Source organism: Sorex araneus, chromosome 4 (assembly GCF_027595985.1).
Source record: "Sorex araneus isolate mSorAra2 chromosome 4, mSorAra2.pri, whole genome shotgun sequence".
In the NCBI taxonomy this organism is placed as follows: Eukaryota; Metazoa; Chordata; class Mammalia; order Eulipotyphla; family Soricidae; genus Sorex; species Sorex araneus.
In genome coordinates, this window is record NC_073305.1 from 157,876,298 (window position 1) to 158,020,476 (window position 144,179).

The following is a 144,179-nucleotide window of genomic DNA, read 5'->3' on the forward strand; positions in this document are numbered from 1 at the left end:
AGACCATGCCCACTAAGACACAGGCCACGCCCCCAGTGTCTTCCTGTTGAGGGGGGGACGGAAGGCCATGGCCGAGGGATGGTCCTCGTATCTGAGGGACGTGCTCAGTTACAAAGCCGGTTCGGGAGACGGGGTGCACAGGGCGGGTTGGGGGTGGCTTCTACAATGTCTTATTTTAAGAAAAAATATTCCTTTAAGGTAATAGATATTTACAAAGTTCTTACTGGAGAAAAAGATTTGAGTTACATGTAAAGCTTTCACTAGTAAGAATATCACAATTAACAACAATCTGGTTTACGAGGCACTTGTAATGTAGGATTATACTTCTAAAGTTAGTTCTAAATCCATTAAAATTCATTTAGCAAGTTTTTATGAATGATTTTTAGGTACTCACCATTGTTTTATGTATTAGAACAAAACGACAAGTCAAAACTAATATAGTCCCTTGCCCCATGGCACTAACATACTAGTTCTAGGACTGGGGGAAATAACTCAGTTTCTGTTAGAGTTTAGAGAAGGTGAATAGATTCAATATCTATACTTCCATGAACTAACACTTGAGAGACTGTTCTAAGGCTTTTAATACTTGGAAGAATGGTGGCACATCAGCCTTAGGAGGTTCTTTTTGGAGATGCCTCTATCATTTGAGTCAGCCGTGAAATCTGCTTGAAAATACTAAAACCAAGAAAAATTAACCCGCTAAAGCTTAGGAAAATTTTGAAAATCTAATTATCGATTTTAGACATGAAAAAGACAAAGATTTTAGAATCCTATCATTTATAGTCTTATTTCTGCACTTGAGACAAAAACAAAAATCAACCCAAGAACCAAACAACCAAACCAATCCTTCTGGACCCAAAGAGAACCAGGAAATATTGGTTGTTTAAGTGCAATGCTACAAGGGACATCTAACCAAGTTTCTTATTTTCTGAGCCATCAGAGCCAATAATGGAAGACGAAACAGCGTTTCTGCAACTAAGTAGATTAATGTCAACCTTTGAAACTTGGAAGATATAATGGTATATTAGGGGTGAGTTAATACGGTAAAGGTCAAGTAATAAAAATTGTGAGCTTTGTAGGCAAAGTCAATCAGCACACTGTTGATATGCATACAAAATCAAAGGTATAGGTACTTGTATGCACTGTAGCACTGTAGCACTGTCATTTCGCTGTTCATTGATTTGCTCGAGCAGGAACCAGTAACATCTCCATTGTCAGACTTGTTGTTACTGTTTGTGGCATATCGAATATGCCATGGGTAGCTTGCCAGGCTCTGCTGTGCGGGCAGGATACTCTTGGTAGCTTGCAGAGCTCTCCGAGATGGATGGAGGAATCGAACCCAAGTCAGCCGTGTGCAAGGCAAATGCCCTACCCACTGTGCTACCGCTCCAGTCCACTTGTACAATAAAAATTAAAATATGTTTATTAAAACAATTTTAAATATAATAAACACTTTCAGGAGGGTGTAATACAAGCCTACAAATAATAATAATTTTTTTTTTCCTGGGGTTGAGAAAACTTTTTCTGGAGGGGGTTAATTAACACCCATTGGTGCTCAGCGTTTACTCAGATCTATACTCAAGCATCACTCCTGGTAGTGCTACGGGGGACCACATGGGGTGCCAGGGATGCCAGGTGTTTGAAACTTGGTCAGCTACATACCTTACCTACTGTACTGTATGTCTGGCCTGAAAAAAAATTGTTTAATTAAGGCTCAAACTTACTATTCTCTATTCCAAATTGATAAAGATAAATTGTTAATTAGCTTTTGCTAATAAAATTTTATATATTTCATGTTGAACCATGCCACTGGACTCCGTGCCAGGCTATTTTCACTTGGGACGCCCCAGAGGGAGGCGGGTGAGAGCCCTCCCCACCCCAAGGGACCCAGTCCCGGCAGCTGACCTCCACTACCCAACTGCCGCCACCGTTTAAGCCACCTTCCACATGCTCGGGCCAAGCCTCATGCTTGAGTGAAATCCTACAGAACCCAGGTAATGCGGAACTTTGTGATCTTGGACTCTGGGCTCAATGGGACCCAGGAGAAGAGATCCTCTGCCTGCTTCCCCCAGTCTCTGGAGATCCAGGGGTCACACCCATAAGCCACCTCCTGCCAGATCCAGATAATCTCCTCATTGGCCACCCTCCTCTCCTCATCAGTCACCCTCCGGAACTCATGGCTGCTTCTCCTGGAAGGGAGTATAAAATGAGGCCCACACAACCATGCCACCAGACTTTGTGGCCATGTGACACATCACCATAGAGGGAAATAAATATATATGCCTCTTGGAGAGCCTGGCAAGCTACCCAGAGTATCCCTCCTGCACAGCAGAGCCTGGCAAACTCCTCGTGGCATATTCGATATGCCAAAAACAGTAACAATAACAGGTCTCATGCCCCTGACCCTGAAAGAAGCCTCCAATCATTGGGAGAGACGAGTAAGGAGAGGCTGCTAAAATATCAGGACTGAGACGAATGGAGATGTTACTGGCACCCGTTTGAGTAAATCCATGAACAATGGTATGACGGTGATACAGTGATACAGTGATGTTGAAATGTATTTTTATACATATAGATATTGCAATATGCTGATGTTGTCCCACAGGCATTTATTTTAATTTATTATAACCACTTTTAGATGCCTAGTAATTCAAACTATAGATCATTTCTAAGAATTTGGAACTCACAATCTCTGTTGACCTCTCATGTGTACTTCTATCTTATATCCCTAGTTTGGTGTTGTTAACACCTGTTCAATCCAGACAGCTGGTCCTAGACTTTGCGCCGATATTGGACCACTTACTTCTTGCTAAGGGCTAGCATCTGCTATTATTCTCTCAACTGCCACCTGATTGACTTTCAACTTGCTAGACATTCTTATTAATCTCTCAATGGATTATTTCCACAATTTTTTCCATAATGAGGCCTTCTTAACATTCCTACCCCCTGCCCATCTATTACTGCAATTATGTTATTCGAGGACTGTCTTGATGGACTTCTGCCTATTGCTAAAACAAACTCTAGGGGCTGCAGAGACAGTACAGTGGGTAGGGCATTTGCCATTCAAGCGGCTGACTTGGCTTCAATCCCCATCATCCCATGTGTTTCCTGAGCCTGCCAGCAGTGATCTCTGAGCTCAGAGCCAGGAGTAAATCCTGAACACAACTGGTGTAACCCCCAAACAAAAAATAGCAAAAAAAAAAAATAAACTGATTCTAGTATCTGTATTCACTTCTACTACCCACCATCAACGTGTCTTATCACTCTGAACCCTTCCAGTAAGACTTGTCCATCTATCACCAAGCTCTATTGCAGTTACCAGGAGAAGTAGTTTTATGATTCATCAGGAAGTTATGTTGGCAGGTTCCTGGCACTTTGTGAGACAGTGGGTTTTCTATGATTTTAAGAAGTTGGCAGAAATCTGTGGACACAGGGACCTTTGTAGACTATAAGAAATATTCGTGACTGGTTCTGGGGATGTAAAAGTAGCTGCAAAATTGCACAAGTTTTCTAGGCCATTAAGCATTACAACATGTGGAGTGAAACCTTCAGAACCCAGAAGGTGCAGATTGTTCTAAAGTTGAAGGGCAGTGAAAAGCAAGCAAGATTTCCAAGGTTCAAGGAGCTCAAAGAATTAAGTTCTGATTTAGACCTAAACCTCAAAACTGTTTCAAAATCTAAATTGCATGCAGGATGTGGATTTGGCCAGTGTCCGATGCTCAGTGTCCAGTGCTTAGGATTCAAGGGGACATAGAGGCAGAAAATACAACTAAGTCCTGAGTAATGCCAACATGCCTACTATACCTAACCTTTGAAGTCGCCTCAGGTTCTCTTAGATTTGTTTACCTAAGAACCTGAAGAACTAAGATATCCACCATTATAATATTCAAAGCTTTTTTATTGTTTATTTTGGGTCCTGTGGAGTTGAAAGAGAGTGGGATACGAATGCAAGAAGGATTAAGAGAAGTTCTGACTGTGAGGCAAAAAAAAATCACAAATACTATTCAGTTATAATAAAAGACGAAATCATGGATTTACCTCTACATAAATAGAACCACAGGGTATAAGGCTGAGTGAGGTCAGTCAGAAAAGGAATAAATACCTAATGATCCTTCTAATTTATGGGCTATAAGAAAACATAGTGAAGGAATAATAAGTGGTCTAAGCAGCAGAATCTGTGAACTGGTCTATACAGCCAAACTTACATGCTGGGGAAATTGGGGGGGTGGGGGAGGGGCATATTGCGTATATGAAACTCTCTCACTGACAGTATAGTAAATCATTGTAACTAAAACATATATTTTTAATTAAAAAACACAGTAAAACTACAAAACAAGTTTCTTGGTACACTTAACATAGTAAGGAAAACTGGTATTAAATTTAATGATCTTGAAAAATAAGCAGAATCAGAAAGGTGCAGCTGGGTTATTAAAATCAGGTGAGTGTTCCAGAATCAAGGTATATAATTGATAGAAAATATCACAGCAAAGAATTAATATCAGGACAGTCAGGAACCAAGAGCACAGGTCCCAAAGTTAAAAAATAAAAGGAAAAGATCAGAAATGAGTCAAAGTTTGAAAAAGAAAAACAAAATCAGAATATGTTCAAAAATATATGATATGCCTTTCAGGGTTTCACAGAGATGGAATGAAGCAGTGGGGGTGGGGGTGGAATGGGGGAGACACATCAGGGAGAGAAAGGAATAGGAACTGGAAAAATACCTAGCAAAATTCAGACAGTAGGCTGCTGCTCACTCAAACTATAGGTCTAATCTTGAGACATAATTTCTTCTTTCCTGGTACATATTTTCTCTGCTAAACATTAGTTTTTAAGGCCTTCAACTGATAGGACATGCCCAAGGGTGATCTTTTTTACTTACAGCCACTATTGTATATACTATCATTACAACATCCTAGATTGTTAATGTTTGACTAAATTTGTGTTATAGCCTAGCAAGTTTGAAACACAAAGCAAATCATTAGGTAGGAAAATAAACAAGAGGGTTGTGCAGCTGGAGCAATATACAGTGGATAGGGTTCTTCTCTCGCATGCAGATGATCCGGTCTCCATTCCAGCACCCCAAATGGTTCCCCCCAGCCCTGTGAAGAATGATTCCTGAGCATAGAGGCAGGCGTGAGCCCCGAGTACTCTGGGGTGTGGTCTAAAAACAAAACAACAACAACAAAAACCAAAGGGAAAGAAAACTGAAGTACTGACAATGGACTTTAGTGCTGGGGATGTGACTTAGTAGTAGCCGAGCACATACCTCTTGTCTTTGAGGGCGTAGATTCTATCCCTAACTTGGAAAAAGTGTTTTAACCTGTGGATTCAAAAAACGAATACAATGCCACTCGCTGCCTGCATTTGGTGGTCTCGGGCCACTTCCATCACCCCGGATGGAGGATGGGTTGACGAAGGAGGAAATGAAGGTCAGGCTGGCAGTTCATTCCAATCTCATCTCCCTCTGCCTCCTTCCAGTCTCACCCATTCCCGTATTCCTCACGTCCTCCAAGATCGTCTCTCTGTATGCTCTGTCTTGCAGCCTCAGTCTAGAGCCCAATCTCCCAGCACTGCGGGTAGCAAGTCCACCTAAGTTAAGTAGCACAGTCAACATATGTAAAGCCTTTCCTCCCAGGAAGCTCTTCTAAGATAAAAAATCCCCTCCTGCAGGAGATCCACTCAAGGGGTATTTTTATCTAAGGACATACTTCTCCTTTCCTTAGTCCATAAACAATCACCTTTGATTTACTTACTTTTTTTTTTTTTTTTTTGCTTTTTAGGTCACACCCAGCGATGCTCAGGGGTTACTCCTGGCTCATGCACTCAGGAATTACTCCTGGTGGTGCTCAGGGGACCATATGGGATTCCAGGGATCGAACCCGGGTCAGCCGCGTGCAAGGCAAACGCCCTATTCACTGTGCTATCTCTCCGGCCTCTTACTTCCTTCTTAATAATCTTTCTAGTCATTTTGTATGGACACAGTAAGAGATATATTAATCTTATAGGGTTGGCTCCCCTGAGACCATCTTGCTCTAGATCCCAGACTAGAGTGCTCAGGTTAGATTAGTCGTTCCTAACCTTAGCAGAGTCCTTGTCCAGTTACTTTTCTTAGGGTTATGACAGTATTCATCCACGACTGTGCTCTTAGCTTATTAGAAGTTTTGTGACGCATAGTCTGTCCTGTTTCTATGCCAGGGTAGCTTACTGGGTCCATCCAGTCCCTTCGTCTTAATTCCTAGCACTGTTAGTTCCTAGCACTTGGGGTACTAGGAACTAAGGACAACTGAAGCTTAAAATGAATAAACAGACGCTCAAGACTGAATATTATCCTGAGTCAATTAACTGCCAAGTTACAAAAGCGTGTCTTTACAAAAGGATATTACACTAAACTATGCAAAAGGACATAAGGGAAAGAATAAAGCAATGTTTCACTTACAAATAGAAATCCAGAGATTTCTGAGGGAATCTGGCTTTTCAAGTCACAAGTCTGACTTGGGGATATTGATGATAAGCCTGTTGGGAAAGCAGAGCACAGAGAAGAGGTTAAATATAAACAGAGGAATGGGAGTGCTTTGGGAGCACTGTGATGGGTGTAACCCTATAAGCCTAAGCTCCACATGGCAAGGGAGAAAGGACATACCAATGTTAAAACTTAAATGTTTAGAGCTATATTCCAATAAACACAGAGGACTGGGAGTGTCTTGGGGGCACTGTTATGGGTGTAACCCAAGAAACTTAAACTCCTAGTGGCAAGGGAGAAAGAACAAACCAAAGATAAACCTAAAATGTTTAGAGCTATATTCCAACATTAACCCTTGTTGGAATTTTTCAATTCTGCTGAATCTATAAAAAGTAATTATTCTGTGACAATTATGCCTTGCATTTTAGTGTTCAAAGTTTGATGTATTTGACACATATTATGTCATGTCAAACTTACTATCTCTTGGAAATACTGTATTCCTATTAAACAGTTGAGTAAAATAAGTCTCTGATGATTTCAATGATGTTACTTGTCCAAAGTCAAATATTTATTAGAGGCTAGAAGGGGAACTGGAACCCCATATCTTTTAAAGTCCAAATTTAAGAAATTTTCACCAATCAATCACATTTGCTCTTTTCAAGCTAAAACAAACCAGAGCTTCCTGAGTTTCAGTGTTTTATATTTAATATTACAGATTTATGCTGAAAGAAGTTGAACTACTAGCCATGTGGCTAAAAAGAGTTCTAGTACATGCTGTCTGTTAAGCTCTTCTAGTTTCACTCATCTTAAGCCCTAAATTCTCAAATCATACTCTCATGGAGCACCTACCATATGCTAGCCTTCTTGGTTAAATAAAGCTCCAGAGTTATTTCCTAACATAAAGTTTATAAAAATCCTACAGGCTTCAGAAAAACATTTCTCTCTGGAAGCTGTAAAATAATCAGGAAAGGAATCTCTCCTAATAAAAATGACTGATAAATATTTCAAATATTTTGAAAATCATGCTTAAATCCCCTTGTCTGTTATTTAAGTCTACTCTCTTAAGGAAAAGTATACCACAGAATATCCATGTTTCCTTCTTTGGCTTTAAAGCTTTATATTCTTTCCTGCGACCCTCAGTGCAGTATACCACCATGTCACCAGTTCCATCTCTGGCCTATACAGTAACAGCTTTCAAAATAAGTGTCTGTTAGATAAGGAACTAGCTTTGGAATTTGAGTATGCTGTGGAAATCATCTAATCCAGAATCCTGCAGACTTGTTCTATGGAGCATAATGAGCTATTAAGTCTCTGAAAAATCAAAAGGGAGCGGCCAGAGTGATAGTACAATGGGTAGGCCATATGTTTTTCACACAGACCACTGTCACCACATATGGTCCTCTGAACCCAGCCAGGACTGATCCCTGAGTGCAGAGCTAGGAATATATTTTGAGCAACATCAGTGTGCACCCCTCCCCACCTCACCCCACCCCTCCCAAAAAACACCAGAAGTGTGTAAAAACACGTTTGAATGCCTTTGTCAAGTAGTTCCCACTGACTAAAATTAGAAGCCCTAATGCTTCTAATCTAAAAGATTTTTAGTTTTACTTTTAGATTTAAAACTCTGAAGTTCAAACTCTACTTCATTTGAGTAGAATCATCTGGCTAAAACAGCAGTATTTTAAAAATATTTATCTAAAGCAATGCCATATGCATTTACTTTTAAATTCTCTTCCTTAAACATTCACACTTGCTTTACATCAATTGGGATACATTTTACAGTTAAGTAGTTTATTTGTCCACGAGTACGTTGTTTTGTGTTACCTCAGAGAAGAGATTCCACTGCATTTCCAGACACCCCATTCAAGGGATGCTATGTTGTCGCTGCTTAATATTTCAAAACTCTGCAGTTGTCAACTAGATTGACCCATGTTTTCTTTTTCTTTTTTTCTGAGTTCCTGAGGTCTTGTTTCTTTTTTTTTTTGCACTTAAGGCAACTTTCCTAGTCAGCCTCGACTGTGTTTAATGCTCCTCCTATTTTTGTTTTTGGAAGTGGGGTGATCTCCCAAGTAATGCTCAGAAAGGCTTTCAGTGGAGCTAAAAGTCACAGTACCAAATTGATAGTGCTCAGGCACCCTCAGACTATACTTGGAAATCAAATTCTCACCCTGGAACAGACAACACAGGAGCTCCAGCCCTTTGAGTTATCTTCCTAACCTTAAGCACTCCTACAGTTTTTGTCTTGGGCCACACCTGGCAGTGCTCAGGACTTACTTTTGGCTCTGTTCTCAGGAATGAAATCCTGGTGAGTCTGAGGGACTATATGGGATACCAGTCACGTGCAAGACAAGTTCTGCCTGCTGTACTATCTCTTCAGTCACCTAATTTATGTCGGGTTTCAATGTCCAGTATGTTGGTTTCCAACGGTGATTTGAAGTTTATATTAATGTGGAAGCTGCTGAAATGTACTTAAAACTTTGGGGGCTATTTCAAAAGAAGATAAATTATCAGACGACATTATAATTTGATTTTTTTTATTATTGTTACAGAGAGTTTGATAAGTAAACATAAACTGCAATGAGAAAAAAAATCCCCAGCTGTCTGCAATGTACTGGAAATAGACTTTCAGTTCTGAATGCTATTGTTATTGCAGTTTTTTTTTTTCCTCTCTCTGGATTGCCCAATCACTGAGGAGCTCTGATGTTTCCAGACATTTAAAAACTCAGTCACAGCTATGTAACTCACACACTTTCTCTTCGCTGCGCTAGAGAAAGGAAGGGATACTATTGTGTTCTAGTAAAACAGGTTTATGCAGCTAACAGGACAATGGATAGGCTGAGTTTATCAACAGAAGAACCTGCTAAGAACACCGTTAAAAAATATAAAATACTTTGTATTGTAAGTACAGTTCTTTGATTGAATTATTTTTAGGTTCATGAAAATTATTTAAATACCTTTGACAAATATTTAAATACTATTTATATTTACTTATTGTGTTGCTATTTAAATGTTAAAATTTTAATTATACATTTATTAAGAAACTGGAGTAACAAACTAATGATTAATAAATCTAAAAGGGCAGAATTCATAACGGGACATTTTTTGTGCAACAATTTTGTGTGATTATAATTACACTGCAAGTCAACTTTATATTGCATTAATATTTTAGAGCTAGGACATGGAAAATCTAAGTTCATTTGTTTTGTTGGTTTTATTTTATTCTAATTTACTACATTACTAAGGACAGATAGTGATGTTTGTATTAGTTATCTTTCTTGTTCTTTTGTGTGGTAAACTCTTCTCTGTTTCAAAAAAGTTGCTTTCTTGTTTATTTTTTTTCTTTTTTGGTTGTTTGTTTTTTGCTTTTTGGGTCACACCCAGCGATGCTCAGGGGTTACTCCTGGCTCTGCACTCAGGAATTACTCCTGGTGGTGCTTGGGGGACCATGTGGGATGCCAAGGATTGAACCCCAGGTGGGCTATGTGCCAGGCAAACGCCCTACACGCCGTACTATTGCTCTGGCCCAAAAGTTGCTTTCTTGACTCGATTTTATTTCTCTTTATTCCCTTGAGCATGAAACTTTCATCAAGAAGATAACTTGATCCACTCTTTTGCTTTTTCACTGCCCAACTATTCCTGGTTATTTCACTTTCTTTTCATTACTGAAGACACCCCCTCAAAAGTCAGTTCTTGTCCCAGCCTATCTGCTTAGTCTCCAAAACAAAATATGTGAATATTATTTAGTTCTATCTCTATCTCTGTCTCTGTCTCTGTCTCTGTCTCTCTGTTTCTCTGTCTCTGTCTCTCTGTCTCTCTGTCTCTCTCTCTCTCTCTCTCTCTCTCTCTCTCTCTCTCTCTCTCTCTCTCTCTGTTTTTTGGCCACACCCAGCTGTGCTCAGGGCTTACTCCTGGCACTGCTCAGGGATGGTTCCTGGTGGTGCACAGGGACAATATGGGATGCCAGGGATCCCTGGGATATGGGAGGTCATATGTGGCAATATGGGAGGATAACCCAGGTTGACCTTGTGCAAGGCAAACACTCTCCTCCTGCTATTGTACTAACACACCAAGCCCTGATTTCTAATTTCAAATTCTACTCTGCTTACTTCCATGGTGCCATGAAAATTGTTATTTTAAGGATTTTTTTTTCTTATCTCCATTTTTGGATAATTTATCTTTTTTCTTAATGCCTCAGGCATAAATGTTCATTCAGTTCTCCTTCCGGTAATTTTCATTAGAACAACTTCATCTTATTTCTGTATTTTATCAGTTATATTTACCCAAGAATTCACTCAAGAATTACCAGCAAATTAATGGGCAATAGTTCTTATTACCTAATATCTAATAGCATTAGATATTAGACATTATCCAAGTAAGTTCATTGCTAATAGGACAGAGCTGGCTAAGTTTTTGTCATATTATTTTAAATGCTTGCTTGATAGATCCTCACTTTAGTACCGCAAGCCAGAAACAATTGCATAATTTTCCACACATATCTCTTAAAATTTCCAGTTTAATGTCACCACCATTTTCTCTGTAAATGAAACAATATGTGTGCACATATTTCATAAATGAAACAATATGTATGCACATTGATCTCAGAGACTAACAAAGTAAATCCTCAAGATATTCTATTTATCCTTTATTCTTCTGGAAACTTTCTTTTAGGTGTTTTTCCATATACTATATTTGTCATACAAATACATTCAGGAACTGATTAACTCTGTTGTTTGTGTTTTTTGTTTGTTTGTTTGTTTGTTTGCTTTTTGGGTCACACCCAGAGATGCACATGGGTCACTCCTGGTTCTGCACTCAGGAATTACCCCTGGCAGTGCTCAGGGGACCATATGGGATGCTGGGAATAAAACCTGGGTCAGCCGTGTGCAAGGCAAATGCCCTACCTGCTGTGCTATCACTCCAGCCTCCTGATTAGCTCTTTGGAAGCAAAGGTTGGGCACCATTTCCATCTAGTCTCTGTATCCTTCAAGTGGTTTATTGGTTCATATAATGGAAGCTCAGTATTTTAAAATTATACTTTTAAAGTCCTATAATATTCATAAATTTTAATGAATTTTTATTTAAAATTTTACCTCACAGACTTCTAATAGTCTTCATTCAGAAAAATAAAACCAAATGTTGAATTTTCAGTGACTTTTGAAATCTAAAGTACCCCCATTTTTACTTTGTAAAGAGTGGTAAGATAGTTTTAAGACATATATGCACCTCTATAATAGGAATCTACTCAGAGATGTTAAAGCACTTGCTTTGTATGTGTCAGACCCTGGGTTCAATTCCTAGCCAGGATCTTTTGACCACTGTCAGAAATAGCCCTCAGAAACAAGACAGGAGTAGAACTCAACTATCACCAGGTATAGTCCAGAAAAAATCATCGAAAATGAAAAAAAAAGGAAAAAGGAAAAAAGAAATCTATTCAGAAACGAAAGCTTGCAATAATTTATTATTTGAAATGGAAATGCTCACTCTCAAGGATTTGAAAGTAATCAAAGTACAAGACATGCACACTGGGGCTGGAGCAAGAGCACAGTGGGTAGGGCATTTGCCTTGCACTCGGCCAACCTGGGTTTGATTCCCAGCATCCCATATGGTCCCCTGAAGCACTGCCAGGAGTAATTCCTGAGTGCATTAGCCAGGTGTGACCCACCTGGGACAAGAACTGACTTTTGAGGGGGTGTCTTCAGTAATGAAAAGAAAGTGAAATAACCAGGAATCGTTGGGCAGTGAAAAAGCAAAAGAGTGGATCAAGTTACCTTCTTGATGAAAGTTTCATTCTCAAGGGAATAAAGAGAAATAAAATCTAGTCAAGAAAGCAACTTTTGGACCAGAGCAATAGTACAGCGTGTAGGGCGTTTGCCTGGCACACAGCCCACCTGGGGTTCAATCCTTGGCATCCCACATGATCCCCCAAGCACCACCAGGAGTAATTCCTGAGTGCAGAACCCAGAGTAACCCCTGAGAATCACTGGGTGTGACCCAAAAAGCAAAAGAAAAAGACATGCACACATTATGTATATATGAACACATGTATATGAGTAAGATTCCTGAAGAAGAAAACCTGAAAATTTAATATTGGAAAAATTTTAAGCATTCTAAACACAGCTAGATTTTTTTGTTCCTAGCTAGCTTGGATGACTAACAAGATATAGATCACAGTATATCAATGTATAAATCTCTGGTGCATGAATCTTACCATAGGACAATTTCTCAGTGTTTTGTCCCTGTAGTAACCCTATTAGTCACCTGTGACTTTTGAGCATCACAACAAGAGATTATAATCTGCAAGGTCACTGTCTCTTGAGCTAACTTTGAGACTTCATGTGAGAACTGTTTTACTAGCATGTTAAGATATTTTCTCATTGACTTTTTTTTTCTATTGTAAAAGTTATGCATGCCATTTTCAGAATAAAGTAAGGAAAGAAAACCCTTAGTTTAGGTAGGTCTTCATTATCTAAGAAAATTTGATGTGAAAATAATTATTTGATTACTTTATTTTTATTGAAGATTGAACAGGTTTTGAGGTATAATTCCATAACTTTAAAAAATATATATAAACCTAAAAAAGCCTCTAATGTGGCGCCATTGGGAAAGATGAGTAAAGAGAGGCTGCTAAAATCTCAGAGCTCGGATGAATGGAGACGTTACTGGGCCTCCTCGAGCAAATTGATGATCAACGGGATGATAGTGATATTAACACATGATACAGCCTGATTACCAGTATTGTCCACTGGACACATTCTACCCTTTCTATCTCAACTCTCTGTCCCATCCCTTTTTGTTAGCTCAGTTCTATTTTTGTTGTTGCTTTATGCTATATAAGGCTATTGGTATTATAAAATACTTTCCTAAGTAATTCATGTAATTGTTCAATTCACTTGGATTCTTTATATCAGTATACATTATTCGAGTCCTATGGATTCTTTATCACTGGACTTGTGGAAGAAGAGATCAGTGGGGAGAATTATTTTTATGTTATGGTTTAAGTCTAGTCATAGCATATATTCCAGTCACCACTGAAAAGCTTTGTCAGTGTAGAGATAATGGATAACTCACAGACACAATCTTTGATCACAAAACTGATTTGCAGATTACTCTAGCTCTGTTTGAGTGGTGTATCAAAGATGATCACTTGACAATGAATTATTTAAACACTGTATTTTTACATTGTTAAACATTTTTATTATTTGGACAGAATTGGGAAAAAAATTCCTTATGTCTTAGGAATGATAATGATTTCACAGTTCTGGAATGTTTTTGGATAAACAGTCTCCAGTTATCTAGTTGAAAGAAAAATGGGCAAAGGTAAATGTTTCCCTCTGTTAGTACTCATTCTAAATCAGTTTGGAGTTACTTTGTTAGGATTTGTATATTTAAATTTAAAGATCTATAATGAAATTCTTCCCCCAAATTACTTATTTTTTATAAATGTGTGGGCATTAAAATGATGTACATCTACCATGGTTGGATCAGGTTTCATGCTTAACTGTTGTGTTGTCTAAACTTAATTTTCACTGGGGGAGGGTGGTTTTCTATACCTGTGTATTTTTTAATTGCAGTTTTTAATTGTTTGCTTTTCTTTTCTGTCATAGGTTCTTCTTGCCTTGTTGGTGATTGTAAGTCTTGGCCTGGGCTTGGGACTTGGACTAAGGCAACCAGAGAATCAAGGTATCCTTTCAGTATTTTCTAAGCTCTTCTTCCGCCTGACCCACACTTAAAAATAAACCTCATAAGTGGTACTTATTTCTCAAGTTCCCAAGGTTGTTCAAGAAAATGGTATCAGCAGATTTGGTGCTGGGTAAGGTTCTAATTCTTTTGGGCGGGGAGGGCCACACCTGGCAAGACTCAGGGGATACTTCTGGTTCTGCACTCAGGAATTACTCCCCAAGGTACTCAGGGGACCAGATGGGATGTTAGGGAATTGAACTCTGGTCAGTCACATGCAAAGCTGGTGCCCTACCCACGGTACTATCTCTTCCCCTGAGGTTCTATTTCTTATCAAAGTCTAAAAATTAATCCTTGGTATGCTGACAGAAGTCTTTTCATTGTGCCTCACATGGCTGAAAGAGTTACTTGCTTCCTTGGGTCTTTTTGATAAAGCTTTCTTCTTTTTTCAGTTTCACTTGTTAGTAAGAGTTTCTGGTATACTATGTTCCAATTGCACACCCACTACCAGTGTCACAATCCCTTAGCCTCCACAATGTCTCAAGGTCCCCTCCCACCCACTCTCATCCTTTATTGGCAAACCTTCGACAATTTGGGCTCTCTCCTTTCCTCTCTCTCCCACGGCAGTATTCTGCTACTAGAATACTAGAGTCTTTCCTTCATCCTTCATGTGTATAGTGGAAGTCCATTGTACTAGAGAGTGTTAGTCACTGTCAGTTCTGGATTTTAGTCTTCACTTTCATCCATTTCCTTTGAGAGTCATATCATCATACTGTTTTCCTTATCCTTTGTGGTACCTTCATTCAGGACTTTGATACTGGACCATAGTCCCCTACTCCAACTTCCTTTTAAGAAAGAGGGACAAAAATCATATCTGATAATACACTCGGTCTCAGATGTCTTTGTTGATCCTTTCCTAGGGCATCCTGTATTTTCATAGCATGTTTGTATTGTTTTCTCTCTGAAATGTCACTCTTTCTTGGTCAGGCTGCTCCTTATACTTGAAATATAGCTAAGAGAAAAAAATGTGTGTGTGTGTGTGTGTGTGTGTAAAAATTCACATCTCTTTCTCAATGTTCCAACAACATATGCAGTAAATAAGCCATATACAAGTGACTATATACAAAGAAATCCTATACTATAATTGTTGTTGTTGTTGTTATTATTATTATTATTATTATCTGTGGGACTGGGCAGTTGGATTCTACTGCTGTGCTCAGATATTACTCAACTCTGTGTTCAGTACTTGTGTACTGTACAGTGCTCAGGGGACCATATATGGTACGGGCATTAAACTAGGGTTGGCTTCATGCCAGGTAAGTGCCCTAGCCCCTGTTCTATATCTCTGACCCTGTATTGATTTTATACTTTTACTAAGGGGAAATCTGAGGTCAAAGTTTAGATCATTTATTCCCTTTTAAAATTGACCACCTAACTGCTAGTTTTGTTGTTGCTTAGGGGTTAGTCCTGGTTCTGCACTCAGAAATTACTCCTGGCTGGGCTCAGGGGACCATATGGAATGCAGGGGATAAAACCCGGGTCGACCTTGTACAAGGAAAATGCCCTATCTGCTGTACTATTCTCCAACCCTTCTAACTGCAAGTTTTGATGTCAGTAGAAACAATCTTTCTGCTTTTAGGAGGAAAATCGGTGAATTTAATTGAAAGTTTTCCAGCTATGTTTCTAGTCATACTTAAGAATTAATAGCCACTCCAAACCCCTAGGGTACCATGAGCTCACAATAGAAACAGGAAAAGTGGATATTTACTGGAAAATTAGTCTTTTCTTGGCCATTGTATTCTGAACAACAGTTCCAGTCCTAGATCTAACAGGATTTTAGTAGCGCCATCCTGGTGTTGAGTGGGCCTTGTGCTATCTTACAAATCATATTAGTCAAGGATTATCAGAAGAACAGACTCATCTCTGAACAAAATTGGTTATTCAGACACTTTCACTAACATCCTTATATCTAGAACATTGACTAGGCTAGTTGGCATTATTAACATATTGTCTTTGTCAGCATCCTTAACATATCTGTCCCCTTATCCTTCCACCACAAGTGCTGTGTTGGAAGAATTCAATTCACCAGCACTGACTTGTTTGTATCATTTTCTAACTCCTATTAACTCACTTTCCTTAGCTAATACACTTTTTTTCCTAGTGTGGAATTTTAAACTAGGTTTTCTTTTTAGTTTGTGTTTGCATTTATCATCTCATTGATATGATAAATCACATTGCTTTATGAGCATGTGATCTTCACTTATTACTCGGCAACTAATTCTTATTACTAAGAGTACAGTAATTAAAACAAAATCCTTTCTAGAGCATACTATCTGGCACAGAGAGAACCATAAAAATGTTAACAATAAGTGCATATAACTATATATATCAAGGCAAAGTAAAGGAATAAGTAAAAGAGGACTATGCAAAACTAAATCAAGGTAGAGAGGGTGTAGGTGTGATGTGTAAAAGAAATTGTGAGTATCAAGAGCTGAAGGAAGGGAGAAACAGGGATATTTCGAACACTATTCCAGGAATGAGGAAACAACAAGTTAAAAGCCTAGGGCAGATGAGTATATGTAATGTTCCATCTAAAGAATAACAAGGAACTCAGTGAGCTTGAACTAAGATGACTAGAGGGAGGGTAGTCATAAAATAAGGTCAAACAGAGAGGAGGCAGCTCTTTGAGGGATTGGAAAGTCAAAATATGGCCTGTGTGAGGCTGGAGAGATAGCAGAGCGGGTAGGGCGTTTGCCTTGCATGTGGCCGACCTGGGTTTAATTCCCAGCATCCCATATGGTCCCCTGAGCATTGCCAGGAGTAATTCCTGAGTGCAAAGCCAGGAGTAACCCCTGAGCATCACCAGGTGTGACCAAAAAAGAAAAAAATATATGGCTTGTGGCTTTTATTCTGAGTGATGAGGGAAATGAGTGAGATTTTGAACAGAGGACTAATATGAAATAAATTGCTTTTTAGTACAGTCATACAGACTGCTTTTCTTTTCTTTTTATTTATGTGTTTGTTGTGTTATGATTTGGGAAATCAGGATAATTAGGGGAATTAGAAAATCACTAAAATCACTAAAATCACATCCCCCTTGACAAGTAGAACAAATGAACTTCAGGCGCAGATTGATGGTTGCCTTGTGGAACTGGTGGTAGAAAGTGAGTGTCAATGCAGTATAGGTGCTCACAAGACATTAGTACTCCTGACCCAAGTCGATCATTTCCCTGAGTGCAGATGGACCAAGGTGGGCCAAGCAGAGAGTTAGAAGCTCTCTTTTCTCGAGGCTACCTCCCTCAATCCCCAGTGTACCAAGGCATCACCAGCAGCACACTCTTGACACACAATTAGGACCCAGAAGACAGTTTTAAGAGGTCATAAAGGCCAAATCTTAAACAGTTTTACTCCCATCAAAATTAAAAGTATGGCTATAAATTTAAACGCATTTAACAAAATGTTTTATTCACGAGTATGTGCTCTGTATAAGTAAGTACATGATTGCAGAGAAGGTTCTTGGTTACAGAAAAAAACTTGAGTAGTGTCTAGTGAAGTTCAAGAGAGTGCCTGAATTTTTTTTTTAATCCCATCACAGCAAAGTTTACTTCACAAAAGAATCAACAACCTTGGAGCTGGAGCGATAGTACAGCATGTAGGGCATTTGCCTTGCATGCTGCCGACCTGGGTTTGATTCCCAGCATCCCATAAGGTCACCCGAGCACCGCCAGGAGTGATTCCTGAGTGCAGAGCCAGGAGTCAGCCCTGAGCATCACCGGGTGTGACCCAAAAAGCCAAAAAAAAAAAAAAAAGAAAAAAAAAAGAAGAATTCCCAACCAATGGGGTTTATCAAGGGTTTATTTATTTTATTTATCTATTTTTTTTTTAACTGGACTGGAGTGATAGCACAGCATGTAGGGCATTTGCCTTGCACGCTGCTGACCTGGGTTCGATTCCTCCATTCCTCTCAGAGAGCCCAGCAAGCTACCAAGAGTATCCCACCCACATGGCAGAGCCTGGCAAGCTACTCGTGGCATGTTCGATATGCCAAAAACAGTAACAACAAGTCTCACAATGGAGACGTTCCTGGTGCCCGCTCGAGCAAATCGATGAACAACGAGAGGACAGTGCTACAGTGCATTTTTTTTAACTAGACAGTAGAGTATTTAATATTCCTAAAGTATCTCAACAAATTGTTTGCTAACAGAAAGAGAGAAATATAGTGTTACAGGCAGACAGATAAGGGAGTTACTGGTAGTGATTGTGAAATTATGAGATTTAGGAAATTTCCCAGTCCTGATGTAGCCCAAAGTTTGAAGAACTCATTCCTTTGACATGCAAATTCTGAGTTCTTTGGAGATGAATAAGCTGAGGCATCACCAAGAGGCAAAAATCCAAGTTCTCACTCTGAGAATGGTCCCTCAGAATAGGAGAAGCTGTATGAGACTCTACAGGTCCTTATATAAATATGAAAGGACTATACAGGGTGCTAGACTTCCTATGTGACAACACCCAGATTAACTTTCATGTACACAGAGAACACCAGGTAAAGACAATTTGGAGAAATTGTATATAATCTTGCAAAAGCTGTTATCTTCTTTCTTTCACCCTGGAAAAGCCCATGTTCTCTCATAAAAGAAATATGAGCCCATATATTTCTTTTTCCTCACATGTCTGTAAATTACTTTCAATTAAGAACTATTTTAGGGGTCACTGAGTTAGTACAGCAGCTGTGGTGCTTGCTTGCATACAGCTGATCTGGGTTTGATCTCTGGCGCACCACATTGTCCCCTGAGCATCAGCAGGAGTGATCCTTGAGCGCAGCTAGGTGTGGCTCCCAAGCAATAAAGAACGACAACTTTTGTTCTGTTCCACTATTAAGCTTCCTCCTGAAATTCCTTTCTGTGAAGGAAGGCATTGGACCTGGTATGCCTGTGCTGAGGTTGAGGACTATTTTCCTTTCCTGCAAAAAGCAATTCTTCACTCCAGTCAGGGTCCATGGCTCCCTGAGAACTCAGGCGATGGGGACTGGTACCCATGCTGTCAGAACAAGTGGGTTTCAGATGCAGTTTGGCAGCTGCCTGGTGGGCTAGTGGGACACAAGCCTCCAGGCCGTGTAGATCCTTTGAGTTGTCTTTATCAGTCCTGACCTCACCAGATGTTTCTCCAAGGAGTCAAAGGTTGAACAGTCAGAGAGGTGGATTGTTTTCTCAAGGCTACCTCCCTTACTTCCCATTTTACCAAGCCACTAGCAACAATAGTAACTATTCAGTAGGGCAGGAAAAAATACATTATTGAGTGCTAAGTGCAAGTTTTGTCACAGGAAATTTGGTGGAAATTTTTGATTGAATAGTTTACTTAATCAGTTCTGAGAAATTTTATAATTTAACCTTTTAATAATGTCATTCAAATTAATTTTGGTTTTTGACTTTAGATGCTGTTTCCATTTCTTGAGGTCACTTGAAATAGCCTTAATCAGTAACACAAGATTCCTTTGCATAATTTGGCAACATACTCAATCTTAGAGATCAAGGCATAAATCCCTCAGTACCCATAATCCTGTCTAACCATATCCCTCTATTTTTTTTTAACTTACCACTCTCATGTGTTTCATTTCCAAGAACATGACTGATATTTATATTTTATATTTTACTTTTTTCATTATACCTGCCTCCTTATATTGTGGATGCAATATCTTCTCTTTCCTGAAGATCTCAGAGGGGTGTGTGTGTGTGTGTGTGTGTGTGTGTGTGTGTGTGTGTGTGTGTGTGTGAGAGAGAGAGAGAGAGAGAGAGAGAGAGAGAGAGGAGAGAGACTCTCTGCTCTGTTTTCTTTTGAGCAAGTTTTTCTTTAATTATTTGACTGCAGACTGCTAACTCAAGGCTTTACTCCTGGCTTTGTGCTCACAGAAAACTTCTGGCAGCCTTAGGGGACCATTTGGAACCCAACCCTGTTTGGCAGTATGCGAAGCAAGCACGCTTTTGGCAGCAAGTTTCTCCTTTGTTCATTTTTTTTGATCATGATTTTCCATGTCGGATCCTGCTATTCTCAAATGTCCAGTAATCATCTGATTACACTTAAGTCTTATTTGTCGCATCATAGCTATCCAGCATGCCTGCTATTTCTGTGATGAAAGTCACTCCTCTATTTCTCTGATCTTAAGCCTCTTACTCTGGAGTGCAAGGAAGCATGGTAGTCACTTCTCTCAACCAATTCCACTATGTTTAGCCTCTACATGTCCCTCCTAGTCTCAGCTAATAATTGTTGAGTATTAGTTGTATTTGTACTTCTGAGTTTGGTCTTCTCTTGAATCCTCCAGTAAAATCATTAAGGTTTTAAGTCTCCTGGGACTTCCTCCCCTTAGGTGTACATTGTTGCTTTATTCATGACTTTATTCTGTCTTTCAAATATTTATTCTGTATCCTTCACCAACTTTGTTTGAAGGGTTGGGCCACACCCAGCTGTTCTCAGGGATTACTTTTTTTAAAAAAAAAATTTTTATTTATTGAATCACTGTGAGAACAGTTACAAAGCTTTCAAGTTTAAGTTTCAGTTATACAATGATCAAACACTCATCCCTTCACCAGTGCACATTTTTCCACCACCAAGAACCTCAGTAGAGCCCCCATCCCCACCTTCCCCCTGCCTGTGTGGCAAACGATTTCCACTTTACTCTTTCTCTCTACTTTGATTACATTCAATATTTCGACAAGAGACCCACCATTATTATTTGGAATTTTCCCCAACAATCAGACCTGCCAAAAAAGCATCATTAGATAATTTGATTTTCTATTTCTGATTATGAAGAGGATATGATGTCGTGCAACTGCACGAGTTGGGATTTCTGATATTTTAGTAACGAGTCTGGAGCCATTGGTGGGTGGCAACTCGGGGCCTCATCGGGGCAGGGAGAAGGCCAGTTCCATCTCCCATCTCGTGAGGCCCTGCGTGTCTAGTCACTGCGGTTTCATAGCTGGCAGTCCAATAGGCTCTGAAAGATGGAGGCCACCGGGGTGGGGGGGCCAAAGGTGGAAAAGGTGGAAGGGACAAACACCTTTCCCCACCTGTGGTGGCATGGTGATGCAGTTTAATGCACAGTCCAGATGCATTTTTGCCAAAAGCTGTTAGGTTCTATTTCCAGCATCCTATATGGTCCCCCAAGCACCGCCAGGAGCAGTTCCTGAGTGCATGACCCAGGAGTGACCCCTGTGTATCAGAGAATGTGACCTCTCCCCCCACCCCCGCCCCGGCAAAAAAAAAAAAAAGCAAAACCGCTGGGTTCCGTGATTGGTTTGTGTGCCTCTGGGATCATGGCTGCAGAGGAGTCATTCGTGGGTGGCAACCAGGGATAACTTCTGACTAGTGGGAGTGTGGGGCTGGTCTGGGGTGGCTGATAAGAAACCACATGGGATGCTGGGGATCTGATTGGCTAAACTCAAGGTAAGTGTCCTACCTGCTGTAGTATCTCTCTGACCCTACACTCACTTACTTTTTTGAGAGAGGATACTGGCCATACCTTGTGGTATTCATGGGTACTTCCAGGCTCTATGTCCTGTGACAACCCCTGGTGATACTCAATATGTGAGGCAAGTACTTTAACCACTGTAGTAGCCCTTTGACCCTGTTTTTTTTTTTCTTAATCTCCCACAAGCTCTCTTTCTTCCTTCCAGCTTTCCTTTTTCCTTCCATCGCTTCTCCCTTTTCAGATAATTTTTCTTTTTAAGACTTCTTATTTTAAGGATTGTTTTTGTAATATCATGCAATCTTTCTGAAATAGTTTACTATTTATACTATCAACATCTGTCTAATTCATTAATTTAAAGGGTGAGGAAATTCATCACACTGCATATATTTTCACTAATATTTGGTTAGCAAACTTGGTCTCTGGGGGTTGTCTCCTTAGCAGTGCTGGGACCACGAGGGTTATACCTGGAGGTGTTTTGTTAAGCACTCCCCTCCAACTTAATTTCGAAGCTCTCCTTAAAGATCTGAGGCCCAATCTTGGTGATATTCACCTGACTGTGAGGTCTGAAGGTTTTGGATATACCATGTAGCTCAGCCCGTGGCACTGGGGGCCACCCAGGTCTATAGCCAATGGTGCAAGTGATATTACTGAGCCTGGCTGAAAGGACATGAAGAGTTTGTTATCAAATTAGATCAAATTTGGGGCCCTGTTTATGTGAGGCATGTACTATAGCCCTTTGAACTTTCTCTCCAACCATAAAATAAAATTTTATATCTGTTGTATAACAAGATTACAAAAGTCATATGTTTCTATGGTGTTAATAATTTATTTTAACACATGTAATACTATTTCACCATTGTTTTCTAATTACTATTTGATATTTTCTACCATAAAACTTGTAAACTATGATTGAATTATTTACCATTTCTCCCCAGTGCCTTGCATGGTGTCTCACACACACATAACAATGCAAGAATAAATAATTACGGAACAAATAAATAAAACTGTGCAATGGTTTTAAGGGAATGGGAACAAGGTAAGCATAGTTGAACCCCCTCCATGTACTATCTAAAATAAGATGAAATCTTTTTAAATGAACATGAAAGCAAGAATTACATGGAAATTACCAATAATACAATGAGGAGAATTCTATTTAATTGAGTGCATACTCCTTGAACATTTGAACTCATTTGAACTAAAACATTCCCATTGTTTATTACTACTAGTGTGCTGGTAGCTCCAAAAATCAGCACATTTAGTTTTCTTTCCTGGTTTTCACACTTCAATATGAGGGATTATTTTTCTTTTTTAAAATTTGGGAGGGGTCATACCCAGTGATGCTCCGTGGTTACTCTTGGTTCTATACTAAGGAATTACTCCTGGAAGTGCAAGGCCAATGCCCTCTCCACTATACTATTGCTCCAGCCCCAATATCTGAGATTTCTACAAAAACACTTTTTTTTCCTTGGATATTAAGAAATAGTAAATATGTCTATATCTTGGGGGAAAATATCTTTGATTCTTTGACTTTTCACCTCTAACCTGAAGTTACCCTCCTATTATTTTTTACCTTCAGTTACATTTTATTTCTTTATTATTATTTTTTATTTTATTTTATTTATTTATTTTTGCTTTTTGGGTCACACCCGGCGATGCACAGGGGTTACTCCTGGTTCTACACTCAGGAATTACTCCTGGCGGTGCTCAGGGGACCATATGGGATGCTGGGATTCGAACCCGGGTCGGCCGCGTGCAAGGCAAACACCCTACCCGCTGTGCTATCGCTCCAGCCCCTTATTATTATTTTTTTAATTTGGTTTTGACTTACACCCAGTGATACTCAGGGGTTGCTCCTGGTTCTGCACTCAAGAACCACTCCTGTTGGTACCCAGGGGAGCAAAGGGCATGCCAGGGATTGAACTCAGGTCGGCTGTGTACAAAATGAGAGCCCTATGCACTATACTATCTCTCTCTGGCTTCCTATTGCATCATAATTCAGGAGTTACTTCCCATTATATTGTAATTATCTTAACTTTTGAAATCTTTTTGTATATGCTGCTACTACATTTCCATAAACCCTTATCATTTGTGACTATATTCTTTTTTTTTCCCAAGGAACTAGAGATTAAAACTGCAGTCTTACACATACAGATATTCTGTTGCTGAGTTATATCCCTGATCCTTTCTGTGATTTGTGTGAAAATCTAGTTGGCTCAAGAATGTCTACCCCTTTGTTTATCTCCTCCTCTCTTTTTCAGAGAGAGCATCTAAATCCAGCTATTTTTCGTTTCCTTTTCTTATTCTATTTCTTACTTTCTATTTACAAAAGTTTAGTCCCAAGCTTTTGCATCTTCCTCTCATTCGTCTATATTTACTTTGAACTCTACTCCTTAGAGAAGAAACTGTTCAGATTTCCTGAGCCTGACTGGTTTTTAAAAATTCTGGTTCGATGGAGGAGATAGCGGGTGGTTGGAGGTTGGGGATGGTTGGAGGTTGGGGGCAAAGTGATAGTATAGCAGGTAAGGCGCTTGCCTTGCAAACAGCCCAGCAGGGTTTGATCCCCAGCATCGCGTATTGCCCTGAGCTCCCCTAGGAGTGATCCTTGAGCAGAGAGCCAGGAGTCAGTCCTGAGCACCACTGGGAGTGGCCATAAAACAAAACAAAACAAAAATTCTGATTCTAAGGCCAGTGAGATAGTACAGTGGTAGGGCATTTGCCTTGCACATGGTCATCCTAGGTTTGATCCCCAGCACCAAGGAATCAGACCCAGGAGTCTTCCCTGAGCACTGCCACCTGTGGGCTAATAATAAACAAACAAACAAACAAACAAATCCTGGTTCTGAATGATGTATGCACAAAAAAAAGTATTTACAATACTATCATCAAGAGTATTGTAAACTATGGAACCTCAGTGAAAACAGGTGGGGGTGGGGGGGGGAAAATAATGCTCATAGGTCCATGACTCAGTGTGGTCACCTACATCATCTTGCTAGTTTAGGTTCCAACCCCAAACCCATGAACTTCTATATGTATCAGAGTCTCATGATTATATTTCACTGATGGACAACATTTGTCTCTTTGTCTATCTTGTTCTGTGCTAATTGCTTCTGTGTGTTTTTCCCATCTAGTTATGAGATGATGCAGAATGTCTAAATGTTGGTTTTCTTATTTTTTTGTTGTTATTGTTGAAGTGTTCTTTTATTTATTTATTTATTTATTGAATCACTGTGAGATACAGTTACAAAGCTGTCATGATTTGTTTCAGCTATAAAATGATCAAACACCCATCTCTCTACCAGTGTACATTTTCTACCACCAATGTCCCCAGTATCCCTTCCACCCCCACTCCAAATCTACCCCCTGCCTCTATGGCAGGCATTTTCCTTTTTATTCTTTCTCTACTTTAGGGCATTATGATTTGCAATACAGATACTGAGAGGCCATTATGTTTGGTCCTTTCTGATAGTTGAAGGTTTCCTTATTTTTTTCCCCTTACAGGCAGCTGCAGGAAAAAATGCTTTGATTCATCATATAGAGGACTGGAAAACTGCCGGTGTGACAGGGAATGTAAAGCACGAGGTGACTGTTGCTGGGACTTTGAGGACACCTGTGTGGAATCAGGTATGAACTCTGAGATAGGAACATTAGCATGTGGGTTGTACTTTGCATAGTACGTAAATCCACAAGAGATACTATCTGACCCAATATAATCCTTCATAAACGACTGATTAAGATACCTGTGGAGTTGATGCAAAGCCCAAACTAGAAGCCAGGCTATTGAACAGATCAGACATAACCTACCTGTATGTCATTTTATACATTCTATGTGATGTCATTTTTTAAAATGCGTGTCCAAATGCTCTCCCATGTACTTTGTGTATTAATATTTGAGTATACAAATATGTTATTATACAAATATATTATTTGTATAATAACATACAAAGCAATGGGGGGTTTAAAAAAGAGAAGTTCCTTTTCTCTCAGCTTTGGAGATTAGGTGCCAAGATCTAGGTGTCTACAAGGCTGACTCGCACCTAAGGCATTAGGAAAGCATTTTTCACATGTCTCTCCCAGCCTTTTTCTTTTTTAAATAAATTTATTTATTGAATCACCGTGAGAACAATTACAAAACTTTCAGTTTAAGTCTCGGTCACACAATGATGAAACATCCATCAGTTCACCAGTGCACATTTTCCACCACCAAAACCCCAGTATACCTCCCATCCCACACCCTCCCCCCACCTGTGTGGCAGATGATTTCAACATTATTCTTTCTTTACTTTGATTGCATTCAATATTTCAACACCAGACCCACCATTATTATTTGGGATTTCCCCCCCAACCCTCAGACCTGAAAAGGCAACATTAGACAGTTTGTTTTTTATTGCTGATTATGAATAGCATATGAATAGGGATAGCAGCCATGCAATCTGGGAATTCTGAAATTTTAATGATTAAATCTGCCAAATCTCCCAGCTTTTTAGAGTACTGTTAGTTTTTGGTATTCTTTGGTTTGTACAGTCAAACCAAGTCTGCCTTTTCCTCACATTGTATTCTCCTTGTCTTCTTCATAGTCATGTCACTTGTGTTTCTATCTTCAAATTTCCCCCTCTTTGTAAGAATACCCAAAATAGTAAATTAACCCCCCTCCTGCAGTGATTTCATTTTAGCTCATCATTTGCATAGATCCATTTTTATATAAAGTCATTATCCAGATCATGAGGATCAGGGCATCAATGTTTAGATAAGGAGGAGACACATTTCAATCCATAACACTTGGAGTAAAGGATATACTATTACTACCTCCATCTTCACAGTGCTAAGCAGAGTCCTCACTTTATTATTTGAGGCTGATGGGAAAGTGTTGCATAATGCCATACCTTTTAGTGGACTTTTACTGTAAAGTTGAGATGAACTCAATGAACGTAAAAATCTGACTTAGTTTTGTTTGCAAGGTTCTCAAACTCAGGATTCTTAAAACACAGAGGGCATGTTGGCAACTTTGTGAATCTGATATTAGTACTCCACAGAAGGCAACCAGAGAAATACCATGTTTAAGGCAGAAAAGATAATTTTCAGTGTTTGACTTTCTAAAAATTCGGAAATACAGAGTCATCGAGTGGTTGTAGCCGAGTGAGTATTAAAACAGTGTAGTCAATTGCTCTACCATTCAAAAACATTCCCCTGATATTAAAACAGTGAAGAACCTTAAACTATGCTTTCTGAAAAGGTCAAGGAAGAAGGGCTGAACTTTTAGAGATAAGATCAGTATTTCTTTTACTTAATCTCTAGAAGCCTTTTCTAAGCCAATAAAAAAATAACTCTAAACAAAGAACCCCAGACAATGCACACACTCAACAATAACCGATTTCACTTTGCACAGTGCTGTTTACTTTAGTCATTGTTTCTTAGCAGGAGGCAATAGGAAATTACCTTGTTTTTATCACCTTGTTTTTTAGCTTTTGGTTTGTTTAACTTGATCTTAAACTAAGTCTATATAGCCTTGCAGTAAAACCAGAGGCCTGTGGGTTACTGATCTACCTGTTCGGTTTTATAATTCCCAGCTTAGAGATATCCTGACCTACCTTCTTGCCTAACTGACCACTTTGTTCCTATCATTTCTGCTGTTCTTGCCTCTTCTCTCCATGGACAAGGCTGAGAAAAACTTCCTTGAATGACTGAATGATTGAGCAACTATCATTCAGAAATAGTGCCACTTTCCTACCCTTGTAAGGAAAAAGAACCCATGTTTGGTGTTTCTGGAAATTCAACTCCTACCTAGGGTCACCAGCACTGTAGATTATAAGGCTGTGTTTCTCTCTGCCACTAGCTCTAAATAAACAAAAGTGGTGGGCCACTTCTCATCACTTACTTTCATTTTTCAGTATTGTAAACCAAAAATTTAACTGCACTATAAAATATAGGGGAAAATACATTGGACATTTAGGTTAAACACACATAACTAAATCATATATTTAACATTTTACAGCTCGGATGTGGACATGCAGTGTATTTCGTTGTGGTGAGGCCAGACTGGAGTCCAGCCTCTGTTCTTGTTCAGATGACTGTTTGCAGAGGAAAGACTGCTGTACTGACTATAAAAGCGTTTGCCAAGGTAAGCAGTGGGTGTCGACCTGTTTGGCTCTGTGAATTTCATGATTCCAGGCTTGGCCTCCAGTGCAAAAACTAAAATGCATATGATAGTCTTCAACCACTCCATACAGAAAGAAGATACCACAAAAGTATTTAATGTGGGAAGAAATGCATTTTGCTTTGTTTTATTTGTATAATTCAAAGATGGCTTAATTTAAATTTTTATGAAAAACAATTGCCAGACCATGAAATTAATAAGAGAACAGGTTACTGGAGCTTCAATTTCTTTTCATTGGTTCTCCTATCTTGAACTTCTCTGGGTGGAAAAGAAAGGGGCTTCAATGGGACCCAAATATTACCTTTTTTTTTTCTTGTTTTTGTTTTTGGGGTCACACCCAGCGATGCTCAGGGGTTACTCCTGGCTTTGCACTCAGAAATTACTCCTGGCAGTGCTTGGGGGACCATATGGGATGCCGGGGATCGAACCGGGGTCGGCCACGTTCAAGGCAAACGCCCTACCCACTGTGCTATCGCTCCAGCCCAATGGGACCCAAATATATGTCTCCCTGATTCCTATTCTTTTTCTTCTTACATTTCAGAAAGCTCTCTATGCTTTTGGAGCACTTGGTGTGCTCAATGCAAACATTAATTCTCCTGGCAAGAATCTTGTCCTTAACTTGTTTTACTTGCTGACAATACCAATTGCATGTTGGGTAACATAGACTCTTCCAGTTCTCCATGCTGAGACTGGTGATCATTTCTGTCTGTATAATGTTCATTCCCTCAATGTAGACATCACTTTTCATTAGATTACGTGGATGCGGTGAAAAACCCAACTCTGTCTTTTCTTGGGAGTGGTGATACACCTGGAGATGGCCAGGGGTTCCTCCTGTCTCTGCACTCAGGAATAACTCATAACTCGTGGGACTATGCTAGGGATCGAACCCGGGTCAACAATACGCAAGGCAAATGCCTAACTTGCTATACTATCATTCCGGCCCCAATTCTATCTAAAAGATCTAGAGGACATGAGTGGTTGACTCTCTTCTTTCCTCTAGTTCTAGCCGTTTCAATGAATGACAGTGAGAAACATAATTTTGGAAGCAAAGAATGTATTTAGTTCATTTTTAAAAGGGGATCATGCTATAGGTTTTATAGAAAAGAAGAAGACCAGAGGGATAGCTCCATGGGCTGGAGTGTAGGCTTTGTATGCATGAGGTCCAGTTTTTATTTATTTATCTATTTAATTAAATCATAGTGAGATACACAGTTACAAAATTGTTCATGATTGGGTTTCAGTCATACAATGTTTCAACATGAAAGTCCACTTTTAAGCCCTGGTGCTGCATAGAGTCTCTGAGTACTGCCAAGCAGACCTCTAAGCAACTAGCTAAGAAGAGAAAGCTTACAACTTCAGTTTCATCTACTAAGGCAAACTTCTTATCAATCCAATAACCATACTAGGTTTGAGATACCAGTCGGCAGATCCTAAAGTAGGAACATGATAAAGGTTGTATATAGATTAAATATCAACCTGCTGGATTAGCATTGTTACCATTGAAACAGAGTCTCTTGTCTCCGAGCCTGGCTGTCTTCACTGGGGCCCCTCAGAGGGGGGCTGGTTGAATTTCCTTCTCCACCCCGAACAGAGCCCTGGCAGCCGAAGACATCCAGAACCTAGCCACAACCATGCTCAAGGCCACTCTCCACATGCTCGGATGAGCCTCAAGCATAAAGGAACTGGCAGAGGAACCCAAGTTTGCAGGACTCGAGACTGAGATCTCTAAACTTGCTTGGATCAAGCGTGGGCCTCCTCCACCCAGATCCCTCATTTCCCAGTAGCTAGGCAGTCACACCCACAAACTGCCCCTGGCACCGTGTAATCCCATCAACGGCCAAGATCCAGAGACTAGAAAACAAAGATCATAGAAGCATGTGGCCGCATTTGCAGCAGCTCAATCTCTTGTAGTCTGGTTCTCCCTCTCAGAGAACTTGACAAGCTATCAAGAGTTTAATAGCACAGCAGAGCCTGGCAAGCTCCCATGGTGTATTCAATATGCCAAAAACAGTAACATTGATGGGTCTCATTCTCCTGGCCCTGAAAGAGCCTCCAATGTGACACCATTGGGAAGGATGAGTAAAAAGAGGCTACTAAAAACTCAGGGCTAGGATGAATGGAGATGTTAATGTGCCAGCTCGAGCAAATCGATGAACAATGGGATGACAGTGATACAGTGATACTATTGAAACAGCTATATCCTGGGTGATTAAATTGTTGAGTAAATTATTAACACTTAAATAATTATTTAAATTGAAGTTATTAAATAGTTAAATTAAATAAATTTTCTCAATTTAATTATTGAGTGAATTATTAATTGTTATTAAATTATTTTGTAGATTGGTTAAATTATTAACTCTTAGGTAGTTAATACTACCTGTATTAAAATTAGAGTCCATTTTGTCATTTTTTTAATTCCCTACTTGTGACATATTTGTGTATTTGGTAGAGGTATTTTAAAATCACATATTCCGGGGCTGGAGCGATAGCACAGCGGGTAGGGCATTTGCCTTGCACGCGGCCGACCCGGGTTCGAATCCCAGCATCCCATATGGTCCCCTGAGCACCGCCAGGAGTAATTCCTGAATGTAGAACCAGGAGTAACCCCTGTGCATCGCTGGGTGTGACCCAAAAAGCAAAAAAATAAATAAATAAATAAAATAAAATCACATATTCCTCTGACTATCTGATGAAATACATAAAAATGTCATAATAGTATTCCTACTTACACAAAGACACAAAATTGTTTTAAGTTATCAAAGCTTTTTCATAACACTGTATAAAAAGGAGAACATATTAGCTTATACAATTAATATTTTTAGACCAAAATTAGCATGGATTTCAAAAATTTTAAAGGGGAGAGAAATTATAGTAGAAGTAATATTAACAATAGTCTCCAGTAGAAAAATAGGCTATTTATTTTTAAAAAAATCCTTTTTTATATAATGCTTTATTGAAAATAAGCCACAAGGATCTATGAAAAATAAAATAAAGCCTTAAATTTTTACCTTTTAAAAATAGAACTTTTAAAAATAGCAATTATTTTGCATTTAATAGTTATTAATGTATCATTACATTTTTTTCTAATATTTTAAAGACAAGTAGTTTCCAGTTTGTTTATTTCTCTAACAAATAAAAAGCAATTAAATGGCAGGGGAAAAGATAAAAACAAAAAGAAAAAAGTACAATTTGTAAAATGGTGATTAATTTCTAACATAAAGAAGACAATGGCATCCTCACCACCTGGCTTCAGCATTTATCAATTTGTAGTAACTTTTGCAATATAATTTTAAAATTATATTTGACAATATAATTTTTAAAAACTTTAAAACACCTCTCACGTATGAATGTAAAGTGAACAAAGATGAAATCATTAATGAGATAATCAACTGAAATGAATGTTAAACTGACTCAGAGAACTAGAGACTAAGTGTGTCTAGAATAGAAAGAATATTAAGATAAAATCACTAAAAGTATAATGTTTGGTGGTAGAGAAATGGTTTGCATTTCTACAGAATAATTTACTTGCTTTAAGACTAGAATCGGTCACATTGCTACCTTGCTAGCAACTAGATGAAACGTTTACTGAATAGAAAAATGAACAATAAAGAGTAAACAGAACAAATTATAGTTAATGATACACTGGATAATTTGGATAATTCTTTACTAGAGTAATTAGGTCATTCATAGGAATTTTTTTTTTTTTCCTCATGGGGATCAGAGTCCCTGGGCTTTAGGATAGCCGTGGTGCATGCCCAGCAATGCAATCTTAGCTCAGAGCTTTGCCCTGGGCACTTTCTAAGCCACTGGCCCATCTCCCATGACCTATATGTACGGGAATCTTTACCAGCAGGGCTGTCAATATTTTTTTTTTTTAAGAAGGAACCATTTAATATTGGTTATGATTAAATGACATTAGGTCGCGCGGCCATGGCAGCGGCCTTGCAGCTTTGAATTTCTGTTTAAAGTCCAGGGAAAGTACAGCCAGAAATTACACATCAGTACAAACCTTAACCCTATTATGGTCCCCCCAAAGTCCAACCCATTACAAAGGAACCATTTCATATTGCTGATGATTAGATGACATTAGGCTGTCGCGGCCGCGCGGTTTTGGGTTTCTATATAAAGTCCAGGGAAAATTCTGCCTAAAATTCTATCGCTACAATCTTTTACCCTTCAACAAAAAACTCAGTACTATTGCTTGGAGTTTCCCCCCATGGTAAGGGCTGTTAATATTACTTCAGTACTTTCGTGTGCCACAGTCTGTGGCATTTTATTAGGCAAGCACTTTAAGTTGCGAAATCATGTTCTTAGCCCTTCTTCTTGGGGGTTAAAAAAATCAAACAAACAACCAAATAGGGGTTGGAGAGTTACAGTACAGAAGGTAGGGTGCTGGGTGAACTCAGGTTCAAGTCCAGCCAGGAGTGATCCATGAGTTCAGACGACAGGACACTCATTACCTCAGCACACGGGGCAGGACTGGGGTTTTAATTCATGACCTCATGCGTTATAAGAAAACATTTTTCACTTTTCTGCGTGTGCTTCTTTTTTTTTAACTATTTAAAGGTGCTACGATTTAAAGGCATTCCTTATAGTATAGGATTTATATTAATATTAATGGTTTTCTTCATCCATAATACTTTAGCAAGGCATCAGAGAGCAATGGTATGCTTTGGTTTTGAGACGATAAGTAGAGACAAGCAAACAAATATTTTTTGTTCCCTGCTCAACGTAACACGCGTGGTTTTCCTTGAGTCAGTGAGCTGCCGTCAACTAGCTGGTTTTTATTATAATCTTGAAAGAAAAACCATATTGCGATTTAGGACAACTAAAATTTCTGTTAGACTTTTGTGTGTCGTGGCAGTGGATGGCAAAATGAAGGTGGTGGGGTTCTTCAGCAGAGCCCAGGAACTTTCTGTGACATCTGGCCTGGTCACACTACTCTCTGTAGACCCAGTGCTGGGGGTCATTAAGGGTCACCCCTAGCAGTGATCTAGGATCCCTGCAGAGTAGCTCTGGAATTGAATGTAGAGCTTCATGCTGGCAAAACACGTGCTCTCTCTGTTAAAATAATTGAAAACTAAGTATGATAATTTTTCCTACCATTGCTTCATTATCTTAATCTCATATTACTTTATAGATAGTGCTTCTTTCTTTAACTGGTCAATTCTATGCTTTTTTTGCACAAGAATTTTATTTAACCTGATCTCTTACACCTTTATGGCATTTAGTTTTCATTATAGAAGAAAATATCTAAGAGAATACGGGAAAAAAAGACTCCACACATACTCTAACTATGGTATCTGACAGAGATTAATCGCAAAGAACAAATGTGCCTATTATTTGCTGAATATAAATTTGTTTACCTCAATTTTGCAGTGCGATAAATACATTAAACATTAAACCTCATAACATTAAGTCTAAGGTAAAACATAAATGATATTATCAACACAGTCTTTCAAAAGGATGGATTTTAACCCTGGGGAGCAGGGGGCAGACATTGGCAATATTTGGAAACTTTTTTGGTTGTCATAGCTAAGGGCAGGACTACTGATATCTAATCTTTAGAGGCCCAGGATACTGCCAAACACCTTAAGAGACATAGAATAATAAGGAGTTATCTATTCAAAAAGGCCTTGCTGAGAAATCCAGCTCAACATTTTAGGTCGTATAGCTAAGTTTCTTCCTTTTAATCATGTCTTTATCTTGAGATAATATGAATTTAAGTGTAGTTCTAAAAAATAATATAGAGGGAATATAATAAAATACCATGCACCCTTTCACCCAAACAGCAACACTTTACAATACAATAGTTAAAACTACCATTAGGATATTGGCATTTGATGCAGTTAAAATATAAAATGTTAATACCAGAATAATAATTCCCCAGATGTCTGTCTTTTATAGTCACATCTACTTCCCTGAACCCCAAGGCCATGTTATATATAATTCCATTTATATAAAATGTCCATAAAAATCACAGCTCAAAAGACAGAAATTAGAGAGCAAAGGTTACCAAGGTTAGGAGGTGAGAGGAAATGGAAATGGAGGGGAAATTCAAACAGGTATAAGTAATCTTTCTGAGGTTGTGAAATTATGCAATAGTAGTTTTTATGGTGCTCAATAAAAGTCTATAACACTAATGAATCATTACCTTTTTTTTTTCCTTTTTGGGTCATACCCAGTGATGCTCAGGGGTTACTCCTAGCTCTGCTTCTGCACTCAGGAACTACTCCTAGTGGTCCTCAGGGAACAATATGGGATGCTGGGGATTGAGCCTGGGTCGGCCATGTGCAAGGCAATTGCCCCACACACTGTATTATCAGGCACCTTTATTCTTTAGAGACTTCTAACTCATGAACAAAGAGTCTCTACACTTTTAAGGTTTTCTTCCATGATTTTGAGCACCATTTTGTTAGTTTTCAGCATATAAGCCTTTAATGTGCTTTATTATATTTTGATAGCACAGTGGGTAAAGCATTTGCCTTGCATGCGGCTGACCCAGGTTCAATTCCTCCATCCTTCTCAGAGAGCCCAGCAAGCTACCGAGAGTATCCCACCCACATGGCAGAGCCTGTCAAGCTACCCATGGTGTATTCAATATGCCAAAAACAGTAACAACAAGTCTCACAATGGCGATGTTACTAGTGCCCACGCGAGCTAAATCGATGAACAACGGGATGACAGTGCTACAGTGTGTAGTTTTGGGAAGAAACTATTATAATTGGTGCTTTAAAATAATATATGTTTTAATGATTAAGCAATGTATAGGATTACATTTTATACTTCTATAATGACCTTGTATTCTGTAATGGCAAAACAGTAGTTTTAGATATTTTTTTTCATAGATTACTTGGACATCGTGTCAACTTTGGTCAGAAACAATTTGATTTCTTTCTCTTCATTCTCTCTATATTTTATTATGGTCTGGCATTATTGCTTTGGGTATAATTTCTAACACAGTGTTGAATACAGATGGCAAAAAAACAAACAAAGGATATCCTTACCTTGTTGCTGAACATGGAAAAATATTCCATATTTCAGTATAAAATATGGCACTAAATCTAGGGTTTTTGCCAAGTCCCTTATGAGTTTAGGAAGTTTCCCACTGTAAGAAACTTCTCCTGGTTTGTTTAAGTTTAGTTTGTAGATTTAATTAGAATTTAAATATGTGTTTTCTTGGACTGGAGAGATATTACAGAGGTTACACTACTTACTTGCCTTGCATGTGGCCATGCCTAGTTCAATCCCACACACAGCATATGTTCTCTTGAGCCATCCCTGAGCACAGAGCCATGAGTAGCCCCTGAGTACAAGTAAAATCAGGTGTGGGCCCAAAGCAATAAAATAAGGCAATAAAATAATTTTTTCTTCTTTAATTGATATATCATATGGTTTAATGTTTTAGATTTTTAAGTAATGGAATATATTTGATTTTTCACTATTGAATGAAGTTTGCATTTACACAATAAATCCTCATTTGATCATTTAGAAAAGTTGGTATTAAAGTATGATGTTAAAATAAACTTTAGTCATCAGTCCTTCTACTTTTCAAATTTTGATTATTTTTCTTTTAAAAATATATTCTTTATTTATGCCAACTTCCCAAAATTTTATATCATTTTGAAGTATATCCTAAAAAAGTAGTATAATTTATCTGTACTCACAGAAAATATCTAGAAAAGTAAGTAAAAAATTTCCCAGGGCTGGAGCGATAGCACAGCAGGTAGGGCATTTGCCTTGCTGGAGGCCGACCCGGGTTTGATTCCCAGCATCCCATATGGTCCCCTGAGCACCGCCAGGGGTAATTCCTGAGTGCAAAGCCAGGAGTAACCCCTGTGCATCCCCGGGTGTGATCCAAAAAGAAAAAAATTTCCAATGTCATTAACATGCCTAAAATATTGATATTTATTGAAGTAAAACATAAAATGTACAAAATTGTTTGTCTCATAATGTTTTAAAAAATTATTTTAAGTAGAACATACATGAATTTTATATAATGTAACTGCTAATAAATAAACATCCATGACTTGTTTCTACCTTCTGGTCTGTGTTGTAGCAGTCTAAAGGGAAGGAAAGTTCTCCTTCCCTCATCTTTTAATCCTTTGCAATTTAGTTGCTGGAGAAATGGAGAAATTGTCCTATAGAGTTTTCCAGTTTGAGTGTGCAGATTACATAACCAATGGCTTAAGGGGTTACTTTTTCTTGTAACTCCTGTACATAGGTATTTTGAAAGAGAGACTAGTTACATTTAAGTAATATTACTTAATTTGCTAATTTAGCTACTGTTTATTTCATAGATGGCAATGTTACCACTGTCAAAAAACATATCCTATGAGTTTTTCTCTTTGCAGGGAGCAGATTAGCTATTGAATGTCATCGCCTGATTTCATTTGATATTGCCAGTGACATTCAAAGTCTGTCATTTCTATTTGTGAATTAGTTGGAATATCCCTGATTTCATTTGATATTGCCAGTGACATTCATAGTCTGTCATTTCTATTTGTGAATTAGTTGGAATATTTTACACGGTAGAAACACGGTCAGTGTAAAAAGGCTTTATAAGTATCTTAAATATTTCTTCAGTTTCCCCATTTGATATCAATTATTTGTGTTGGTTAAGTAGTTTTTAATGCTTTAAAAATTTTTTTAAACATGGTTTTTAAAAATTTTCCTTTAGCTTGTATAGCTGTATTTATGAAGCTTATTCATGTCCTACCAGTTGGGAAAAGAGTGTCCTTAAGGGAAAAATTATAAGAATACGTAGGAAGAAATTGTGCTTTTCCAGTTTAAAGATTGTCCTTTGTTTTGCTTCATAAAGACACACTTCCCAGTACTTGGTTAATGTAGATTGCTGGCCTATGCCAATCATGAGAGGTAATGACCTTGCCAACATGTGGAATAGCACTTAACATTTTCTAGAAGAACTTAGTCATCAGGGCAACAAATTGGTTAGGGAAGCTCATGTCCATTGATGACTTGTTTCTACCTTGTGGTCTGTGTTGTAGCAGTCTAAATATTTTGACCTCTTGCTTTTCAGGAGAAACCCCATGGGTGAAAGAGGAGTGTAAAACAGTCCCACAGCCTCAGTGTCCAGAAGGGTGAGAATATGTGGAGAATTTTATTCTTCTTTAAAAGCTTGTACATAGATGTAGTTCAGAGGCAGGGTGGGAAATTCCTATGCTTTAAACTTGGAAACAATCAAGTTATCAGAAGATTAGATTTTCCTGTGACTTCAAACCCATTACATACTTACTTGGTTCTGTTGTTCACAAAACATTTCCATTTAAATTTATTGTATGATCATGTTGTATTATGATAATGACTTAATTTTTTTTTCTTTTTGGTCACACCTGGCAATGCACAGGGGTTACTCCTGACTCTGCACTCAGGAATTACTCCTGGCGGTGCTCAGGGGACCATATGGGATGCTAGGAATCACCCTATGCACTGTGCTATCACTCCAACCCCAGACTTAATATTTCACTGGAGCATTGCATGCTGACATTCCTCAGGTCCTGCGGTCAGGGATAGAATTTAGACAGAAGTTATTCCAGCTAGAAATATTTTAAAAATCAATATTCTGGGGCTAGAGTGATAGCACAGCGGGTAGAGTTTTTGCCTTGCACACGGCCGACCCGGGTTCGATTCCCAGCATCCCATATGGTTCCCCAGCACTGCCAGGAGTAATTCCTGAATGCAGAGCCAGGAGTAACTTCTGTGCATCGCCGGGTATGACCCAAAAAGCAAAAAATTAAAAAAATAAAAATAAAATAGAATCAATATTCTGCTAACTGAAGTTCTTCCTTCTGAGGAGAGGGAAAAAACTTTGTCCATGGAATATCTCACAATGAAAGGCGGATAAAGAATGAATGAGGAGGATTCAGGTGGCACAGGGTGCAAATACATGAGGTGCTGCTATTCACTCCACCCTTGTAAATGCCTTTCTTCCTGATGCTTATGGTAATGGAAGAACAAATTTTTTATGCTAATATATTTTTTGATATAATAAAATTACCATATAGAACTTTAGAGTGATGGAAACATATCCCAAACTATAGTTTCTAAATTTCATTTCATAATTATATCCTGAAGATGAAAAAAATCACTGTAAAATTTATCATTTTTGAGTTTGAGAGTAGAAATAAAATTTTTCTGCCTCCCACTCCCAAATAAATCGTGATTTTTCTTGGTAAAAATTTTTTGTTGATGTTCTGTTAATGCTCTGTTTGTATGCGGCAGACCTATATTGTAAAACATAATTAATTAACTCCATGTATTAGCTCCACTTTAAAATACTAAATATATTTTAGTTGAGGCAATGATACTAATATACTGTGTTGTAAAGATTAAAAAATATTTGATAGTGGGGTTGGGATTTACTTTTGAGAGGTTAAGTAACTGCTAAGAGTTAAGTAGCTAATAAAGAATGATGATTCTTAGTTCAAGTCTTTCTGAGGCCAAAGTTCTTCCTTTCTTAAGCAGCATACTGTCTTGTCATTATAAACTCTCAGGACTAGAGAGAGTATACCTGTAAAACTGGCTAGAACAGATTAGTGAAGTTAGTCAAAGGAATTTAAGCTCTCCAGTTCAAAAGTCGGTAGCTCTCACAGTTTAAAGATTCAGATAACTTACGTAACACTTAAAAATACATTGTACATTTTTGTTAGGATCACCGATGCACTAGAAGCTTTGATTGTTAAAGGAAATAACAATTTCTTAGAGGGAGGATAAATGAAAATTGATACAGAACTATTTTTTTACTGTAATTTGTAATCATTTTCTGATTTAGGGAATTGTAAATAGTATTGAAAATGTGTCTCTTTTACAATAAAAATACTGACTTGGTGTTTTTTTTTCTTTTTTACTTTTTCAGATTTGACCGACCACCTGTTATTTTGTTTTCCATGGATGGATTTAGAGCTGAATATTTACAGACATGGGATATTCTAATGCCTCATATTAATAAAATGAGTAAGTCTTCACAGCTAGAGGCACCAAATAATAGCCATACCTGGTTCATGAATCTCTAGATGGTGACCTTTCTGACCTTTATTTAATTGTGTGTGTGTGTATGTGTGTGTGTGTGTTTGGGGGGGGGGGGGAGGAGGTACTCCCAGCAGTGCTACAAAGTTACTCCTGACTCTGCACTCAGAAGTTATTCATGGCAGGCTTGGGGGACCATAACGAATGCCAAGAATCAAACCCTGGTTGGTTTCCTGCAAGGCAAATGCTCTTGTAGGATGTACTATCTCTCCAGCCTCTCTTTCTGAACTTTAGTACTAATTATGTGTCTTAGTCACATATCCTTTCAAGATTTTGTTGCTTTGACCATACGTTATAAAATTTTCACATTTGTTGGCTTCTTCCTTGTTTTCTCCATTTTGCTATTTTGATTTATTTTTTATTTGACTCTAACTTCTTCTATGGAAGTGTGTTCACATATCGTGACTCGAGCATTGTTGGTGAGACCTGGGTTCTGTGACTTAGTTTGGTGGATGTGATCAGCAAGGAAAGGTTCTGAATGAGCCTGAGTAGTAATCCCTGGTATTGCTCAAGAAGCCATATGCACTGTTGGGAATGGAACCAGGTTAGGCCACTTGCAAAGCAAGTACCTACTTTACTCTTTCTCTGGCTTCTGTATGTCTACTTCTATAGTTAAGACCATCTCTTCTCCTTATTTTTGGGCAATTGGTTTTGTTGTTGTTGTTGTTAATCTTTCTATATCTTTATATGTCTTGGTTATTAGCCTTTCATCTAGTGCATTTTGTGGAAATATTTTTTTGTTTCCCCTAAACACTGTGGTTTACAAAGTTGTTCATAATACAGTTGTTTTGGGTATTCAATATTCCAGCAGCAATCTCACCACCAGTGTGACCTTCCCTCTACCTTTGTCCCCAGCTTCCCACCCACTCACAAAATACTTCATTTCGTATTGCTTGTTACAACAAAATAGTAAATAGAATTATAAAAAAATAGTTCAATAAAAGAAAATTTGTGAAAATTGATATATCTCACAGTAGTGTTATTAAAGTTACTGTCTGGGGATTGACTGAGCTGTTTAGTGCCAGTAAGCCTTCTGTGTTATTGTTTTCACTTGTTGAGCTTTAGTGGATTTCTACACTGCTTTTCCATTTAATTTTCTGTGCTCCTATGGGGCTGTCAGTATCGTGAAATTTACATGGTCCTGAACTCCAGGACCTGTAGAACTGGGATAATTCTTTGGCTTAGGGTTTTTTTCCGAAATTAGTCATAAAGTTATGAATCTGGGATGCTTCCATACTGGAGGCTGTGGGGTATGTGAGTGGCTGCTGGCAGTATAGTGATATGGTCCGCCCCAGCCTCCTGAGAAGGCTCTGGAGTTTTCAGCCCCCAAACTGGTATCCTTGGGAACTTGGGAGTTTCATCGGCATGGCATGCCATCTCTTTCAAGATTAGTCATAAAGTTGCGAATCTGGGCCTTTTATATGCCATTGCTGTGGAGTGTGGCTGCTGAGATGTCTGGCTATATAAAGTAGAGGTGGGTGGGAGGAGGCTTCTTGCCCCCACTTCAAGAAATCTCCCTCCTTTTTAGCCTAAGTACCAGTGTACCTGGCAATTTCATTAACTTGGCTTTTCTTCCAACATAGACTTTATGCAAATATTTTCTCTCCTTCAGAATAGTGTCTTTTTAAAATTTTGCTTGATAGTCCATTAGTTTTGGGTTTTGTTTGTCATTTTTCCAGATCCCTAATATAGAAGTTGGGTTGAGTATTTGGGGAAATTTTTTTTTAAGTGTATAGTTTAGCATAATAAATTTTCCTCCTAGGAAAGCTTCTGCTGCAGTTTTGCATTGTTTAGCTATTTTACCCATTCATCTATTTAGTCTTCTGGTGTGATCATTCCAGTTACATCTTCAAGGTCTTTTGCTTGTTTGGTGCTTTTATTTATCTATTTATTTATTCATTCATCTATCTTTTCTTGCTTTTTGGGCCACACCCAGTGATACACAGGGGTTACTCCTGCTCATGCACTCAGGAATTACTCCGGGTGGTGCTCAGGGGACCATATAGGATGTTGGGAATCAAACCCAGGTCAGCCACGTGCAAGGCAAATGCCCTAACCTCTGTGCTATCGCTCCAGCCCTTACTTGTTTTTTAAATTAATTAATCAGTTTGTTTTGGGGCCACACCCAGCTGTGCTCAGGGTTACTCTCTGATCATTTCTGAAGAGGGCTGAGGAAACATAGAATGCTGGGACTCAAATCAGGGTTGGCTGCATGCAAGACAAGCACTCTAGCTCTCTAGTCCAAGATACTTTCTTTTAAAAATATGTTTAAGGAGCAAATGGTAAACATTTTAATAACTATTTAAGGTTATCCTCCGCCCCTCTCAGAGAGCCTGGCCAGCTACCAAGAGTGTCTCGCCAGCACGGCAGAGCCTGACAAGCTACCGTGGCGTATTTGATATGCCAAAAACAGTAACAACAAGTCTCACAATGGAGACTTTACTGGAGCCTGCTCGAGTAAATTGATCAGCAATGGGTTGACAGTGACAGTGACAGTGATTTAAGGTTATAAACTAAAAAGCAAAGCATCAATGATTAACAAGAATTCTCCCGTTTCTGTTTTTCCTAAGTTTTCTCTGTATAAGTTACTATTTTTATTGGTTTTAATAGCTATCCTAGCAGAATTATTCTACTCATCTGAGAATTATTTATATCTAGAAAAATGATTGTTGGGATTGTCACTTTTTATGAACCATTTTACACCAGCTCTGATTCAAGTGTAGCTGATGCAACATGGTAGCCTAACTCTGTAGACAGCCAGTAGATTATGTTCAGGACATTATGTCAATGGAGATGTCATGTTTCCACAATTCTGGAAGAGTAATTTTTAGTTAATTTTTATATCCTATGCCTTTAGGTACTTAAAAGTTTGATTGTGTCACTCATGTCTCAAGGAAATACAGAAACCGACTTTATATTTCTATTTCTGTTTATTGCATGATTCTTTTTTTTTTTTTTGCTTTTTGGGTCAAACCCAGCAATGCTCAGGGACTACTTCTGGCTTGGCTCTACACTCAGGAATTACTCCTGGTGGTGCTCAGGGGACCATATGGGGTGCTGGGGATTGAACCCAGATGAGCCATGTGCAAGGCAAATGCCCTCCCCCTTGTCCTATCACTCTGGCCCTCCATGATGATTTTTTAAATCCCAGTTAAGTTCCTCTAATTATTTTTAATAATTAGAACTTTGTTTTCTTATTTATCCCTGATTTATATTAGATCTATTTATTCACGCATGTACTTCAAAAGATGAATTAAAGGTTAATTTTAATTATACCTACAAGTCAAGTCCCAGAGCAGTCCTCAAACTTTAGCACATCAGAGTCATTTGGTGTATTTGTTAAAAACGGTGTGTTTGTCAACGTCTCTTTTCTCTTCTGGCCACTATTCTGCCATCAGTCTCATTTAGTATTCTTGATGGGTGCCCTGGAAGATAATGAAAGAGGAAATTTCTGGATCATATTACAAACACCAGGCAGGAACCTGGAAGCAAACCAACTTCATGCCCATTTGAGAAAACATTCATTATTTCCAGCTGCAAACTTGGTTACCTTCTGAACAATGGTCATTTTCACTATTTGCTTAATAGAAACAGAATCAATTACAGTAAAGCTTTCTTTTAGAATTAGAGTTGACGGTAATTTTAGTTGGAATGGTTTTGTGTTTCAAGGCTGCTGAGGAAATGGCAGAAGGCTCTTGTGGTTCTGGTCTTTGTCAGTCAGTCCATCCATTAGCAGAGAAACTGCACAGTCTGAGAACAATGGAACAGTCTAAAGAAAAATGTATGCCGGATTTGGTGGGAAAGAAATTACAGGAAGTTTCACAGATCAAATGGGAACTGTGCTGAGAGTAATTAGCACTAAAATTAGCACATTTTGTAAACAATTCTACATGATGTGAGCTCATGCTCTCTAAACCAGAGTCAAAGTCCTTTTCTATTAGTTAACTTGTTTTACTAATTTAAAAAGAAGTGTTAGTAACTGAGATGTAGATGTTTCTTAGAAATTCTTACTGAAATGACAGAGAGAGAGAGAGAGAGAGAGAGAGAGAGAGAGAGAGAGAGAGAGAGAGAGAGAGAGAGAGAGAGAGAGAGCAGGCTGGAGGTGGGGGGGATGGCAAGCCTGAAACTGGGGTCATTGGTGGTGGGAAATGAACACTGGTGAAGGGATGAGTGTTGGATCATTGTGTAACTGAAACCTGATCATGAGTAGCTTTGTAACTGTGTACCTCATGGTGACACAATTTAAAAAATGGATACTTTTGGCCATTGATAGAATTGAGCTGTTAAAACATAAATACCATGTTGACTTTTAAGGCCTAACTTATTTATTATTTGGATTTTTACAGAAAAGTTCTCAGATCTTTGATTTATTTAATGCCTCGCTTAAATTCTGGGAATCAGAATTCACTGGAATAGAGAAATTTTGGGCTTTGAAATTTAAACTTCTTTCCATTTTCAGTTCACTCTTTTTTTATTTTGTTTTTATAAACTTGTTTTGCTATTTCAGCTATCAAAAAACTTCTGAAGAAGTAACAAATTCTTAATTTCTCACTATATTTCATTACAGAAACATGTGGAGTTCATTCAAAATATATGAGACCTGCTTATCCAACCAAAACCTTTCCAAATCATTACACCGTTGTCACGGTAAGTGTTTGACCCAATTGAAAAACTAAAGAGCCAGAGGGGGACAATAAATCATATCAGATAAGCTCAGGAAGGAACTAGCTGAGCCTTGTGGCATACATTTCAAAAGAATCTTTGAGGTCCAGAGAGATAGTACAACAGATATGTTGCTCACGTTGTTTGCAGCCTACTTGCTTTCATTCTCCCAGAACATATGGTCTCTAAGCACTGTCAGGTATGATTCCTGAGCATTGAGTCAGGAGTAAACCCTTAGCACAGCCAGGTGTGACCCAAAGATGAAATAAAGGGGACAGAGAGAAAAACAGAGGAGAGAGAGAGAGAGAGAGAGAGAGAGAGAGAGAGAGAGAGAGAGAGAGAGCCTGCCATAGAGACAGGCTGGGATGGGTGGGGTGCAGGGTGGGAGGAAACTGGCAGGAAGGCAGGAAGGAAGGGAAGGAAAGGGAGGGAGGGAGGAAGGAAGGAAGGAAGGAAGGAAGGAAGGAAGGAAGGAAGGAAGGAAGGAAGGAAGGAAGGAAGGAAGGAAGGGAGGGAGGGAGGGAGGGAGGGAGGGAGGGAGGGAGGGAGGGAGGAAGGGAGGAAGGGAGGGAGGGAGGGAGGGAGGGAGGGAGGAAGGAAGGAAGGAAGGAAGGAAGGAAGGAAGGAAGGAAGGAAGGAAGGAAGGAAGGAAGGAAGGAAGGAAGGAAGGAAGGAAGGAAGGAAGGAAGGAAGGAAGGAAGGAAGGAAGGAAGGAAGGAGTAAAGACAGATTTTACAGCTCTGTTTGGTCAGTTTGGTCCTGAAAGGAATGTTACCAACTGTGGGTGAAAGTTCTGACATCAGGGTAATTCACCTGTGTGATGAGCCCAGGTAACTTCTTGGCTTCTTAAATGAGAGAAATCCCATTCGTTTTTTTGTCTTTTGGTTTTTGGCTTTTTGTTGTTGTTGTTGTTCTCACAGAGTCACTATGAGAACAGTTACAAAGCTTCCCAGTCTGTCTCGGTCATACAATGATTAAAGAGCCAGCCCCTCACCAGTGCACACCCTCGACCACCAAGAACCTCAGTATACCCCCATCCCACCTCTCCCCCGCCTATGTGGCAGATGATCTCCACCTTACTTTCTCTCCGCTTTGATCACATTCAATATTTCCACAAAAGATTCACCATTATTATTTGGAATTTTCCCCATCAACCAGACCTGCCAAAAAGGCATCATTGTTTTCTACTGTTGATATGAGAACTGATAATTTGTTTTCTACTGTTGCTATGAAGAACATTTCTGATTTCTGATATTTTAGTAATAAGTCTGGAGGGATTTCTGCCAAAAGCTGCTGGGTTCCGAGATTGGTTTATGTCCCTCTGGAATTATGGCAATTCAGGAGCTAGGAGTCATTTGTGGGCGGCACTCGGGGCCTCGTTGGGACAGGGAAAGGGGCTGTTTCCACCCTCCATCCCATGAGGCCCCACGTGTCATGTCGCTGCAGTCTCATATCTCGCTGTCCAATAGGCTCTGAAAAGGTGGCAGCCACCGTGCCATCGGGGAGAAAAGGCGAAAGGGACAAACACCTTTCCCCACCCGGGTGGCACGGCACCATAGTTTAAGGCTCAGTCCAGATGCGTTTCTGCCAATAGCCTCTGGGTTCCGAGATTGATTTGTGTGCCTCTGGGATCATGGCCATTCAGGATCCAGAAGCCATTCCAAATCCCATTCTTCTCTGATCTTTTGATTGGCTTCCACTTATCTGAGATCTTTTAATTATGACAGGCTGAGAATGAGGTCAGTCAATATGATGTAGGGAAATTCTTTCCTAGTCTTTTTATTACTTTTAGTTCTGGTTTTTAAATAGATGGGTATTGTCAAATACATTCTCTTCAAAGTGTGGTAAGACATAAGTGAAAAATTAACTCACAAAAACTGTTACATAACATGGGCATATTTAGAATGAGTTTAAACAAATATGGTGCAAGATATGAAACCCAGGTTTCGTTTGTACAAGGCATACCCTTACCTGCTCAGCTACATCCTTGAGCCCTGCACTACATTTTAAGGAGGACTCTCTGCCTCAGTTTTTATTGCCAACGCCTTTGTGTGTCTTTACTACTTTGCGTTTAGTCTTGCATTGCAATAGATCAGTAACCACGACTAATTTAATTTTCTACCTTTAAGTAACTATACGCATGTACATTTGTATATGCTGTATAGATTAAGATGAAACTTAATTATATTTTGTACATTTATATGTATATATTTAATACACGTTTTAGCATAGACTATGCATAGACTATAAGCATATATAGTTACATATATGTTTGGTTCATATATAGGGATTTTATACCTAAGGATGTGAGTTATAGATGTCAGGCTATAAATTCAATTTAAATGTTTATTAACATACAATTTTATCTAAATTCTTTTTTTAAAATTATCGTTTTAGGGCTTATATCCAGAATCACATGGCATTGTTGACAATAATATGTACGATGTACATCTCAACAAGAATTTTTCACTTTCTTCAGCAGAGAAAAATAATCCAGCTTGGTGGCAAGGCCAACCAGTATGTAACAGACTGTAGCACCAAAATGACCCTGTTTTCTAGTATGACTCTGGATCACTTTTCTCTTTCTCCTCTTAGAGCTTGACATGGTGTTTCTAATTTCTAAGGATTGAGAAGGAAAAATATCTCACCAATGTTTGTCATTATAATTTGAATGTTTTCAACATTTACGACTGCCTAAAGTACATTGCGTTGAAATTTGGGTATTTATAAATATATAAGTATATAAATTTACAAATATATAAATCTGTAAGTTACTTGGAAAGAATGTGTTACATTTTTTTCTTATTTTGTTAATAATGTTTTTAAAGAGCATAGTTTTATTTAGTAAATATGATGGAGGAGGCTGGAGTGATAGTACAGGTAGGGTGCTTACCTTGCTACTGGCTGACTGTGGTTTGATCCTATACGGAACCCAGAGAACCACAAGGAATGATCCCTGTACACAGAGCCAAGGTAAGCTCTGAGCACAGCTAGGTTTGGCCCAAAAACCAAATAAAGAAGAAAAGGAAAAAAATATGAGAGAAAAGAGCAAAAGGAAGTATTCCATAAAGCAAGAAATTATGCACCCTGAGCAGGGATGGAGGCAACTCCAGAATGGAATGCAACTATTTTATAGCTCCTAAAAAGGAGAGAAGCAACTGTATAATTTTAAAAGAAGATATGATTTTATAACTTACTTTATTTTTCAATTTTGAAGGTAAACTCATGCAATTATGTTCTAAATTCTACAAAGAAAAATTTTCAAATATTTAAATAAATTTTAATTCTGTCACTGTCATCCCGCTGCTCATCGATTTGTTCGAGCGGGCCAATTTGTTCGAGCGGGCACCAGTAACGTCTCTCATTGAGAGACTTATTGTTACTGTTTTTGGCATATCCAATACGCACAGGTAGCTTGCCAGGCTCTCCGAGAGGGGTGGAGGAATCGAACTTGGGTAGGCCGAGTGAAAGGCGAATGCCCAACCTCTGTGCTATCACTCTTAAGAAAATGAAATTAGTACCCAGTAATATAGTTCTCTCTCTATTTTTTTCTAAATGATTGTCCTTTTTGCTTCTACTTATCTTAAATTTTCTCTTCTTTTAGGTGTGGCTAACAGCAATGTATCAAGGATTAAAAGCAGGGACCTACTTTTGGCCAGGATCAGACGTGCCTATAAATGGCTCCTACCCAACAAGATACATGAATTACAACAAGTACTAAAGCACTTTTAGATTATGACTCTCTCTAGGCTGGAATGATTAGCTTATTTTTCCACTCTTCCAGTTGTTAACATTATCATTTGTTTCCTTTTCTTATACTCTTCATCCATTCTATCAGTATATGCTTATAACTTGGATACAAAATGTATACATTCTAAGATCTTATTTTTACCTCCCAGTTCTCTGGTTTGATAATTCTTTTCTCTGCATTTGCCTCATTACCTGTATTCCTGCTGTTGTTCTTGTCCACTCTAATATTTTTTTAATTGAATCATGTGAAGTACAAAGTAATTCATGATTATTAGGCATAAATATTTCAACACCAATCACCAATCCCTTCTCCAGTGCCATTCTCTACCAATCCTTCTAATCTATTCTTAGATTATGAGTCAGAATGAGTATTTTTTTAAAATCAAGTTTAATTATGACACCTCAGCAAAAATAAAAAGTTATGTTTACTAATGCAAGTGTATTTCTATATGTTTGAGGGGAAAAATCACTAATCCCTTTGTGTAACACTAAATCATCTTCAATATATTAATCACATACAAACACAAATTTATCACCTAAAAATTAAATGACTTCCTGAGTAGGAATATAATGGGATAATTCTTGATTTAATTAATTAAAAAATTATTTCTGTTTTCAGGAGTATTCCATTTGAAAATAGGATTTTCCAGTTGCTAAATTGGCTGGACCTTCCCAAAGCTGAAAGGTAATATCAAGTGTCAGAGAATTGCTGTCGCACTGGAGTGTTATTAATCTTAAATGACTTAAAAAATTTAAATGGGGCCAGAGTGATAGTACAGTGGCTAGGGCATTTGCTTTGCATGTGGCTGACTCAAATTCAATTCCCAGTAGCTATATGGTCACCCAAGCTTACCGGGAGTGATCCCTGAACACAGAGCCAGGAGTAAACCTTAAGCACTGTCAGGTGTGGCCCCCAAAAAACAAAAAAAAATATTTCTCAGTGGCTACTTCAAGAGAGGATAGGAGATAGTGCAAGGGGTAAAGCATTTGGTTTCTATGGTCAGTCCCAATTCAGTCCTTAGCACTGCATCTGATTACTCAAATAATGCCAGGAATGATCCTTTAGCCCAGAGCCAGGAGAAAGTCCTGAGCACAGATGGGTGTTACTCCAATTCCCCCAAATAAATAAATAAATGGTCATTTGGGAGGGGGGGAATAAATCGTTGACAATACCTTTTATTTTATTTTATTTATTTTATTTTATTTTATTTTGCTTTTGGGGTCACACCCAGCAATGCACAGGGGTTACTCCTGGCTCTGTACTCAGGAATTACCCCTGGCGGTGCTCAGGGGACCATATAGAGTGCTGGGAATTGAACCCAGGTCGGCCACATGCAAAGCAAACTCCCTACCCGCTGTGCTATTGCTATAGCCCCGATAATACCTTTTAAAGGGGACCTTTGCAATAGATGTTTCTTGGAACAGTTGGCTTTTTGCCTTTGAGAATGTGGTCAACATAGTGGGGCAATAGACATTGAGATAGTCATAAAGAGACAAATGTCACACAGAAGGTGAGAACTGAGAGCAGAAATGACATTGGACTTGAAACTTGGTTAGAAGAACTGACTTAAGAGGTGCCAGGCTGAAAAGGTCTTAGCAATAGAACGGAAGAGGAAGATTCCAGAAGAATTCCAGGTCCATAGGGTCTCAGAAAGCATTTAAGGACATAAAGGACTTGCAGTAGAAACTCTACATAAATGTTAGAAATGACACACAAAGGTCTTGGGCATAGAAATGACATTGAAAACAGGGCATATTTTCATTACTTATTCAGAATAATACTTCCATTCTGCAAAGGTTTGTTTTAATTTCCATGTCCCCATGGAACCAGTGGTCCTGGACAACAAAAAGGAAGCCAAAGAGGCAGAGAAGGAAGCAATCACAAAGTTCTATACCTGTAAAATTTTCATCTTCAACCTGTAGGTTTATTCCAAATGGATAATATCTTTCTCTGCTTCAATTTTATTCCTAGACCTGATTTTTACACCATTTACGTGGAACAGCCTGATTCTGCAGGACATAACTCTGGGCCAGTCAGTGCAGAAGTAAGTAAAAGAGCAAAACAACACAACAATAAAACCCCAAGAACAAAGGTAGGGACCTGTAGAATGCAGGTGATAGGGTGGCTCTTGGGCAGCCGATGGTGAGCTAACCAACCCTTCTGACACACAGCACTTGTTTTCCAGAAAGTAGTTTTGGAAGCAAGAAAGACCAGAGCTGGGGTCCCAGGTCACATAGGGACCAGTTCCAGGGGATACAGGTAGTCCCCTCCGCCCAACAAAATAAGAGGCAGTAATGGTGACATAGAAACAGAGGAATAGACATGGATGGCAAATAAGTATAGCATTCATAATCAGAAGATAAATATTGATGAAACACAGAGATTGGGATTCTAGAACAGCTTCTGATATTCCAGAAATTTCACTATTCTCAACCTGAACCTCTGAGATCCTCAAGGAAACTGTTGTTTGACCACAGACATAACAGAATGTGCTGGACTACTGCTGGGAACAGCACCTGAACACTGAGATTGAGTACTCTCAACCCCACTCAGCATCTGGATGTTGCAAACCGCCCCCCACCAGCCTCCACCTCAAAAGAAAGCAAACAAATAGCAATAACAACAAAAACTGTTTTTTCTCTATCTGGTTGAACTTTAAAGTAGGTTCATGAAATTTTTACTTTGCAGGTTTTATTATAGCTATGATCATCTACACAAGAACTATTAATTATTATTATTATTATTATTATTATTATTATTGGGCTGGAGCGATAGCACAGCAGTTGGGCTTTCTCCTTACACACGGCCAAACCATGTTCGATTCCTCTGCCCCTCTCGGAGAGCCCGGCAAGCTACCGAGAGTATTGTGCCCACACGGCAGAGTCTGGCAAGCTACCCGAGCGTATTGGATATGCCAAAAGTAGTAACAGTAAGTCTCTCAATGAGAGACGTTACTGGTGCCTGGTCAAACAAATCGATGAGCAATGGGATGACAGTGACAGTGATTATTATTATTATTATTATTATTAGTCATACCTGGCGATGCTCAGGGGCTACACCTGGCGCTGCACTCAGGAATTACTCCTGGCTGTACTTGGAGGACCATATGGGATGCTGGGGAGTGAACGCCGGTCGGCCAAGTGCAAGGCAAACTACCCTACCTGTTGTACTTTCTCTCTGCCTTCAACACAGCATCTTTTAAACTAATGCTTCTGGTTCTGGGTATCAATGCAAATGATAAGATTTCAGAAGATTATCACCATAGGTTCTACGAATTGATATTCTTGTAGCTTACTGTGGTTTAACATGAAACTGGTACTTTTAACTCCATATTAATTTTTTTTTCTATAAGGCTGGAGCGATAGCACAGCGGGTAGGGCATTTGCTTTGCACGCAGCCCGGGTTCAATTCTTCCACCCCTCTCAGACAGCCCAGCAAGCTACCGAGAGTATATCGCCCGGACGGCAGAGCCTGGCAAGCTACCCGTGGCATATTCGATATGCCAAAAAAGTAATAGCAAGTCTCAAAATAGAGATGTTACTGATGCCGGCTCGAGCAAATCGATGAGCAACAGGATGATAGTGACACAGTGATACAGGGACAGTAAAGTTGCTTATTTCACTACATTTTTCCCCCAAAGAAAAGAAACTTTAGTTTCTCATTCCCTGCCTTAGGTTTATATCATTTGCTCTGTAAGTGGCAGCTTTGTGCTGAGCTTGGAGAAGAAATAGCAGCAGCAATTTTATGTTTCTGGATGAATGACACCTTTCCTGATAAGAGCTGGAGTCACCCTAGTCACTTGAAAACTGTTGGAGTCATAACACAATTCTTTATCCCAATATCAAGTATTATTTTCAATGACTGCTTATTTTTGGTGGTTTATTGGACAGGGCTTGGGGAATTGGGAGTGAAGGGGGGACTCCAAATTAGTCTAAAATGACTTAGGAAAAGTGCATTGTACAGTGATATTTTAATTCATTGTTGTCTATTTTTTAACCAAATATCAGTACTTTGTCTCCCAGGTGGAAACAGAAACAATCCTTTCCAACATTTTCCCCTTCAGAGCTAGTCACCCTTCTTTGCAAAGGCAGTGCCAACATACACTCCTACTAGTGTGCTTGTATCTTGCCATGCACACAACAGTGATTTTTCAATGTTTATGCAAGTTGGTCGCTTCTCAGCCTGGGTTTAAAAGAATTGTTGACAACAAGGATTTTGCAAACACCATTCAAGACAAAGGGCAGATCTGATAGTAATTTATGTTGACATCACAAGTTTTACAAGAGATCCAAATTGCAACAAAGTGTTATAGCAGCTGTTGATCTTCAATCAGAATAGAAGATAGATAGAGATGACTCGAAAGATTTATCTTTCAAGGAGGTAATTTTGAAGTTTACTTTGATGTTATCAATGAACCTAGAGATGGGGCCCGACAATAAAGAATTCAAAACAATTGACATGAAATTTCATAATTGAGCAAGAAAAAAATAGCTGAAATGCAGTCGACTGAAGTATTGTATGATTGTTTCAGAAATTACTGTGAACATCTAACAAACATAAAAATTTAAATTATAAACTCAGTAGTACATTATTAGCAAAATATTCTGTACTTTTTCTAGAGTTAATTTTTTTTTTTTTTGCTTTTTGGGTCACACCTGACGATGCACAGGGGTTACTCCTGGCTCTGCACTCAGGAATTACTCCTGGCAGTGCTCAGGGGACCATATGGGATGCTGGGAATCGAACCTGGGTCGGCCACAAGCAAGGCAAACGCCCTACCCGCTGTACTATCGCTCCAGCCCCTAGAGTTAATTTTTTAACTTTCTTTATTACATTCATATTTAGAGAACTGAGTTTTAAAGAGTCAAAGACTATAAAATGAGTAAATTAAGATTACACCTGGCTATATGCCATTTGTATATCTGTTTATTTTTGCATTTGGAGCTGCTTTTAGTTTTAGCAAATTATTTTATGTAAGGCAATATGGAAGTTAATTCTTTCAAATTTTCTCTACTTTAATCATTGTCATTGTATCACTGTCATCCTGTTGCTCATCGATTTGCTTGAGTGGGCACCAGTAGTGTCTCCATGTGAGACTTGTTGTTACTGTTTTTGGCATATCGAATACGCCATAGGTAGCTTGCCAGGCTCTGCTGTACGGGTGAGATACTCTCGGTAGCTTGTCAGGCTCTCCGAGAGGGGCAGAGGAATCAAACCCGGGTTGGCCGCATATTATTTTACATTTTTTATTAAAGCACCATGATTTACAAAGTTATTCATGTATGTTCCAATATTGCCACTGTCTTCTTCCTTCTACCAGGGCTCCCAGGTTCTTAATACCCACTCCCCGGGCCCCATCCCCAGCCTGTCCATCTTAAATTTTGACAAATGAAGTTTGGATCTCTTATTTTTAGTGTTGTTGACTCTGTGGTTTGAATATTTACCTATACTACTCCTTTAATCCTTGGCTGTACCCAAATCCCCTTGACCCTTGCTCCTTGTTGCTTCCCATCTATCTCTTCTTCTATTCCAAATTTCTTTTCTTATCTGCCCTGATCTCTATATTCTGGAGTCAAGGGTGATCTACGTGTCCCACAAACATTGCATTCCTTCACCCTGTTCTCCTGTATACAGCATTTAAGTGATATCTTTTTGCTGAAGTATTTTTATTTTGAATAATGAAATGAATCAAAAGAAAATGGTTCTCTGTAGGATAACATAGCCTCAGTAGTTTAGGTTTATTGGGTTACTCCCGTTACAGTGCTCCTATTCCTCTTTGTTTATTTGTAGCTTCTTTCTTAGTGTTCTGTTGACTTGTAAATAATGTTTTTCTCTTCTCCTTGAGTCCTTTGCATAGTTTATTCAGAGCATGTCTTTTTGTATGGACAGAGGAAGACATTTAATATTATGCCTTTGCAATTGAGATTTAATTGGCTTTGAATATTATTAATTCCCGGGCATCTGCTTTCTTGACTGTAGCCTTGGTTGCCCTCAGTTCCTAGCCCTCTTAAAAGGCAGGGTCCCAACGTGGGACGAAGAAGGACCCAGGGCAAGCGGTAAGTTGTGTGCTACCCTGGCATCGAGATGGGCCTGGCCAAAGCGCCTAATGCTTAACTATATGTTAAGAGCTTGGTCATGGGGTGTCATGTCATGATCCAAAAGCAACGACGAGACAGGGCCCTGCTAGGGCTAGGAAAGACTAATCTGGCCTGAGCGCTGTAGTCTGAGATGAGGTGACCCCCGGAGAGCAATTCTAAAAGTTTAACGCATCTCTTGCTATGCCCATACAAAATGATAAATATTGTGAATGCTTATATGTTTACTGGACAAGGAGAGGAGAAACACAACCATGGGATTTTATCCTTGGATGGGTCCTGCTGAAAGCGTATCTGTCCTAGAGAATAGGTGTTCTGCTAGTGTTATTGAACTTTTTGTGCCTAGCATTTTATTTTATGGTTAAAATCTGTCCTAAACAAAAAGGGGGGAGATGTTGGAATATTTCCCCTTCTCCAGCTGCCTTCTGGAGTTTTGTCAGAAACCATTTGTCACAGAAACCTAGCTGATCTTTGACCTGCAGATCTAAGGTGATAGCCAGCTTGACTTGACATTGTAGATTCCAGGCTCTGGCCCAGCCTAGTCTTTGGGATGTAAATTTCAGGTGCTGTCTAGTTTGTAATTGACATGTAGATTTCTTGCTGCAGCCCAGCCTGGTCTTTGGGATGTAAATCCGAGTGCTTTCAGCCCAAAGAGGGCTTCGGTTTTGGTTTTGTATCTTCTTTCCGGGGGCCGGATCCGCGGGGCAGATCTATCAGGAGACAAGGAGGAGGAGAGAGGGAAGCAGCGGTTGAGCGGTAGATCCAGAGAGAGGCCGGAGCTGGGAGTGCGGGAGATGAGAAAGCTTGAAGATTGAATAAACGGTAACTAATCAGCAACCAGCTTGGTCCTCGTTCTTCCTTCGCCTGTCCTTGACCACCGGCCGTCCCGATCCAGTCCACACACTGCGGTTCCAGAGCACCGAACGCGGGTGGTGAGACAGAGCCGCCCGGAGAGCCCGCGAGTGCACTCGCCCCCCCTCGGCGTTCTTTAGTTTTTTACAGTTCTCCTCTTTTTGAAAATATTATTATTTTCATAGGAAAAACATTCCACTTCTTGGTAGATTTAAACTATGTAAGAGTGAGAGAAGGGTCGGAGTGATAGTACAGCAGGTGGGACATTGGCTGACCTGGGTTTGAGCCCCAGCATCCCATATGGTCCTCTGAGCACCTCCAGGAGTGATCAATTCTCAGCATCCCAGATGGTCTCCTGAATTCACCAGGAGTAATTTTGGAATGAAGAGCCAGGTGTAACCCGATCGCAGGGTGTGATTTTCCAAATAAACAAGCAAACAATTTAAGAAAATGCAAGAACGTGGAGGAGCTAGAAGGCTTCATATCTTCATTACAGCTAATGTCATTTATAAAGTTGATTAACACACTTTAATTCAGAGTTAATATGACCCTTGAAAGTGAAAAGGGCATATGATGAGTTAGGTTGCATGTTCTCTTCTCTGCAGGAGCTCACACTCTCCCAAGGAAATAGGCATATATACAGATGATTGCAAAACTGTGAACAATCCAGTAATACTGGAATGCTGGGATTCTCGAAGAGGACAAAAGAGGAGGGTTAGGGATGTGCAAGAAGAGAGAATTATGATAATAGGTCAACAGCATCACTCTCAGTGACAAACCAGAGTGCATGATCAACTTAAAAAAAGGAATCAGTGGGTAGGGCACTTGTCTTGCATGTGGCCAATCTGGGTTCAATCACCAGCATCCCGTATGGTCCATGGAGCACTACCAGGATTTGTTCCTGAGCACAGAGCCAGGAGTTGCCCCTGAACATCACTGGGTGCAGCGCAAGACACAAAGCGGTAATAAATGTCTCTTAGAATTGTTAAATCAATCCATCTACTACTTATAAAAGACGATTGAGATAGTTTGAGTTCAAGTCCTGCCTTGCTTCACTTTATGAGTCAAAGAACGTGTTATTATTAAACTTCTTTAAACCATAAATTTTCTGGTTTCTACAACTGGAAGTTCCATAAATGGTGGAACATATAAATGTCTACTTTGAGGATTTTATGAGATAATGCATAAAATTTAATAGAAGTAAAACTTTTATTAGTAATTCAAAAAGGAAGGGGAAAGTCAATCATTGTTCTATTGGTACTAAGAAAATTAAACATTTCCCCCCATCCATTGCTGTTATACTTTGTTACTAAAAATTGTGAGAAGTTATGTAATTTTAAAATAATTCATTTACATATTCTGAAAGACTCAGTGCATCATGTTGCTCAGGTATAGAAAAATCAAGAAACACAAGAATATAATCATATGCTATAAAGTAGTTTGGTCCAAGACAGGCTGCCTGGTCCGTAGACAAATTCCCATTATCACCCACACCTAACCCACCCAATCAGAGTTGTTGGCAGTAATATCATTGCATTTTATGCAAGCAACAGCCGTATACATGTTGTTCAATGGCTCTTGATGATGTTACTTTTCCTTATGCTTGATTTAATATATGGTATTTATTTATCATGGTCTGTAAACATACAAATCCATGGCTACTGCTAACATTAAGATAACACATCCTGGGAGGGAATAATTGGAAACAAATTGAAAAGTGGGAAAATGAGAGTGAAAAATCAGTGCTAGTATGTGTTCAGTAGTCAGGTATGGCCACCTCACCAAACTTACACATTTAAAGAGCAAGAATTAAGTAATAAAAACGGTTAAATGTTCCGATTACTAAAGGAAAAAAAAAGTAGAGCTTTTAGACCTCTTAAAAAATGAAAGTTTTAATGATCTAGATTGAAGACCAGAAAAAGACATCTGTCTGAGCACTATTGGAGTCAAGACCAGAATGAAATGTATGTTTGTGATGTTGAAAGAAAAGTCTGGATCTGACTACAGTGTTGAAATGACTTCTATCACTGAGTGGTTTAAATGTCTCAAAAACTGTTATTCAGGGGCTGGAGTGATAGGGCATTTGCCTTGCATGCAACCGACCCGGGTTCGATTCCCAGCATCCCATATGGTCCCCTGAGCACCACCAGGAGTAATTCCTGAGTGCAGAGCCAGGAGTAACCCCTGTGTATTGCCAAGTGTGACCCAAAACGAAAAAAAAAAAACAACTGTTATCCATTACATAATATGCAAGTAAGTGGTAAGTGTGCATATGCTAGTATAAAGGAGGCCCCTGCCTAGATTTGGAAACTTTAGATTAGTTGACTGTGGATAAAAATTCCTTGCCAGAGCAATTCTTCACTATGGATTATGAATAATTTTGAAACAGATGCCTGGCTTTCATTCAGAAGAAGATCAAGTCACTGCTAGATTTCAAGTCGTTAAGGGTAATCTAGCAATCTTGCTTGGGGGAACAGGCTGAAATTTAAAATCTTTTGTTGTTTGGTATAGAGAGAACCTCAAGACCTTCATGCATATCAATAAGCACACAATGCCTGTGGTGTGTGTTGCAGGAGTAATAAGGAGTCATGGATGACTCATCTCCCTTTACTCTTAAAATATTATGTCAGAAAATGAAGAAGGAAGAAATATTTGGACAATAGCGTACCTCTCTCAAGACTTTTGCTGTTGTTTGGGGGGCCCGCCCAGCAGTATTGTGACTTTGAGCTTGGAGGGACTTCTGGAGGGACTCAGGGGACCAGGGCTTGAACCCGGGTTGGCCAAGTCCAAAGCAACACCAGCTGAACTATCTCTCCAGCCCAAGGCTTTTCTTGTTGTTGGTAATGCTCATGGATATCATCCTTTAATTCACATTTTTCATCTCAATATCAACCTGGTTTTTCTCCCTCTATGCATCATCTATTTAATACAACCAATGGATCCAAGGGTAATGTTATATTTTAAGGCCGGGGCCTTTGTACAGAGTACTGCTGCAAATGAAGAAGAGACTGATATGGTTCTCAAAGTAGTATAACATCGATGATGGTATCAAGGACCTTGTTTGATCTTTTAGTGATGTCATAAAGGACTATATGAGGGAATATGGAAGAAGACATTCAAAAGTTTCATCCATGATAGTGAAAGTTTCAAGCATGGAAAAAGTTTTTATAAATAATTAAGATTATGGTTGAAATAACAAACAACTTCTGTATGGGTATGGTTGAAGGTGATATGGAGGGACTCTGAGATGTGATTCTAATGAATAGACTGATGATGGATTATTGGAACTGGAACAGGAATACCAGCAAAAAAGCAACAAGAAGAAAAGAGCTAAAGGTGGAGAAAAAAAAAGAATTTTCTTTCTGTAAAGAAAATTCACAGTTAAATTTCTACTTATAGATCTCAACAAAATCCTTAAAATATTTGAAAACATGAACCTCAGTATACCACCACTAGGTTCTCAAAAAGAGAAGAATGTTCATAGTACATAATTTGTTTACTGAGCATAAGTGTTTGCTAAGAAATCTTAATTATTGAGCATGCTTTCTAAAGAAAAACTTGGGGGGTGGACACACTTGGTGGTGCTCATGGCTCACTCTTGGCTATGCACTCAAGGATCATTTCTGGCAGTGCTCAAAGGACTATATGGAATGTCAGGGAGTCAACCCAGTTTGGCCATATGCAAGGCAAGTACCCTACCCAGTGTACTATATCACTCTGGCACTAAATATGTTTTCTAAAGAGTGTGGCTTGATTTACTTTTTTTATATTTGAATTGTACACAAATACTGGACTGAATATCCTTGCATGTAAATCTTCATTTATACTCTAAGTGTTTAGTTAGAACAAATGATCAGAGGTATAATTATTATGTTACAGGGTGTTTCTTGCTAAACTCCCTTATTATGTATTTTGTATATGTATTTTGTATATATATTTTCTTACAGTGTGTAGAGGTTTAGGATCTCATCCATTCCCTGGACCTCCAATGTTGAGCATTATCATGAAATCTTTATTTATTTATTTTTTGCTTTTTGGGTCACACCCAGCAATGCACACGGGTCACTCCTGGCTCATGCACTCAGGAATCACCCCTGGCGGTGCTCAGGGGACCATATGGGATGCTGGGATTTGAACCCGGGTTGGCCGCGTGCAAGGCAAACGCCCTATCTGCTGTGCTAAAAATCTTTAACATGAAAATATTTGAAGGTTGCAGGTGTTGAGGCTACACATGCCCCACATTTTTAGTTGGATGGTAGTATGTTTTGCTTTAACATGATGTAATGCTTTGTTTATGACAATTAAGAGATCTATTGTTTGGCAAATGTAATAGAAAGGGCATTGATCTCTGATGTCCTGTTTCAAAACCCAGCACTATCAGTGTAAGTAATGGTGAAGCAAGACTTAATTTATGAAGAAAAACAATTTCAATTTTTCTTCTTAGGTAATTCAAGCCTTACAGTCAGTAGATAAAGTCTTTGGAATGTTGATGGAAGGTCTCAAACTGCGGAACTTGCACAATTGTGTCAATATAATTCTCTTGGCGGACCACGGTATGTATGTTTTTAAAATCATTCTGTCATTGATTATATTTTAAGAGTATAATTGATTATACTTTAAAAAAAATACTAAAATACTAAGGTTCTCAAATGATCATGGTACATAATTTGTTTACCGAGCATAAGTCTTTGCTAAGAAATTTTGACAGTTATTGAGCATGCTTTGTAAAGAAAAGCTTGGGGGGTGGACACACCTGGTGCTGCCCAGGGCTTACTCCTGGCTCTGTGCTCAAGGATCATTTCTGGCAGTGCTCAAAGGACTATATGGAATGTCAGGGAGCCATGCCCGTTTGACCACGCATTTGCTCAACGTTTGCTAAGAAATGTCAACAGTTATTGAGCATACTTTATAAAGAAAAACTTGGGGATGGACATTCCTGGTGCTTTTTGGGGTATTTAGGGAGACCCCTCAGAGGCCTAGAGCATATGCTTTATAAGTGAGAGGCGTGGTTTTGATTCCTAGCATCACATGGTACCCTTAGCACTGACCAGAAATGACCTTTTGTTTTAAATCTGTACTTCTAGACCAAGAAATGCTTAAATGAGTAAACAATGTGGTAGGCTATAATGAATAGAGAACCAAAACTATATTTTCTAGATTAATGTTCTCAAATTGATTCTGAAGATTCATCTGTATCCTAAATTTTCTATAAAATTGGAGTTAATAGTAATTGAGGGCTATTTGCTATGTTTGGTTTATAATTCAATCACGAAAGTACTTTTGGCGTCTACATTTCTACAGTTATTCACTCATAAGGATTGGAAAGCATTTTCTATTGGCTAACGATTTGTATATTGGTTAGTTTGAACATATCTGATAGTTTTTTAAATTATTTTCACTAAAACACCATGTTTTACAAAGTTGTTCATAATACAGTTACTTCAGGCATATGATGCTCCAACTCCGCCAGCGTGACCTTCCCGCCACAGCATTACCCGTTTCTCTCCCAACACCAGCATGTCCCCTTAGGCACATAACAAATTTACTTCTTATTGCTTGCTCCAACAAAACTTAAAGAAGTGGCAAATATAATGAACAGAAAATAAATCAGTAAAAGCCCATTTGTGATTGCTCTATGATTTTAACCTATATAAATAAGGAAATTAAAACCACGATATAATTTTTAATGATATGACTAGACTTCTGTAAAGTCCCTATGACTCACTCTCCTTGAGATTGTCCACTTGAGAGTAACGCTCCATTTCAACTAACAGTGTTAAAGGGAGGGGGCTGGAGCAATAGCACAGCGAGTAGGGCGTTTGTTTGCCTTGCACGGGGCCGACCAGGGTTAGATTCCCAGCATCCCATATGGTCCCTTGAGCACCGCCAGGAATAATTCCTGAGGGCAGAACCAGGAGTAACCCCTGTGTATCGCCAGGTGTAACTCCCAAAACAAATGAAAAAAAAAAAACCAGAAGTGTTAAAGGGAGCAGAACAGACACCACATTGTATTCCATCACACACAGTGTTTGTTTGTTTGTTTGTTTGCTTGCTTTTTGGGTCACACCCAGTACAGGGGTTACTCCTGGCTTTGCACTCAAGAATTACTCCTGGCGGTGCTCAGGGGACCATATAGGATGCTGAGATTCGAACCCGGGTTGGCCGCATGCAAGGCAAAGCCCTACTTGCTATACTATCGCTCCAGCCCCCCTCAATCACACAGTTTTAAATTACTGTACATCGGCCACAGTGATTATACAGTAGGTAGAGGTTAGACACTTGCCTTGCGACTTGGGTTCAATCCCCAACATACCATGGTGTTTCCTGAATCCACCAGGTGATCCCTGAGCTCAGAGCCAGGAGTAAGCCCTGAACACTGCCTGAAGTGGCCCCTAAAACAAATTACAGTACATCCTCCCTCAATATCATCAACAGAGATTTAGATGCTGTAACTTTGAGAGATAATGCACATCACACAAAGGCAGGTCCTAGTAAAACTTTTCATTCAATGTAATAATGGGAATTCTTTTTCTAATCAACATTACAAGGAAAAAATGTTGAACAAAACAATGCTATTTGAGGGCTTGCCATAATCTTTTATCCAGCAAATACTTTTAGTTGCCTACTCAATGCCAATCACTTTATTGATTGTGCATTTTCAGAAGTCTATAAAGCAGAAATGATTCCTTTTCTGCAATAGGGTAGTTAAACTGTTTTGTAATTAAGAAAACATTCAAACCTTCAGTAGCTGTGAAAGAACTATGTGTGGGGTGGAGAGAGGAAAGGGCGGGCCATGTCTTCAGGACTCTTCTTTATATTTTGAATATCAAGACAATAAGAAACATAGTGATTTAGCTTTTAAAATACTAGCTTTTAAAATAACTCCCCTAACACTTTATTGTTTCAAAAGGAAAGAACACATTTCAATGTAGGGTGGGAGTTACTTATAGGGCTAAGGTACTTACTTGCCTTGCATCCTGCTGACACTAGTTGGTTGTAATGGTTGTTTTAAGTCGAACTACTGTGAGAAACACAGTTACGTGATTGGGTTTTGCTTACAATGTTCCAGCACCCTTTCCTTCACCACTGTACTTTCCTCACCACCAATTTGACGCTAGTTTGAATCTGCACCACTATATATGGTTGTGCTAGGGGTCATTCCTCAGCACGGGCCCAGATTTATCTCCTGAACATCACAGGATGTGGCTCAAAACAAAAACAAAATCAAGGCCACAAAAAGTTTAAATCAATGTATATTAAAGAAATTACACAATACAAATGTGAAAATAAAACAATACAGCTAAGTTTAAAAATTTGATGTGACTTAAATCTACTTCAGGGAAATCATTCTTTTGAGCACCTCCTACTTATATACATTGAAATAATATATTTATGAGAAGCCCTTAGTGTTTTAATTTTTTCCCTAGTCTCTTAATTTTTTATTTAAATAATATATTTTATTTTTGAAATTCTTTTTAAATTTGAAGCTACATATCTGTGTGTTTAAAAATGTTATCTTGCTTAGCACACTAATAATTATTAAAAGGCTCGTTGCCATCCTATAGAGGATTTTTGTTTTATCAAAATAACTTCAATTACTCCAAGCAAATGAACTATTTATAATTCTAGTCTATAGCTATATTAAAATGACCTTTCTTTTAAAAATGAAAGGTCATCTGATTATAATTTTCACTGTCAGGATTTTCTTTTTTTTTTTGCTTTTTTGGGTCACACCCAGCGATGCTCAGTGGTTACTCCTGGCTTTGCACTCAGGAATCACTCTTGGCAGTGCTCAGGGGACCATATGGGATGCTGGGAATCGAACTCAGGTTGGCTACATGCAAGGCAAACACCCTACCCGCTGTCCTATCACTCCAGCCCAGGATTTTCAAGCTTGCTATTGAGAATACGTTCATTGTCACTGTCACTGTCATCCTGTTGCTCATCAATTTGCTCTAGTGGGCACTAGTAATGTCTCCATTATGAAGGCTGGAGATTTAGCATAGCAGGTAGGGCGCTTGCCTTGCACACAGGCGACCCAGGTTCGATTCCTTCACCCCTCTCGGAGAGCCCGGCAAGCTGCCGAGAGTACCTAGCCCGAACACCAGAGCCTGGAAAGCTACCCATGTAGTATTTGATAAGCCAAAACCAGTAACAAGAGAATACATTAATAGGGTAAATTGTATAGGCTCTTAGTAAAACTTAGTTTGAAATCTATAACATAAAATATCTCTCATATGACATAATAAAAGACAACCAATGTTATGATCTCTATATATTTAGTAATTTTCTTTTTAATTCAGGAATGGAGCAGACTTATTGTGACAAGTTGGAATTTATGACTGATTATTTTTCCGAAATAAACTTCTACATGTATGAAGGACCTTGCCCTCGCATCAGGTCGAGAAATATACCTCAGGACTTTTTTACCTGTAAGTATGAAGAAACCCATATGAAGGGAAAAGGTAAAACTAGAAGTAAACAACCAAAGTCTCCTGATTCTGAGTTTGTAAGGATTGTTAGGCCCCTATTCTGACTTCTTGGGAAGATCACACAGAAACAAATGAGAAATTCCCATGTTTAAAATCTAATATTTTGGGGGTTGAAATATATGCCATTCTATTCTAATGTGATAAAATAATTATATCTTAAATGTTTTATTTCATTTTGTCAGATTATAGACATTAACAAATAAATGTGTTAAATTTGTTTGAGTTGTTCACAGGGTTTTGCAGTTGTCAAGTATCAATTGTAATGTTATTGTTTTCTTTTCAAACAGTTAATTCTCAAGAAATTGTTAACAATCTCACTGTAAGTATATGTTCTCCAAAAACATATATATGAATTAATGCAATGCCCTTAATCTGTATTTCAAGAAATTTATATTCTATATTTTGGAGTTCAAGTGTCTCATAACTTACTTTTTTAACCCTCTACCAACATTATTTTACATGAATATTAGTTGTTAGCTGTTTTAATTTTTTAGCTGAAAATTTCTAGTAGAATTTTTAGTTTTGTTTATTTTGTGTTCCATTTTTAGCTCCCTTAGTCCAGGGAATAAGTTTGGAGTAATTGTGGCATAGATTCCTAGCTTTTATACAACATTCTAAGGATCCTTGAATGGCTAGAGAGAGAGTGCAGGGGTGAAGTTTCTTCTCTTGCACACCATCGACCCTAGTTTCATTTACAGCACCACACATGGTCCATTGAGCACGATCAGGGGTGAGTCCTGAGCAGAAATCTGGGAATAAGCCCTGAAAATCGCCAGGTATGACCACAATGTGAAAAAGGAAAACAAAAAACCCACCCAAATCCAAAGAGCACTCGCTAGTAAACTTCTATAAATAGTCATTTTCACAGTTTTTATGTGCCTCGATTAGAAAATGTGAATCACAATCAAAGACTTAACCTCTTTACCCTCAGTGTAATTAAAACTGCTTTTGATTGGTCCCCTCCATGTCCCAGGCTGTAAATAAATCAGATAGAGATAGGTAAATAAATAAATAAATAAGTAATTAAATAAGTAAATAAGTAAATAAATAAATAAATAAATAAATAAATAAAGCAGCTCAAACTTCAGGGAGTTGAAAGCAATCTGGGGGCCGGAGCGATAGCACAGCGGGTAGGGCGTTTGCCTTGCACGCGGCCGACCCGGGTTCGATCCCCGGCATCCCATATGGTTCCCCAAGCACCGCCAGGAGTAATTCCTGAGTGCAAAGCCAGGAGTAACCCCTGAGCATCGCTGGGTGTGACCCAAAAAGCAAAAAAAAAAAAAAAAAAGAAAGAAAGCAATCTGTTTTCCCATGATGTAGTTCACTGCTGCGGAGAGACTTAAACATGATTCTGTGGTGATTTTAATAGTTCTATATTCAATAAAGTATATTCATATGTATGTACATCTATGATACCAAGACTTGATTTTATCATTGCTTGGAATGAGGCTGAATTTAGGTTTAGTATAGGCAATTAAACTAAGAATTGTTAAGATGAAATAGAAATGACTGCAAATAAGAAATATGATTACTGTAACCAGAGACACACTGCAAATTTTGAAGTATTGAATGACCCCTAGAACAGAAACCCTTTGGGGGTTCAATTGCTCCCTTTTTTGTTACCCTTCCTGGCAGTGACAATCTGCCCCCCTACTGGTCAAGAGTATATATGCAGCATGGTCGGCTGATTGAATGGTATTATCTTTAAATCCTCTCATCCCCCCCTTTCTTCCCCCATTATTTCATGAACCAAACCGTATGGCTGAAGTCCTGTTATTGAGGTCAGAAGGGTAATTATTATTAACACCACTGGGATTATGAAGGTAAATATCTCCTAATCCCAGTGGTGGTGCAAGAAGACTGGAAATCACAGGATTTCAGAAATCCATTACTCCCAGGGACCGGTGGGATGTTCAGGGGCTCAAGGTACCCACTTGAGCAAGCGGGAGGCCAAGAATTCCATGCCCACGGGTGCCCACATGCACCAAGCAAGGTCCCTACAGATATTCTGACTGGGGACCCAGTTGCTGTACAAGCACCTGTGACCTTTGGCCACAGCCAGGTATGCTGAGTGAGTATACCCACCACCGGGATGTGCAGCCTCCCAGGAGCAGCACAGGCAGGTCTATGTGAGCACAGGTCCCCTGGTGAGCACTATAACTGTGGGTATGAGCAGCAGAGTTGAGCATACCTGCAAGTAAGCATGTGGCTAAAAGGGTATAAGCCCTGGCAAGCTGAGACTGATGATTCCTGCCCTGCAGTCAGGGGTGTGACCTGCCTTGGAGCACCACAAGTGTGTGTGTGTGTGTATGTGTGTGTGTGTGTGTGTGTGTGAAAGCCCTTCCCTCCCCCAGCCTTACAACAACAGAAGAACAGAGTTGCAACAGAGGAAAAGGAGGGGGAGGGGGAATCCATTTCACCACATCACAGATATGGACTGGCTTGGAGCTACAGTCCCCAAGAAACGTGCTACCATTTCACAGACTAGTTCAGAATTTGCAGGAAAATATTTCATACACGTTGAGTAACACTGGATTGTTTTCCTGCTCCCACAAGGAGCTTAAGGTTTACTGAGCCACTCCTACAACAGTGCAACTGAGGCACAACTAATAATCCTATATTGCTTTTCTCTTTCTTTTATATCATTTGTGTGGTTTATTTAGCAATGTCCTTTTTGTATAGACACAGGAAGACAATTGATGCTGTGCTATGTAACATGGGAGTTAATTGACTACAAAATAGTACTTACTCCTGGGCTTCCATATTTACTTGACTCATGTAGTAGAACAATAATGCAGCTAACGATGTTCTGTGTCCTACATCGAGTCTATATTGGACAAGCAGAACTAGCACAAACTCTGTACCTCCACAGTATTATGGTTATGTGACATACAGCAGTAGCAACTTTGTTCTTACATAGAAGGACCTAGTGTTTCAATTCTTGTAGCTTCACATCAAATGATAGAATGTGGGGGGAAAAAAGGCCTCATACTTCTTTACAGGTTAACAGTGTACCCCTAATTTTCTTTGGGCTTACTCTGGAAATTTGCCAGCCTGGAAAAATATGACCATTTGTCTAATGATCTATGTACCTGAGGGCATATTCTAGTCCCTGCCTCTGTGGCAGCTTAAGCTCATCAGATGCTATCATGTTCTTGCCTCGGGCTTCTTGAATGAAAAAAGTAAGGTGAAACAAAAGAGAAGAAAAATTAACCTGCATATGATACTAGCAAGAAAAAAGACTGACACAATTGATGTACAATAAATAACTTTCTCCCCCACCCCAACACCTCATTTTTCAATTCTATCTACTCTTCCATTTTCTTTGCACTTAAAATTTGGTTTTGTGATCTCAGAGGTGGGTCAAAGGGCTGGAGCACATGTTTTGCCTCTGCGAGCACTGTTCTACCACAGGGAGTAGCTATTGACCACAGCCAGCAGTGGCTGACTCCCTACTCCAATTGTTTTTGTTCAGTTTCATAATGGTTCTTGTTTTACACATAAACATTTTTATTTCCCTCATTTCGCTTGAGCATGAGGCAGAAGTGACCCAGACTTGAAATATTTAGAGAGGTATTAGACAAGAAAATGAAGAAGTCAAAAGTATGTATTTCTCTATTGTCTTACCTGTACAACGTTTTGATATTTTGTTCTTAAAAAAACATCCTGAAAGAAAAGAAGTTCTTTCATTGGTTTTAGTTCTCATTTCTCTTGCAGTTCTATTTTCTAATCTTTTTTCTTTATGTGAATAGATGTCAATTCAGTTTGCATTTTCACTCTATTTTAAACCTGCCATTTACAAAGAGTGTCAAAGAAGCAAAACTATTGCTCCAATTTAGTAGAAATCTATGGGTTGCTCACAAATGTGGAGACAACACCAGTTTTCAAAACTGCTAATTTGAAAATGAAGTAAATAAAGGTTAATTTGAATATAAACTGAGATTTTTCCTTACTGATAGGCTCATGGAGAAGTAAGGAGACTAAAGCTGAGAGGATAAGAAAGCCAAAGCAGCTTTATTAGGGGCTCTCCTGGACTAGGTTCAGGGGTCTCTAAAGAGGCCAGTGTGACTTCTTGGGCATCTTAAAAGGCAGTTTGCGGTGGGGGAGGGGTGGAATGGAATGAGGAAGTAAGAGCTGGAGCTTCTTCACAAGTTATTCCCGGATAGAAGCTTCTGCAAGTTCCAGGAATTTCAATGGACTGTTTAATGAGCCCTGTCTGCAGATGCTCACCAGAGGTTTCTAGGTGGCCTTCTAGCTGCCCCCGCCCCCTCCCAGACTGTTTTAGTTGTTTTTTTTTAAAACCTTTACCCGCTAATTAAAAAAAAATTATTGAGTCACTGTGAGATAGACCCTTACAAAGCTGTTTATGATTAGGTTTCAATCATAGTGGTTCCAACTTCCATCCCTCTGCTAACTTTTCATGTGTACTTTAAACAAAAATTGTAATTTGTCATTCTTAATCTAGATACATCTATTTCATTTCAAAAGAGATACTTATTATACATATACATAAACTTAAAATGCCATGTAATTTAAATCATATTGTTAATTGCAACCTAAACATCATTGCAGCAATAAAAAGGATATAATTAAGAAATGTGACCACACTGATACTAGATTTAATATTCTTATCGTATTAGCCAAGGATAAATTCTCTTTTACAAAGTGCTTACTAGGGCCAGGAGATAGTACAGGGGTCCATGCACATGCAACACCTGGACCTGGTTGTATTGCAGTCATAGCAATGCTCCAAGCATCATGGGACTAACCCTGATGGTCCCAGGCACTGCTGGGGTGAGTCCTATTTTCCACAGCCACAGACCTAGCACAAAACCACAAGCGTGGACAAGAGTTCTCTGAGCACCAATATGATTCCCCACCACCAATAAAAGGGGTGGGGTTGCGCTAAATCAATTGCCTTTGAAGATAAAATTATTGAATGACCTGAATACTTAATGCATTTTGGACAGAAATAATCTACCTAGATTTTTTTTTCCAGTGTAGAAAAGCTAACCAGCATTTCAAAGCCTATATGACTCCAAATTTGCCCAAGCGACTACACTTTGCTAATCATGTCAGAATTGACAAAGCTCATCTTTTGGTGGAGCGACAGTGGCTGGCTGTGAGGTAAGTGTCTCTTATCATGTAGTACTTGTTTTGTTTACTTATATTTTGGCCTATGTGCGCGGCTATACTTGGAACTTCCTTCTGCCTCTGTGCTCAGGGATCACTCCTGGCAGGGCTTGTAGACCATCTGGTATAGGATGACATTGGTTTGCCCTTCCTCCCTGGCCTCAGAGAGCTTGGGTTTGTTGATCGCTCCCCCAACCTGTCAATTACCTTTGCCTCCTGGTCAGACTCCGTTGACTTGTAAATATTGTTTTCCTCTTCTCCTTAGTGTCCTTTGAATGGTTGGTTACTTCAAAGCAATTACTTTTTTGTATAGACACAGGAAGACAGTTAAAAAAATAATGCTTTTGGGGGCTGGAGCAATAGCACAGCGGGTAGGGCGTTTGCCTTAAACCTGGCTGACCCGGGTTCGATTCCCAGCATCCCATATGGTTCCCTGAGCACCCCCAGGGGTAGTTCCTGAGTGCAATGCCAGGAGTAGCCTCTGTGCATGGCCAGGTGTGACTCAAAAAAGCAAAAAAAAAAATGTTTTTTTAAAAAAAGACATGCTTTTGTAACTTGGGAGTTAATTGACTCTGGATAATATTACCTTCTGGATATCTGCTTTCTCGACTTAAGCCTCAGTTGCTTTTACTTCCTAGCATCCTAAAAGCAGGGTCCTGATGAGGGACTGGATGGACCCAGGGCAAGCTGTGAGCTAATCTGGCATCAAAATGGGCCGGGCCAAAGTACCATAATACTTAACTATAAGTTAAGAGTATTTTCAAGGGCAAATTCTGTCATGATCCAAAAAGTAACTAGATTCGGACCCTGCTAGGGTTAGGAATGATTAATTAATCCGGCCTTAGCACTGTAGTCTGAGTCTGTGGCGAGATGTCCCCAGGAGAATCACTCTACAAGCCTAAATGTGTCTATACAGAATGGCAAATACTAGGAAGTAGAATTAAGATGTTAATTGTTACTGGTCTAAGGAGAGGAGAAACACACCTTAAGTACTGTTTTACCCTTGTTGGCTGCAAGTGGTCAGGAAGGCTTGATAAAAATGTTGATTGATTGCACTTGGGAGTGGGAGGGGCGTGGTAGTGAGAGAAGAAGGGGTTGAGGTGGTGGTGGCAGCCAGAGTGGCGAGTTAGAGAGAGGGTTGGAGAGAGCTGAGAGAGAGTTAGAGGGGTGCAAGGTGGTGGCTGCAGCAAGAGTGGCAAGTTGGCGGCAGAGAGAGAGAGAGAGAGAGAGCTGTCAGCAGATGAGAGGTGGAGATTGCTGTGGAGGGAGGTAGAGAGAGAGAGAGTAGTAGGGCAGAGTTGGAGAGAGTTGTACAGCGAGCTGGGAAGAGCGTTGTGGTCAGAGGTGGGGAGAGAGTTGGGGAGAGATGAGAGATGGAATAAACGGCAACTGATCACCAGCCAGTGTGGCCCTTGTTCCTCCTTTGTCTGCCCACTGCAACAGCTATCCCAGGTGGGGAAGCGGTTCAAGAGCACGGAAAGTGGGCAGTGAGAGAGAACCACCCAGAGAGACAGCGAACACCCATTAATGTGTAATCACCCATAGTGTCACCTGAGCTAAGGAGTTTATACAATCTGGGATACTAGGGGTAGAACCTGGGCTGACTGCATTCAAGAGAAACACCCTACCCGCTGTACTAACCTCCAGCCCCTATTTGCATAATACTTTTAACAGCTCTCTTCATGATGCATATGTTTGACTTTACCCAACTAATCTGATCAGGTACATTTGTCTAAGCATTCGCATTATCATTCCTTCCAAGAGATGAATGAGCATTTCATTCATTAAGGTTCTTAACTCACACTAAAATTTTCCCATGTTAGGCTTTAAATAATAAGCACCATTCTTGGAGAACACAGTAAATCAAAAGACATATTTTATTCAGTTGTAACACTTCCCCTGCAGAAACTTTCTTTTCTTTCTTTTTTCTTTTTGTTTTTTGTTTTTTGGGTCACACCCAGTGATGCTCAGGGATTACTCCTGGCTCTGCACTCAGGAATTACTCCTGGCGGTGCTCAGGGGACATATGGGGACCGAACTCAGGTCAGCCACATATAAAGCAGATCCCCCACCGGTTGTACTATAGCTCCGGCCTCCAATTTTGACCATTAACAGAGTTATCCACATAGCAGTTAAGTCCCTAGACACTGTCTTGAGGTATATCTGCTCTCAGGTGATTTTGTATGCATGAAATAACTTGTTAGATTATTGATCTTAGCATCCATTTGCACAACATAGGTGAGAAAGATGAAGAATGTTGAGACTATTTCAGATGCTGTTGGTACTCATATTGTCCTAACCCTATGGTCGTCTTTAGGTGGCAAATAGGACTATAATATTATCTTCCAGACTGGAAGCAGTCAATTGGTTAGATAGTTCTTTAAGGCTTTTCTTATTTTGCTCTGGTTTTAGTGAAAAAGTACATCTGTGGCCATAAGGATAAGGATATTATAACATTTATTTCACAGTGTATTCATGTTGCATCATCGAGAATTAGCAATTGTATTTGTATTCATGTTGATCATCAAGAATTAACAAAATATACGTGTGTTTAGAGAAAGTAAAAACCATCTTTAATCACTCTCCTTAAATAACTAATTAATTAATTGATGATAAAATTTGATTGATGATTTCTATGTGTGTGCTAGGGCCCTCATCAAGAATATGGGATATAGACATGATTCCTGCCTTCCTTTTTACATGAAAAATACTTTTAATACACCAATAAACAAATAAATCCACTTTTTTGCATTTTAAGTGAAGTTACCATAGATTTAAAAATGTATCTTTAGCAAAGATAAAACAAAATACATCAATGTTGTATTCTAATATGTTATTTAATGTAAGTAATATAGGTGATCATAAGGTGATCATTTTATTTTCTTAGATATTTGACCAAGTCTCTTCGGTTAAAGAAATTACAGGAAATTAGGTTTGTAGTGGTAGTACAGTAGTTAGAGTGCTTGACTTAAATGTAACCAACCTATTTGCTAGGTTATTTTTTGAATGATCGAATAACATATGAATTTATAGAACTATACAGAAATAGCTGAGAGGCACCATTATAAGGTATTTGTGAAGATAAGGAGTATGGAGAGATGGCCTTTTCAGTAAAGCTACTTCTGAATATTTTGTCAGTATTTCCAAGTAAGGGAGCAAGAAAGGGGCTTTTCTTTGGTCACGCTACCAATTCACCTTGGAGCTGATCCCTTCAATTTAACATTGGATTCCCCATCACACCAAGCTCAGCGGGTTTAGGAACTACGGAGGTAATTGTTAACATAGTTTCAGTGAAGTGGGATTGGCAAGTTCAAGTCAAACAGTACTCGACTCCTCCTGGGCACTTGGCACTCCTGCTCACCTGTTCAGGCTCTTAATCCTGCTCTTGACAGTGTTAAAGATCACTTTTGTGTTTAAGGCACTGAAAAAAAAAATTGCTTTTAGCACATACCATTTCGTAGTCCCCTCATGCATTTCATTAGGTCATTAGGATGACAATTTCATGGTCATCGTAATGTTTATGGATAAAGGGGAGGCAGTCATTTCTGCAGCTTCAACGTGTGCCTCCAGCTGGTACAAACGTTCTTGGATCAAGGCTGATTACAGCTCATGTTTTGTCTCATTCCAGTCACTCTAAGAATACCTAAAGGGCTCTGCCCTTTTAAGACAAACACAGTTTCTACCTCCTTTAACTAACCTTACAATTTTCTTAATGTCAACATCAATGAAGGGTTTCCTGCAGTAGTTTAGAAATCACTAAAGTGGCTTAGACACTTTCTCAAAGTCGAGATTGTAACGTGACAATCTTGGAAAGTAGTGGAGGGTCACGGGCACTTTGGTGGTTGGTGGTGGTGTGCAGTAAATTTGCACATTAATATTATAAACTTTCACTCTATATAACCATATTACCTAAACTATAATAAAGAAAACATTTCATTTTCTTTATTTTTTCCCCTTCTTTGGATCACACCCGGCAATGTGCAGAGGTTACTCCTGGCTTTGCACTCAGGAATTACTCCTTGCGGTGCTCATGGGACCGTATGGGATGCTAGGAATTGAACCCGAGTTGGCCGCGTGTAAGGCAAATGTCCTACCCACTGTACTATCGCTCCAGCCCTGCACATTTCATCTTCTAAATGAAAAAAAAATAAATTAACGCGGCTAACCCAAATTCGATCATCAGAGTCCTATAAGGTCCCCTGAGCCCTTCAGTAGTGATTCCTGAGAGCAGTGACAGGAATAACCTCCAAGAACCTCCAGGTGTGGCCCCAAAAACCAACCCAAGAAAAAAAATTACTGGAAATTCTAACTGTACTCTCCGAGGACAAAATATGCAGTTTCATATATGACCACTAGATGGCACTGGTCTATCTCTTGAGACTAGTTAGTCTCAGGAGCTTATGTGACAGTAGTGGAGGGTGTATGTACTATGACGAACAAAATTTAAATTTGGTAATGTTATATGTACAACATTATTAATGATGCATGCATATAATATGTAAAAAAATACATGAACAAAAGTGGGTGAGTTTGCCAAAGATTTGCTTTAAAAATATAAGATTAGTGAAGTTGGTCATTGATAATACAAAATGAGGAAGTACCCACCCATCTCACAATATGGACAAGGATTATAGGAGATTCTATTCCCCAGAAATATTCTGGGTATCACACTAATGGCCTGTCTCTAACTATGAGTTTTGTATATTTAGCAGTTAGTTCGAGGTGAAATGAGTAAAAGTCCAAGAGTTAGGATCTGACTTCCCACCTAGCTTGTGAGACCCTGGACAAAATAATATCTTGGAATTTCATTTCTCATACCATAAAATTACCCTGGTTTTATTCTTCTTTTGTCATTGATATACAAAGCAATCTAAATTATAATAAAGGAAATGCTGACTATAGTCTTAAGTAAAGTAACTTGGGAGTCTAATCTGATTAAATCCTGGATTCATTCTATCATCATCAATTTTTAACCCACAAGTTAAGGGTGTCTATTTTCTTAGTTCAAGAAAGCTATTTAAGTAATAGCATTTAATATCCATATCTAGATTAGATTCCCTTTTCAAAACTACAGGACGTTTCATTCTTTAATGTAATCTTCTCCATCCTCCTCCCTCCTTTTCCTTTTACTCTTCCTTTTTTGCCTAAAATATGCAAAGAAATAAGCAACAAAAATGAAAAAAAGGAGAGATGATATTGAATGGGCTGGAATGATAGCACAGCGGTTTGGGCGTTTGCCTTGCACGAGGCTGACCGGGTTCGATTCCTCTGCCCTCTTGAAGAGCCTGGCAAGCTACCGAGAGTATCTCGCCCACCTGGCAGAGTCTGGCAAGCTACCTGTGGTGTATTCAATATGCCAAAAACAGTAACAACAAGTCTCACAATGGAGAAGTAACTGGTGCCCGCTCAAGCAAGTTGACGAACAATGTGACAACAGTGCGACAATGCTATATGTTTATATGACATGAATATATGTCAGCAGAAACTGACATATATTACAGATAACATTTTAAAAATTAAAGATAACAGACATAATCTACATAATAAGAATCTGTATCCCAGCAAGATGGATGACAACAATTATAATTATGTACAACAACTATTGCACTAGAGTCAAGAAAGACGTCGTTACACAGCTCAGGTGCTGATGTCAAACAATGCTTCCCAGCTCATACTCTGGCTCTATTTTTGTTTTCTTGGTTTTTGTTTTGGGGCTACACCTTGCAATGCCAAGGGTTTACTTCTGGTTTGTGTTCTGGGATCACTCCTGACATGGCTCATGTAATTATATGTGTCGTCAGGGATCAAACCCAGGTGGACTGCATGCAAAGCAAGTGGCTTGCCTGCTGTACTATGTCCTGGGTACTCTGGCTAGATTTTGAAAACCCAGACCAGGTTATGTTAAATGAGATGCATACAGCAGGCTCACCCGTGCAGTTGTGCATTCTACGTATTCTACAGAGGCCTTCAGGCATCAGCCAAGAAAATAAGAAGGGAAATGCAATCCTTGTCCAGTGCGCTAAGCCCTAGGGGACTGAGTCTGCCAAAAAAGCCTGGGTCTGCTTCTTCCTGAAAACATTTGGCCCAGAGCAACTGGGACACTTTTAAAAGTCTGTAACACCTCAGAGACAAGGAAACAGAAAGATTCTGGTTTCTAGGCAGAAGGACTAGACTTCATCAGTTGCAGAAGATTCTCTAGTTGGGGCTATAGGGTGCATGAAGCTGCCTTCTGTGTGAGGCATATTATCTTCATAACTTAGGCGTGAAGCTTAAACTGTCACAAAAGGAGGCGGCTCTGTAGTCCGTGTCTGGGAGTAAATATAATGACATTTGCTTTTCAGATAACTTAGTGCAGCTGCCAAAAGAAGGAGGGTATTAAAAGAGTGAAGGGAAGCCCATTAGACGAATACGTCATGAGCTGTTCTTCATAAATGATAGTCCCAATCCAGGTTGTATAGGTCGTGAGGTGGTGGTGGTGGTGGTGGTGTGTGTGGGGAAGTGAGGGGAGAAATGGTGACACCATTTAGGTAGTATGTTATCAGGAATGTCTGTATGGTGAACCTATGACTTGGATTTTCTAGGATGAAAGAAATTTTTCTATGTTCTATTTCTAGGATAATAGCAATTTTTCACATTATCCTACATTTGTATTCATTAAAACTTGTGTCTTCATTTGCAGAAGTAATAGTGTGTGTGTGTGTGTGTGTGTGTGTGTGTGTGTGTGTGTGTGTGTGTGTGTTTTATATGGGGAGGGTCGGAAGTTTAGAACAAGGATAACCAACTAGGCAGTTTTTTCCGGTTAGAGTGATGAGGCATGGGAGAGGAAAGAAGGGAATGGTGAAAGTGCTACAGAGCACCGGAAGGACCTGACAGCTGACTTGGAATAGGGAAGGAACTCTTGTTTATCTCTAATATGTGTCCTGGACCCAAGCAACAAAGAAACCAGATCTTGGTTTTGCCTTTACTAATTAGACAGGGATAAAAATGATTTACCCATGGATTTTCTTCCAAAGGAGTTCACATAGTACTTGGGAATTGAGCTAAAATATTACCCATAAAATCAGCCCATCTTTTCCAAATGTAAGCTTTCATTTTTCCCATATGTAATTCCCAGAACCAAACAAATTGGGTGGAAAACATGAATATGAGCAATTAGAAAGAGCATATTTCTAAGGTTTTTCACTGGGAAAGCAAGAAAATAGAGCTTTTCAAACTTTGTTTTTAAATAAAACTGTGATATTTACAAAGGTTTTATTTTTTCTTGCTTTGCTTTTTGGGTCACATTCAGCAATGCACAGGGGTTACCCCTGATTCATGCACTCAGGAATTACTCCTGGTGGTGCTCAGGGGACCAATTTTATATGAGATGCTGGGAATCGAACCCAGGTCGGCCACGTGCAAGGCAAACACCCTACACACTGTGTTATCGCTCCAGCCCCTACAAAGGTTTTCTCAACTTACTTGGCTCAGGAGTTGAAAATATTTTTAAAACTATTTTTTTTCTGGACAGAAAGATAAAGGATCAAGTTTAGAAAATTTATCAATGATTTGACTTAAAAGATTTTCTTTTTTTGTTAGTATGTATTCTAATCTTTCACACATAATATAAAACTAAAACATCCCCCTAATGATTCAAGTGTCTGTATAACTATAATCTATACAAAGATAAAAATATTTAAAATGAGTTTTATTTATGGAGCTAGAGATAGTACAAAAGGTAGGACTCTTGCTTTGCACAAGGCTAATGTGGGTACAATCCCTGGCACCTGTTATGGCACCGTGAGCACCTCAAAAAGTAATTCCTGAGTGCAGAGCCAGCAATAAACTCTGAGCATTGATAGACCTGAACCAAAAACAAAAACAGAAAAGTTTTGCCTATATTGACAGTTTTATTGCAAGTCAGATAAAGACATGAGATGAAACCTTAGGATAATCAAATTTAAACTCCTTGTAACAACTTCTCTTGTTACAATTAGTAAATCTTTCCTTTCTTCTCTCTATTGGGTATTTCAGTGTAGTCATCTCAGTGTTGAAATTCACGAATCACGAAAATCCCGTTAATCACCGATTTCTCGGGTGGGCTCAGTAACCTCTCATTTCTTCCTTTCCCTGAGATCTTAGAAGTCTATCTCAACTTGGCCCTCCTAACGATGTTGCACTGGGGGCTCTCCAGGGTCAGGGGAATGAGATCCAGCTTGTTACTGGATTTTGCATATGAATCCACCATGGGAAGCTTGCAAGGCTGTCCCATGTGGGCAGGAAACTCTCAGAAGATTGCCAGTTACTCCCAGAGGGAGAAGTAGGCTACAAGATATCGCTTCTGGGAGCTTGCTTTTAAGTCTCTCTCTGGATGTTGGCCATTGATGGGATTACACACACCTGGGTTCCTCTGCCGGTACCTTCATGCATGAGGCCTGTCTGCACGTGTAGAAAGGAGCCTCCAGCATGGCTGCAGCTAGGTTCCGGTGGTCTTCGGCCGCCGGGAGTTCTGCTTGGGGTGGGGAGGGAAGCTGGAGCCCATCCCCTCCGAGGGGCCCCTGGGAAGACAGCCAGGCGTGTGGGCAAGAGACTCTCTTGAAATTCATTTTATTTTATTTTTATTTTTTAACCAAGACCTCTTGAAATTCATTTTCTTTAATTTTTGTTTTTTAAGCAAGACTTACAAAATTGTTTATAATGAGAACTCAGACCTGAAATATTCCAACATCAATTATACCCCCAGTGTAAACTTCCCTTCACCAAAATCCTCAGATACTCTCCTATCCCCAGACTGCCTTCTCAATGGGCAAAGTTTTAAGTTTGGTTACTGTAGTTTGGGTTTCATACTTATCATGTTGTTTGCTCTGTGGTTTATAATATAAATATATAAACAACCAATGAGTCTGAGTCTCCTGCTTCTGTTCCTGTTTCCTCCCATCTGTCTCTTACCTCTCGGATTGATTTTCTTCTCTGTCCTCATTTATATATTATAGGGTCCAGGGTAATCTAGGTATCCCTAGATTTGATATCTTGCATTACATTGTCCTGTGTATGCCAAAGATAATAGAAATCACCCAATATTTGTCCTTCTTCTATATTACTTCATTTAACATGATATCCTCCAGTTCCATCCAAGTTGTAGCAGATGGCATGATTTCATCATTCTTGCAGTTGTATGGTATTTCATTATGTATTTATACCAAACCTTCATTATCCATTCATCTATTGTTGGATATCTGGCTTGAGTCCACATCCTATCTATTGTACTAAGTGTTGTGATGAATAGTGGTGTTTTCAAATCCTTTGGCAGTATGGGGGAGGGACACACCTGGGGATATTCAGGGATCACTCCTGGAAGAGCACAGGTGCCATATGAGGCTCCAGGAATTAAATCTGGGTCTCAGTCACACATGCAAGGCAAGTGTCCTGCCTGCTGACTATCTGTACAGACCCTGTATGTATTCTTTTGAATGAATGTTTTTGTATCTTGGGGATAGATACCAAAAAGTGGAATTACTGGGTTGTATGGCAGCTCTATTTTTACTTTTCTGAGAAATTTCCATGAACATTTCCATAGAGGTCGACCCAGATAGCATTCCTACCAGCAGTGAATGAGAATTTCATTTGTTTTCACATGTCCACTAATACAGATTATTCCCATTTTTTTCATATATGCCATTCTCAGTGATGTAAGATTATATCTTATTGTCATCTTGATTTGGATTTCCATAATGGAAAGTGATGATAAGCATTTTTTCATGCGCCTATTAGCCATCTGTCTTCTTCAGAAAAGTGTTTGTTTATGTCCACTCCCCATTTTTGGATAGAGTGGTTGCCTTTTTGTTGTGGATCTTTTTGCGTGCTTTACATATCTTGGCTATTAATCCTTTATCTGAGTGTGAATACTTTTGCCCATTCAGTTATGTATCTTTTAGTTTGAGCCAGTGTTTCTTTTACATGCAGAAAAAGTTTCCATTTGATGTAATCTCATTTGTTTTTGGTTTCATTGCCTTTGTCAATAAAATTAATTTTTCTGCTCTGTGATTTATTTTAATTTAAGCTGAACAAGAATCAGTTATAAACATTTTAGTCACATTTTAAAATACTAAAATTCTATTTTCAGTGAACCTAAAACCAAAGAAAATCCTGTGTGTGTGTGTGTGTGTGTGTGTGTGTGTGTGTGTGTGTGTGTCTCGCACACACCCTGAGAAATAGGGAATTGAAAAGAAAGTGAGAGAAATATTTGCCAGCATGGTGGGTGGGGGTAGAGCAGAGTTCCTGGTCCGTGCTAAGGGGGTTCGGGGTATTCCCTGTCTGACTTTGCCAGCCAGGTCTGCAGTTCAATATGAGGTTTGGAGGATGTGGTGCTGTCTTTGACCTGCAGTGCAGAGAAATACCTGAGCCACTCCTTTGAGGCTGCACTGGGTAATGTCTAGGAAGCACGTGGTGCTGGGGATGGAATCCTGCACTGCCAGATGTGGGTTCCCACTCCTAAAATTTACATATTCATTATTATGTTGTCTGTGTCAGATTAAGAAAATATATATATATATATATATATATATATAATTTATTTAGGTCCTCCCAAATAGTGGGTCTAACCATGCTCAGAGGTCACTGGGTTTGAGGGAGGGGCCATCCATGTGTATGGTGAAGAGGATGAAGTTAAAAACTCAGAGGAGAACTCAGGGGGGTTTGTGCATGCTGGATATACCCCCTCAGACCCACTCTACCCTCTGCTATTCCACTTCAACTCAAAGGTTTGCAATTTCCATTTATAGACTCATGAATTTTCCTTTTCTTCTCTCCTTTGTATTTCCTCTGTGGTATGAATTTAAGCATGAACATATTTATGCTAAGAAAACAATGACATAACAGCAGGAGTTGCATTAAAAAAAGTCATTAAAGCCCAGTTCAAAATAAGGTTTAGCATAGAGCTGTATTGATCACAGTGTTATTATTTCTCCATAGGAATAAAAATTACAGAGCCTGTGGAGGAGGCCATCACGGTTATGACAATGAGTTTAAGAGCATGGAGGTAATTTACTATCTTTTTTTATCAAACAAGTATTTATTGAGTATTTGCTTTGTGATAATGTTCAAAGTCCTGAATAAATCGATAAATAAAATAAAGCTCCCTGACCTCAAGAAACTCTCATCTTAAGAGGGGAATATAGAAAGTTGGCATAATAAAAGAGTAAATTATTTAATGGCCAAAGGGTCGGTACTATAGAAAATAAAGAAAAGTAATTCAGAGTTGTTGGAAGCAGGAATGCTCACGGTTCCTTTGGAGGTAGGGTGCAACTTTAAGTGAGATGAGGAGGGCAAAATTCATATTGGTTGAGTGCAAAAAAATGAAACCCAAGTACTGAGATCAAAGTACTTCTACTTAAAGAAATTGAGAGAAAAGGAATTACTAGCAAAGGGAATTAAACGTAGTACCAGTGAGGAAGGAAGGAAATAGAAGGGACTGGTTTCCTTCCTTCCTGGTGTTTTGGAGTGTACTGGAAGTCAAGTGACAAATTATTCAAAATTATTCAGAGAATTTCATGAATAATATGACTAATAACCCTCAACAGGTAAGTTTTGTGAAATATGCAACCTAATTGTCATTAACTTGTCTAGTTTTTGAGTCTCATTTGACCAGACACACAGACATACACAGACACACAGGTACACACACACACACACACACACACACACACACACACACAATGCCTTCTTAATAGAAAAAAAAATGATGTTATGCTCTTTGTAAATACACTGCTTCCTACCACTATTATGATGAATTATTTATTTTTGTAATTATTTGAAAATTTCCTGGAGTCAGAGAACTTTTCCATTAATTTGGGTACTATCTGATAATTGATTTAATTGTTGCAAGAAAAATATTTGCCTCTAATTCTTGCTGATATTCTTGGGGAAAAGTGTAACATATGTAAATAATATGCATACATATTACCAGAAAATCACTGATTATCAATGCTTGGTACCACTAGTTATTTTAATCTAAAATCATTCAGATTTTATAAGAATTTATTAGCTTTAATTAAATGTAAGTAAAAATACGTCAATCTTTTCATTCTAAAAGTAGAAAAGAGACTTATTTGAGAAGATATTGGGTTAGTATACATGAAGCAAAAAATTAATGTATCAAGCCATTATTTTTTGTCATGTATTGAGCAATGATATGAAAGAAAAATGAAAAGAATATATGACAAAATATGATGCATTTCTAATTTATATGTCTAGATGTTGTAAGATTATGCTAGTACTGGTTGTCCATTCGTATTTGTTACTCTTTGAACCAATGGATTGGAAGTACATGAAAGCATGTGGATCTACAAGTAAAGATAGTTGGAATCATATTTTTTTTTGAATTGGTAAAGCATCATAGGTGGAAACAAGTTAAAGCTCATTTTCAAATTCGAATAGAAATACTTAGAAAGGACTGAAACACAACTGGAGTTTTTAGAGAAGGAAAGTCATGTCTCTTCCATTTCGAGTTTGAATGTAGGTGGCATCTAGTAATGGTTTGATTCTTACCACGTAGGCTCTCTTTTTGGCACATGGACCCAGTTTTAAAGAGAAGACTGAAGTTGAACCATTTGAAAATATTGAAGTCTATAATCTAATATGTGGTAAAGTACATTTAAATTCAACTGCAAAATGTGGCTACTATTTGAAAAAGTACTGATTGTGAAATTGTTGGTAAATTGAATCTCAAATAAATGTTCTGCATTAAGAGGAGAGGAAATAAAAATATGAGATTTTTCCAGTATGGATTGCACCCAGTGTTGCTAGGGGCCTAGAGTCACTTCTGGAGACGCAGATACAGTCCATGTGGGGACAGCAGGGCCTGAGTGCTCAGGGGCTAGAGGATACATAAAATGGTGTTTGGGTGTCTGATGGTGTGGGGAATAAACTCAGGGCCTTTCATGTGCTCTACTTGAGCCATATCTCAGCCCCAAGGGAGAAGTTTTATAAGTGGCAATTATTCTACTATGAATAACTTTTAGTTTTTCTAGGAGTGATAAGGACTGGAGCAATAGCACAGCAGATAGGGCATTTGCCTGCATGAGGCTGACATAGGTTCGATTCCTCCATCCCTCTTGGAGAGCCCGGCAAGCTACCGCAAGTATCCTGCCCGCATGGCAGAGCCTGGCAAAATATTCGATAAGCCAAAAACAGTAACAACAAGTCTCACAATGGAGACAATACTGGTGCCTGCTCGATCAAAATGATGAGCAATGGGATGACAGTGACAGTGACAGTATCAGTAATGATAAACATAAGATCTCAGTAGACCAACTTGGTTACTGTCTGGTTATCTAATTTACTATAACTTAAATAAATAAGATTACATGTCTAACATTAAAAAGCAGGAGAAACATACTTGTATGTGTGAATATCATAGCTAAAGTGTTCAACAAAGAGGATGAGAAGGACAAAATATAATTAAAGAATGTGCTGTATCATCATCATTATTGTTATTATTATTATTATTATTTTGCTTTTTGGGTTACACCTGGCGATGTACAGGGGTTACTCTTGGCTTATGCACTCAGGAATCACTGCTGGAGGTGCTCAGGGGACATTATGGGATGCTGGGAATCAAACCAGGGTCAGATGTGTGCAAGGCAAACCCCCTACCTGCTGTGCTATTCATGCAGCCCCTGTGTTATATCATTATTAACTGAAATTCTTGGTTCCCAAGACTGAATGTGTGGTCAGGACTGCTGGCCCCTTGGAAGAGGCTTAGAAGGATCCATATAGGATTAGAATTCCAGGAGAAATCCATCTGATTGTATTCAGCAAGAGTCTCTGAAAAAGTTATTCTATAAAACACTTGTGTTTTATTTTTATAAAAAATCAGAAAAACTATCACCCTATTAAGTAAAATCTGCTAGCTTATTTTTTAAATATTGGTACTTAGAGAAATGTCATATAATTAAATAAACATATGACAGTTAAGATTGTTAATAATTTGGGGCTGGAGCGATAGTACAGCGGGTATGATAGGGCATTTGCCTTGCACACGGCCGACCGGGTTCGATTCCCAGCATCCCATATGGTCCCCTGAGCACCACCAGGGGTAATTCCTGAGTGCAGAGCCAGGAGTAAGCCCTGTGCATTGCCGGGTGTGACCCAAAAAGCAAAAAAAAAAAAAAAAAAAGATTGTTAATAATTTAACTTTGTTAAGTTTGTTTTTACTGAATGAAACCTCTGCATGCAAGAAAACATAAGGGAACATGACAGATGCAGAGGGAAATGGGGGGGGGGGGGTAAAATGATAGTACAGCGGGTAGGGCATTTGCCTTGCATGCCGCCAACCTGGGTTCAATTCCCAGCATCCCATATGGTCCCCCGAGCACAGCCAGAAATAACTCCTGAGTGCATGAGCCAGAAGTTTCCCCTGTGCAATGCTGGGTATGAGCCCCCCCCCCAAAACAAAACAAAACAAAACATAAGGGAAATGGAAATGGGATCATTTAAACAATAATGGTTTTCTCTGGAAGAATAGAACCAGTTATGGGACTTCCCATAGCTCATTCACAGACACTATTCAATTCTCTAGACATGCTCGTGATGATGACTCTGGGGAAATGATCCTAAGCTGAGTGGTTACCCATGACTGCATTACAGCAGAATTCACTGAAGGGAGCAAACAGTAGCCATTCATTTTCTCACATCTCTTTCTTAACTGTTGTCTTCCAATTTAAAACTACTTTAAACTTCTTGTTTCAAAACAGATCTTCTACGTATCCACCCAGCACCCAACAATGGTACCCACGGTAGTCTGAACCATCTTTTGAAGGTGCCTTTTTATAATCCAGCCCACGCGCAGGAAATGTCAAATCATTCTGTTTGTGAAGTTCAGTCTCTGAAGCCCACAGATAATCTAGGATGTACATGCTCTGAATTACAAGTAAGTAATGAATCATCCGGAATCCTGTAAAGGGGCAAGCTAGTTTATAACCTGGTTAGCATGCAACCAAGGTAGCTATATTCCAGCTTTAACATTTGGCCAATAAATGTATGTGATCTGCTGAACCTTTCTGGAAATGAGAAGAATAAGATCAAATACGTGGACATGTGGGGCTGGAACCATAGCACAGCGGGTAGGGCATTTCCCTTGCACTCGGCCGACCTGGGTTCAATTCCCAGCATCCCATATGGTCCCCCAGCACCACCAGGAGTGATTTCTGAGTGCATGAGCCAGGAGTAACTCCTGTGCATCGCTGGGTGTGACCCAAAAAGCAAAAAAATATATATGTGGACATGTTTTGAAAACTAGAAAGTCCTTTTCAGAAATTTATTCTTTTGTGACCTAAGTGATACCATTGAGAACCATTCAAATTGTGGAGCTTTCTCTGATGTCCCATCAAAATGAATTAGATGATCAGATTTGGTTACTTAGAGCAGAAAGAACTGGAGAAGTGCACTTGTGCGATCGAGTAAATACACACCGTATGGTAGGTTCTGCGAAGGCTACTCAGCACTCTAGGTGGGAGGTGTCCCTTTGTGTAATCTGCTTGGAGTCAGACCGACAGGCAATACAGGAAAGGTCTTCTCTTTTTGTGGATCAGGGCCAAGGCTGAGTTTCCTAGCTGGAATTCAGATCCTAAGAGACTTCCAGCATGAGATGCCAGTGCTAGGAAGGTCCTCTGATGGTCAAGGAGTGAGAACCTGAGATCAAAAGTTAAGGACCAGCCTATCTATGAAAACAAAAGCATGTGAGTGGGTGGGGCTTGGTTTTCAGGGGGATTTTCAGAGTCCAATTATCTGAAGTTCTTTTAAGCTAAAAGGAAAACTTGCATCCCACGTTGATTCCAGGGATGCAAATTTTGTTTATATTTATTTATCTAGAGCTAAATAAACATCGGCTTTCTCAAGTAAAAGTTATCTCATAGCTCAGAGTCGAGGGAGAATTTTATGTTCTCCAATCTTCAGAATATTGTGCCACATAAATAACTCACCAGAAGAGCACTTAAAGGACAAAAATCCAGTCAAAATCAAATCCACAGTGATGATTAGTGTAAGGATAGGAGCTTCTTATCTACAGCCGAAGATAATGTTAAGCAACAGTCCCCTTTAAAATGATATACTAATTATTGTAAAGTAGGTGTTTTGTCTCTCATATCAGAGATAAAGAGTTTCAGAAATTGTTCAAGGTCACAGAAGATTTGTCTGACTGTAACCCCCAAGCTCATCTTTGTAAAAGATTAAAAAAAAGGTCCTTGTAGGGCTGGAGATACAGCCCTTGATCGTGGCCAACACGGGTTCAATCCCCAGGACCTGGTTATGATACAATACCCAGCCCCAGAAGTAATCTCTGAGTACAGAACCAGGAGTAACCCGTGAACACTGCTGGATGTGGCTCATAAACAAAATCAAAAGTTTGTCCATCAGCTTCTGCATTTCCTGTGAGCTGATTAAAGATCCAGAATGACTAGGCCCCCTGAACTCAAGCTTAAAGACTCAGAATCTGCTTTTTCACAAAATTTCAACAGGGTTGTATGCTGTTTCAGCCTGAGAAGCACTGGGATGTCATCCCAACATAATAGCTGGTTCAAAACACTGTGATCAAAACGCTCTGCTCCAATATCAGAGCTTCCATACCAAAAATACTTCCATACCCCCCCAAAAAAAAATTACAGGGAGAAGTCATTGTATCTTCTTTATATGTGATGACCACAGAAATGACTTTATCCGCCTTTAAAAATATGTGTTATAATTTGCCTAAATTTTGCCTCTGTCCCACATTGTCTTGCAGACTGCTGACATAGAACGTGTGAATAGAAGGCTAAATCTCACCCACAATGAAAGTAAGTTAATGGAAAACATGTTAAGTCTTTGATGTTCGGGTATAACAAAACAATATTGCCTTTGAGAAGTATCCAAATTAAACTGAAAGACACTTTGGAGTGTAAAGATGTTATTGCTAGAATGCATGAAGAAACAAACAAAAGTAGCATTTCCTGACTGTAATCTGGGTCAAATTATTTACCTTTTTTGGCGTCTCATCTTTATCATAGCAATGTTATCCACCTCTTGTAGTTAAGCTTGAATTAATCAACAGGAAGAATTTAGGGCAATCTCTGGCCTTGACAATGTAGCAATATTATTATTGCTTATTACACTTTAAGTGTTCTTGTATTAAGCTTGCTACGCCTATTTCCTCATTTATTAAATGGAGATGTCTACTTTTTAAAGTTATTAAATGAGGTGACATATGTGTGCTCTGAGAATACTATCTGGAATATAGTCACAGTTCTGTAACTGCAGATAGGTTGTTTCAATACTCTAATAATTTGCTGAATGTTATTCTGTGGCATAAAAGTTTTGTAATCTTTTTAACCAGCCATAAATAGTCTTACAACTGCAGACAATTGAAAATTTGACAGATTTTGGCATAGCTTCTAATATCTTTTCCAAAGTAGGTCTTTGTTACAAGGCATATGCTTTTGCATTTGAGGTCTTTATCTCTTCACAGTGTTATGTTAAATTTTAATTGCTTGACTAAACTAAGCTTGGATTTGTAATCTGTTTTTTGATTGATTGTTTTGATTTTGGTTTGGGGCCACACCTGGCAGTGACCAGGACTTACTGATTCTGCATTCGGGGATCACTCCTGGGGAGCTCAGGGTACCACCATATGGGGTGCCAGTGATCAAATGTAGGTTGGCCGCATGCAATACAAGCACCCTGTCAGTCTATTATCTCTCCAGCCCCTAAGTTTTTTGTTTTTTGTTTTTTTTTCTTTTTGGGTCATACCCAGCAATGCACAGGGCTTACTCCTGGCTTTGCACTCAGGAATTACTCCTGGCAATGCTCAGGGGACCATATAGGATGCTGGGAATCGAACCCTGGTCAACTGCATACAAGGCAAATGCCCTACCCCCTATACTATCGCTCCAGACCCCCAGCCCTTAGGTTTTGTGATTTGTAGTCATAGTTTTCAACCTCAGGTCATTGAAAGAGTTAAGACATGTTAAATATATAAAATACTTATGAGAGTACCTGGCATATTATCAACTCTTATAGACTGGTAGTTGCCATGCATAGAAAAATTTGCTAATTCTACCAAATATTTTAATTTTGTTTTATATCATTTTTATTTTAGAAACAGACACAGAAAAACTAAACTTGCCATTTGGGAGGCCCAGAGTCACGCAGACAAACAAGGAACACTGTCTCCTTTATCACAGTGAATACATCAGTGGTTATGGAAAAGCTTTTAAGATGCCCATGTGGACATCATACACAGTTCCCAAACCCGTAAGTCTCTGTTTTTAATCTACATAGGTTGGTGGAAAAGAAACTCTGTAGTAATATTCTAAAATTTGAATTTTAATTAGCAGTAGAGAACTCAAAGGAAGATTACTGACCTTCAGCTTGTAAGTCAATGTTCCAGATGTTCCGTAAAGAGATTTATAGGTGTTCTGTGAGCGTAAAAGAGGAAAACTGTTCTTTTCTCTGAGAAATTAGGAAGTATTTACAGGTCAGTTATTCAAAAACTATGACTGGTAGAAAAGAAGATTTAAAAAAATATTCAAAGAGAAGTGTGCGGCATTCTTGACTACTTATGAAGAAGGCTGTACTATTTTTTGATTATATGAGAAGCAATTTGCTTCCTGCAATGTATTAGGGCAGGCACAGTATGAATAAGGCGATGTTACAGAGCAAATGGCTAACCAAGTGGCTTCCAGTGCTTGGGGGATGGCAAGTAAGAATATAGCGCACCAGCCACCAGCTGTCTTCAGTTTTACAGCTCTTGAAGCACACAAGAGGTCAGCAGCAACCCCTGCTTAGGACCAGGACGACAGCATCTCTCTTTGAGTCAAGCTGTTCCTACAGCTTCCCGCAGACAGCTCCCTGGGCAAGCTTCTTTCCAGCAGCAGCTTTTCCACTAGATTTCTTGCTCTTCCAGGACCTGTGCTTATATGCTTTCCTCTCCCTGCTCCTGTGCCCGGTTGGTTATGCCTGATATTTTACACAAGGGTGTATCACTGTCATTCCCTTCATCGATTTACTTGAGCAGGCACCAGTAATGTCTCTATTCCTCCCAGCCCTGAGATTTTTTTTCTTTTTGGGTTACACCTGGCTGTGCACAGGGGTTACTCCTGGCTCTGCACTCAGGAATTACTCCTGGCGGTGCTCAGGGGACCATATGGGATGCTGGGAATCAAACCCGGGTTGACCACATGCAAGGCAAATGCCCTACCGGCTGTGCTATTGCTCCAGCCCCAGCAGTCCTGAGATTTTAGCAGGCTCTCCTTATTCGTCTTTCCCAATGATTGAAGGCTTTTTCAGGGTCAGGGGAATAAGACCTATTGTTACTGTTTTTGGCATATTGAATATGCCACGGGTAGCTTGCACAAAAGTGTAAAACTAATTAATCTGAGTTGTTAAAAACAGTCAGATTATTAAGATAAAGACCAATCAGCTCACCCAGGTGGTATATGTATATATATATATATATATATATATATACATATATATATATATATATATATATATATGAGCAGCCCCCACCCCCTGCATGACACACACCCCCTTCTTCACTTCTGTTGCTAAAGTAATCCTTTTCAGAAGGATCAAAAGCTCAGATCAGACAGACCTGGAAATTACAAGTGTGAATTGTCAAAGGTTGTTCTAGCCCGAAGATAAAAATCTAAAAATCCAAGGTTTGTTGGGGGGGGGGGGCAAGCGATAGCACAGCAGTGAGGGTGTTTGCCTTGCACGTGGCCGACCTGGGTTTGATCCCCGGCATCCCATATGGTTCCCCAAACACCGCCAGGAGTGATTCCTGAGTGCAGAGCCAGGACTAACCCCTGAGCATTGTTGGGTATGATCCAAAAGAAAAAAATAAAAGGAAAAAAAGCCAAGGTTTGGGGGGGCTTGTGTGTGTGTGTGTGTGTATGTGTGTGTGTGTGTGTGTGTGTGTGTGTGTGTGTGTGTGTGAGCACCACATGCTCGCAATGGTGGTGGTGGTGAATCAAACCCAGTGGGGGCCCCAGGGCCATTCCTGGTCTGTATTCAGAAGTTACCCCTAGTGGTGCTTGGAAGAATCGCCTGGTATCAGCAATCAAACCTAGGTGGTCACGTGCAAGGCAAACACCTACCAATGGTGTAATCTTTCTAGCCTAAGAATTCAAGTTTTAAATCTTCTCCCGTCTTCACTATCTGGCAGACTACCTTTTTCATAAATGGCTTCCACAGGAAAGAAAATGTTAGATTCCACTTTGCTCTATCTACAAAACTATTTGCTCTATCACTGGTGAATTTATACCTAAAGTTGAACAGCAAGTCCCTATTTTCCCTTTTGCTTAATTTTATGATTTCAGAGAAGGATTTCTGAGGTCATGAGAATAAAACTACAGAAAAATTGATTCATTTGTTACGTTAACTTTAATGTGTGACAAAAAGACAAAGTCGTGAATAGGACAATGTATGTTTACATTGTATGTAAGAAACAAGCAATGAGTCTCCAGAATAGAAATTATGATCCAGTATAGTGAATAAAACAGTACTATTAAACAAGCAAGTTACAAGCTGCTTGGTTAATAAATGGACGAATATTATGCGCCAAGCAATGAAATCTTATTAGCAACCAGAAAAATTTAAAATAATATAAAAATCAAAGTCAGCCCCAAATCAGTCTGAACATTCCCTCAGGCAAGGATGGTTTTATTTAGTGTATCCCCAGAACAATAGAGCTGCCAGTAAATGCTTATTAAATGAGTGCGTAAGATGAATTAATTCCAACAATTATTCTACGTACTTAAAGACAAAGAAGTACTTTGAACTAGAGGGGTAAATAAGTCATTAGGAAGCTTTCTTGTCAAGAAAATCTTAGTAACTTATATCTGAAGTCTGTAATGACAGGCTTCAATTAATTATTCTTGCTAAGAGTACAGATATGCCAACTTTTCTTTATTGGAACTGATTGGTTGTATCTGGCATATTTCCTCTTTTTATTCTAACTGAAAACTGGTAGAGAAAAATAAGTACGTTTATCCCAGTACTAATCAAAGCTTTGTGTGCTCAAAAAGTCAACTCAGCTGCTGACAATGGTTTAATTGTGGCTAGTAGTAGGAGAACTCTAATATTGCTTCCCAGTGTGGGCAAATATTTCACCAACAGTGACCTCAGTTCATATGTGTAGTAAGTTGCATATTACTTTCTTAAAATGAATAATGTTCAGTTATTTGTGATTTTTTTCTAACATACTATGACATTTCAATGTGAAGTTATTTAATCCACAAAATTTTTTTGTTTGTTTTTGTTTCTGAGCAGGGTAGCCTATAGAAGGCCAATCTTTTTAGACAGTTTTCCCTCGTAGAGTCCAGGTACTGCTAGAGTGTGTAGTTAGGGGAAATATTTATAATTTTCATACTTTCCCCTGCTGTTTCACATTCCTGAATTTACATGCTCTTTGGAGGAAACCAAAGGCAGAGAGATTTTTAAGTGCTTGCAGGCTAGTGTAGTACAATTCTTTGTTGTTATTGTTTTAAAACTAGCTTCTTTATTACCAAAGTTCCACTTCTTTGTGATCCCACAGAACTACTTTGTGTATTTCTCCCTCCATGTGACAGGATGGAATTCTAGCAATTTTCTGCTTTCTAATTCAGAAATTACTCTTGTTAGTGTGTTGTGGTTCAAGGAAATTACATACATGGATGTTTTGAGATTCCCATAAAAATATTGTAAATCAGCCCTGTGTTTGAAAAATCAGACTGTAAATAAGCACATCTTAGAGCAGGGACTTAATTGGCCTGTGCCTTTAAGTTTGGTGCAGCTTTTGTTTTGCTGTGGCTTTGGTGGGTTTTTCTAATTGTTGTTGTTGTTATCTCAGAACAGCTCTGGGGAAGTAGTTGTGATTTTAAATGTCCTGTAACAGCTGTTCAAAACCATTAAGTTTGAACAGACTCCTTTTGGCTTTTGCTTCTGGGCCTACTTAGCAGAAAGATGGTAACTTTTCTTTCTATTTCTAGGTTAAAAAAGTGGAAGTGAGAATAATTTATGAAAATAATTTAACCTATACCTTAGAAGTTTAATATGCAGTAATGCACCCAGCAGGTAGAGTGCCTGCTTGCCTTACACACTTGAGACCCTTGGTTTGCCCCATGGCACTGAAAACTATTCTTTTAAAAATAACTCCTCCCTGTAGGAAATAATATCACAACTAGGGAAATAACAAATTATAAATATGTAGTTACTATTGTCACCAGAAGATAATCATCCAATATTCAAATAAATATACTTTGTGTTTTACATCCAACCTTTAGTTAAGCAGTGTGCATAATTTCAGTAAAAATAATTTTACTCTGCATTCAATTCTGTTTGGTTTCTATGTCAGGCAAGATATAAAAAGGCATCATACTTTCCAATCTGTGTTCATCACCTTTTCCTTGAAGAATTTTGAGAGCTAGGGAGGTCAGAGTTTGTCTGTCATTCTGCTTATTGTTTTCCTTAACTTTTATCCCTTGGCTTAAAAATTCTTGAAGGAAGTCTCAGGGGGGAAAAAGACAAGAAAAAATGGCAGAGAGAGAGAAAGAGGAGAGAGAAAAAGTGTGTGTGTGTGTGTGTGTGTGTGTGTGTGTGTGTGTGTATGTGTGTGTGTGTGTGTGTGTTGCAACAGTGGTTCACTCTGCTTTCTCTCAAGAGCTCCGGACTCAGAAATGCTGTGACCTGTGTTCTTTCCATCTCTTTAAAAGACTGCCTATTGGATAACATCTAACTTTTATAATGGAAACTTCCTCCTGTGTTTCCTAGTCTTGATGACTTTAGGTTGAAATGTGTTTTCATTTTCCTCACATTGTGGAATCTACATCTATGGCTGCCTTTATGAATTGTCTATGTGTTCAAGTACAATATACTAGATGTGAAGTTTTATAATAGAAGGTAAAAGATATGTGGTAGAAATCAAGTCACAGCTTCTTAGATGTCTATGGGGACTTCTATCAATGAATAGTCCTGTCTCTCCCATGTCATAGCATCTGTATATGTCACTTTATGCTAAATGAAAAATTCTGGTTATTCAGATTTGTTTGCTATGCCATACTTTTCAATGTGACATAAGAAACGTTTTTAGCTTTCCAGTATCTGTTTCCAGAAGAGTGAAATAGTGAGAAATACTCTACCAAATGTAACAGAAATATCTTCATATTTCTTGGTTTATTTCTTATTTTTGTGGACAATAGCACTAGTAAATTTCCCCAAAAAGTAAGAAAGGAAGATAAATCTTTGAGACCTTGTATATTTAAAATATTTTTGTATCATCTGTGGGATTAATTATTGAACTTTAGAATTTTGATGATTCTACTTTACAATTTTATTTATAGTTTTTCTTCAATATAATATAACATTAGATTTCCTGGACTGAGACTCTAATGCCCTTAAGTGTTCCCTATTTTCCATCTATTTTCTTTAACTCCACCTTTTTTTGTCTGCTCATGTATTTAAATTCCAAGAGGTCTTTCTTGGAATTTAATACCTTTCTCTCTGTTTAGCGCTTTCTGCTCTTTCTTATGTTTGTTTCATATAACAGCATCACTCTAAGATGTTAGGTTTCTTGAGTCCTTTGCTTAGTATCTTTTTTTTTTCTTAATTCCTCTCCTGTCTCCCACCAGTTACCTGGTGGTCCTTGGCTGTGAGCTCATATATTTAGTCAAGACACTAAGCCTCATGACTGGGGCTGCCAGCTTAAAGACTTCAAGTTAATTAGAATAGAAAAAAAAACAGCGATTAATATTGGGGGCTCCCAGTTGAAAATATCTGGTTTCCCTTTCGGGCTTTTTTTCCCCAGAGTAAAGACAACTAATTTGACTCTGCCCAGAACAGTGGCAGGGCACCTGAGGTGTTATCATGATACTTGAGGGAATCCCTCCAGCTAGACTACAGACTTCCTTTGATGCCTTGATTTTAGTCTGGAAGAGAATGTGATCAAAGACTCTACCCCCCAAGATATTCCCAGTCTTTAGTCAGGTCATCCCTTTGGTTTGCCTCTTTGGAGAATAAATGTTATTATTCTTTTTAATTCTACACATATTCCTTGCATGTAGGATTATTCGAGTGCTTCTCTTGGGAGCTCTACATTAGGATTCAGCTTTAGTTTGATTTCCCCAACCACAGACCAGTGTTTACTTGCCTATAACAGATTACTTTAGTACACCAATGTGTCTTATTTGCTTTCTAGCTTCTGAAAAAAATTATCATCCTTTTTTTAGATCTCTATCATTATTGTATTTCTAAACATTTTAATTTATTTGGGGGGAGGGTTGGACCATACCTGTGGTTCTCTTGGGCTATTCTTTACCGTGCTCAGTAGTGACTCCTCGCAATGTTCTGGGGACCATATGAAGTTCTAGGGACTCATACCAAGGTCTTGGGCATTACAACAAGATGAAAGTTTATTCCCGTACTCTCTTTCCACCCACTTATCAGTGTCTTTAAGTGAGATTTTAGAAGGGGGTAGAGAGAAATGTTCAATCAGGTTGAGAAATCCTTTTATTCTTGTGTAGCATTTTCCAACTAGAGAGTTAAGAGTTTTTCACTCTTCTAAACTTTCCCCCAAATTCACTTATCTTAATCTCCTACCTATTTTATAACTCACCAAAACAAACAAATAAAAAACCAGGTAATGACACTATACTATCACTCCAGCCCCTTTAATACATACATTTTAAATTCTATAACTAATCTTTGCTTTTAATTTGAAGGGCATCCTAATATTACTATATTTTAATGAATAAAAATATAAGATATATATAACTTATAGGAAGTAGAATCGAGATGAATAAAAATTTTTTAAATGAAATGACTAAATATTTGCTAACTCATAAACTTAATCTTATACTAAGTTTCTTCTCTCACGGGGAGTTCCTTTTCCTTTCTCTTCTACATTAGTAAACTTATCTACTTTCTAAAGAAAATATATTTTCTAGCTCAAGATTATGTGCTAATAATCACTGTATCACTGTCATCCCATTGTTCAATTTGCTCAAGAGGGCACCAGTAACGTCTCCATTGTGAGACTTGTTACTGTTTTTGGCATATCACATTTGCCACAGGTAGCTTGCCAGCTCTGCTGTGCGGGTGAGATACTCTTGGTAGCTTGCCAGGGTCTCCGAAAGGGGTAAAGGAATTGAACCTGGGTTGGCTTCTTGCAAGGAAAATGCCCTACCTGCTGTGCTCCAGCCCATGTGCTGATAAAAAAGATATTATCTTAAATTTAATTAGACATCACACTTGTAGGATAACATGAATAGATTATTGTATTTGGGAGCTTGGAGAGTTGGAACAGTGGGTATGGTGCTTGCTTTGCATGTGACTGACACTGGTTACTTCCCCAGCACTACAAATATTCCCCTGAGCACCCCAGGTGTGATCTCTGAGCACAGAGCAAGGAGTAAGCCCTGAGCACAGCCAAGTATGGTCCAAAACCCCTGCTCCCATGCCCAAGTTATTGTATTTGTCTAAATATTTATCAAAAATTCATAAAAATTATTCTCTATATTTCATGATATACAAAGCATAGCTCAAAATTGTTTAAATCCCAAAATAAACTAGAGAGCTATAACTGCTTTGAATTAGGTTGACTAGAAATTCTTGACCAACTGAATACTATCTTTAGATTATATTTCAGAAATAATTATTTATTTTTCCAGTTATTTTGCAAGTACAATTTCTATCTCTCTTTAAAAGTTGAGATTCTGGAGAGAATGTTGGTTTTTTAGCAATAGCTCCCATTATTCCTCTGCTCTCACTTCAAGTTTGGGTTCTGCAAATATTCGTTGTCAAGGTGTATTTGATTTGCCCTCTTGGTGTCCCTCACCAGAAAGGAACCACAGAAGAAAACATCACTGAAGACATCCACTTCCACTGCTTGCGTAGACCTGATTCACTAAGAAAATAGGAAAAGGTTAAATGAGAAACAGTCTAGGGAAGTTACCAGCCATATAAGGCCATGGGTAAGCCACAACTGTGGGCGTAATTATTTCTCTTTTTTTTCTCTTTCTACAGGGAAACACATCGTCTCTTTCTCCCACTGTCCTAGACTGTTGGCGGGCTGATGTCAGGGTTGCTCCTTCTGAGAGCCAAAAATGTTCCTTCTATTTAAACAAGAATATCACCCACGGCTTCCTCTATCCTCCTGGTTAGTATAACTCTTTTTTAGAGCAGTATCTTGGAAAGCTCTCAATCAGCTGGATGTGGGCATGTGTCTTAAGCATATATTCTCCACTGAAACTGTCTGCAGGACTGAGCTAGTTGTCCAAGAGGCACCCATGGTTATAAACTGGCCAGAAGCAGTGCTAATGCTGTGATAAACACTAATCAGTTTCCCAATGGGAACTACACATCAACTCTCATCTGGCCCTGATGTTTAGAGAGTTCAGCAAGTTTAAGTTTAATTTTAAAAGATTCCTTAGGGAGGATCACACGTAGCTGAAAAATATATAAGTATGATATATTTACATTATATTTATAATATATAAATATATATATTTTTTATGGCTGTAGCCCAAACTTTCTACATGAAGAAATAAAGGATGAAACTGTCCTTGTGACAAGAAATCATGTTGCAGTTTCTGCCCCTCAACTTGGGCCTTTTGCCTGTATTTTAAAACTGTGGATTAAGAAATTAAATAGGCTTTACACTTTTTGGTTTTGATTTTAGAAAGCTCCTCTCTTGAGAAATGTAAAAGTGACTCTGATTTTTCTCAAATTCAAATCTCCTTCCTGTGTACCAGGAAACGTCATTTCATTATCTCCCCCATGAGATTTTCAACAATTTCAACTTCTGGGAAGGGGTTGATTCCTGATATTTGGCTTCAGTCTTTCTGGAAACCATGACAGAAGGGGCCAGTTTGGAAGTTTGTAGTTAAGATTCTGAGTTATAGTGGGGGGAAAGGACTTACTGAGTTAAAGTGATGTCTCAATTTAAAATTCCCAACTAAATAACGATGAATGAACTTACTTCTTACTAGGACTATCAAATTTGTGTAAAATTTAGGGTAAACTTTAACTAATTATACTATTTTATTAAAATATTTTATCATAGTATTTTGGAAACTTTAGGATAAGCTCCAAATAGCTATACTGTTTTATCTTTTTTATTGGCATATAAGATTATACTTTTAAAATATTACCATATTGATTGTTATATTAATGTTTGCGTCAACAAAGGAATGAAGTAAATAATTTGTCTCAAGATGTTAAGAGATAAAATGAAATTCCATATCAACACTTTACCATAAATTGTGTGGGTTATGGGAACAGGAGAGATAATACAGTGGGTAGCGTGTTTGCCTTGCATGCAACTGATCCGGGTTTGATCCTCTGCATCCCATATGGTCCCCCAAGCCTGCCACAAGCAATTTCTATAACCAGTGGTATAGCCCCTCACCGCCTCCAAAAAGAAAATTAAATTGTGTGGATTATAATCTGCATCATAAGTTGAATTCTTTCTGAAAGGCAGCAATATTTTGCTTGCTTTCAAGCAAATTATTTCCCTTTCCTTGGTGCCCACCCATTCGGTCTTTAACTCAAGTGTAGCTAATAGAAAAAGTAATATAATAAACACATACATTCAGTTTATTTTTCTGCTATATTGCTTTATTAGGTATAATATTCGACTAAAAAATTTCAAGTAGCATTGCGTTATAACTAGTTTCAGATGTGCAACTGTATGTAGGATCTATCATAACTACATCAAGTAACACCAAAAGTTCATTGTGTCCTTGACCATACCAGAACATTGGTAAATTTTACCCAATTGGCCCAGCTACTTTCCTTTCCCTTTCAGTAACAACTAAATTGGTTTTGGAATCTAAACATTTGCTTAGTCTATTTAGTCTGTTCATTTTTGTTGCTTGTTTTTTTTTATATACCACATCTTTGTGAAATTATAAAATATTTGTATTACTCCATTTAGATTCTTTTTCTAAGTATAATACACTCTCTGTCATTCATGTTGTTACAAATTGCAGGCCTTTATCTTTTCCAAGGTTGATTCATATTCCATTGGTTTGTACTCTCATTTTATTACCTTAGTTTGTTTTTGACCCTGGGATATTATAAATAATGCTGATTTATAGTTTTTATAATCCCTATAGTATTTCTCTGAAAGAATTGATATGAGACAAATGAAACAGAGAGACAATACTCTGTCCACTTTGCCTAAGGTCCAGCTGGTGAATAATTGGGCTGAAGTTGCTTATTCATATTCTGGTTACAGAGCTCACACTCCTTGCACTCACTCTTTTAGACATCCCCAAGCCTTCAGAATTGATCATTTGTGATGTTGTTAGGAGTCTTCATGAAATTTAAGCCCATTGTCTTAGAAAAAATTTTATTTTGAGAGTTATTTTATTTATCTATTTTGCAAATTATTTATTTGTGGGGAATCACACCCAATGGTGTCCAGGGCTTACTTTTGGATCTGTGTTCAGGGATTAATTCTAACAGGATCTGGGGGACCACATGTGGTACTGGGGATCGAATTCAGGTTGCATGCATAGAAGACAGGTGCTCTATCCACTATACTATACTCCATCCCCTTGAAAGTTATTTTCAATATCATTATTATTATTTTCACATTCAATGGCAATGCATTTGTATCTGTGTTATATTTGATTCTTATGCTTCTATAACAACTACCATATATTTGATATATTAAAACAACAGAAATGTATGTTCTCATAGTTCTGGAGTCTAGAGTCCACAATCACTTTATTAAAAGACTATGTTCCTTCCTTTCTATATTGTTTGTTTGTTTTGGCTATACCCAGTGTTGCAGAAAGCTTACTCCTGGCTCAGTAGTTGGGGGATTATTCAGGAGGTGCTCAGTGAAACATATATTCCTAGAACTCAAACCTGGTCTTTTGCATGCAAAGCATGGGGGTGGGGTGGGTTAAGGGCAGGGGGAGGCACGTCTGGCAGTGCTCAGGACTTATTCTTGGCTCTGCTCAGAGATCACTCATGGCTCAGGGGGAAGATAGGTGGCACTGTGGATTAGACCTGAGCTGACTGCATGCAAGGCAAGCATTCTACCCTCTGTATTATCATTCTAACAATTTGACTCTGTTTGTTGTAGTTAGTTTGGGAGCCACTCATTGTAGGACACATGTTACATCAAGTTCTAGGCTCAGATATTGCTTCTAGTGGTGTTGGGAAAACATATAGTGCTGGGGACAGAACCCAGGGTAACCTATAGCTGAAAAAGCAAGATCTCAGCTTATCTAGATATTGTTCAGCCTACTGCTTGATATTTAATAAATCTATATGACTAATTGTTATAAATGTACCACATGGTATGTCACATTTATGTCACAGTTTCTCTCATAGTGAGATTTAACAAAATGAATTTGTTTTACAGGAAATAATAGAACTGCTGAAAGTCAATATGATAGTTTAATTACAAGTAACTTTGTCCCTATGTATGAGGAATTCAAAAGTAAGTATACTTATACTATTAATTTATCTCTGAGATTTTCTGAGTGTACAGATTAATCACATCTTGTTGCAGTTAGATTTTGTTCTAAGAGTTATTTTCTTCTAATATTTTATATACAAGTAGGGGAAGAATCTCTGATACTGTTTTCTTTTTCACTTCAAATGTCTTATTTATTGGAAATTTGCTAATTTGTTTTTAACCCTAATTTAACTGTAAAAAGCTACAAGTAAAACTAATTTCAAGATTTCCACTACATCAACAACAAAAAGCTGTTATGAATTTAGTCCTTATTTAATTTATTTATTTTGCATGTATGAACTCTTATGATAGACAATATTTCCATGTTTAATAGAGGTAGATATATTTAACACCTTATTCTTTTATTTTCAGAAATATGGGATTACTTCCACAATGTTCTTCTTGTAAAACACGCTATGGAAAGAAATGGAGTAAATGTGGTTAGTGGACCAGTGTTTGATTATAATTATGATGGTCATTTTGATGCTCCAAATCAAATTATAGAGTAAGTAATTTGGAACCAAATGGATAGTTTGGTTTAATAATAGGGTATTTGAAGTGTAAATCTCAATATTTTAAAGAAAATCTATAAGTTATTTGCGGGGGGGGGGTGGTGCATTCACTAAACCTGGTGGTGCTCAAGGTTTACTCATGACTCTGAGCTCAAAAATCATTCCTGGAGGGTTGGAGGGGCCATATGTGGTGTAGGGGGTTGAACCCACGTGAGCTGCATGCAAGGCAAACATCCTACTCACGGTACTATCACTCTGATCCCCTAAAAGCTAGGTTTTATAAATGTTGCATAGCATACTTATAACAAGATATGGTCAATAATTTTCAAGTAAGTTTTCTTATTATGCAAATTGAAATGCATAGAGAAAACATTTTAAGTAATTGTCAAAGAGAATGCATCCTAGAAAAGTTGACCAAAATTTTATTTGAAAAATTCTAAACTAATAGACAAAGGAAAAGAGTAATTTTGTAAAGGGTAGCAATACAGGAGAACTTTGTACTGTCAATAAATAAAGAATTCCAAAATAAATTTTTAAAAAGCAGTACCAGAGAACTAGCACAGTGGGTATATGGCACTTGCCTTGCACATGGCCAACCTCAGATTTAATCTCTAGTACCACACACGGTTCCCAGAATCCCACCAGGAATGATCTCTGAGCAAAGTCAGAAGTATGCCTTGAGCACAGCTAGGTGTGGCCCCAAAACAAACAAAAAATCAAATGGTAACAATTCATAATAGTGCTAAGCAATGAATGATTTATATAATTCTTTCCCAGGAAAATGTATAGAGTTCATGCAGATAGCTAGTTCTACTAACTGTACATCTTGTACTAAACTTAGAACAGGTGGCTAAGAATAACTATTTATTTTCTTATTCATTTATTTAATTCTTATCCACACCCAGTGGTGCTCGGTGTTTACTCCTGGCTCTGCATTCAGGGATCACTCCTGGTGAGGCTCACAGGATCGTGTGAGCTGCCGGGAATCAAACTCAGGTTGACTGCATGCATGGCAAGTACCCTACCTGCTGTACACTCTCCCCAGCTTCTAAGAATAACCGTTAAGGGGCAAGAGTAGTAATACAGAGGTTAAGACACTTGCCTTGTACACAGCCAATGGTCTGTTCAGTCTTTGTTACCTCATTTACCTTATTTCAACAGGAGTGGTCCCTGAGCACAGAGCCAGGAGTAAACCCTGAGCAACACCCTCAACAAATATAAATAAATAAACATTTAAAAACAAAGAAATAATCTTTAAATACAAATTATTTTTTTTAATTAAGAACAAAACAGTAAAAATGTTTCTTGTAATAATCTCCTCCCTCCAGTGTATAGTTAAGAACATTCTCTTTTTTTAATTAAAATGCATGAAGTGCCAAATTATGAACTATACTGTGTAAGCCTGGTTTATATCAAACAATTTTTTAAAAAAATTTAATTCATTTTTTATCAAGTTGTTCACAATAACTTAGTACATTTAATATTACATCAGTCCCACCACCATTACACCTTCCCACCATCATATTTCAAATGTGTCCACTCTGACCCCCAAACCCTTTTCCCAAAGCAGCACCCAAATAATTTATTTTGTATTGCTTGCTATGAATAATCTGCTAAAAAATGATCCAAAAAAGTTTCCTTAGAGGGGCTGGAGTGATAGCACAGCGGGTAGGGCATTTGCCTTGCACGCGACCAACCTGGGTTTGATTCCCAGCATCCCATATGGTCCCCTGAGCCCTGCCAGGATAAATTCCTGAGAGCAGAGTGTATATACACACACACATACACACACACACACACACACACACACACACACGTGTGCGCGCGCAATTTTTTCCTCCTGAGATTGATTGCTTTCTACCTTACACCCCATCAAATGTGGTGTCCTGCTCTCAATACATCAGTGGTATAGAGTATGAGATGTTGCTCCAGGAATTCTAAGGTTTTAAGTACAGTTATACAGCTGGGGTTAATTGAATTAATGTTTTTTAACTGGACGGTGATATTGGGGTCTGGAAACATGTCTGCGGCCTGGTCGCTCTGTGTTGTTCTCTTCTGAGAGATTTATTTGTGAGTCTCTGGATCATGGCCGTTTATGTGCTAATATGGTGCTAGAGGCAGTTCCTGGGCATAACTGCCAGGCTACTGGAAACACAGGAGACGGGGGGGAGGTCACCCATTCCCAACTCTGTGTGAGTATGTCAGGCAATACTTTTTACAGGCACCTTCTGGTAGTGTTTATGGCTATTAAGCATGTGGTCTTTCCATTGTATTTACTTTGTTTTTATTTTAGTGTTTATTGTGTTTGTCTTTCACTTTTTAATAGTTCTAATAAACACTGTGATAGCACTTTTCTACATGCCATGTATATTTCTGTACTTCGACTTTATTTAATTAAAAAAATCCCTGTATTAGGTTCCATAAGTCTCCATTAAGAACTGAGGAAACCCAGGCCCAGAGATATTAAGTAACTTGTCTTATTTCACAGCTCGTAGGTGGGAAAGCCAGAATAAGAACCCATTTTGGCTCTCCAGACTCATATTAATAATTCATAGGTGTTTTACTCCACTCCCGTTACCTTTGATCAAACCCCAAGTTGCACACAGAGAAAGTATTTATTATACCACTGAACCATAATCAAACCTTCATATAAAAATTCTAAATCATGCTAATATCTTACCACTATGCCACCTGATAATTCTTTTAGCAGGTCACAATAAAAGCTTATCTTAATATTAAGCTAAACTCATTTTAGTTTCATTTTTCTTACCTGAAACTAAAGAACAGTGATGTCAGCTCTATGGGTTAACCTCCAAGTTTACATTAAGGATTTGCTAGCCCAGAATCCTATCCATGTTAAGACTGAAGAAACTTAGTAACTCATAATAATAGAGCATTAGAACAGATCCAGTGAAAGTGAACAAATAAAGGTATAACTCCAGTTTCCCTTCTATTGGAAAATGTTGTTCTAAAGTATAAAATCAATAAAACCAAGAGCCTGGGAAATAGTTCTGTGGTAGGGCATGCCTTACATGTACAAAACCCAGGGTTCAATCTGTGGAACCCTACCCCTACAAAAATTCAGTTGGGAAAGCCACCAGAACCCAACTAGCGCCATGCTCATGGCCACTCTCCATGGCTCGGATGAGCCTCACCCAAGAAGGAACCTGAAGAAAAAAACCAATTATGTGGGACGCATGACTTAAATCTCTAAGCTCGCTCAGAGCTAGACTGGGACTACTCTCCCCAGCACCCAAGTTTACCAGTAGCTTGACAGTCACACACACAAACTGCCCCCGGAGACATATAATCTCATCAATGGCCAAGATCCAGAGACTCAAATAAAGCTCCTGGAAGAGAGCAATATAGACTTTACCCATGAGTGAATTTGCTCTATAACCGTATTCTAATTTTAGAATTCCTGGAGCAACCTCTCATACTCCACTCCACTGATGTACCAAGAATAGCACACATTTGCTTGAGTTTAACATACATGTTTGTAATCTCTTATAGCAGGGCTTAATGGCTCCAGGATGAAATACAACAATCTTCACGCACTTTCCTCTTAAGGTGCAATGGTGGTAGGATTGGTGTTTGAGCATCAAATGTAATGAATTATTGTAAACAACTTCAGAAAAATAAAATATTTTTAAAATTCAGTCAAACTAGGATTTTCAGGGGATAAAATATTATGCTCTGCTTTTCCATATATTTTATTGGTATTTTCACATGATACTGAAATGATGAAAATAGGTTTTCCAGAGATGTCTACATAAAAAGTTTTGCTTTGGGACTGGAGCAATAGCACAGCGGGTAGGGCGTTTGCCTTGCACGCGGCTGGCCTGGGTTCAATTCCTGGCATCCCATATGGTCCCCTGAGCACCTCCAGGAGTGATTCCTGAGTGCAAAGCCAGGAGTAATCCCTGTGCAGAGCCAGGAGTAATTGCCAGGTGTGACCCATAAAGCAAAAATTAAAAATAAAAATAAAAAGTTTTGCTTTTCTATTCATCACATTTTTACCTTGGCACTTCTTTAAAATACATAAATGTACTTATAATTTTTAAAAATATATAATAATATCAATTCCTTTACATTGTATTATTAGGCATGTTCCTGACACTGATGTTCCCATCCCAACACATTACTTTATTGTGCTGACAAGCTGTAAAAATGCAAGTCATACCCCTGATGCCTGCCCTGGAAATCTGGATGTTCTCTCCTATGTCATTCCTCACAGGCCCACCAACGAAGAGAGCTGTCCTGTGAGTATGCCCTGGGTGTCCCTGGGAGTGAGAGGATGATCAGTCATAGCTCATCTGGGCTTTCATGGAAATCACTTTAACTATAGCATATTTTATTACATATTTTTAGGGTCTAATTGCATTTAAAATGATTTTATTTTAAAATTCTATCTACTCTATTGACATCTATATAATTATGATAAATTTAAACATACATAACATACATACCTATATGAAAGTATGCTTACAAATGCACATCCTATTTATATATTACTTATATACATTTTATTTACATTGACTAATGAAGGAAAACATTTTATTTATCTTATTATTCTGTACATAGTCTTAGGTTCTATTATAAAGTCAGTGCTGAACTGTATATATGAATAAAGAATTCCATCAACTTGAAATTAGTTAGTGAAAATCCCAATCTATTGTTTAATATTATGTATTAAATCATCTTACAATACTTTTGGATCAAGATGAGCTATATGTAAACAGTTACTTCAATTCATATATGTATTTTTTAATGGAAAATATGTTTTCTTATTTTTGTAAATAAATCATTGAGCTTCACTGAACTCATTCAGCAAATTTATAGAGCATCTATTAAGTACTCAGTATTGTGATAAAAATTATATGCAATGTACACTGCCCCACAGAGTTTATATACAAGTTTTTTATATGTTCATTAAAATAGAAATAGAATCGAGACACACTATGGGTGAGTCAATGTTAGAAGTATTAATATTATTATATATTATGATGGACTGGAGCGATAGCACAGCGGTAGGGCGTTCGCCTTTCTCGAGGACGACCCGTGTTCAATTCCTCCGCCCCTCTCGGAGAGCCCAGCGAGCTACCAAGAGTATTGCGCCCACTCGGCAGAGCCTGGCCAGCTACCCGTGGCATATTAGATATGCCAAAAACAGTAACAATAAGTCACACAGTGAGAGATGTTACTGGTCCTGCTCGAACAAATTGATGAACAACAGGATGATAGTGACAGTGACAGTGATATATTATAATATGGGATGGGCTGTATTCAGTGGTGTGGGGACTAATCTGGCTTTGTGTTTAGGGTTACTCCTTAGTAGTGTCAGGGCACCATCTGGTACTGGAGGTCAAACTCAAGATCTTTTACATGCAAAGCATGTGCTCAGCCCCTTAAGCTATCACGCTGGCCACAATAATTTTAATGATTGAAATTTAATGATTGAATTTAGAGTTTTGAGATTAAAGAAATGTCTCAGTTTGGATTAGTTGCTAACCTCATTATTAGGCTTTAGCGTTTCAAATTCAAAATGCATTTGATTGGAAGGATCAATAAGATGAGGTCAAGTTGGCTGGATCCTAAAATTTTGGATGAGCCCAGATGAGCTGAATAGACTGAGAGGATTAAGAACCTTCAGTGGAGGAAATGAAGAATAAAGAGGATTTGGTACTGGGGCTGGAGCAATAGTACAGCGGGTAGAGCATTTGCCTTGCACGTGGCTGACCCAGGTTCGATCTTCAGCATCCCATGTGGTCCCCCGAGCACTGCCAGGAGTAATTCCTGAGTGGAAAGCCAGGAGTAACCCCTGTGCATTTTCAGGTATGGCCCGAAAAGCCAAAAAAAAAAAAAAAAGGATTTGGTACTGCTTAGATCTTTTCTTCCAAGAACGGGAAAAAAAAGGGAGTCTCAAGGGTGAATCAGAACATTTAAATACAGACAATTAAGAAAGAGAGAAGTTAATAATGAGAGCTATTTTGGCAGGTAGGTAAAATAATTAAACTTAGAGCTGTCATTGGCTATTAGGCTATTAGGACCAGAAATCAAAACTTAATTTCTACAAGTGATTGACATTTATCTATGTTCCTTCCTATCTTCAGTACATGACTGCTTTTATCATACTTTATTCTTTGTAAAACACAGAAATAAGACATAAATTCTATCTAAAGGGGCTCACAATACTGCTTTCAGAAACTGTCACATCAGTAAGAGATATGTGGCACCAGAGAGAAGAGAGTAAAATTGCTGGGATTTTAACAAGGAATTACTTCCTGGGAGGGATGTTGACACTTTAGCTGGATTTTTAAAGTTTTGAACTTGAGTTAAAATTTTTAAATTTCAACTTGAACATGCCAGTGGTTTGGTCTTTCAGTAACTGAAAGATCAAGGGCAAAGGTTAGAGGCTCAATATTGGCTCATACTCAGAGTCCTAGACTGAGAGTTTTCAAACATTAAACTATCAAGCAGATGTCATCTATTTCACTTTTTCCCTACTTTTCTTATTTAACTTAGAATTGCATTTATTTGTGATAAAGTGGCTTCTTTCTTCCAATGGCAAATACTAGTAACTAATAAGGGTTTTTAAAAAATTATTACTATCACATACATTCTTGTCCCAGTCTATCTACCCAGAATAAAACAAACTTGAACTTATACATATCTCCTAACTTATACTTAAGCTTCCTCACAATTTCCCTTCAGTTGATCCTGAAGGTCCAAGTTCTAGGTAAACTGGTCTTTGAAATTGCTTTAATACATCTGATTTTCCCTCCTTTGTATTATTCTATTCTCTAATGTTTTTATTTTAAATTTATTAAAAATTTTACCTAAACTTTAAGCAAAGCATAAATGATACAAAGACCTCCATGATCAACCAAAGCAGAGATAGCTTCAAAATTAAGAGCATCATCTCTTTCGAAAAATATGGCATCACTAGTGACTTGGGCATTATCCATGACTTTGAAGAATTTTCTGTATGTCAATAACACAGTGGTAGGGCATTCACCTTTCATGCGTCAGACCCGTGTTTGATTCCTCCATCCCTCTTGGAGAGCCCGGCAAGCTACCAAGTATCTCGCCCGCACAGCAGAGCCTGGCAAGCTACCCGTGGCATATCCGATATGCCAAAAACAGTAACAGAAAGTCTCAAAATAAGAGACGTTACTGGTGCCCACTCGAACAAAATCGAAGAACAATGGGATGACAATATCTATGAAATTAATTAGGATATATATCTTATGAGCAAATAAACAAGCTTAATAAATCTACGATTATGAGATTGTGAAGCTGAAGAGATGTGGATGTCCATTAGATGTGGGAGAGGGGTGAGGCTGAATGAAAAAGAGGCAAAGATGAGTGAAAATTTAGGCCAGGAAATATAGAAAACAGTTGTATTAGGAAGTATTAATTCATCCGTGGTGGTGTTTAGACTGGTTCTGGTTAAATAGAACATCTGGGAGAATATATGAAAAGCAATAAAGAATAGCGTTTAAATACCTGGGTACCAGAGTTAGCCAGTTACTTCAGCTATTGGCTTGGCTTCTTTTTTTTTTCTTTGCTTTTTGGGTCACATCTGGTGATGCACTGGGGTTACTTCTGGCTTTGCACTCAGGAATTACTCCTGGCAGTGCTCAGGGGACCATATAGGATGCTGGGATCGAACCTGGGTTGGCCACGTGCAAGGCAAACGCTCTATCTGCTATGCTATCGCTCCAGCTCCTGGCTTGACTTCTTAAGGTTAAAATGACTTATTATCACTTTCATCAGCTATCTAACAAATAACCTCTCCTGACACAGTTGTGAGTACGAAATGAAATATTTTGTATAGAATCAAGAATTTTCACGAACTAGTAAGCAGATAGTCATTACAAAAAAGAATCACAGTTGCAACTGCAGAGATAGTATACCTGGGTGGGGCACTTGCCTTGTATGTGGCTGACCCGGCTTGGAACCCTGGCACCCCAGATGCTCCCTCTCCCTCTGAGCACTGCCAGGAGTGATTCCTGAGTGCAGAGCTGGCAGTAACCTTTGAGCATCACCACATGTGGCCGAAAGGGAAACAAACAAAATTGTCACAGCCACAACTTATGATAGAGTTTCATTATAAAGTCACTACAAAGTAAAATTGCATGCAGCTAGAATTCTCCATAATAAAATCATTCAAAGAATATGGAATATATGCTAACTACTTCTTAATCCAAATTAGTCAACATTTCCTTTTCCACCAGCAACAGAACAGGAAATGTTCTGTGAGTATCTAATTAAATAATTGGCTCATTTTAATAACTGATGTTATATGAAAAACTAAAATATTTAATTACTAAGGGTGGGTAGTTGCATCCCACAATTAGAGGTTTGAGGTAACTGACATCAGTTGTAGAAATATTTGATTCACAATTTCAATTCACACTTAATCTAGAGAACTAGATTTACACTTATTTTCTGCCTTTCATTCATTTTCTTTCCTCTTCACCCTCTTTATTTGTTCTCTCATCTTTGATTATTTAAATTACAATGAGATAAATGACAATATTTCCACAAGTCCAAGGGAGTATTCTCAATGTGAACATCTCTTTGGACCCTGGAAAAGAGGGTTTGCAATGGGGAAAAATTAGATTGATAGATACCGATTTGGAATGAAATCAAGGAGTGAAATAAAAATAACAAAAATAAAGTGGAAAGAAAAGATCCAGAGACCAAACAGGAAAATATCTGTCCTTGTAGGACAAAGAAAAACTAGTTAGTTGAGAAGCAAGAAGGAGATATAGTGAAGCAAGTGAACAATGAATACTGTCACTGTCATCCCGTTGCTCTTTGATTTGCTGGAGCAGGCACCAGTAACGTCTCTATTGTGAGACTTGTTGCTACTGTTTTTGGCATATGGAATACGCCACGGGTAGCTTGCCAGGCTCTGTCGTGTGGAGGAGATACTCTCTGTGTGGGGTGGAAGAATCGAACCCGAGTCAGCCATGTGCAAGGCAAACGCCCTACCCGATGTGCTATTTCTCTAGCCTGAACAATGAACATTATGGAAAGCAAAAGGAAGAACTTTCAGAAGAACACAGGAGTTTCCAAAAAATGTAATCAATTAAGTCATCTCTGAACAAAGCTGTTTCATTAGTATAGCCAGATTGCAAGTATTAGCTGCAAGGAAGTGATTAAGAAAGAGAAATAAACTCTGTAGCTTCAAAAAGCTGAGTTGTATTTCGATGTATGTAATAATTCATGTTGAAAAAATCCCAGCTATTTATACATGTATTATGTGTCTTTGTATTTATACATACGCAAAACCTATGTGTATAAATCAAAGGCATTTCTCAGTGGTATGCAAGGGTTTACTTAGAGCAGTTATTTTCTGGCTTTTGTACAGATTTCTTTGTGCTGGTGAATGAGCCAATTTAGGGATGGGTAAAAATATGGTGCTATACTTAGAAAAACATAAAAAGCATGGCTATAAGAAAATGAGTTAGATATAGATGTATTACTATAGATAAATTATAAACTGAATTATAGATTATAAGTCAAATATAGTACCAAATAAAATATTATTAAAGTATAATATTCATCATAATATAGATATATTATAGTACTGGATAAATATAATTATATGGCATCATGTATAAGATAATTTTTGTAATTTGAAAATCACAAATGCTATATATTATATTCTGTGCAATAAAAATTTTATTTATTTATTCGCTTTTTGGATCACACCTGGCAATGCACAGGGGTTACTCCTGGCTCTGCACTCAAGAATCACTCCTGGCGGTGCTCAGGGACCATATGGGATTCTGGGAATCGAACCCGGGTTGGCCGCGTGCAAGGCAACTGCCCTACCCACTGTGCTATCGTTCCAGCCCCAACAGTAAAAGTTTTAAGATACTGACATTCACTGTCAATACTCCTGTAATCATTATTTGCAGTGAGTAGAAGAAAGGAACTGTGTTTGCTATAGAACTCTCAGTATTTTTTTTTCCTTTAATAAGTACAAAATGTATCTACAAGATACATATATTTATATATTTAAGGCAATAAAAATAACAGAAAAAGACAACTTCTAAATAATGAAAGATCTCTCTGCTCATGAAAAATTTTACCCTGTATACAACACTGTTTTCTTTTCTACAGCAATTTACCACACACAATACTTGGATTGAAGAAAGATTGAAAACTCATGTTGCCAGAGTTCGTGATGTGGAACTTCTTACTGGACTTAACTTTTATCAGGATAAAAAGCAGCCTGTCTCTGAAATTTTGCAACTAAAGACATATTTACCCATATTTGAAACTATTTTTTAACTTAATATAGAAAACTATTTTGGAAAAATATTAAAATAATTGTTGAAAAATCATAAAATAAAGTTTTCTATTTTTTCCTTAACTCCTCTAAAAGTTATGTTGCCTAATATTCACTATTCTCTTTAATTTCTACAAGCATCTATTTTTAAGCTATTTTTGTTTTTAAAGAGATTGCACTGAATTATACATTTTTACATCTAAATACTTAGAATTTTGACTATATTTTTTGCCTCACATTAACTAAACAGAAGGAAAAGCTAGGAAGAATAAAACAAATTTTATGTGGAGGGAATCTACATTTGACATATAAAAAAGTTTATTCATATGCTCATTAACATTATTCAGTAATTTCACTTATAAAGCTGTGATAGGCAATATTCTTTGCATCAATGCATAAACATGCCACTCTTTTTTCTTAATAAAAATTTTATTTTATTAAATCACCATGTGGAAGATTACAGTGGTTTCAGGCTTAAGTCTCAGTCATACAGTGCTGAAACAACCATCCATTCACCAGTGCTCAATGCTGAAACAACCATCCCTTCACCAGTGCCCATATACCACCACCAAAAAAAGAAAAAAAAACCCCACACAGTACACCTCCCATCCCGCCCCCCACCCCCCCCCCCCGCCTTGTAACTGATAAGTTTCACTTTACTTTCTGTTTACTTTGGTTACATTCAATATTTCAACACACACCTCACTATTATTGTTAGGAGTACCCCACTAGAGTCAGACCTATTGTGAAGAAAAATGAGTAGCGGCCGCGCGTTTTTGGATTTCTGTACGTTAACAACTAAGTTCAGGGAGATTTCTTCCAGATATTGGATCATTGCAAGCTTGAAAACCCCATCAGTGGTCGTCATAATATGGCAGTCACCACGCCCTTCATCCCCGGAGAGAAAGAGGGGAGAGAGAGAAGTACCTTTCCCCTCCTGGGCGGGCACTGGGCCGAGGCTTAGTTCTCAGGCTGGAGACATTCTGCGAGGAGTTGCCCATGCCAAAAGAGGTTTTGCTGGGTCTGGATTCACGCTCGTGCAGCTGCGGAGGGGCCGCACACGCGTGCGGCTCCCGGGATCACATCTCGAACATGCCACTCTTTACAAAGACCTGAATATATCAAAAGCAACCTGAGAGTCTGATTGAATAATTTATGAATTTTTCAAATTATGGAACATTCCAATAAAGAATTTTTACTATATATTTAAAGTATAGGTATTAAATGAAGATCAAATAGCAGAATAACATGGATAGTATGATATCAAATTTAGGGGTCAGCAGACTTTTCCTATCATAGATCAGACAGTACCAAGCTCCCACCCCTCCAAGAGAATTAGACAAAATTTTTCAGGCCATATAGTTTCAGTTGCAACTGCTCAACCTGACCCACAGCAAGAAGTGATAAGGCAATATGTAAAAAGAAACTGGAATAACTATGTTTCAATAAAATTGTATTTATAAAATGAGATAAGAGCTGGATTGGGCCCAGGAGTCAAACCATTCGTATTAGTTCAATATAATACACTGGGTGCAGAGAAGCAGAAATTAATGACTAATAAAGAGGAAGAAGATAAAATGTTGATTTTGTGCTTTTTGTACTGCCAAAAAAGAAAGGGAAAAAACCTCTGTGTATATGTGTGTGAGTGTATATGTGTGTGAGTGTATATGTAAGTTAATATATATATATGTATATATATACATATATATATATATATATATATATGCATGGACAGACTACCTCTGTTTCTGATTTGTCTCTGAGATAAAGACAAGTTCAGCCAGAGAGAGAAGTTTGCTGGTGGTGAAAAATCTGGCAACACAAGCTTCCTTTCTTTATTCCTAATAGGATTTCAATGAAATCATTGTAGTTAATTATGAGCAATTAAAATATTACCTTAATACCTCTGGTATTATTTCTTACACACTTCTCTGCTTGCAGAATTTAGTTTTAAAATTTATGCAGTGAAGACCACATACAAATAAGCAATCATGTCTAGCTGTACAAGAAGGATGTTAATTGCTTGTATGTAGAAAGCTTTTTTCCAATATTCCCTTGGTCCACAGTAGACCCCTTTATGGGAGACAGTGGATGATAGTTACAATCCAAAACTGTGCACATATAATGTTGTATGTATTCATTGCTTCTATGTTTCTCTCAAGTCCACTAACTTGTTTTTACAGGGACATATTGTGCTTTAGTTGTTTTCACAGAAATATTTTATTTTTAGCAATTTGACTTTTGTTGCACCCTACATCAAGCAAGTATATTTTGTAAGCAGCATATGCTTGTTTCATATTTCTATGCAACATTTTGTTAATTTTGTGTAATTAAATTACACAAGTGCAAGAATTAAATAAATGTTGCTGTATAAGAGAGGAAATTTCCTGGAAAATTTAGTTAAAATCATTGATGAAGGTGTCACTACTAAAAAAGAGATTTTTCTTTCTCTTCTTTTTTTAGGGGGATGTAGGGGGCAAGGGCACACACAACAGTGCTCAGGGTTTATTCTCATCTCAGTGCTCTGGTCACTCCCAAAAGTGCTCAAGGGACCATGTGGTGTCAAGGATTGAGCCCAGACCTCTTACATGCAAAGTATACACGTTGTCCAATTAAACAATTGCTTTGGCTAAAACAAAAGATTTTAAATGAAGATGAAATAACTTTATATTGGAAGAGAATGCCCTCAAGGATTTTCATAGTTATAAATAAGTGAATGACTAGTTTTTCAACTTCCAAAGACTGATTGACTCTCTTCTTAAGGATGTCTCACCTGGTGACTTAAGACTGATATCAGTGTCCAAACTACTGAAATCTTTAAGAATTATGCTAACTGCCCTGCAATTGGAAAAACAAAATCTGGATGACAGAATATCTATTTACAACTGGTTTATTGAATATTTGGAGCCCCATATTGAGACCTAATGCTCACTTTTTTGAAATTGTACCTTATTTACTTCTTAAAAAATGTTATTGATGCACAGTGATTTACAAAGTTATTCATAGTTGAGTTTTAGACACACAGTATTGAAGCACTGATTCCAACCAGTGTCAACTTCCCTCCACCAACTTCCCTTCCCAGGACCCTACCCCAGGTCCTCCCCTTCCCTCTTCTCCCTTCAGCCTGCCTTCTTGATATGCACCTTTCTGAATTCTGTTGTTAAAGTTGAGTGTCTTAATTTCAATGATGTTGACTTTGTGACTTATATATTTGGCTCTATCATTCCTTAAAAGCGCCTTTGTACCTTAATCCCCTAACCTGGTCCCTGTTGCTTCTCATCTGTCTCTTCCCCCACCCTTGTCTCCACTCTTTCTTTCTTTCCTCTCCCTATACTCTGGGGTCAAAGTTGATCTGAGTAACCCCCCTTTAAAACATAACATTCCCTCATTCTGTTATTCTAAATACCACATATAAGTTATATCATCCCGTGGGTATCCTTCTTCTTTCTTACTTCATTTAGCATGATGTCTTCCAGTTCCATCCATGTTTCTGTGAACTGCATGATTTCATCATTCCTTTTAGTTGTGTAGTATTCCACTGTGTATTCTTTTGGATATCTACCCCATGACAGGAAAACATTCAATCAAAAGAATGCATGCACATCATTATTTATTGCAGCATTCAGTATAATGCACAGATTTGGAATCAGCATAGATATGTGATGACAGATAATTGGATAATGATAATTTTTCAGGAGGAATTCTTCAAAATATTATAGCTCATTAATCTTGCATCGGGCTGGAGGGATAGCACAGCGGTTGGGCATTCGCTTTTCACGCGGCCGACCCAAGTTCAATTCCTCCGCCCCTCTCGGAAAGCCCTGCAAGCTACCGAGAGTATCGAGCCTGCGCGGCAGAGCCTGGCAAGCTACCCGTGCATATTGGATATGCCAAAAACAGTAACAATAAGTCTCTCAATGAGAGACGTTACTGGTGCCCGCTCGAACAAATCGATGAGCAATGGGAATCTTGCATCTGGCCAGTGCTGATGGAAACATACAAGAAGATTAATGTTTTTATGACTCATGGATCAAGGGATAATTATATTTTAAGTTGAATATATCAACTTTCATGTTGTTTTTAAATTTATTTATTGTCTTTTTTGTAGCAACAAGTCTCACAATGAGATGTTACTGGTGTACGCTTGAGCAAATCAATCAGCAACGGGATGACAGTGACAGTGATTGTCTTTTTTATGGAGACTTTGGGTGTCTCAAAAGCAAAAGTATACCTTTAACTTCCCAGAATTTATTCCCTTGATCATTTATGAAGCTTTATCTCTATAGACCCTCTAGAGTGATTGAACCTTCCCTCCTTTGACCCTAACATTTTTGACTTCTTTTTAAAAATTTTTGTTTTATGTTTTATAAAACTCAGATAATACCCATTTATATAATGTTTTAAATATATAATACACAATTTGTGCTTCTTCAAATTAAGTTACCACACTACATGCACCACCAAAGTACCAAACTCCCTTTATCAAAGTCTGTTCAATTCTCTTCCCCATTGCTATCTGTTAACCTTAGCTCTGTGTCTGAGCTACGGTTATAAGTAAGGTATGGATAGAAGCTCTGGAACCCAGCCACAGCCGTGCTCAAGGCCCCTCTCCACACGTCCAGATGAGCCTCACGCATGAAGGAACCAGCAGAGGAACCCAGGCGTGTGGGACCCGGGGCTGATATCTCCAAGCCTGCTCGGATCGGGACTGGGCCTCTTCTGCCCAGATCCCCCATTTTCCAGTAGCTAGGCAGTCACACCCAGAAACTGCCCCCGGTGCCATGTAATCCCACCAACGGCCAACATCCAGAGAATATAAGACCAAGACATCTTATAGTCTAATTCTCCCCTTTAGAGAACCTGGCAAATGAGTTTTTTGTGATCTTTTGTAATATTCTGATCATTTTAAAGCATGTTTTAGTATAAAATTTTAGATTTATCATGTACTCTCCTTGTCCTGATTAGGATCAGCCATTTTTTTTCCAGTTAGTGGACACTGGTTCTGTAATTACTCCTGGGATATCATTGCATTAGGCTTACTTAGTAAAACAAAAATAAATAAGTAAATAAAAATGCAATCCACATAGACATCTTTTTGTCTAGATATCATCTTTGTTTATAACTAATTATATAAAATATCATGAATTTTAATATCATTGGATTCTTTCCTATTTACTATTATACCTATCTTTAATACTTAAAAGCTTAATCCCCAATATTATAAGCATACTGATTAATTTGCTTAATCCTATAATACATGGAAAGACTAGTAGAAATTGCTAATCAACACCATTGAAAGAAACTAATTTCCTAAATTTAAGAAACGTTTTCAGTTCTTTGTGTTTCTAGGCTAAGAATTAACAGTCAGAATCCTGTATTCCAAAATTACTTGAATTTACTTCCTCTTTCCAGTGTAGTTATATTAGTCTCTAAAATAAAAAAGGTGATATTTATTTCTGTTTATTCTAATATAGAGCGTTCTCCATTTGTGCTAAATAAGTTTTATTTATTTTTGAATGTGGTTCCAAAGTTAAAATTACATAGAAAGACATCCAGAAGAAATATCATCCTTTTCTCTTTCCAGTTCTTTTTTCTACTCTGTAGAGAACTAATGTCCATAGTTTCTGGCTTATCACTTCCCTATTTATTTTTATAAAAAGGTCTTAGAATGTCTTGTTAGTTCATTTCTTTCTTTCTTTTTTTTTTTTTTTGAAGAGGATGTTTACAATTCTTTTGGGAAAATACCAAGAAGTGTGATTACTTTATCATATGGTTAAAGCATGGTTAGTTTTTAAAGAAACTTTGTGTCTATCTGTGTCTGTGTGCACACACCCACAGACAGACACACACACACGAGCATGTGCATATCATTATAATCTTTGCTTTATGTGTAATGATTATAAGGATCAAATTCGATTAACCCTGGGCATAGTAATCCTCTGAACATAGTATTTAAGTATGATATTTGGAAAATAGCAATTCATTTACTTTTGTTTAGATTAAAATGATATTTTTTTGAGTTTCAAATAATTCCCCCAAAATGCTCCTGTTTGGAAAATTTAAAAATATTTGGTATAAAAAAATAACTAAATGAAACAAGTAAGAAAACAGCAACTTAACTTTTCAATAAATGCTTAATTTTTAATAAATTGGTGTCTAGACATGTATAGTTGGTAGTTAATAAAGACTCATGTGTAATAAGAATCCATATTAAAATCTATAATTAATCATCACCCCAGTCTTCTGGAATATTTTGTCTTGTTGGTATTTGTATTTTATTTTTGGACAATAAATCTAAATCATCTCAGGTGACAAAACTATCTTTCCTTTCATTCTGTCAGAACATTTAAATATATGAGAAACTGAAATTTGACAAGTTAATAAATTTAAATTTAATAAATTTAACCCAATATGATGGTTTTCAGATAGAGAGGACACATATACTACTACTTTTAAAAACAATGTATTTTGTAGGCAGGCATATAGTTTTTTGAGTTTCAGTGTTGCTGAATTAAGGATTGTAGTTCATTCTCACTTGTATAAAGTGAACATTCTAATCCATGTAAGGTCAACTAAGGTCTTGGAAGTGAACTTGGAAAGTAGAGAAATTCTCAATGCTGATCTATTTTCCAGATCTAGTTAAATTCAAAATTAATCTTGTCAGTGTATTTGTTTCATTTTCTTTCATCTTCTTTATTTTAATTTTAGAATTTTTAATACCCTTGTTTCAATTAAGGGAATTCAGGGCCTACTCACACAAATGAGCTTTCTGAGTAAATAGAAGTAGATGGGTGGGGATGACTGGGATAAAGATGCACACTTACTGATGTGCCAAGGATTCACCTAGTCATTAATTGAGTTGAAATTTATTGCAAGAATACATGTCAATGTTTGATCTGTTTAGAGTAAATTAAAGGGAATTTCTATAAGCCTACATTTATACTTATAGTTTGGACTGTTCTTGATAATATAAATCCCGTCTGATCCTGACATGAGTTTATTTCCAAATTGTATTTGGTTTCTTTGAAAATCCTCTTGCCCTGGGGAAATCTCTTTCCTTCCTCCACCTCCACCTCCACCCCTGCATCACCACTACCCCACCACCCCTCCTTGTCATCTGTTTACTTTGGGAGGGCTGGGCCTGGGAATGGAAACAGGACATAAACTGAAACCGTTTTCAAAAACACAAACAAGGCTGTTGGAAGAAACAGCTTCCTTTTTACACAGCACCCTGGGCAGACCACAATCACTCCCTCAATCAGTGGACTCACACTTGAGCAAACTTTCAGACAGGAACAAACCTCAGTCTTCCAGTGACAGAATTTGTGCAATTCTGACTTGTCCCAAATCCACAGCACAAACGCAGCTGTATACCAGCAAGTAAAGTGTAACACTGAACTCTGGGCTAAGCTGGGTGTGTTATTTTAGATAGTACACTACTCTATGTGTAAATTGAAGATTCACAGTTCTAAAAGAAATCTGGAGAGATCATCCACTTTCTGTCCACACTCCCCTTCTGTTATTGTTGTCATGACCAGGGTCACACACTTCATTACAATGCACCAAAGACCACACTTGTTGTTTTGTAAGTGGCTTCTGTTTCATTAGATTTATACATAGCAGATTCTCAAATCTCAAAATAAGTTCCAAAAGTATGAAATCTTAAAGGTGAAAATAATTCATTTAGATATCATATTCCTAAAATCCAGTTACTTTACTTTACTTTACTTTAAGTGAAATTTATCAGCTACACAGGCAGGGTGTGGGGCTGGGGTGTGGGGGGTGGGGGGGAGGTTTACTGTGGTTCTGGGTGGTGGAATATGTGCACTGGTGAAGGGATGGGTGTTCAAGCATTGTGACTTTCCACATGGTGATTCAATAAAATAAAATAAAATAAAAATAATAAAATAAAAATCCAATTAGTCTCTTTATAAGTAAAATAACTGATAAACTAATAAATTTTAGAATTCATGTTTTAGATTTTTTTAAATAACTGCAAGATTTATTTTTTTAAGGACTGGAGTGATAGTACGGCCAGTAGGGCGTTTGCCTTGCACTCAGCAGACCCAGGCTCAATTCCCAGCATCCCATATGGTCCTCTGAGCAACGCCAGGGGTAATTCCTGAGTGAAGAGCCAGGAGTAACCCCTGTGCATCACTGGGTGTGACCCTAAAAGCAAAAAGAAAAAAAAAGATTTATTTTTTAATTATCATAATTTGGCTGGATCTATAGCACAGGTAGGGCGTTCGCATTTCATGCGGCCAACCAGTGTTTGATTACTCCACCCCTCTCAGAGAGCCTAGCAAGCTACTGAGAGTATTGCGCCCCCACAACAGAGCCTGGCAAGCTACCCGTGGCGTATGGGATATGCCCAAAACAGTAACAATAAGTCTCATAATGAGAGACATTACTGGTGCCCACTCGAACAAATCGATGAACAATGGGATGACAGTGACAGTGAATAGATAAAATGACTATCCCCACCAATACTTCAAATAGGAGTATGAAATCATTAAGTTTCACACTTAGTGAAGTTTTAAATGTACCTTTCAAAGTACCACAGACTTTTGTTGCAGTGTCAAAGATCCATCAGTGTCACCTGGATCACACCTTGATCACACCTAGTGTGCTCTAGGTCAAATACATAGTTCCTGCCTACAAGGCATGCGCTATACCGTGCTGGCTCTGGCCTCAGTTTGAGTAAGGATCATAAACTATTTTCAGGTACTCTAAAAAATTATATATATATATTTTTTCATACTCCTAGAAATTAAAAAATTTTGTTCAATGAATAGCAGTGTTCTGTCTAAAATTTACCAACTATAAATGTCTTTATCATAGCCTGAAGGAATCATCTATTTGTGTGTTATGAATTGGCAGTGAATTGTTAAGAGCATGAATACCCAAGTTATACACACGGTTTTATTTACTATTTTTGTTAAAATTTATTTTGTAAAAGCACAATATTTTTTTTGGGGGGGTCACACCTGGAAGTGCACAAGGGTAGCTCCTGGTTCTGCTCTCAGGAATCACCCCTGGCAGTGCTCAGAGGACCATATGGGATGCTGGGAATCGAACCGAGATTGGCTGCATGCAAGGCAAACGTTCTACCTGCTGTACTATGGCTCCAGCCCCCAAGAACAATATTTTTAAAAGAAAATAATTTTTATCAAAACAGCAATGCTTTATAACATTATATAGGTCTTAGGTATATGGTATTCTGATTGAATGTCTATATATGTTACACTGTTTCCTGCACAAAAAGTCTAATTTCCACCATTATCATATAATTGGCCTGTTTTACCAACTTTGCTTAATCCAAACCCCCTTCCGAGTAGCAATCATCATTTGGTTCTTTTAATTTTTTTTATGAAGTTGTTCACAATATTGATTAATTTTAATATTCAAAAACCAATCCCACCACCATATTTCCATCCCAAATCCCAAACCCTGCCCCCAAAGAAGAACCGAAATAATTAACTTTGTATTGCTTGTTATGAATAACCCACTAAAAATGATCCAAAATGGTTTCTTAGAGGAAAGTGTGTGAAGATTGTTGTACTTCACCCAGGAGCCAGTATGCCCTTCTATAAGAGATTAGAAACATGTCGTTAAAGGTGGAGCCTTGATACACATGATTTTAAATCCTGATTTCCTAGCCATGTAACTGGGGCAATAGGATAATATTTCACATCAGTAAAATGGAGATAATTTAATACTTGCCTCTTAGACTTGCAGAAACTCAAGAATGTTCTACATATGACTCTACACGGCAACTGTTCTAGCTTAGTAGCATTATCCTTTCCCCATAATACAGAAAAAACCCTTTTCAAACTGACCAACCCATTGTTTCTGTTTTGCTTTGGTTTAGGCACAGTCTTGGTGACTCAAATTTGTGGATTGTCAAATTGGTTTTTGCCCTATGATTTGGGGGTTTTAATTCTACATTTCCTGCCAGGATGAGTAGTCACATTAATAGCATTGTCCACCATGGTTTGTGGGCTGCCCTGATCTTTAAATTTGGCCTGCCCTGCCCTATAACAATCCCTATTCACTAGTTAGGTCCAATAATAATTTTTTATACATATATTTTTAAATTATGTTAACATTAGCCATTTAAAGGAGAAAGAAAGAGGAATCATGGCACAGGTAACTTTGTTACCCAGATATACTGAGAAAAAAAACAAAAACAACCAGAAATGAATTGTTCAGTGTCTAGGACTGACGGTGGATTAATGTATCTCCTCCAAATCTGTTGTGAACTCATTTCAGAAAAAGGAACTATTTTACGCAGAGATTTCATCATTTTCTGGAGGAAAGAAGAGCACATCCAGCTGTACTCAGGGTTTCTACCTCTGCACTCAGGGATCACTCCCGTCGAAGTTCAGGGTACCATATGGGGTCCTGAGGTTAGAATGTGAGTCAGCAATTGCAAACTAAGTGCCCTATCCACTGTACTCTTTCTGCACCCTATGAGATTTCATCATTGTCATTTCAGATTCATACTTAAGATTTATATTTTAGATTCATATATAAGTTAAAGAGTTTTCACAACTAAAACTCAAATATTTATAATCAAAAATTTTATTATTTTCTACTTAATTTTCTCTCTCTTACTCGCCCTTTGACTATGGAAGCAACTACCTTTCCTGATCATTCAGCAGCAGGTCTTAATCTTTTCATCCTCTACTCAGTTAATATTTATTGACCTCCTACCACATTTCAGGCACTGTTTCAGGGACTTCAGATAATCAGTGTAAGCAAGCTTAACAAAGATGCCCACTTGAGAAACTTATATTCCAACAGGAAAAAGAAAAATTCCAAAGGCATCATATAATATATGAGAAAATTAAATTATTTATATGAAAAAGAGGACTAGAGAGACAGTACGTTGGGCAAGGCAAGTCCTTGCCTTGATGGACCTGACTCAGGTTGGATCCTTGGTATTCCACTTGGTCCCCCAAGTCCCACCATGGGTAATTTATTTTTTTTCTTTTTTCTTTTTTTTGTTGAATCACTGTGAGATAGCCCTTTACAAAGCTGTACATAATTAAGTTTCAGAGTTCCAAAATCCATCCCTCCAGTGTACATCTCCCAGCACCGGTGTCCCCAATTTCCCTCCCATCATCCTCTACCCCACCTCTAGCCTGCCTCTCTCTGTCTCTCTGTCCTCTGTCTCTGTCTCTCTCCCCTCTCTTTCTCTCTCCTTTTAGGCATTGTGGTTTACAATATAGATACTGATGGATTGTCATGTATATCCCTCTACCTACTTTAACACTCAGTTCTTGTCCAGTGTGATCATTCCCAGCTGTTATTGTTATACTTGTCTCTTCTCTATCTTACCTACCCTCTACCCCACACATACCTGTCATAGATTCCAACCCCTGACCAGTCCTCCTAGCCCAGGGGTAACTTCTGAGTGCAGAGCCAGAAGTAACTCCTGGGTATCACCGAGTACGGTCCCAAACCTAAAGAAATTGATAAATAAATCAAGAGAGATAAATGCTATAAAAAGAGAGGGAGGGGAATAAAGCAGTGTAAGAAGAGAAGTTGAATTGTTAGAAGGTAGAAGTTATCAATTGACCCGAGAACAGGAAATGTAGCATTGGGGAGCCAGCAAGGCTGTTAGGAAAACGTTCTTGTACATACAAAGCTCCCATAAATATAAACTAAGGTCTGTCTAAAGAGAAAAAAAAATAATACAGATATGGACATTAGTTTAAAGTAACGAGAAACTAAAAAATGATCATTTAAGGGGCCGGAGCGATAGCACAGCGGGTAGGGCGTTTGCCTTGCATGCGGCCGACCCGGGTTCGATCCCCGGCATCCCATATGGTCCCCCAAGCACCGCCAGGAGTAATTCCTGAGTGCAAAGCCAGGAGTAACCCCTGAGCATCGCTGGGTGTGACCCAAAAAGCAAAAAAAAAAAAATGATCATTTAAAAAATTTTCCCTTTTTTGTTATCTTGAATAGGTATGTTGTTGGGCCAGAACTATAGTATAGCAGGTCATGTATTTGCCTTCCTGTGGCCGACATGGATTTGATCCCTCATACTACATATGGACTCCCAAGGGGTGAAGCTGAGTGCAGAGCTAGAAGTAAGCCCTGAGCACCACTGAGAGTGGCCTAAAAACTGAAATCCAAAAAAACAAATCAATGTTAAATAGGTGTGCTGAGTCACACTGACCCAGAATAGTATCTTGGAGACTATAATGAGTGAGGGAAGTGTGACAAACCCTAGCCAGCAATAATAAGTAGGTTAGCAATAACCCCAAATATATTTTAATATTGAGTTGTGTTAATTATTATCAAGTCATGTTAGTTATTATCAAGTCATATTCATTATTAGAATAAGCCATATGAAATTGTCTTGCTTGTATCTCAAAAAACTGTTAAATATTGTAAATTTGTATGGTTTAACTCATACTCCATTTGGGTAACATTAAAATAGCAGGAAGTGTACTGGTTGTCAGAGACATACTTTGACAATCTTTTGTAATGAAGTAATAATTGAATATTAACAAAATATTTGTCAATACTGAGTCAAGTGCTTTTGTTTATATGTCATTTAAATTTATAATCTTTGAAACAGTTACTATTACTCCTAGCACATATATAGCAGATGTGATTAAAAAAGAAGATACAAAATCTTTAACTTATTTACTGGAGATCACAAAGTAGTAGAATTTTGAGCCAGAATTGTACTCCATGTTTCTTGACTCCAAATCCATTTCTTATGAATCTATTTCATCTTACCAAAGTAATACTACACAGCAATACTATAATCAATTAAGATATTTATAGATATAAGGTTTTCAAAACCAAAGTCTTGCCTTCAATAAATTTTTAATTGATATGTTATCATTAATCTAATCATATCAATTAAAAATAATGTAAAGAGATAGTACAGTGAGTAGGGCCCTTGTCTTGCATTTGGTTAACCCAGATTTGATCTCCAACACTATGTGGTCTCTGAGGCCTCTCCAGAACTGACCCCTGAATATAGAAACAGTTGTAAACCCTGAACTCCTCTAGGTGTGGCCCCCAAATTAAATAGGTACATGTAAAAATTTTACTTGCCAGATTCTCAGTTCCTTTTTTATTCCTAAGAACAATACGCCTAATTTCACAGTAACTAATAACTATTGTCACATTAAAATTGAAAGTATTTTCAAGTTTTTAAACATTTTTTTAGCCAAAAAACAATTATAGACTTCTTTGCGTGTTTGGAGGACAAGTTATTCATCCTGACTCACCCAAATGTGAATAAAGGTGAAATGGATAAGCTAATGTTTTGCCTTCTTAAGGTCAAAACCAAAATGAAGGCTACTATTCAGATACCTAGTAATAGGACTTTGCATAAGGACACTATATTTTTACTGCAGGTTGTAATTTTGGGAAATTAGTTTATAAATTCCTTCATAATCCTTTACCGTATCTAGGGACAGACTTGATGGCTCATGCACCCAGCCATAGTCAGCTCACCAGAGAGTAAGCAGTGCGATCAAACTGGGATTGACTATGAGCAAGGCAAGTTCCTTACACTCTGTCTTATCTCTTGGCCCATGCAATCTAATTTTTAAGATTGGGCCTGTATCAACTTATGTTAATCTTTAGGTTTTGTTTTTTTTTTGAGGGGGGTCGTGGTGGGGGGAGGGGAGATGAGCAACACCCGGCAGTGTCCAGGGTTTATTCTTGGCTCTGAGCTCAGGGATCAATCCTGGTGGGTGACCATTGGTAAGTTAGGGGTTGTACCTGGGTCAGCAGGGCTCTTTTATTATTTATTTTAATTTATGATAATCTTTAGAACGATTAGAAAATTATAGTAGAAATACTTTAAGCTATCCTGCATTACTTTACTCATCTTTATGATGGGAATTAATTTTTTTTTCTTTTTGAGTCATACCCGGCAATGCACAGGGGTTACTCCTGGCTCTGACTCAGGAATTACTCAGGGGACCATATGGGATGCTGGGAATCGAACCTGGGTTGGCTGCGTGCAAGGCAGATGCCCTACCCGCTGTGCTATCATTCCAGCCCCTGTGACGGAAATTAAATTGCATCATTTTACCAATAAAAATTAAACATACAGACTTCATGAAATGTGGCACAAGAATTTGTCCTTTAATCCTATGCTATATTTCCTCTTACTTGAATTTGCCCTAAAGCACTCAGTAGGTGGCTCAACTAATCTAGTTTGCACAAGTTACATCTATTACTTCATGTTTACAAATATATTCTTAGGAACACACAAACCATATGCACAGGTCTCTGGTGCCTTTTCTTATTCCTTAGTCTCTAAATTTATTTTGGGGGGAGAGGCTTAACCTGGTTGTATTCAGGGGCTACTCCTGGCTCTGTGCTCAGGGATTACTTGTGGTCTGATGCTTGGGGGACCATGTGGTGCTTAAGATTAAACTGGGGTTGGCTGCACACAAGACAGGTGCCTTAAACTGTCTCTCTAACCTTCAAAATATTAATTTTTAACTAAAAACTTTATTTAATTTATTGCTATTATTATTATTTTGTTTGGGACCACAGCCGGTGGTGTTTATGGCTTACTGACTTCGCACCCAGGGGTCACTCAGGGACCATATATAGAGTGCTAGGGATCCCGTATAGACCACGTGCAAGGCAAGAGCCTACCCACTGTACTGTCACTCAGGTCAGATAATTTCACGTTTAAGTGAAGAATGAAATAGGTCAAATATAGAAACACTTTTGTAATGGAGCATCACAGGTCTATTATTTAGGGTTCTCCGAAGGAGACTAATTATAGTGATAGGTAGATTATATAATATCTATTATTTATATATATAATAACATTGTTTCATTTAATAGTACTGTTTGTTCTCATCCGCTATAAACAAAGTAATACTATTAGAGGACTTATAAGCGATTAGTTTCTACGAGTAATATAATCATAACATATGTAAATTATATGTAATATATTAATAGATACAATAGTTTTATTTTATGGAATAATTTCAGAGTTTGAGTGTAAAATCTTGCAGGATGACTCACACGCTGACAATCCAGGGAAGAGTTAAAGCTTAGATGAAGTGTTCAGAACAAGTATCCCTAAAATATACTGCTTTGGCATGTATCCAATGAGAACAAACATCCAGGAGAATGAAGAAAAACTTTTACCTTCTCCTTCTTCACTGACTAAGCTAGAATTTTGACAGATGACCTGTAGCAGGATAAAAGCTACCAGAGAGATAATAAAGGAGAATACGAGATATGTGGGGCGATGAGGAGAGATTGGGAGAGTCTGTATAAAGTTCTCTCTCTGCCTCTTTATCTGGTTCCCTAGACAGCAAACGTTTGTTTAAGAAATATCTGTTCTTGCCATCTTCCTGTAAATTACCTGGTTCTCCTTTGAAGTACTAGATCTCTAACAGAGTGGTGTGTAAGCCTACCTTTGTCCATCTTTTTCTGGGACTCATTTCTTTGAGGCCCCTCAGAATGTAAGAAATTACATTTCTTCACCCATGTGTTATAGAACCTAGAAAAGTAGAGGAATATTTAGTTTTATCCCCTACACACTTATATCAGAACAGCTAAATACTGAATGAAGTCAAAAAACATTCTTCTGGAGAATTCCTTCTTGCCCACGGAGGTCAGCCTTTTGTTCGATTCAGGCCTATCAACTTATTAGGAGAAGGCCCACCCATATTGTGGAGAACTGTAAAAAACTTCACATGCTGAAGGGTTGTGTGCTCATGGGCTCTCTGGATGGCTCTGTCTCACCGCCCGCGTTCGGTACTCTCGAGCTGCTGTGTATGGGCTGGATCAGGACGGCTGTTGGGCAAGGACAGGCGAAGGAAGAACGAGGACAAAGCTGTTTGTTGATTCATCATCATCATCATCATCATCATCATCATCATCATCATCATCATCATCATCATCATCATCATCATCCCGTGGATCGCCAAATTTCTCCAACGGCCTCAGTAAAGTCTCCATTCGTCCTAGCCCTGAGATTTTAGAAGCCTCTCTTTACTTGAGTACAGACAGTAAAGAGAATAAAGTTTGCTGATTAGTTACTGTTTATTCAATCTTTCTTCTCACACACTCTTCCTTCCTAGCTCCTCACTCCTCCATCCCCACTCTTTGGATTCTGCTCCTATTCACTAGTCTCTCCCCCTTCTTGTCCCTCTCCACCTTGCCCTCTAGGCTTTACACAGTCTGGTAGCAAAATCAACATAAGAAAGCCCTTCCTGAGAGCCCACCAGGTTCAAAGGAAACACCACCTAGAGTCATTCCTCTCCTCCTAGCATCTTAACTAACATCTCAATATTAGTTATTTTTGCATGGGCACAGTAAGAGATACATTGAGGCTTGTAGGGCAGCTCTCCTGGATCTTGCCACAGGCTCAGGCCAGATTAATCATTCCTAACCCTAGCAGGGTCCGAATCTAGTTATCACTGTTTGGATCATGACAGCATTTGTCCATGACCAAGCTCTTAACTTTTAGTTAAACATTAGGCACTTTGGCCAGGCCCATCTCGATGCCAGGGTAACACATAACTCACCGCTTGCCCTGGGTCCGTCCCATCCCTCATCGGGACCCTGCTTTTGTGGTTGCTAGGAAGTAAGGGCAGCTGAGGCTTAGGTTGAGAGAACAGATGCCCAGGAGGAAAATATCATGTAGAGTCAAATGACTCCCAGGTTACAAGAGCATAGCATTTGCTACAGTCTTCCTGTGTCCATACAAAAAGACATGGGTCTGAATAAACTATGCAAGGGACTCAAGGAGAAGAGAAAACAATATTTACAAGTCAACAGAACACAAAGAAAGAAGTTACAAATGAACACAGAGAAATGGAAGCACTGTGATGGAAGTAACCCAATAAACCTAAACTACCTGAGGTTATGTTATCCTACAGAGAACAATCTGATTTTATCAAAATCCACAGACATAAATTGAAATCTCACCAAAATCACCTTCTCAAAATATGCAAGATTCAGTCAAGTTATTATAAAGTTAGTCATCTTCTCTGAAGACTAAGACTCCACAAAATTCACCTTATAAAATATTGCCTGTGAGTTTAAAAATAGTACAATGAATTCAGTATACACTTCATATGCTTTCTCCAATGGTAATATTTCACAGAACTATATGAATCAAAACCAGGAAATGGAATTGCATGGCATCATTGACTAGTTTGTTGATCTTCTGTAGATGTAAGCAGCATTTATATGTACTCATAAGATATTTTGGATTAGTAGATATAGATGCAATCACTGAGGTTCAATGAACTGAGAGTACTGATCCTGATCCAGTGCTATGTCTCCTTGCTCTGGAAAGGACATGATAGGGCAAGAGTCAATTGGGTCAAGACTTGTCCTGAAAACTTTTTCTTTGAGGGCTTTGCTCCCATAAGACTGTGATAAATTCATTCAATTTTCAATTTCTAAGTGATTAAATCACCTCATTATTAATTTCTCCCCAACCTCTGCTTTGGGAGATACAGATAGATATGGTGATGGAGTTTTGAGAATAAGATGCTGAGAATCAGCTGTGGCTCTTCAGACAGAGGAAGAGACCAAGGTGGGGAGAAGCAGTGACTAACGAAGAGGTCCAACACGTCATTCTAAAACTGAGATTGTCTTTATTTTAAAATAAGAATATCCTCAGTAAAATTTGTAAGCATAAATTTTGAAACTTGGCCCCCACAACACAGATAAATTTGGAAGAATAAAATTCATTTTTCAAAAAGCACAAATAGCAGACTGCCCCATGAGACTGAAAACGAATTTTTTTCTGGAGGTCTTAGCAGCACCAATGAACATTAAAAGTTTCCATAAAATTTCAATAACCAAGTAGAGTCAGAATGACTCAAGACATGTCTGGAGTTCAGGCTTATTTGATGGAAACTTTGTAGACTGCGTTTTCCTCTTTTCCCGCTCTGACTTTACAAGCCAGAGCCCACATACTTGGAAACAGTAAATGGGCAATTACTAAATGGTTGCTGAGTGATGGTGTAAATAGTTGGAAAAAGGCTTGAATTTGGATTCATGACAGCCATCAAGGTAAGTCTTATTCTCATGTTATAGACACGTTAATATTCTAATAGGACTCAAAACTGTTGAGTAGAAGCAGAATTTGCTACGTGTTTTCAATTCAAGTTTATCTTTATCAGTCAAATGTGCTATACAAATATAGAGAGGAAAAATTTTTAGGACTAAAAAATATTTCTTTAAATAAAATTTACATATGAAAGTCCACATGAGCGAAGCTCCTATATAGAGGGAACTTAGAGCCAAGATTCTTAGTCCCATTGTCAGGGCTCTAGAAATGTCTAGTCCTTTCTTATCAGAAAGCTAAGGGAAATGGTAGACTGAGGGAAGAGTGGAAAGAGTCCTTGTCATTTTATACTGTGTATATTTTCCATATGTATTTTGAATACATGACCACTGTATTCCATTAGGTGAAAGTAATATTTCCTTAGAACTACTTTCCCTAAGCACATTTCTGATTTGTTCGATGAATATTGTAGTAACTACTGGGATGGAAAATAAAATATGCATGGACTAGACTCAAGTAAATCATCAATGATATATTTTTCTGTGACGATAGTGATTGGTAATGTTCATAGAGGGCATTACAGGAAACCAGTGTGAGTTTCTTTGAACTCAGGAATTCAAGCCAAAATCTGGAGTTGTATGTTAGGAGAAAAGAAAAGATTATTGAGGGGGGATGAGATAACTGTATTACTGGCAGAGGAGGAAAGGGACTGTGGGTGTACCTATCAAATGGAACTTTCATTGAGTTTTTCTGGGTGATATGTAATGCAGTTTCCTTTGTTCATTTCCCCTAGTTAGCTTCAGCATAATTGACATTATTTATTTACAGATTGTTGGCAGTGTTGGATCTATTTGGGGTATGTGGCCAAAAGCAGTTTGGCTCCAGAACAGACACAGAGAAAGAGCAGGAATTATCATAGAATTTCAGATTTATTTAGGTTATTTTGACTTACATGCAGTGAGCCCATCTCTTCTCATTGAAATGAGTTTGTAACTGTCAGGTTATCTGCTGTTAATTTTCCTCCAAATGTATCATGTTTAAACAAAAGTAAGATAGCTAAGTGATAAAAGTATTTTCTTTCATATGCACTTTATGATCATTGATCTGTATGTCATATCTAAACATTGAAGCATGTGTGAAACTACCAATAGATGAAAAGGACCTATCTTGCAAATGGGTTTATTGCATTATCCAATTAACAGAGAATTTCAGATGTGAGGCTAGAAGAATATTCTGTAACACTTAAGTATTAAACTTAAAACTAAAACCAACTTTCTAACTGTTTTTTTTAAATGTTACAAATATTTACTGCAGAGAGATTCAGATAAGTAAGAAAATTAACACTCTTAAAAAACTATCAAACAAATTAAGTAGTCTTGCACCATTACTGTTCATATAAGGTCAGATTCTATGTACTTATTAATAACTGTCTCTTATTCAAGAACTGTGCCAAGTTCTTCTATCTATAATTTTTAATTAAACATTTATTTATTTGTGAAGTAAATGCTGCTTAAAAATGTAGAAACACTTTGCTGTCAAGATGCAGAAATAAGGCTTTCTGGGCATTCTCCAAAGAGAAGTCTTTGTCTACACATAAGTAAGTAAGCTCTATCGTGATTTATATTTCAGTTCTCACTCTATCCTTAGCTGTTCAGACACTGTGTTAGACAGAAGAATTCCATGAAGAAATTTCAGGAGTACAAAACATTCAGACTCATGTCATTTTTTAATCTACTAAGGAAAGAATTTAGGCATATTCTATATTCTAGCATTTCTCTCTTTGTTGATTGAATATAACAAAAAATATTCTTATACTTGACTCACCTATGAATATTAGGTTAGCATCATCGAAGATAGAGATGAACCATCCCAAATAAATACTCAAGGAAACTTCTTAAAAATTATGTATTTCTGCTATTATATTAAAACAATGCTTTCTCTAGGTAATACAATTTTGATGACAGTTACGATTAATAATTGTAGAAGACATTATGTGAAATAAAATGCCTTATGCCACAAAAGTATTTAACATATACATATATTTATAAAAAATATGTAATCTTTTATGCTTAACAAGCTGTGCACCATTTCATCAAGTTTAAATTTATTAATAGACACACGCTGTATACTTGGAATATGTGAAAATTATTTTACAAACAAAATTGCTACAAGCAAAATCAATGAAATATGAGTCACCTGCTAAACTTCCAAGAAATCAGTACTCTGGTTTTCCTTCCTTGGGGTGATTCACTGTTCCAGGATGTTAAGTAAATGTACTAGAAGGTGGGTGGTAAAAGAAAAATCATGAGCAAGAACAAGAATTAAAGAAAATAATGTGTCTTATTTAACACATAGTTGTTACTCCCCTCAATGCATTTTCTTCACATTTTCATCCATTTTCATTCAGCAACTGGCTAGTTTGTTTCTTTCATCTTTCTAGTCTATATTCTGCAGAAGTGCACTTTGGGATGAAAGTTAGCAGGAAGCATGAAGCCCACTGTGGGGTTAAGTCTTAGCTAAAATGCTCATCAAAGCAATACTTAATGTCATGTAATCATAATTGAGGGACTGCTTTATAAAATAATTACAGTCGTTGCTCCACCTTTAAACTGACTGTTTAAACGTCTGCTCATTTCCATGAACAGTGCTTCTCTCTGCTTCTCATGTCCATCTTACTCTCTCCTTTGGTACCAGTCAGTTGTTTATTACATCTCTCATTGCTGCTGTGCTTAGACCAACCCTGCCTGTCACTTTTCTCCTTCATGTACCAGAGACTGTGTTACAGATAAACTTTTTCAAAAAAAATTCCTATGCTAGAGGGCCGGAGCGATAGCACAGCGGGTAGGGCGTTTGCCTTGCACGCGGCCGACCCGGGTTCAATCCCCGGCATCCCATATGGTCCGCCAAGCACTGCCAGGAGCAATTCCTGAGTGCAAAGCCAGGAGTAACCCCTGAGCATCGCTGGGTGTGACCCAAAAAGAAAAAAAATTCCTATGCTAAATTCCTATTGCTCAATACTTCAGAAGATGATTCTCCTTGAAAATGGATTCTTTGTAGGAGTAACTCTTAGGGTGAACTACTCCAATAAGACTTTTTTGTTTGCTTTTCATATGTATTTTGGACCATTCCCAGCAGTGCTCAGGGGTTACAGGTGACTTTGTGCTGAAGGTCATTCCTGGCTGTGCTGAGAAGGCCATGCAAGTGCTGGGTATTGAACCAAGGCTTCTTGCATGCAAAGTGTACACACTCACCCCCTTGAACTATTTCTCCTACGCAAGACCATTGTTTTTATTTAAGGAGAATATTTGGCCACTTTCACAGAGGGAAGATGAAGTATAGATATATTAGAAGCTACAAGTCAAAGAGAAAAGGCTATCAAAGAGAAGAGCTCTATCTTTCACAGACTTCAGAGCCTAACAATGACAATTTTATCTATGATTTCTAGTCTCCGGAATTGTAAGAAAATAGACGTCTGTTTTCTGAGCCATTCAGTCTGCAATAGTTTCATACTAGTGAGTAGTAGTTTGATATAGTAGCTGTAGCAAATTAATAGACTGACTTGGAAATACTAGCATTAAAAAGGTAGCATAAAATGATTTTGACTCAGACTAGCCAAATTGATACTTTGAAAACTAATCATATGATGATGAGAAAATTCAACAATATATCCCATTTGGGTAGTTATTAAAAACTTTATTATATGAACATTGGCTAGTCTGAGTCAAAATCATTTTATGCTACCTTTTTAATGTTAGTATTCAAAATGTCCACTTGAATATTAATAGTATTTATTCAATCTGTGAACACTGAGCCACATATTGTGATAAACATGAAACAAAAATATTTTGGTACAGTTCTCTGCTTTTTGGGACATATAGTATATGTATATAAATTTATATTAATATACAAATATATAAATAAACAATTTATAATATACTCAAAATATACAAATAATAAATAATTATAGTATATAAATGTGTATATCATATAGTCTCACAGAAGAAGATAATCATGTAAAATAATTACTTATTGTTAAGTACTATAGGTAAGTTTTCAGGGAAGTATTGTTTTATTTTACCTGAAATGTTGTTATTGTTTTGGGACACGTCCAGTGGTGCTCAGGGATCACTTCTGGCAATGTTCAAGGAATCATGTGGGGTGTCAGGGACAGAACCCGGCCAGCCACATGCAAGGCAAATGCCCTACCCTCTGTACTGGAATTTCTTTATAAAGATGGCAATGTGGAAGAGCGGTAGATACCCAGACCACTGAAACATGAGATCCAAACTGCAATCACTAAACTTAAGAAAAAGGAAATACTTGTGAAGGTGGCAGGCTTCAAGAGGGAGTGAGAGAAAAGCTGGGTATGTGGTGGGGGAAAGTTGGTAGTAGGATTGATCCCAGAGAATTAGATTCCTAAAACTCAACTATCAATAACTTTGTAAATCTTGGTTCTTTAACTAAACAATTTTAATTAAAAAAATTTAAATTAAATAAAAGAGGTTGACACTTGAGTTCACAGAAGGGAAAAGATAACTTTACACTAGAGCATGTTATAGGCTGTATTTTATCTATCTCTCAAAATTCATATGTAAAAATATGACTCAATTTTGAAACCATTTAGATGTAGGGACTTTGAAAGACAATTGTTTCAGATGGGGACCTAAGGTAGGGTCTCCCCCTAATTGGATTAGTGACCTGGTAAGAAGAGCCACCAGAGAGCTTGCTTGGGGATGTAAATCCTTTCATGTAAAGATTTAGTGAGACTTCACAAGATCTATAAACCAGGAAAATAATTCTTTAAAAAAATTTTTTTTATTAAATCGCACAGTTACAAAGTTGTCCATGATTTGGTTTCAGTCATATAATGTTCCAACAACCATTCCTTCACCAGTGTACACTTCCTAACACCAATGTCCACAATCCCACCACCAGTCTGCATATAGAGCAGACATTTTTCTTCTCTCCTTCCCTCCCTCTCTCTCTCTCCTTTTTATCTCTCTCTGTCTGTCTGCCTTTCTGTCTGTCTGTCTGTCTCTCTCTCTCTCTCCCTCCCCCTCTCCCCATTTGTTCATTATGGTTTGTGGTACAGGTACTGTAAGATAATTGAGAATTCTTAACATTAACAGAAAATAACTTTACTGGTATCTTGTTCTTGAACTTCTTGCCTCCAGAATTGTGAGAAAAAAAACCATATTGTCTGAAAGACTCAGAACAGGATTTTTGCTATGGAAACATTAATGTGGGAAAGTCATTGTGGCATAGGACATAAAAAAGGTATTGATACAGAGAAGGTCTTGTGTCATTAATTTTTTTCTTTCATTCATGCACTTATCCACTGCTTTTTAGGTGTTTATTCAGTATTCAGTATTTAAGTATTTATTAAGTATTAATACTTTTTAAAAGTATTTATTCAGGCCAGAGCAATAGCACAGCAGATAGGGCATTTGCCTTGCATGCGACCGATCCAGGTTTGATTCCTCTAACCATCTCAGAGAGTCTGGCAAGCTACCGAGGGTATCTTGCCCACATGGCAGAGCCTGGCAAGCTACCCGTGGCATATTGGATATGACAAAAACAGTAACAAGTCTCACATGGAGATGTTACTGTTACCCGCTCAAGCAAATCGATGAGCAATGGGATGACAGTGACAGTGATTCAACTGCTGCATGACAGGAGCTTCATCAAACTTTGGGAGTACAATGATGAACAAGTAGAGTCTTTGTACTCATAAGATATAATCTAATAAAAATATAAATACTAAAGTAAGATTCATATAAACAAGATAATTTCAGATTGTGAGCATGCTGTCAATAAAGAAAGAGTAAATAAGGATTCTAGAGATACAACACAAAGAAGGTTTTCCTAAAGAATACACAGTTACCTATTTTCTGAAGAGAACCAGATAGTTGCACAAAAATTGGATGGAGAGTGGTCCAGGTAGGTGGTCCTGAACATTTCAATGGAAAATTAAACTCTATGTGTCCCAGGACTAAGAAGTAGGCCAGTGCTTCCCCCGTACACATGAGGGGAAAGATATGGAGATCCACTGGAGAGTTTTGGAGTGATCATGGAGCTTTATATGCCTAAGGGCTTGAACTTTACGGCCTATGAGAAACATTGATGATATTAACCAAGGGAAAACAATATCATTATTTTTTTTACTTTGATGAATATAGATAATGTGCTTTGAGGGTTATCAGATAACTTTTAGGTAGCAGTTCAAAATTTTTGGAAGACTGACACTAAGAATATTGACTGTTTATCTGCAATGCAAATATAGCCAGAAAATCTATATACTTATTTGTTAAATTTGAGAACTCTAGTGGGAAAGCAAAAGAGCAGAGACGAAGACGCTATTTTAATTGCTAAGGGATAGATGCCAAAGCCTGAAAAGGTAGGAAAGTGCAGGAATGAGTAGAAGCAAAGGTTGTTCTGTGATTTGATTTGTATTTGATTACTTTGGTGAAATACAGGGAATGAAGACTGAGGGCAAACAAGCAATCAGGAGTGGATTCAAGCTTTATGACTGGAGTGAATGACTTTACCATTTCTTTGAAATACAAGAATAGTAACAAATTTGGGGAAGAGTATCATTTAAATTTTGAGAATGCTAAATTTAAAGAGAGTCTCTTGTCTCTGCCTTCCCTGGGGCCCCTCAGAGGGGATGGGCTCCAGCTTCCCTCCCCACCCCGAGCAGAGCTCCCAGCAGCCAAAGACCACCAGAACATAGCCATGCTGGAGGCCCCTCTCCACACGTTCAGACAGGCCTCATGCATGAAGGTACCGGCAGAGGAACACGGGTGTGTGTAATCCCATCAACGGCCAACATCCAGAGAGAGACTTAAAAGCACTCATCTGTGGAATATAGAATAATAGACTAGGAGACTAACACCCAAGAATAGTATAAATATGTACCAGGAGGTTGACTCCATGACTTGGAGGCTGACTTCTCATTCTGGGCAACTCAGAGAAGGGAACACCAAGTAAAATGTGGTTGGAGGTCATGCAGGGGAAGGGTGATACGTGCCGAATGTAGACTAGAGACTGAACGCAATGGCCACGCAACACCTTTATTGCAAACCACAACACCTAATCAGAGAGAGAGAACAAAAGGGAATACCCTGCCATAGTGGCAGTGTGGGGTGGGGGGAGACAGGACTGGGAAGGGTGGGAGGGATGCTGGGTTTATTGGTGGTAGAGAATGGGCACTGGTGAAGGGATGGGTTCTCGAACTTTGTATGGGGGAAACATGAGCACAAAAATGTATAAATCTGTAACTGTACCCTCACGGTGATTCACTAATTAAAAATAAATGAATTATGAAAAAAATAAAAATAAACGTTTGGAAAAAAAAAAAGAAAAAAGAAAAAAGCAAGCTCCCTATATCTTTAGCCTACTTCTCCGTCTGGGAGAAACTGGCAATCTTCTGAGAGTTTCCTGCCCACATGGGACAGTCTTGCAAGCTTCCCATGGTGTATTCATATGCAAAATCCAGTAACAAGCTGGATCTCATTCCCCTGACCCTGAAGAGCCCCCAGTGCAACATCGTTAGGAGGGCCCAGTTGAGATAGACTTTTAAGATCTCAGGGAAAGGACAAAATGAGATGTTACTGAGCCCGCCTGAGAAATCAGTGATTGACGGGATTTACACTTGGCAGTAGTAAAATGTAGGCCACATTTGTGACATTGGTGATCACGGTGACGTCACCTTTTGTGAGCAGTCAGGTTTTCATTGATTTTACTTTGCACTTTGAGTAAAATGATGCTTCCATCTTGACAGGAAAACTTTTTTACTCTCTTCCAAAAATCAGGGGGTATTTTTAGTTGGATCAGGACTTTCTTTGATGGGAACTTCCTTTTGTGGTTAATTCTTATTAGAAAATAACTGATGAAAGTAGCAAGTTAAATAATCTTCATGTAAAAATAAGGATAAAAATGGTGTTGTTTTTATTGAGTTGTTTTGAGAATAAAACAACTCGAGATTTACCCAGTTAACTGGAGTAGCTGGCAGATAATAAATACTGTGTAGGAATTTGAAACATAAACTAGTTTTGCAGCTCTGAAGATTTAATTTTTATGCCAAATGCTGTAGACAAGCTTTTACACCAAACAGTGTTGGTGGTTGTTCTATTTTCTTAACAATGGTAATGCATGCGTAAGCAGTACCTTCTCAGGGCCCCTGGGATTTTTCATTGTTTGGGGATAATAATCTAATTCTGCTGCAGTCTCATTTTACAAGATTGGGAACGGGGCAAGAGAGTGACAATGATTTACAATACCTTGGTGAATTGTAGAGCCCCAGTGGATGCCTCCTCGCAAAGGAGTGAAATTATGTTTCACTGACCTGAATTGTTTGGGGATCCTTGTTTTGCTCTGCTTTTTTTGAGAAGACTTCCTGGAATTTTTAATTATCACAAGTGAAACTGTTGCTGAGGATCTTTTTCCTGGAGGACATCATCTTAGGAACATTAATAAATGTGCTGTTTTGATTTGGCAATTTTTTTTGGAGGTAACTGGCTAATGTTAAAAAAAAAAAGTATGTGACTGATGCTGTTATTCCATTGCTTAAAATAATGTTGAGAAGAAAGGACTACCTAAATGCTGGACAATATTAAATGTAGTAATTAACTATGGAGTACTGCTCTGTCATGATTTCTAGTAGAATAAAATAAGAAAAAAATATTTTTAGTTTTGGAAACCATTCCAAGTAATGCTCAGAACTTACTCCTTGTAAAAAATAAAGGGGCAGAGAGATAAGGGGAAGGGGCTTACCTTTCATGCATGCAGTTGTCACTGTTTTGATCTCTGGTACCAAAATGGCCCCCTAAGCACTGCCAGGTGTGATCCCAAAACTAGAGTTTTAGTCTCTTGCCTTGCATGCAGTCAATCCTGTACCACATATATGGTCCCTTGAATTCCCCCCAGGAGTGATCCCTGAGCCCAGAGCCAGGAGTAAACACTAGGTGTAAATACTAGGTGCATGGCTCAAAAATTAAAACGAAAAAAAAAGAAAAAGAAACATGCTCAAACAGCATCATTTGGGTTTACATATTCTTCACCCCTGCAGGGCCAGTGTGGGTCTTAGGTAATTATATTTCCCGCAACTCTACCGATGAAGGCCAGATGTGTGTGACAAGTGAAGGCTAATGGTGCTGAAAAGCAGAACAATGGACACTGATTTTTTCCTGCCTCCCTCCCTTACCCCCCCATATTATTCTCAGTAGGAATAAGGGTATCTATTGCATTGGGTCAAAAGTACTTTACTATCTCGAGTCTCAGGAGGCAAGAGAGGAGAGGACCGTTCTTATCTTGCCCTAGTCATCAATGGTGTGCTCTCTTAGGCACAATGGCTCCCCTTTGATAAACCATCTCGGTTGAAAGAATATCTTTGAGCTACTCCCAATAGACAAGTTTCAATGATGAGGATAAGTGTTTGAAGCTTTTGGCTAACAACTCCTAGGGTGCTGCCAACTCGCAGGTTTCAGAAGACTGTTCTTAAGCTTTTCAGAGAGATTTACAAAGCCCAGAAATTTGAAAATGCAGAAAAATAAATGATGGATAAAATACACTTGAGCTCTTGCATGTTGAAGCTGCCGTCTTGATTGTGGGTGAGCCACCCAAAAGAATTCACCTCACATCCGACTCTCAGTTAGTGCCATTTGCCTTGCATGCAGCTGACCCCTGTTCGATTCCTCCGTCCCTCTTGGAGAGACTGTCAAGCTACTGAGAGTATCCCGCCCTCACGGTAGATAGAGCCTGGCAAGCTACCCATGTCATATTCGATATGTCAAAAACAGTAAAAACAAGTCTCACAATGGAGATGGTATTGGTGCCCACTCAAGCAAATCGATGAACAATGGGATGATAGTGCTACAGTCCAGTATCCAATGGCCAGAGTTTCTGGGTTTCACAAACTCACTTCTGACTTTACATTTGTTTCTTTTTCCTAGAAAAGATATATATTTAAGTTCAAGCATCCGTAGGCATCCTTGGTGGAAGAAAATTGGCACAGAGAGACATTTTTTATTTATTTTTGGTTTGGGGGCCATATCCATTGGTACTCGAGGGAAATTCCTCGCTCTGCTCTCAGGAATCATTCCTGGTAGGCTTAGGGACTATATGGGATGTCCAGAATCATCCCGGGTCGGCCACATGCAAAGCAAAGTCCCCTACCTGCTGTGCTATCTCTCCAGCCTCACTTTATTTTATTTTTATTTTGTGAAGGCACTGTGATTAAAGAAGTTGTTCATTGTAGAGTTTTCTAGGAATACAATGTTCCAACACCAACCCCCAACTAGTGTTGACAGGTTTCCCTCCCACTTCTCAGCCTGTCTTCCTGGCAAGCACATTCTTACCTTTATTGTTAGTGTCTCATAATTACCATGCTGTTGATTCTGTGGCTTAGATGTAAATATTTACCTTACCTCTACACCTCTAGTCTCCCAGTGTGTCTTTTTAGATAAAAGTAAAGGGTTAGGACTCTGGGCTTGAGTTGCCACGTATCAGCCAAATGTTTAAGCAGTAATTGTAAACCTCCAGTTTCCAACTTTGTAAAATAGGAAGAAATACAGGTGATTGTTATGAGCAAATTCAATTGTCATCTTTTAAATGCCTGGCTATGATAAGTATTTAGTAAAAGTCAACATGTGCAAAGAACTGCTATAGGTGGTTTGAGGTTTGAGAAGGGAGGGAAAGACAGATTGAATGGAGTCTATGCTAAGTCTTTGCTACATCAGAGAGCATGACCTCCACTTTATTTGTCACCCAAACAATAGCGTCTAGGCTACTGCTTCATCAGTAAAAGCACTTTAAATTCCAAAACAGAATACTGAAGAGAGCACCACAACTGTTTCATCAAGGTGATTTTTTTTAGATGTCAGTTTTCTCAAACAGTTATAATTTTTATGACTATAAATTTATGACTTTTAACAACAAAATTTTTCAGATGTGCAAAATTTACTGTGAACATTTCCAGGGGTGGGAGGACAGAATGTTGCTCAGTATACTATTAATTTCCTTGTAAAGGGAATACCAGAAAACATAGAATACTAAGGGCATTTGAAAATTTTAGTGAAAAGTGAGTTATTAAATTTTAAGCATAAAGAAAAGCCGTTGAATCTACTTAAACTGATCACTGCAGCTGGCAGCAAGGCATTGAAAGTCTGTTTCAAAATGTGATAGTTTTCAAAGAATCTTTTCATATATTTTCAGAAGTCTCCCTGAAAGGATGTCTTTCTTCACCGATCCTGCTGTTAAAGAAGGCCTCTGAAAACTGAAATGAATCTGAAGGTAAGCATAGTTCTTAAAGGAATAGAAGCCTAATTCAGAAATGTTTATTGAGCTGAAGAAATTCAATCGACTGTCCCTTCCAGGCATACCAATTTTTTCTCGTTTCCAAAGTGCACTGTGTATGTTAAAGTCCTAAAGTTTCATTTAGGAAATCAGCAAACTGGCCCTTGCTTATGTCAGTATACTTTTCTGGTCCCTGTAAGAACTGTTCACACAGTCCCCTGTGTCTTTGAGATCACAAAGTCACTTGTGATTGGAGAGGGTTTTCTGCCTCCCCCTGATAGCTAAACATTTACCTACAAGAGTAAAATACATCTCTTTTTCTCATCTGAAACTCCCCTGACACTGATACCTCGTAATTTTTACAAAAGATGAGGTTAAGTCAATACAAGAGTAGTAAGTCAGAAGCTGCAACTGGCCATACAGAAGTAATTTTTCTTCCAGAGTTCTGCTGTACTTGACCAGAGATTGTGTGTGTGCATGTGTGTGTGTACACGCCCGGCTGTGTATGCATGTCTGGCTGTGGGACAGTGGGACAGAGAGAGAGAGAGACAGAGAATTCTTAAGGAAAAATAACTTTGCAACTAAAAATGAGGAGAAGGATAATAAGCTGCTTTAATGCCTGATTCAGAAACAATCCATAACTGGAATAACGTTTTCCAAGGGGTAACAATTATGTGTCCCCTGGAACATCCCTCCAGGGAATCACCTAGGTTCTTTTATTTCAATTGTTCTTCATATGACAGAATCTGTGCACCCTGTTAACATCTTTGTACTGTTCTTACTTTAACATTTATTTTTAATTGTGATGTGTGGGACTGAGAATTTCAAGTGAAGTGAACTCTGCAGAAGGGAGTGAGCCTCTAAATCCTTTCAGGACATGTTTCTTACACATGGTACCTAAGACACCTTCTTGGCACAGTCGGTATACTATTGTTACATATCAAGCTAGCAAAAGCTCTTCCTCATGTTATCTTCCATTGGTCAGAGACCTGGCAAACTAATCTGGGAAGAAAAATACTTAATTTGTATGTGATAAGAGGCTTTGTCAAACAATTTTTAAAGATACAGCTTACTATGACTATGGCAAGTCTCTACCAGCTATCAAAAAATAGCAGTGTATTTTCCAGAAGGATGGGAAGTTTTACAGTCAAACGATGTTTTATGTGGTTCATGGTAGACTCAATAAATTATTTATTTATTTATTTATTTTTGCATTTTGGGTCACACCCAGCGATGCTCAGGGGTTACTCCTGGCTTTGCACTCAGGAATTACTCCTGGCGGTGCTTGGAGGACCATATGGGATGCCGGGGATCGAACCTGGGTCGGCGGCGTGCAAGGCAAACACCCTACCCGCTGTGCTATCGCTCCGGCCCCAGTAAATTATTTTTGAATTATTGATAATGAATGAATGAATTTGTACTTAATGTACAAATTTGTACTTAATGTACTTAATGTACACAGGGGACTCTTTCAAGCAACCTAAAAAGATGCAGAGTCAATATTTGAACTCAGGTTTTCCTAATCTAGACCTGAACTACACCACTTTACCTTGCCTACTGACTTCCAGTGGCCTATATAGTATTGAGTACACACTCTGTGTCAAGTATTATTCTAAATTCCTGGATACTTTGTGCCAAATATATCCTGATATGCAAATAGATATCTGGCATATCAATAAGTAAAGACAGAAATTCCTATCCTATTCTAGATTTCTGTGAAATGAATAGACAAAAGGTAAAGTGCTATACTGAATATTGAATAGAAGGACAAAAAAGAGAGTGAAAGAGAGGACATAATCATAGGAATCAGGATTTCTGGGCAGTGGAGCCAGAGCAAGTTGCCATATTAAGTAGAGGTGAGCCTCACTAGAAAGACATCATTGAGCAAAGATGTTCAGGAGGAAAGGCATGAGCGAGCCAAGAAGATCTCTGAAAGCAGGGAATCCAGGCCAGAGGAATAGCAGGAACAAAGGCTATGAAGAGGGAATATACTTGGTCAGTTCCAAGACCATCAGGAAAGCAAGGATGGTGGAATCAAGGAAGTGAGTCTATATAGAGCCCTATATCACTTCATTTGTATCACTTGTCGTCCCGTTGATCTTCGGTTTGCTCAAGCAGGCACCAGTAACGTCGCCATTTGTCCCTGTCGCGTGCTAGTACAGCCCAATGATATCTGCTCGCTCCAGAAACAGGAAGAGCCTCAAATTGTTCATTCAGGGATTTGACGAAGAAATCTGACCATCTAGTTGGTGGGCGGCCACGAGGTCTTCTGACATCCCGTGGAATCCAGTCGGTAATAGCTCTAGTCTAGTGGTCATCTCTGAATCGCATTACATGACTGGCCCATCTGATTTTTGATGTCCTGGCAAAGAGACAGCGTCTCTGATTCTTGACCTTCGACGGAAGTCAGATCTCCGGATTCCTTCTCTCACTTGAGATTTGATACTCCTAGCATAGCTCTTTCAATTCTTCTTAGGGATACCTGAATAGCCTTCTCATCCTGTCTGCGCAGGGCCCAGGTCTCTGAGGCATATGTTAGTGCAGGAAGAACGGTGGAATCGAAAAGATGTGCCCGGAGTCGGGAGGTTCTTTGTCCTTTTAACCACTTCTTCGAAGCTCTTGAAGGCATTCCACGCCACTCTCTTCCTCCTGAGCAGTTCTGGTGCCAAGTCATTCCTCATGTTGATTTCTCGACCCAGCTACACATAGCTGCTGCATTCGGAGATGTTTGTTCCATTGAGAGAAAATGGAGCTTCAGGGACTAGTCCGTTTTTCATGAGCATGGTCTTGTTGAGATTCAGCTGCAGTTTGACCTTTCCACACTCGTGGTCGAAGTTGGCCAGCATTTGTGCCGCTTGGCTAATGTTTGCCATTATGAGAACGATATCATCAGTGAAGCGAACTATCTATCTTAACTCCCATTCCTTCCCATTTCAGTCTTCGCATGATGTTCTCAAGGGTGGCACTGAAGAGTTTCGATGAAATGATATCACCCTGCTAAACCTCTTTCTTTACATCAATGATCACTTCCTTGTAGAATGGTGAGATCCTGGTGGTGAATCACAATACAGCTCGCAGAGGATTTTGATATACTGAGTTTGAACGCCCTGTTTGGCTATGGCTTTGATGACTGCTTCAGTCTCAACAGAATTGAAGGCCTTCCATAAGTCAATGAACGTTAGACAGAGCGGCATCTTGAACTCTCGAGAAACTTCAACGAGTTTGGTCACTGTGTGGATATGGTCTATCTATCGGGCTGAATCCCCTTTGGAACCTGGCTTGCTCACATGGTTGTCCTTCGTCTAGTGTTCTGCCTATTGTATTCAGGATGACACGAGTGAACAACTTGTAGACAGCAGACAGCAGGCGGATTAGGCGATAGTTGCTGATGTCATGGATGTCTCCCTCCTTGTACAACAGAACGGTCCTACTGGCTTTCCACTGAGATGGAACCTTGCATTCAGACTGGTAGCATGTAAAGAGCCGAGCCAGTGTATTGATAAGTACTGGTGGCAGATTTTTTAGGTGTTCGGGTCTGACCTTGTCTGGACTGGGTGCTCTATGCGTCTTTACCAACGAAATGGTGTGTCAGATTTCAGAAGGGAGGATGTTGGGAACGACATATCCATCCTGCGGAATTTGGTATGTGGGCAGGTGGACATGGCTGTCAAAGAGATCCGAGTTGAAGTCGTGAATAATATATAGTATTAGTCCTATATAGTACTGTGAATTTAGTCAGTCAATAAAGATTGGAAGATTTTGAGAAGAGATATGACTCACTCTCACCTTTAGATTTTTTTTTTTTTTTTTGGCTTTTGAACTACACCTGAGCAATGTTCAGGGTTTCTCTTGGTTCTGCACTCAAGAATCACTTCTGGCGCTGCTTAGGGGACCATATAGGATGCCAGGGATTGAATCTGAATAGGCCACATTTTAACTTTTAACAGTGACACCATCCACACTGAGAATAGACAGCTAACAGAGAAATCTAGAAGGAAGATGATTTAAGAGGAATGCAAAAATCCAAAGAAGATAATAATTATATTCCAATAATACAGACTTTAGAGGGACCAGTATAGGGAGTAAGAAGCGATTGTATTCTTCAGTTTTTTTGAGGGGATAGTCCCATGCTGACTGAAGTATTGGGTAAAAAAAGGATTGAAAGAGGAAGAGAAATCGAGATGACACCGCCTTTTTCTCCTAATTAACTGAAAGTGTGAAATTAATATCAACTAAAACTGAAAGAGACTTTCGGAAGAAGAAATGTTAATTATGACATTGAAATTATAATGTTGATTAGATATTAGATACTAGTTGAGCTACAAGTAGGTTGTTTACATGCTACTATAGTAAACTTATAACAATATTTTTGTTATAAATGATTTGAAATATTGATACATTTCATACCTTTTCCTTCAACATCTTTATTCACTTAAGTTTGTTGATGCCATTATTGGCAACCTTTCGTTTTGTTCTATTTGTCTGCAGTGCTGTGGATCAAACCCAGAGCCTTCCACACTAAAATTATAAGCTCTACCACTGAGACACATCCCCGGCCGTTGATGTGATTATTTGATTCACACTCTCATGAGATTGTAAACTCTATGAGAAAAGGGCCAACCTTTCTTGGTGCTCGTTATATCTCCATTGCTAGAGATAACACCTGGCAGGTGGTATCACTGTATCACTGTCATCCTGTTGCTCATCACTTTGCTGGAGTGGGCACCAGTAACATCTCCATTGTGAGCCTTGTTGTTACTGTTTTTGGCATATTGAATAACTTGTTACTGTTTTTGGCATGGGTAGCTTGCCAGGCTCTGCCCTGGGGGCGGGATAATCTTGGTAGCTTGCCAGGCTCTCTGAGAGGGAGGAAGGAATCGAACCTGGGTTGGCCACATGCAAGGCAAATGCCCTAACCATTGTGCTATCACTCCAGCCCCTGGCAGGTGGTACAAGATATATATCAACAATATAATATACATCCGTTAAATAAATCAGTATACTTTATAGAAGAACAGAGTTTTTAAAATCTGACTGTATATCTAGAAATTTTAAAGGCAAGTACATGTATTAAATTTAACTTATGCAGACAGTACATTGGGTACGGTGCTTGCCTTGCATATTGGCCTATTGGGGCTCCATCCCCAGTATCCCAGATGATCCCCCAGGCACTGCCAGAAGTAATTCCTGAGTGCAGATCCTGGAGTAACCTCTGAGCATCGCTGTTTGTGACCCCAAACCAAAAAAAATTTTACATATGCATTATCGTGGTCATTTACCATAAGTATTCACTAACTTAAAAAGTGTTAATAGTAATTTTATTATTAAATAAAAATTGGGTAAAATAGACTATCAGAAGTTATGTTCTTAATTTTAAAATTATAAAATTTCTCAATTAAAATTTTTGAGGCATCAAGAAATACTACTTGTAACAAAATATATCAATATATACTCTTATAAACATAAAATACAGACCTAATTTATACATAAATTAAAATAGATTTGCATGTAGACATTGCCATATTAATATGAGCTAGTTTTTCTGGATTAAGGCCATACATCAAGAGATGGCATTTGTAAGATTTATAAAAATTGCAGTAAATAAATCAGAACTTTTGCTGATGCAATAAACTTGTATAGAGAATCACTTTATAAACACCATGATTTAAGTAGATGGCAGTAAAACAGAACAGGAAGTGGTACAGGGGAGTGGGTGGAGGATCCCAATCCAAAAACCACGGGGAGTTTGGGTTTTGAGATACTTGATTCTCTGTGCTTTTGAGTGGCCTAACCACAAGGAAGTAAACATTGTATCCTTGGGCTCATCAGTGAACTCAATGGGGGCATTTTTCAGGAGTCCTGAGCCATTTCGCCTCTGTCTTCTGTGGTTAAGGAAAGGAATGGGCAAGGCTCATACTCTATTTTATGGGAGACCTTCTGGATTCTCATCCTGAGAGAGGAAGAGAAATTGATCACAGAGAAGCATCTCTGCAGGAACTCCTGCAGAACCAACAACTCACATTTAGTTTTTTCCTATGATTTTTCTCCAAGCACAGAACTCTGAACTCCTGGGTAAACTCTGGGTTAAATTCAGATAAGGGAAAAGTGAGATAATGTGCTGGATCTGTCTTTACAAAGTTTTCAAGCCAATTGGCAGGTCTTTGAAATTTGGAAAAGACAAGATTTCCTAAGGTTTTCCTGATCTATATCCAACTTCTGAAAGTAATATATTTCTCATTTGTCAGAGAAACTCACCAGGGAATACACTAGACTAGAAATCACAGGATAGGCCTAATAATATCAATCTGCTTATTATTCTTAAGATTTTTATGTATTTTACTAGTCTCCCTGGTTCCTCTGCAGAGTAAATAAAGTTTTTGCTTTTGGCGGCAGCATATGGGAACACAATGCGGTACTTAGGAGTTTTCATTCACTTAAACGCACTAAATATTAGTGTTTTTTTAAAAGATATTTTACTTTATTTTCCCCAATATTCTGCTACATTTTACAACATTAAGGATGACATTTTCCATTTTTATATTAATAATTATACCAATACCACTTCCTGACATTAGCAGGGAAATTATATTTAGAAGGAAACTATTTGTAGAAACTATTTGTAGAAATCAACCATTTTCTCCCCATATTAGTGAGCAATAATTGAGTTGTATAGACTAAACATCTGCCATGTAAACTATTTGATATATTATCATAAACCACATAATGACATTTCAGTCCGTGATGAACCATATATATATAATGGTGATTCTTAAATTCTTTTTTTTTA

The 144,179-nt window shown here is 38.4% G+C and overlaps 1 protein-coding gene across 1 annotated transcript; it reads left to right on the forward strand.

The window, feature by feature from the left end:
* Window positions 1-9,286: 9,286 nt before the first annotated feature.
* On the forward strand, window positions 9,287-108,065 carry ENPP3 (ectonucleotide pyrophosphatase/phosphodiesterase 3). Its single transcript, XM_004609092.2, has 25 exons — window positions 9,287-9,358; window positions 14,065-14,140; window positions 25,098-25,220; window positions 27,589-27,714; window positions 36,791-36,851; window positions 38,627-38,724; window positions 43,364-43,443; window positions 45,856-45,975; window positions 47,063-47,172; window positions 47,828-47,893; window positions 49,181-49,253; window positions 58,601-58,709; window positions 62,460-62,588; window positions 62,936-62,967; window positions 67,648-67,775; window positions 78,732-78,798; window positions 80,314-80,401; window positions 82,514-82,689; window positions 84,538-84,589; window positions 85,888-86,042; window positions 93,792-93,924; window positions 97,147-97,224; window positions 97,615-97,747; window positions 101,860-102,016; window positions 107,895-108,065. Exons 1-25 carry the CDS (start codon window positions 9,287-9,289, stop codon window positions 108,063-108,065), a joined length of 2,613 nt encoding a protein of 870 aa, XP_004609149.1.
* Window positions 108,066-144,179: the final 36,114 nt, after the last annotated feature.

Bases quoted from the DNA above. Each gene is read 5' to 3' on its own strand.
- ENPP3 (XM_004609092.2), top strand. From the start codon at position 9,287: ATGGATAGGCTGAGTTTATCAACAGAAGAACCTGCTAAGAACACCGTT. The intron at 58,710-62,459 runs GTATGTATGTTT...TTTTTAATTCAG, and splicing joins AATTCTCTTGGCGGACCACG to GAATGGAGCAGACTTATTGT. The intron at 82,690-84,537 runs GTAAGTAATGAA...ATTGTCTTGCAG, and splicing joins GTACATGCTCTGAATTACAA to ACTGCTGACATAGAACGTGT.